Genomic DNA, 144,179 nt, shown 5'->3' with positions numbered 1-144,179 from the left:
AAACTTGTTAAAATTCTCGTTTATTTCAAAGAATAAATAGAATGTTTCCTCATATAAATTAAAGTTCTGAGAAACCGTGATGGTGTCGATATTCAACACTCTTAAGTGCTACTCTTTTTGGGATTTATCAAACCTACAATTAAAATAATACAGATTTTGCTCGACTTTTCTATGAACGCACAGTTTCATTAGTTGTTAGTATTATAAATTTCCTACCTGGGAAGGACAAGAAGTTTCCTTACTCTATGATCTTAATCTTTAAAAGAAAGGGGGGGGGGGCATGGAATTTGTTACTAAAACAACAAAAATGAATGTCAGTCTCAAACACCACCCAAAAAACAATGATAAAAACATTTATATTTCCAAAGATGTTTGAACAACGAAATCACAGCATCAAATATCAAACATTCGTCAAGTGGATACATATAACATTACAAATATTACAGAATGCACTTCTTCATCTTCGTTTTGCAAAGTGGTTTGAGTTACGTTGACCGAATTTAGCGCGATCATAGTGATCATTGTGCGTATGGTTTCGAAATTAAGTGGATACAAGGCCCATTATGTATGTCAATTTGACACCGAACAATTTGCACCAAATTTACTTAAAGCGGACAATTTGCCACCTCCATTCTGGGCAATTTGCCGAACTTAGGTAATTTCGTCACCAAAATATTAGCATGTAGGTAATTTCGTTGCCAGAAATTTTTTACAGTAATTTCGTCATCGGTAAATTTATCAGCATAGTATTAACATATAGGAAACTTTGTCATGGTTATTTTTTACTCTTTGTTGAACTAAGTACAGACAAAGTAAACGACCAAAACAGCTTATTTTATCTTAATCAAACTTGGAAAACAATTCAGTTGGTGTTAGATTGTCGCTTTTTCAATTTATTCCTACATCTATATTAATCTGTGTATCTGTATAAAAAGGATGTGTATGTATGTTAGGAATGGTATAGAGACGAGATGAAACTCAATACACTCTCGGTCTCGTCTCGAGTCGAAAAACATCGTATTAGTCTCGGTCTCGTTTCCATCAATATATGGAGCTCCTTCGTGACTAAGCGGTAAGCGTACGTGTCTTTGGCGTGGTAGACCTGGATTCGATTCTAGGCAGGAGGTTATGTGGTTAGGGTCCCACGTTGAGCTATAGTTCACGTCTGATGTAGCCTCTCTGGTATAGTCGAAAGAGACGGAGCAAGAGGAATTTTGTTTAAGATATCCTCTGTATCGAAAACAAATATTAGACCCCAATCAATAAATTCCAACATTTACACTACTTTATACTTTACTAGCTATGCACGTGCCTTTGGAGAATAGGGTTCCGGTTTCGAATCCTGTGGGAGATCATTGAAAAGTTTCAGCGCATAAAGATAGTTTAGATTCCACCTTAAACTGTAGGTTCACATCTTGTATAACTTCGGTGCTGAGAGGACCGCTAAATTCCAAGCCACAAAGTATAAAATTTACATCATTATATTTTTAACCAATTCTCTGGTTTAATCTTTTTTTTTCTCATGATTTAGGCTTATTCTGAAATCCCTACTCTCTACCAATTTTAGCACCTTATTTTCAGTTTCAGAACAAAGTTGATAAAACACGAGCAGTTGCAGTTAAAATAAATAAAGAAAATAAAATAAACATACCTTTCCCAGGAATATTTCTAAGCTGCATGGAAAGAAATGTCTGGAAACTGAAACATTGTGTGTTTGTCTTACAAAACTAAATTTCGAAATAATTTGGCAACGTAGTTTTTCGGTCATTTCAAAGACTGGAAAGAGAATAAAATGTATTGAATCCCAATTTAAACTTATGGTCTTTGCTGTTTAAAACATTTTCGATATACCTAAGTACCAAACTATTAGAGGTGGCATTTTCCGCTTTTCTCCTGTGCACACATCTATGGCTTAGACCATCTAAGGGCAATTGTTCCATCATCTAACATATCCACCCCATAAAATGCCGCATAGCCGGCCCTGGCCCTTTCGGATATATTAGGTATATTGGAAGTTGGCACAACTTTAACAATTTATTATTATTATTATTATTATTATTATTATTATTATTATTATTATTATTATTATTATTATTATTATTATTATTATTATTATTATTATTATTATTCATAGTGAACATACAATTTGGCTCGATGTAGCTCTACTTAACAGTATTAAATGAAATCATAAAATAAGAATATTCTTACCTTCTTCATTCTGAGAATTCCGTTCCATTCCCTCCCAGTCTGGAACAAATATCGCAGCCACTTCTCTCCACATTTTTATTTTTAAGTCTCGATTCATATAGTTCGGATCTCTTAAATCATATAGGCATGGCCTATTTTGTATTTCAATTATAAACGCCTCTGTGTTAAACACACTAACCATATTGGAGATGTACACAGTACACGTTTTCAAACACAACTGAAAATTTCTCTTTGTGATTACACTTGTGGTTATCTGTTTGGGGGTGGAGTTCGAGCTTCTGAGATAGGGGCTCAAATTCAAGTTATTTCGTTGTTTCATCTTTTGCCTAAAGCCAAATATTTTGCTTATAGATTACCATGGCACCAGCAAACTGTCAATCAAGTGTATCACAAGAAATCACCCTATTGTGTTACATAGATTTTTCTGTGATTAGCTATTTTTTCTGAATTTCCTTCTATTTTTGTGAATTTTCTTTTGTTATACACACACATACATTATAATAGCAGAGTTCCAATCTCTGCACAAAGAGTCTTCCAAGCAGCTGTTTCTTGCTACAATCCCCTTGCCTGGCAACACGTCTTTCCTTTCTGTCATTCCTTTTGAAATCTTTTAAACAGCAGGCGGTCTATTGTTCCGACCTGCACCAAATACGCTCGAGCCGGCGTTTTTTCAGCGATTTTATTGCTTTCGCGTTCATGTTTAGCCGCTCAGATTTAAATACATGGTCAGCGTATTTCAAGCAAACGCAGGAGCAATAAATGCGCTTTGCGATCGCTTCCAAATAGCCGGGGTGTAAGCCTCGACCATTTCTGCTAGTGATTCATCCATTATCCTATACGAGCCTGCCGTTGAACATTAGTTCTTTAGCCGTCCGCACTGCAATATACAGAATTTCCATTGAATATCCATTGCTTGTACAGTCAGGGATAAAAGTTCTTTCTGTTTGATTAAATTAGTTTCGTAAATAACTTCAGAATGGAAGAACAATTGGAGTACAGTTTTCAGTAAATTAAAAAGAATAGAATTTACTGTACGTTCTAGCTATACTAGCGCTGTACAGTCAGCGACTAAAGTTCTTTCCGCTTGATGAAATTAGTTTCGTAAATAACTTCAGAATGGAAGAACAATTGGAGTACAGTTTTCAGTAAATTAAAAAGAATAGAATTTTCTGTACGTTCCAGCTGTATCGCCGTTATTCCCAAAATAAATTTTACCAAACGGAAAGAACTTTTGTCGCTAATTGTACCTACAACAGAGGTGCCACTTTGGACTGACCTCATTCAACCTCATGCTGACGCCGCCAATCCGACATTACCGTCATTAGACCTCACGCTCACAACACATTTCGACATCATAGTCACCCAAACTCATGCTCTCATCATGATTTGAAACTCGTGCTCACTCAATCTCACGCTCACAGCTTGAGACTGAAGTCGAGTAAGCGTGAGTCCTGAACTCACAAGCTCCGACCTCATGAGTTCGGGAACCATTGAATGTATATGTGTTGTGCAGGACGCTCAGAAAACTGCAAAGCAACTTGAATGCGTTCGTTTGAATCGTTCCACGCATCTACGCTTCTGAATATGATATTAATAAGTGGATATTTTCATAGAAAGTTACTAATGAAGAAAGGGAAAAACGAAGGCCATGTGGTAGGTATGTACGCTGTATCATTCTCAGGCACACAACCACTGTGAAAAGATTTCTAGAGAGACTCATGTGGGAGGGGAGGGGGAAGAAATGTAATAGAAGTGTCGTTAGGATAAAAACTGACGATTCATCCCAGATCAAACAAAAGTTGTCGATGAGGAATGTTATTGTAAAAACATCATTTTCCAACCTTTCAGACAATTCAGAAAGATAAAAAAGGAAACGCATTCCAAATATATAGCCGTCATCTTGCTATTCATTGGAACATCTGGGGGTCATTGATCCTCCTACACTCACAAATCCTTGTTTTCTTACCAATATAATTATATAAAATTACATAGTCTACATGCATCAAGAAAATTATAATACAGAGCTCTGGTCTATTAACTTGTATTGATTGTGCGTTGGAGATTCTTTTAGGGTGGAAAAACGTGTTGAAAGATGAAAAGGGTAGGTGGAATAAATACAACAGTGTTATTGGATTAAAAGCTTTGTTCTTTACTAATAAACTAAATTACCTGGTTCTGCAGCCTTGAAAGGCTTTGGTTGCCTTGGTGGTAGCCACTTAACTTTGGGATGTCACTGCATTGAGTCCTAACGACATTTTAAGAGCATTTTTTTTTTATTAGAGTTGGCTACTCTTAACCGAAGTAGCTTACCAGTTTCGTTATTATGTTATGCTAGGTATCGGAAATTGAACCTGACTCTCGTGTTTCAAAGGAACGTGCGATAGCTATAATATTTACAAATAAGTTTTTTTTTTTTTTTTACAAAAAAAAAAAAAAGCTTTTGCTAACATTGTAGGTGTTTGTTTTCGATTTCTATGGAGGGTTTTCTGGGTCCACGATGCCTAGCTGATGATCCTACCACGTCTTCTAATACCTATGTATATTACTCTCCTCCTTAAATAAATTTCATATATATTTAATCCGTCTACGGTTTACTTTAAATATTTCTTACAAGATTTTAAATCCTGAATTTTGCAAATCTGGTAAAGCTATAGATTTAATTCCTTTTCCTCCATTTAAGAGCCTGATAATATTTGTATTTAGTTTGTAATAAACAAAATAGTTTTAACATACAGTTATTAAAATTAAATAATAATGTTATTTAAAAAGTAGTTCACAGGATACCAAGACAACATGATACGTAATCAAATGCAATTGAGTTCGTTCCTCTAGTTGCTACCTTAACTTAGATTTTAGAGGAATTGTTATTCTGACAACACTGTAATTTCTATGGATGGCAACACTGAACATCTTCTGGTTCATATTTTCTGTTGTAGAATAGCATTATCTATGATTGTGATAAGTTGCATATTATCTCCTTTCATTTATGAATAAACAAGCAAAAGAAAAATGGTAAATTTTGGATTATTGAAAAATGGTAAGTCAAGCTCTTAAGGATAGAATTTTGTAAAACTCAATCTTATTCTGTTAGGTTTTAAGAAAAATACGAGTACAACATTTTCAGTCCTTACGTTCAGTGGTTTCGTAGATCTAGTAATGTATCTAAGAGTCAAGTAGGTCTATTTACTTCGTCAATGTTCACGCTGTGACGGACTTAGAAAAAATGTTCAAGGAGTATGGACACTATTTTGATTCTGCAGTGGACATACGAGGAGCATACTGAAGGTAAGGATATTATGGAATAACATCTGCATTTGCTATCTAACTAACTAACTCTATAGCCTATGGAACCGGAAGGTTCAATACCGCGTTCACAAAAGCTCTCCAGTGACTTCTATCCTTAACCAACTGGATCCAGTTTCTTTTTTGTATTCATATTTCTGTCAGATCCATCTTAATATTGTCCTTCCACCTGCGCCTAGGTCTTCCTAATGGTCGTTTCCCGGTTGGTCTTCCATTTAAGACTTTGAAAGAGTTCCTACTTTCTTCCATCCTGGCTACATGGCCTGCCCATCTGAGCCTCCTAGATTTGCTGACCCTAACAATGTTTCGTAAACCGTATAAATTATGCTGTTCCTCATTATGAAGTTTCTGCCATTCCTCTTTCCCGTTCCTTTTGGGTCCAAATATTCGTCTCAGGATCTTGTTCTCAAATACTTTCAGTCTATGTCTTCCCTCAGAGTAAGCAATCATGTTTCGCAACCATACAAAACAACAGGCATGATTATCGTTTTATATATATTAAGCTTCAAACTCCTCGACAGAATTCGCGACGACATGAGATTTTCAACCGAATAGTAACAAGAATTCCCTGCTTTTAGTCGACATTTAATTTCTTCGTGAATATGTTACAACATAGCGGGTGAAATTGAATATATATATAAATAAATAAAATAAGTAAAAGCGTCTGTGTTGAGCCAAGGCAACCTAAACCAGTTCTCATAATTTTACATTAGACCTTAAATTGTTTAGCTTGGTTCACATTTTGAATTTTTTATAGATAGCAGTAGTGTATTATTATTATTATTATTATTATTATTATTATTATTATTATTATTATTATTATTATTATTATTATTATTATTATTATTATTATTATTACACTTGGACATCACCAGACGGAAAAACACATAATCAAATTGATCACGTTTTAGTAGATAGAAGAAGACAATCTAGCATAATTGACGTCCGGTCGTTTAGAGGGGCTGATTGTGACACTGATCACTACCTGGTAGCAGCGATAATACGGGAGAGATTATCGTTGAATAAATGTAATCCTCAATGTCCGAAAACGGAGAGATTTAATTTAAAGAAATTAGAAGAGAGCAAGGTAAGAGAGGAATACCAGATTGAAGTTTCGAATAGATTCTCGGTTTTAGAATACTCGGAGTGCACTAGTATTGAGGATACTTGGATTGAAATTAGAGATAGCATTAAAAGTTCAGCAATAGAAAAATTGGGACACGCGGAAATACGTAGGAACAAACCATGGTTCGACCAAGAATGCATTAAACTAGTAGAGAAGAGAAAACAGGCAAAATTACGGTGGCTACAAAATCCGAATGAAACAACTACACAAAATTTCGCAGATATCAGGAGGGAAACTTCCAAAACTTTTAGAACAAAGAAACGGGATTTTTTAAAAGCTAAAATTAAGGAACTTGAAGATAATAGTAAAAATAAAAATATTCGGGACATGTATAAGGGGATTATTGATTTTAAGAAAGGCTATCAACCTCGTGCTTATATATTAAAGAAATCTGACGGTACAGTTCTCACTGATAGCATCTTAAATAGATGGAAAGATTTCTTTCACGATTTACTGAACACGCAGCCAAAAACTAATGTGCGCGGAGAAAAGGAGATACACACCGCAGAACCGTATATTCCAGAACCCAATCGAATAGAAGTGGAAGCCGCTATAAAGAAATTAAAGAAACACAAATCTCCGGGTGTAGATGAAATTCCGGCTGAGTTAATTTTAGCTGGAGGCGAAAAATTGTGGAACAAGATACACAAACTCATTCTCCTTATCTGGAACAAGGAAGAATTGCCACAAGAGTGGAAAGAGTCAATCATTGTTCCAATTCACAAGAAAGGCGACAAAACTGACTGTAATAATTATCGAGGCATTTCTCTTCTGTCAACATCCTATAAAATCCTTTCAAATATTCTGTTAGCAAGATTGACCCCATACGCAGATGAAATTATTGGAGATTATCAGTGCGGATTTAGACGAAATCGATCAACTATCGACCAAGTATTTACCATTCGCCAAATACTCGAAAAGAAGTGGGAATACAATACCCCGGTACATCAACTATTTATTGATTTTAGAAAGGCTTACGACTCGGTTAGGAGAGAAACATTATACAACGTTCTTACAGAGCTTGGAATACCGAGAAAGCTAATTAGATTAATTAAGATATGTTTAAGTGAATCCCAAAGTAAAGTCCGGGTAGGAAAATTTTTGTCCACGAGCTTCAACGTCGAAAATGGCCTGAAACAAGGAGATGCGTTGTCGCCATTATTATTTAACTTTGTGCTGGAATACGCCATAAGGAAAATCAAAGATAGCAACCAGGGCCTAGAGTTGAACGGCATTCACCAGGTTATGGCATATGCTGATGATGTAAATTTAATAGGGGATGATAGGAGAACAGTAGAAATAAATGCAGAGATATTATTAAACGCTTGCAGGGACATGGGTTTAGAAGTAAATGCAGAGAAAACTAAATACATGGAAGTGCGTCGGGACCGTAATACGGCAAATTGTGGATGCGTTAAAATATTAAATAATACTTTTGATAAAGTGGATACTTTCAAATATTTAGGATCAATATTAACAGACGAAAATCATATTCACGAAGAAATTAAATGTCCACTAAAAGCAGGGAATTCGTGTTACTATTCGGTTCAAAATCTCTTGTCGTCGCGAATTCTGTCGAGGAATTTGAAGCTTAAAATATATAAAACGATAATCATGCCTGTTGTTCTGTATGGTTGCGAAACATGGTCGCTTACTCTGAGGGAAGAACATAGACTGAAAGTATTTGAGAACAGGATCCTGAGAAGAATATTCGGACCCAAGAGGAACGAGAATGGGGAATGGCGGAAGCTTCATAACGAGGAACTACATAGTTTATACGGTTTACCCAACATTGTTAGGGTCGTCAAGTCTAGGAGGCTTAGGTGGGCAGGTCATGTAGCTAGAATGGAAGAAAGTAGAAACGCTTTCAAAGTCTTGACTGGTAGACCCATAGGAAAACGACCATTAGGAAGACCTAGGCGCAGATGGGAGGATAATATTAAGATGGATCTCGCAGAGATAGGAATACAAAGTAGAAACTGGATCCAATTAGCTAAGGATAGAAGTCAGTGGAGAGCTTTTGTGAACGCGGCACTGAACCTCCGGGTTCCATAGGCCATAGAGTTAGTTAGTTAGTTAGTTAGTTATTATTATTATTATTATTATTATTATTATTATTATGTTTTTTAGTGCTTTTTAGAACTCGATCAATATTGCTTTTTCTAAAAAGAAAAAAAATACAATAAAAGTGTTTAAGTATTTAGAAAATCAATTATATTGTTATCTAGATGACGTTCTCACCCCGGGCAATCAGAATGTTCGAAGATCAACTTCATGGCCGGCCATCGTCAAGGGCGCCGATTTCTCTGTAAATTTGGAGGGGGCATTCAGATGCAAAAGATATATATATATATATATATATATATATATATATATATATATATATATATATATATATATATATGAGGATTTTAAGACAATTTGCATTCAAATTATGCCAAATATTGTATATTCATAAATACAATACGGGGGCCTACATGAGCTTTTGGGGAGGGCCCGGCCCTCCAGGATCGGTACTCTTGGCCATAGTAACTAAGCTTTTGCAAGATTTTTCAGGTCTTGAATTAGGTAAAATCTAGGATGGAGTTTTAAACAATGAGCCTTTGCGATTTCTTCCAAAATTTCTTTCGGCGTTTTATTGCTATTGGCGCCAGTGTAAAATGACACCAGAACTTTGTCTAGCGGTGGGCACGAGAAGAGAAGTTTCTGGTCTCGGAATTAAGACAGAGGTATATTTTGAAATTCGAGACGAGACGAGACGAGAAATTTTTCGAATCTCGTAGGCGACACTTATTCACCGAAGCCTTAGATCCCAAGCATTGTTTCAGTGTTCATAGTATTAAAGCTATAAAATGATCAACTGATTGTAGGCCTACAATGGGAATTTCACACAAAACAAAACAACACCAATTGTATGTTACCAAAATGACTCTATATTGCCCGTTACCATGTCACATAGTTCATTTAACAACTACAGTTTTAACAATTTACTCCAAGATCCAATGCAGTTGAAGATGTGCTAGGCAAGTGTCGAAACTTAACACAACTAGGCGTAACATAAAGCCATTTAATTGAATTAACACAGCCATTTTCACTAGGTACATATTAGAGACTTCATTTGGGGAAAGCAGGACACCCCCTCAGTTTGAGAAACACATTTCTTGAACAAATTGCATACTAATAAAAAAAATGAAACTATTATCTAAGTGGACAACCTTGCTCCCCCTCCCTGGAAAAATATGAAATAACATTTGTGACTCGTAAATATATGATAGATTAAAAATCTAATCTGGAGTTCAGCTCCTGGCTTAAAGGAGATGAATTATAAATTAAGTCAATGAGATAGGAGATTGTTGAATGAAAGGAGTGTGATAAACAGGAAAACAACGGAGAATCTCAGTACCGGTACTGAGAATTTTCGGTATCGGTTGTTTACTTCTCAATTTGTAAGACATAATTAAAAGTAGTTGTTGGAAGGATACGTATGTTACTGTTCCAGTGAACGATCTTGAATTTCTGAGACATCTTTGTTTATAATCTGTTGAGTTTTATGCAGAATTATTTTATGTTTTACTTGAAATATTTTGCAATTCTAGCTATATTATTTTCCTGTTTTCTTCTCCAAGTCTAGTTAAAGTTAAATTTTTAATTCCTTGTAACTTCGGTCCCACTTGTAAGCAGGCCTGTAGCCAGCCCAAAAATGTAGGGGGGCCCCGATGAAGTTAGGGAGGGCGATAAAACCATATTATAGTTCATTACCCTATTATAGTTCATTTGTCCGTCTATCGTGAAAAGTTTAGGGGGGGCAGCCAAAACTTAGGGGGGCTAGCCCCCTAGACCCCCCTGGATACGGGCCTGCTTGTAAGAAATACGTCATATTACGGTCACTAACATTATTTTCGATGAGCATTCACAATGCGCTTCTCAATTGATATATTACGAGGTCTCTCAAATATGGGTGTTTACGATGTATTTCTGATACTGTAGCATCCTTAGTTTGAAACACTGGTCACCTTTGCTCTATTCTCTATCAATGTAAATTAACCTAGGAGTTTGAAGCCCAATGGATCGAGGAAAGGAGTGAATGAAAGAACATGGTGTAAGGCGAAACGCCACCACTAAACGTGTTACCAGATAATTATTAGATAGTTCTTTTAGATTGGGATGCCTAAGATAAACTCGATACGCCGTTCGTATGAGAAAGCTTGAATCATATATAGTTCCGGTTAGAGACAACTCGACTTTGAGAAACCTATGTAGACCTGGAAGAAGATGGGAACCTATGAAAAACAAACTATTCCTGAACTAGGATTGGTTTGGCTAATGATAGGATTGAATTGGTATTCTTTTAGTTCTGCGGCGATGAACTTCGGGTTCTTGAAGCCATTCTGGCAGTTACGATAATCGTTCACTATCTCTGGTGAAACGGCAAGTTCTCTTAATAATATACAGGGTAGCCCAAAAGTAGGTATACAGTCCCGTACTGATCAACTCATTACTTTTTATATAATTTCTTAATGTTATTCATCACGTAGACTTGGTTTCTTTATTATTTGTTCTTAATGTCTTTTTATTTAACTTAAGTTCGGAACGGCCGAAGCAACTAAACCTATATATAAGCTAGAATGTTATACTTGATCAATGCAGGAGTGTATGCGTAATTTTGGGCCACCCTGTATTAAACTAGTAGTCATTGTATATTTGTTTATAGATTGTAGAGACCTGCACGGGCCGACTCTGCTATTTCTTTGGGCCTGGCCGGGCTTGGGCGGGCCGACACTGTTATTTCATTGGGCCGGGCCGGGCTTGGGCTGGCAGACACTGATTTCTCTTCAGGTCGGGCCGGGTTGGGTCCAATCAATTGCAATTCTTTAATAATTATTGACTTTCGTTAAACGATAATTGGAATAAAGCCAAATGTTGAAGTATGTCCGTGAAAAATGTTACAAAGACTGCACTAGCTATTTACAGTTTGTGTTGCTTAGCGGCTCTGCTTTCACTAAAGAGGATTGCAGGCATTATGCGGTAAATTGAGCTCTGACCTTGACCTTCACTAAACTCAAAATATAACAAGAAGGGATGGGAATGTTTTGCCTGTCGCTAAACAATATTGTCATCTTCACTTTATGCTAAAAATCAATTAAGTTAGATTTTTGTTACAGGGAATGGAGTTTTTGTTCTCTCGATGACAAGCAAAGTTCTAGGAGGCAATGGTACCATTCAGGAGGCAAGCGTCAGGTTGTGAACCAGAGTTTAGAAAATGTTTCTGAGGGTTAGGTCAAATTTAGTACTAAATTTTGAGAAAGATTGGGGCTCGAGCTAATTTTTAAAAAAATTTATCGGGCCGGGGTCGGGCCAAAAACTTTTAAAATTTATCGGGCCCGGGCCGGGCTTGGGCCAAGAATTTAAAAAAACTTATCGGGCCGGGCCGGGCTCGGGCCGAAAATCTCCAAAACTTTTCGGGCCCGGGCTGGGCAGGGCCTAGCTACGTTCGGGCTGGATTGGGCTCGGGCCGAAAAATTCGGCCCGTGCAGGTCTCTAATAGATTGTAAGGGAGGCCATTGGTGTACTTTTGTAATCCAGGTCTCGCGAAGTCAAAAAAGTGCGGTAGGGACGGTTAGTGTTGTAAGGGATGATCTCAAGTGATTGTCTCTTCACTGGGTCAGAGAGCGTGGGTCAATGAAAACTTGGCGCAAAACCCAATGACTCACCATTCACCACTCACCCAATCTGACCAACCACCCATCATGATCCACTCTGACCCACCATCCACCAAAACCCATCATTATCAACTCTGACCCATGATCCACGCCTTCCTCTTCACTGATGAAAGAGTTTACACTTGAAATGAAACAAGGTTCTGAAATTATCACTAATCGAAGGAGTTTGAATTTCTACAGTCAATCGCTCAAGCACAGCTCTGATAGAATACCGGTGGGTCTGACCTTGTAGATATAAAATGGTAAAGTGTTTGTCAAGGGTCATATTACGATGAATTTCAATTTAATTATCATATATAATTATTTCCTTGTTGAATTACAGATTTTTCAGTGGAAAACAGGATGAAATTTGAGTCTCAATTCAAGGTAAAGTTAGCCAAAGGAAAAAATAAAAAGATCAGGGTAAAATTCGGCTGTGCCTCGAAAGCCAAGTAGTAAGTACTATTGCTATTATTACAATTACAAATATCAATATCGAAAAGTGTCTGAAGTTCTTTTTTCACTTTGATATAGTCATCTCAGGTAAATAAAGAGAAAAAATGAAAAACGAAGAAAAATGGAGGTCTTGAAAGTAAATCATAGGCAAATTTACTAGTATTCAAAAGATGTTGTCTACAATGCACTGAGCAGAGAGGGTCGATCGGTCAGAGTGGGCCACAGTGTGTGGTGGGACGCAGTGGGTCACGTCCTATTGACCCACGAATTACTGACCCACTCACAAATTTTGACACACTCCATCTCTGACCGGGCTCAAGCTCTATCCTGTCCTTCATAGCCTCGGACGTAAAACACAAAACCTGAAAATGGTGGTTGGTATATCAAACGAGGATAAACAGAAAATGAGAGGATGATCTTAAGATAATCAACAGCTTATTGCTGTTGGTACCAAGTTTCCTGATGGCCTCCATTGGAATTTCTTGGCGTCCATGGAAAGTAGGCCTCCAGCTATATAAGGGCGTAAATATTAATATCAAAAATATAATAACGAATAAAATACCTGATAAAACTTCAATTCCAAGAAAATTACTGTTTCTCGTCCTTCACAAAATAATGGTGCAACGGATATGAGTTTATAATGACCCATTTGAAACAGTTTTGTCGGAGGAGAATATCCTTGCATCTCTATTCGCCAAAGAAATTAAACATTACAAAAACATTAATACACAAGGACAACAATTTTGTTCTCATGCTTCTTTTGTTACATTTGAACTGAATGGTTAACAATTGACAGTTTCTTTCCTTATTCTTTTCGTGCAATACCTCCAGAATTTCCTGAAAGGACCCTTTCTTATTTTTTTTCCTCCAACATAATTCGTTTCCCGGAATTTTCGCTTCAAAAACCAGGGTATTATTTTGTCATTATAGTTTCTATTTGACCTTGGGGTAGCTGTTAGCCATTCCTTTGCCCACTTTACTGACAGGTATTTCAGAAGGGAAGTTGGGTAACAGCGTATCCATCAGGCAGAGCAGAAGGAAGTCAACACGATACATTCTGATGATGCAGTAAGCCATACAATAATGTGGTTGACTCCGAAAATATAAATAACAACAAATACAAATAAATATTCATTGTACAACCTAATCGTTGAGCCCTAGTTCAAATAAGTGAGTTGCACACGTATTAAATTAGCACAAAAACTGCAAATGTTGCTTATTCGAATGTATTTATTGTATAGTTATATAGAAGAAGAAGTTATATATATTTTTAAAAATATAATTATTATAAAAATGTTTTGTATCTTAGAATGTTGATTCTGTAACGATAGCAAAAAGTATACATTGTGGTATGATGGCTGTAAACAGCCTAGATATAACTATACAATAAATACATTCGAATAAGCAACATTTGCAGTTTTTGTGCTAATTTAATACGTGTGCAACTCACTTATTTGAACTAGGACTCAACGATTACGTTGTAATTGGCTTACTTGCTGATTTGCTCATCACCAGAACTGCGAATCTATTAGGTACAAAACCTTAAAAATTGTACAAATATTGTCCTTGCATCGTAGGCTGTTCAGAAGACAATAGGGGACAAACGTAGGAAGACGAGGGTGAGAGTTTATATAAGTATAGTGAAATGGGATTTACATCAACAAATATATATCTTTCAAATACAGTATTTTACATAAACATTTAACTGTTCAAGTGGAAAGAACGGTCAATCAACTAATGATAGATTGTCTAAAAGTTTTGAAATTTTGAAGATCAATACCGAGAATACATTTCTTGTGATTTGTAATTAACATAATGAAACCAAATATATATAATTATGACTTTTTGTTATTTTTCCGACGAACAAGGGCGCCGATTTCTCTGTGAATTTGTGGGGTCCCATCCAGATGCAGAAGGAATATATGAGGATTTTAAGACGAATTGCATTCAAATTATACCAAATATTGTATATTCATAAATACAATCTGAGGGGGCCCACATGAGCTTTGGGGAGGCCCGGGCCCCCTCGGCCCCCCAGGATCGGCGCCCTTGCCGACAAAATCATAATGCGATAGCTTTAGAACTTCCGTAGTCTTTGATCAAATATTGTGATACGTGGTTTTCACAGGCCTTTTTTGAAACTAATTCTGCAGAGACCAAAACAAATGACAATCTGATGACAACAGGTCCAGGATGTATGGTGGATGTATTAATATCTCTCAGCCATTTTTTGTTTTTTATTTTTGTCGGTTTGTTAAATATGAATGCGGTCTGGGGCTATCAGCGTGGTATACAAGTCTGTTCTCTGTTGGCCAGTTTCGGCCGCATCTTTTGAATTGTTAGATGTACTCGCACTAATTGTCGACACGATAGGTTTGAGTGATTTTATCATTCTACCCAGCGGCAGAAGCTCGTGATGCCCGTTTCAATCTCACCAAACCCACAGCATAATCTTCTTGGGCATCATAGGCATTCCACAGACTGTGGAGATTCTTTTGGTTTCAACAACGATCTTTCTCGCACATCGCTGTTGTGTGTTACCCATTTTCCATCACTCGTGATCAATCCCTTCAGAAATGGCTTGAGCTCGTTACGTTTCAGTAGAGATTCATAGATTGGAATTCGATCGAGTAAATGATTTTGAGTTAGATCATGTGACGCCCAGACGTCGAGTTTCCTTTTATAGCTAGAGTTGGGGCATGGTAGCTCAGTGGTAGAGCGCTTGCATGTGGGGCGTGGGATCCCTTATTCGGTCCCCGGCCAAGTAAGTTTGTGGTGGGCAACATTGTGGGTTTTCTCGGGGTACTCCCGTTTCCTCCCACATTCTGGCTCCACCAATTATTCGATCATCATTCACTTGCCTTAATCATAAAGGGCATAATCATGGGACGTTAAATTGAAAAATTACATTGCATTGAAATGAAAATGAAATCTTTGAGTTCTATATCTCACGGTTATGCCGGTTAGGCTAAAGGAGACGGTGATTATGAGAAATGAATGAAATGGTGGAATAAAGAAAGTGGGAGGAAACGGGAGAACCCCGAGAAAACCCACACACACGGTATTTGTCCACCACAAAGTTCACTTGAAGGGAGCAGGGTTTGAACCCGTGACCCCATGCACCAGAGGTGAACGCTCTACCACTGAACCACCGCGGCCCAAAAATTACATTGCATTTCATTTGATTTTTGTACCTACATTTTTGCAAATATCTTAACACTGGTGACGGACGGAGGTCATTGGCGATATCACGACAGCTTACATGCCAGTCTTGCTCGACTTTTCCCCATATTCACTTTTGCTATGATTGGTCGCCCATTGCGACATAGGAATTTTCAGGAAGAAACTGACTGCACCAGTTTTGGCTGATTTGCCCATAAATCGTTACGTTTCACGGGCCTGTGCAGCATTTGCGTCTTTATAGTTAAAAAATATAAAAGTATAGCGTAATTTTACGGAAGGTTCAGTCATCTTCACAACAAAATATGTTACGTTTCAGCACTATTGATTTGGTTTGAATTCAGCGTTCCTTTCAATGAGCGAGTCTATAGGACACGTGAGCCTACAACCGAACATGATATCGAAATCACATAAGCTCTCGTCGCAAATCGAACCAAAGTCTCTCGAGCTCCAAAACGCGTACGCCATTCACGTAGCCATTCATGAGGGAACTCTCTCCAACATCTTTTTGCAAGTCTATTACCTTCAACCGTTAGTTTCCTAATTAAGTTAGGCTTGACTCGTTGCGACTCCTCGCCATCTCGTGCCCAAAAGACTCAATACCTTTTAAATTAGTGATATTAACTGAATAATCAACTATCATTTTATTTTGTATAAAAGAAAGACAAATTTCCTTAATAACATACAGTAAAGTAAATATAAAAGGAAAATCGTTAAAATACGGTTAAGATGGAATGAATTGTTTCCCGATTCAATATACATATATATTTTTACTTGAAAAAGAAATATATTTATACTGTTGTTGCGGCAGAAGGTTGGCTGGATTGGAGATTAGCACCGAGACTGTGTGAGACGTGGATCTAGAGCTTAACGTGTGACCCAGATTCCCACTGAGAGTCAAAACCGGGTCTCCTGCACCAAAGGCGCGTACGCTAACCATACAGCTCCAAGGTAACTTATAATCGTATTGACATGAGCTATTTAAAAGAAACTTAAAAACTGTAAGGTAAGGGTCACCGCGCTAAACTTTCTCAGTCCCATGTCTAAATTTACCTGTACATTATTTTATGCTGCAATAATTATCGAACAATCTATTTTAAAATAAAAACATAACTATAGTGTTCGGAAAACTTTGTCCGAAGAAAGCTCGTTAATGAGATATTGATATATTTAATATAAAATAAATCAGACTCGTTATTTCATTGTCATTATTTCTAGAAAATAGTCATTTCATTTTCAGACTCCAGTCAACTACCTTTAATTTTAGGGCTAATATATAAGAAAAGTTGAAACCTTCTCCCTGGAGAATCTTATAAAATTCTTAACTTTAAAATTTGCTGCGGATATTAAATAGTATCCCCTCTAGGTCAGTGGTAAACCTGGGTAATGCAATGACATCTTAAGAGATATGTTTTTACAATTTTAAATAACATAGCTCTATTAAATTTGTAGAATGATTCTTCTGTTTCTAATAAAACTAGGTTATTTAAGTAATAAACAACTAGTTGAACCTGCGCTCTCTACGCAGTGCATCATTCACACATGACCATGAATCTTCTTGCAATTCCTCACAACATCTATACATGTAGCTTTACAGACACAACTGAAAAACATCTTGATAAAAATCGCAAGGGGTACCATAAAAGGGAGATTTTTTCGATTGCTTTTTCAATATCTCGCACTGTTTGCAAGATTCGAACCTACTTCCGGTTGAAGTTTCTAATTCATGTATGATCAGTGATTTGTTTCTTCTTGCCTGCAGTATGTAATAAGCAAATACATTACACACACAATTAATTATAATGTCAGTGATATATGGTGTTTATTGGGCAAAACGCTCCAAACAATAAAGATTCATCTTAAACTGGAGAAATGGTTATACTCCGTTTTTGATTATCATTTAGCCATTATCATTTTTGACCAAACGCCTGAGAGATATACAACCCCTGTATACAAATATGTTGTGTTGGAATGTATATGATTATTTAAATTTCAACACTTCTAGTGTACCCCTAAAACTGTAATAAAGAAATAGTGGCAAAGTTTTTTAAGTATTCAATTAGAATTGGACAATCTACACAATTTGGAATCGACCAATGAAAACGGCACGTTTCTGGCACTTGTGGTTTTCGAGATCTCATTGTCGAAAGGATTGCAGACAATCCTATAAACCTAGCACTTTAATATATAAACTATCTGAACCTGCGTTGTCTACCCAGTTGCATCGTTCTGTTATGACAATGAATCTCCTTCCCACTGTGCATGTCTCCTCACTCACACAAGTAAAGGATAGGAAACTCACAAAGGAAGTGGATTGCTATGTATAGATGTTGGAGTTTGTTCGTGGCAAATTTGTAGAAGCAACACTATATCAAATGGAAATATTTTTTCTAATAAATCCATACCCGTCCGAGTAAGCCTCATTGCGTTTTTGGAGGCCTTTGAAGTTGCCAACATGCAATAGATTTTGCCATTCAGATTTAAGCAAACCGCCTGCAATGCCAGTCAACCCGCCGTACGTAACTTCTCTACTGGTTGCCTAACATCGTAGTTTCAGCCTGCAACAATGTTGATCTTACGGGATCAAAACGACCAATAAAATGTTGAATAGACCAACAACGACCCGGTTTTTGAAAATTTGAATGAGAACTGGATAATCTACACAAAATTTGTAATTGATCAGTGAAAACGGCACGTTTCTAGCGCTTGTGGTTTTCGAAATCTCATTATCGAAAAGATTGCGGACAAACATATAAAACTAGCATTTTAATATACAGGATGTTTCAAAACAACACCAACAACGTTTGGGAGGTGATTCCTGATACCAACATAACACAAAAAGTATACACCAACCTGGGTGCGCAAATGCTTCCTTTCGGAGTTATAGACTGCCGAAAACTTAAAAAAAAAGAACTTTAAAGGTTCATAGCTCAAAACTATGGGACCTACCGTAATCGGGTCAAGACTTCACTTACGAACTATTATGTGCCCTATCGAAATATCCATGCTTCAGAATCCTGCGGTACTTCCGCAATAATTTTTATGGAGGCAGTTGGTGCGTACTTCAAATTATATACCCGTAGCAAAACTCCCTCTATAAAAATTGTTGTGTGAGTACCGCAGGATTCTGAAACATGGATATTTCGATAGGGCCCATAATAGTTCCTAAACAAAGTCTTGACCCGATTACGGTAGGTTCCATATTACTAGAGCTATGAACCTTTGAAGTCTAGTTTTTAATGCTTTCGGAAGCCTATAACTCCCAAAGGAAGCATTTATGCACCCAGGATGGTCTATACTTTTTGTCTTATCTTGGTGTTAGGAATCACCTTGCAAACGTTGTCGGTGTTGTTTTCAAACACCCTGTATAGATAAATTATATTATAATTATAATATAGTAAATAATACATTATACATATGGTATACTATTAAAGTGATAAATATTGGACTTTAAATTAAAATTTTTATTTTCATTATTAGCGAAAAATATTACATAATTAAGGCACGAAGAATCCCGAGCACTAGGTCGCCATGGTTTCTAAAAATTCGAATCCGACCCTTTGATAATTTAAAGCTTAAATATCTAGGCTTTTGTATCAAATTATATTATTATTATTATTATTATTATGCCGCCTAGTTTTGAAAACTTAGCCTAGATCAGAAGACTTGTTTTGAATACTGTATTAACGTATTTTGTTCGTTCATCTCTTCTCATTTTTCCCAACTGCATCCTGAATCGTAAAATCCCTTTCCCAAATCCCTTTCAACATACACTTGCCCTCAGGATGAGAATAGGAAATGTTTGTAAGGGAAATTAGTGCGTTGAAAATTTTCTATAAGAATGGCCAGAAAAGCAAAGAAGCTGGGATGTTTTAGGAAATCATAAAACAATAGCTCCACAGAAGTGAAAAACCTTACTTGAAGCTACGAAATATAAGAACGGAATATGACAAAACCATCTTAGAGGAAGGGAGGGGAATTTTTAATCTCTAGTGGAGGTTTTCTCCTCCGATTCATCACTGATTATAAAGGGAAGGAAACAGTAGAAACATGCTCGTAGCTAAGGGGTAGGTGGGAGCCTTCCTTGAAAACTTTTAATTCTTAATTTAAATAATACCTTTATGCTCAAGACAACCACTCAAGAAATTCATAAAGGTTATTTCGTTAACTAAACTCCTGGCGCGAAATCCTTAGGGGAGAGGCACTCATGCCTTTGGAGTGATATGTGGTGAGCACATCGGCTTCTCTCACCAATAATGCGGGTTTTCTACACTGAGTTCGCTACTTCTTTCTTTCAATTAGCTTCCCAGTTGTCCTCACGACGCTGGACATACACTTCTATGCCAACACCATCTCATGAGGAGGAACGGACATCCATCACCAGACCCGGCACAACTTGAATTCATTTATCTTACGTATTCCAATGCGATTATTTCATTGCGATCAAAGAAAGAAAAGTTCCGATTTGGATTGGAGGAAATAGGGAACCCAATTTAAAATTTCATTATTTCTGGTCCAATGTTTCTCCGAGACGTGATCGAAAAAATAAGTTACAAAGCCTATTGTGGCATATATGTAAAACATAGCTGGAAGATCAACACATCTGATGATAGAGGCCATTTAACATTAGTTCTCGATTTAATAGTATTTTTTGTTCAGCAGCTTTCATAGCGGTAGATGAGGTTTTCCGTACTGGTTGCTCAGAAATCCGGGTCAAGTTCTCAAAGCCAAAGTGAGGCAGCGGGTGTTACATCATCACATGTCAGGTAATAGTGGCCAGCTGTGTCCTTTAGAGTAGGGAAAAAGTGAGTCAGCGGCTAGGTCAGAGCTGTAGGGGGAGTACTCTAGTCCTTCCCAGTCAAGTTTTCTTTTCTTCTGAATGGGGTCTCGCATTATCATACAGAAGAACCACACCAAGGCGGAGGAAACCAGGATGTTCTCGTCTGGTAGCATCAGACTTCAGAACTGTTCCGCAACACCTTTCAGCATTCATGGTTTCTCTCTGTTCCAAATAATTGGTGAGTAGCACACCTAATATATCCAGAACACAGTGCACAGAAGTTTTCTGGACGAAGCAACCACTTTGGATTTCTTCTTCTATGGAGAAAACGATGCTTCCATTCCATGGATGGCTGTTTGCTTGATGGGGGTGAACAGATGCAATATTATTTCATCACCAGTCACCACGCTGCGAAGAAAATAGTTACCTTAAGCTGTGTAAAGCTGCAGAGTATTCAACCACGTCACTATTCTGGTTATCTTATGGTTCTCAGATAGTGCCCGTGGCACCCATTTCATGCACGTTTTCCTATACTTTTAAGGATATTAACCATAATGTTCTGCAAACCAGGGGTGCCCACAAAGAGGGGGTATGACGCAAACTGCGTCATTGAAATATTTGGGGGGTTAAAAATGTATATAAATATGTTTGAGGGGGCGTAAAAATTAATCGAAAAGTTTTTCTCATGGAAGAACACCTACGGATAGACTTTTTTGAGGGGGGTGCGTCATGGACATGAGGGGGGGGACCACTGCTGCAAACCACTATGAGGTAGCCCCAGCTTTTGATATTGAGCGTAATTTCTTCTTCTTATATCCATACAAGCTCGGTTCACGTTAGTGGTTGGGGTACTGGGTCTACTGCTGTGTCTAGGGTTGTCATTAACAGTACTAGTCCGTCCTTCTTTGAAGGCACGACACCACTTCGCTACACGTTGCCTTGAAATTTAGCCCTCAGCATACATCTCCACAATCTGTCTATGAATGTTATCAGGTGTAGTGCTTTTAGCCCACAAGAACCGCAACACTGACCTCACTTGTACTCCGGATCAATTTTCCAGACAAGTCACCATTTTAAATGTCCATTTCTCGGATTCCACGTTAATCAGTAGGTCCAAGTCTCATATAGCCTTGTTGCTAAAAGGGACGCTAAAATCAAATCAAATCAAAATCGAGTATACATGATTCCTTGCATCGCTAATGGAGACATAGACTTAGCATTATCTTCTTCTTAAATATTCAAGTGTTTTACCAGATATATTTCATATCTTAAGAAATACTGTTTCGGCAATTCATTTTCTCTTTCCAGGACTCCGTCGGTGCGAGAGGTCCAAGGTTCTATTCCCGGTGGGGGCACTCTGTCTAAAAGCACTACGAGCCAAAGCTTTTACAGGCCAGCCATCCTGAGAGAGGTTTTCCTGGATTTTCCTCATTCACACAAGGCTAATGGCGGGATTGTACCTAACATACAACTCGGAGGCCATTTCCTTCCTTCCCTTTCCTCGGATAGTGAGTGTGATCACCGAGGGACGTCAGCCCTTTTACGTATTAGACTAAATTGCTACAGATACCATAGACAGGCTAGAAATATAAATCCTAAATCCTGATCTCTTTATAGGAAAGTTCAAAATGGTTTTGTCTTCTGCAGGTAGCCATGTTGTATATATTCCCTTGATATACTTAAATGTTTATTTGGTAATCTACTTTTAGCAGTTCATCAAATCAGAGTAAACTATGATAACTTTTCAATGCATTTCAAATAGTTTTGTTTCTTCGTGGCTTCATATGACAAATAGTAATTTTTTTGTACTTAGAAACTATCAATGTAAGGTAACTCAAGTTTCCCTCCCAATAAATTATATCGCCTCCTTTCTTACTATTCTGGCTTGAGTTAAAACAGAGATGGAAGTGCTGCCACCTAGTGAACTTCTTACATCTTAGGTTTCCCCTTAAGACCAATAAAATATTGAGCGTTGAGTGTAATTGAGTGGTAATTCAAATGACAAGATTGCATTTTAGAGAAACTACTGTCTGCATCTCATTCACGGAGGTTGTAATAACGCAGGGCCGAGTAGATGAGCTGAGTTGATTAGTTGTGAGTAGTTTGGACAGAGTTCTCAGGCAACAAGAAACCAAATGCCAAATGTGTATGTGTTATGCGTTGCTTTGTGTTTTGAATGGCGACGTCCAGCTCCGCGCCTGTGCTTCTTTCAAATTGCTCCGTGTATTGATCACTTGGCTAAACTTAACGACCTGGTAACTGTAAGCGAATATTTCACGACCAGCTTTTTTGTGGCTCTCCGTGCAAGGGCAATGATATGCTTAAAGAAAGCGTATGAATCGAGCCTCACGTTCGACAGAACCAATAAATATGGCTCTGGTTTCACCTTAGAAGGTGCTGAACGACGTACACAAACACACACATATGCATACGTTATATATACATTCTATATGTATACATGTGCACACACAAACATTTTCGAACATACATTTATTTTCCATGTGTTTGTGACTGTATATATATATATATTCCAGACATATACACGCGCCTCGATCGTCGCGAAAAGAAAACGGTTCGAGAATCACGGGAACATTATCAATATTTTTCTCAAGCTGTTCCGACAAGATTCCGAACAAGAATTCGTAAATGACAATCATACTTCGCCATTACCAGCCATATTTAAATAATAATAATAATAATAATAATAATAATAATAATAATAATAATAATAATAATAATAATAATAATAATAATAATAATAATAATAATAATAATAATACAGGACCTATTCCCCATGGTCCTTGGCACGCTTCCCTGAATTCTTCCTTGAAATGATATCCCAAAAAACAATATCTGAACTTTAATATATTCAGTCGTTGTGGCTGTACACAGAAAGAATATCCACCTCCTCCGCTGTGTACGGCAATGGTTAAAATATGGGATTATTGAGCCCATTTTCCTTACAAAATTTTAGATGAGAACAAATCGAAATTAAAATGAAAGTAGTTGAGAATGCTCCAAGATCATTGCCAGAACGAACTTAAAGATAATTATTTTTTCTTATTAACTTCTACATGTTTTATACCACCCGTTCTTTGTACTTCATTATTGTACTCATTAAATAATTCTTATAATATTTTTTCTATAGCCTATCTATCCATTTATAATTTCCTTGAGTACTAATTATTTTCTCACATGTTTTGTTAAAGAGTTCTGTTAAAACGTTCTCTACAATATGTTGTTTTACGAAGGCATGCTTAAAATGGAGGGCTCAAAATTGAAAAATTCGCAAAATATCATCTCTCCATGACTTACGTTTCCCGAGATATGGCTTCTTAAACTCCCGAAATTCGAACTTTTTTGGCCAATATCTGGGGAACGTGGGCAGTTGGTCAATAGTCACCGGTTACTATTTGGTACTGTTTGGAAAAATTCCATCATTTCTTTCAGATAGTTTTTGATGCTTTAGTGAATGGACGGCTCAAAATTGAAAAAAAAAAAATCGGAAATAATAGACACACACACACACACACACACACACACACACACACACAGAGAGAGAGAGAGAGAGAGAGAGAGAGACAGACAGAGAGAGAGAGAGAGAGAGAGAATTCAGTGACGAACTTTTTAAGTTCGTTGACAAAATTTTAGTTTAACGTCCCACTCTTAAGTTCATGCTTTTTATACTAAAGAATATGGCGGGACAAATTGTACTAAGTTTCGTATATATACTCCATTGCAACAATGGAAAACGTGAAGGTACTTATATCAATTGATAATCTTGTCCCCTTCCAAAACCAAAAAAAAAGAAAAGAAAAAGAAAAAAGCAGAAATAAGTATCCCGTTACAGTTTTTCATACTAACCTAATGTTTGAACGACGCGCCTAGGCAATACCTCCACTAGAAGGCGCCCCATCTTGTCAATGAAAGTGTAGTCCACGTTGTCTCTTACATCATTACGAGAAAACGGTTGAACCATTGGAAATGAAATTTTGAGCATAGCACTTGAGTCGAGCTCGGCTTTTATCGTTTCAGTTTGATAAGAATAGATTTCAGTACGTATGTATGGTTTTGTATGGTTAGCACATTAGATCCTCATATGATTTCTAGCTTTCTGGATCGGTGTTTGTTCGTTAAAAAAAATTCCTATTTACGTTAATTGAAAGTTGAGTGAATTCACTGGGAATAGAATCCGTGACTGGACGAAAAACGTCCTTCAGAATAAAGTACAAGTAACAAATATTATTTAAGTTGCATATCCCTCCCCCATTTTTAGAAATAATTTTACCATATGAAAATTTTTGAAAAGGAAAAAGTACGAGAAAATTCTGGTTTCATATGAAGAAAGTTGGCCCTATATCTGTTTAATAAGAATATTCCAAAAAGCTAGAATAAAATATCCGAGGAGGAAAGCATACGTGAGTAAGCATGGGATATCAAGATTCTAGGATGAACGGGATATTTATTTACATGGGAAAGATTCTAGCAGTGGAGAGGTCTAATTGGAAAACGTATGGAAAAAAGATCTTTGGGAAAACTAAGAAGATGGATGAATTCAAATGTTTTTTCACCGAAATCATAAAGGACGCAAATAGTTTTCTCCTGGAAAGTGTACGTCTCTTGAGGTTGACTCCGCTGCAGTGCGGTGAGTTGTGTTTAATTCATCATGCAGTATCGACACACAAAATAGGCCTTTCTTCATCAAAGATTCCAAACTGGTGAGCCTCACTCTCGAGTAGTGTTGGTTACGAGACGGAAGACTTCTAATCTCGTCTTGTTTTTGAGGCAAGAATCGAGACGAGACATTTCCAAAGTCTCGTGAGGAACACTAGTTTACCTAAGTATTGCATCTGAAAGAATATTTTAGTGTTACATAATCAAACAATAAAAATTGTAATTTCATAAAGTGATTGTGGGAACACAATGAAGAGCATTTATCAACGCTCAAAGATACACAAGTCATTACACAATATACACCAATTATAAATACGGTTAAAATGTTGCTATTTCACACCCTTCATGGAGCTCTTGTGACGCCGAAGAATTCTGATAACTTTTACATATAGTTTTTTAAAAAAATCAGGACATAAATTTTGTACACACATCTATAGAACGAGACAAGAAAATCTTTTTCGAGAATTTAGATAATACTTTTGCAAAATTTATGATACGAGAAAAAAAAAAAAAAAAACTGCTCCGCAGGCTCAATAATTGAGCGTCTCTAAGTATGAGTGGGTAGAGACCTGCACGGGCCGGGCTTGGGTGGGCCGACTCAGTTATTTCTTTGGGCCGGGCCGACATCGTTATTTCTTTGGGCCGGGCCGGGCTTGAGCTGGCCGACACTGACTTCTCTTTAGGTCTGGCCGGGCTGGGGCCGATCAATTGCAATTCTTTAATAATTATTGACTTTCGTTAAACGATAATTGGAATAAAGCCAAACGTTGAAGAAGTGTGTCCGTGAAAAATATTACAAAGAATGCACTAGCTATTTACAGTTTGTGTTGCTTAGCGGCTCCACTTTCACTATACAGGATTGCAGGCATTGCGCGGTAAATTGAGTTCTGACCTTGACCTTCACTGAACTCAAAATACAGTGAAACCTGTCTTTAGCGGAATCGAGCGGGACTTGCAAAAATTTCCGTTAAAGTCAGGTTTCCGCTTAGTGGAGGTCGACCTTTCCTTTCTTAAAAAAAAAAATACATGCTTATAAATGGGCATACTGAGAAAATATATTGCTGTACGTACATTGTTTGATTACAGTACTTCTTTCTTCTACGAATAAATACACGAAAAAATTAAAATGAATACAAAATATGCTATGCACACGTTTTCTTTATTTTTTCTAATAGCCAAGCAGGGTTTTCTGTATACATTGCTGTTTGGCTGATTGACTTTCCGTATAAACTTTAGCCTGAGGAATTATACTAAGTGAATCAGAATCATTTTTTTGTAAGACAAATTTTTGCAGTTCCTTTAAACTTCTGAGAGAATCTTGATATGTATTTATTCTACACTCTTCTTGGAACTCGGTATCGTATTCCTCTTCTTCCTCTATCTCGTTTTCTTTTTTCCGACATTCCGTATGATTATTGATTAAGTTGCGGGATTAAGGACAATTTGTGGGGGTGAATATGAGTAGTGATTGGGGAAGGTCAACACTGTCCAGAAATATTTAACAAAAGAACGGACATTTTATCGCAGACAGTGTAATGTATATGTCTCACAGAATGTCCAAACATCTTCTAAACGCTGTAGTCCGGAACTCAGAATTTTCCGTTAAATGTTTATTTTTCTTTCCGTTGTCCGCGTAATACAGTTTCCGCTTAATGAAGGGAGTTTTACACGTTTTGTTCTCCAAAATTCATGGGACCGTGAAATATTTCCGTTTAAGACAGTTTTCCGTTTAATAAAGGGTCCGTTGAAGACAGGTTTTACTGTATAACAAGAAGGGGTGGGAATGTTTTGTCTGTCGCTAAACAATATTGCCATCTTCACTTTATGCTAAAAATCAATTAAGTTAGATTTTTGTTACCGGGAATGGAGTTTTTGTTCTCTCGATGACAGGCAAAGTTCTAGGAGGCCTTGGTACCATTCGGGAGGCAAGCGTCAGTTTGTGAACCAGAGTTTAGAAAATGTTTCTGAGGGTTAGGTCAAATTTAGTACTAAATTTTGAGAAAGATTCGGGCTCGAGCTAATTTTTTAAAAAATTTATCGGCCCGGGGTCGGGCCAAAAACTTTAAAAATTTATCGGGCCCGGGCTGGGCCGGGCCTAGATACGTTCGGTCTGGATTGGGCTCGGGCCGAAAAATTCGGCCCGTGCAGGTCTCTATGAGTGGGTGGCAAGCCGAAGCTTAAGTCTGGGCGAGTGCAAAACCTCGAATGGGGTAAAAGAGCGGGAAACTCATTGATCCTGAATCTGAGTGAGTATGAGTCTAAGCTAATATGAACCTCACTGACAAGTAAACCTTACGTTTGGGTGAATCGAGTTGCTGACTGAGACACATATGAGAAAGTAGTACTAAATGTGGTCAGTATTTCAGTGAAGTTGTAGGTGCGAAGCTCCAGAGGTTTAGGAGACAGCTACCAGAACATCACATGGAAGTACAGAATAGTCTTCATACAGTTGGACGTAAAAGCCCTGTAAGACCTCTTCTAACGACAAAAGGTGAATAACAAACAAATATATGGGTACATATTAGGACTAGGGGGAAGTCATATAGTAAGAGTATACCTGACGGCGGCCATCTTGAAATCCGCCATTTTGAATTAAGGTTAAGTTTTTAAAATAGGAATAGGGTCATGTGATACATGATTTAAGGCGCAAATTTAATCAGATGAACAATGGTGACGTTAATTTTGATTTACGCGCAATTGGTAAAAAGTTACAGGGAAATTAAATATTGTTGCAGAATATGTATTAGTCCTTTACCCCACCTTGTAAATTTTGTGTTAATGATAATAATTAAATAAAAAGCATGTGGATAAATATTAGGTCTATGGTAAGAGTTGCCTTGATGGCGGCCATGTTGAAATCCGCCATTTTGAATCAGACAAAAGTTTTAAACAAAATGCATAACATTGACATCTTATTAATAGCAAATTTTACCATAAATCCAACGGTATAACTATTTTTGCTTTATCATTAACCAGCACAAAATTAAATGGGAATAGAGTAATGCAATAGATGACTTCGGGCTAGAAGTTAATAAGAAATACAATGGTGGCGTTACAATGTTTGTGCAAGTCATGCACTCTTTTCTGAACTACATATTGATTGTACTAATTGAGGACTTTTCTGGAAGAAACACCGAAGTTCAATTATGACTCAATTCTACTTTGGTCATTTTTCCTTAAATTAGCAACTTGTTTATGCGATAACAAATGCTGGTTAATGATAAAGCAAAAATAGTTATACCGTTGGATTTATGGTAAAATTTGCTATTAATAAGGTGTCAATGTTATGCGTTTTGTTTAAAACTTTTGTCTGATTCAAAATGGCGGATTTCAACTTGGCCGCCATCAAGGCAACTCTTACCATAGACCTAATATTTATCCACATGCTTTTTATTTAATTATTATCATTAACACAAATTTTACAAGGTGGGGTAAAGGACTAATACATATTCTGCAACAATATTTAATTTCCCTGTAACTTTTTACCAATTGCGCGTAAATCAAAATTAACATCACCATTGTTTATCTGATTAAATTTGCGCCTTAAATCATGTATCACATGACCCTATTCCTATTTTTAAAACTTAACCTTAATTCAAAATGGCGGATTTCAAGATGGCCGCCGTCAGGTATACTCTTACTATATGACTTCCCCCTAGTCCTAATATGTACCCATATATTTGTTTGTTATTCACCTTTTGTCGTTAGAAGAGGTCTTACAGGGCTTTTACGTCCAACTGTATGAAGACTATTATGTACTTCCATGTGATGTTCTGGTAGCTGTATCTCCTAAACCCCTGGAGCTTCGCACCTACAACTTCACTGAAATACTGACCACATTTAGTACTACTTTCTCATATGTGTCTCAGTCAGCAACTCGATTCACCCAAACGTAAGGTTTACTTGTGAGATTACTGAGCCTGAGCCCTTGCGAGCCCCGGTAAGATCTGATTCAAAATAGCCAATTCTGCCCACCATATCGTCTTGCTGTCAGGAAACCTGGGTCATAGAACTGTGCCTCAAGTCCCACCCACAAAGCACTAGCCCATGGAACGTCCTTTGACCGTCCCATAGCTCCCTTACCTATCACGGAACACTCAGATTCTCAGTCGAAACTAGAAGTATAATGGAAATAGCCACAGGGTTTCAATACGATCGAAATAGGATACATTAAAGAAAGCATAAATAGTAAATATTAAAGAACTTATGGATATTACATCCCACATAGCACAACACATCCATGAGAGGATCATTCTACATCACATACAACCTATAAATGTTATCAGACATTCAAATCTAAGGGAAATCCATTATCCTTAAAGTTTCTACTGTGACAGACATCGCATTGAAATACAAGGGAAATCCTGTTGATGTTTCCATTATCCTTAAAGTTTCTACTGTGACAGACATCCCTTGAAATCAAAGGGAAATCCAGTGGACATTTCCATTATCCTTAAAGTTTCTACTGTGACAGAGATCCCTTGAAATCGAAGGAAATCCAGTGGATATTTCCATTATCCTTAAGTTTCCACTGTGACAGACATCCATTGAAATCAAAGGGAAATCCAGTGGATATTTCCATTATCCTTCAAGTTTCTACTGTGACAGACATCCCTTGAAATCGAAGGAAATCCAGTGGATATTTCCATTATCCTTAAGTTTCTACTGTGACAGACATCCCTTGAAATCGGAGGGAAATCCCGTGGATATTTACATTATCCTTTAAGTTTCTACTGAGAGTCTTGTCCAGGGACATACAAGACGTGTCAAAGTATAAAGGACGTCCTGTAAACGTGCTGTGCACGGTTGGCAGTAGAAGCATTAAGGATAATGCAAATATCAACAGGATTTCCATTGGATTTAAATGGAATCTAAATAGGAAACATTAAAGGAAATATAGTAAATAGAAAATATTAAAGAACTTAGGCTATAACATATTCCACATAACAGCACAGGTCCATGAGACATCCTTTTGTAGAGAATCTCAGTAGAAACTTTAATGATAACGGAAAAATCAACAAGACTCCCCTTGGATTTCAATGGGATATAAATATGAAACATTGAAGGAAACATAATAAATGGAAAATATTAAAAGATCTGCGGATAGTACATTTGACATAGCACAACACATCCACGTGATGTCCTTTACCTAGGTATATTCTTACAGGTCATCTACCCTTTTCTGAACATAAAGGGTCTCAGTAGAAACTCTACAGATAATGGAAATATCCATAGTACTTCAATTTTATTCTAGTGAAATATGCCTGTCACAATAGAAACTTTAAGAATATTAGATGTAACCATGTTATTTTCCTTGGCTTTTAATAAGATGTGGCTGTCACAACAGAAATTTTAAGGATAATGGAAATATCCACAGGATTTAAATGGGATGTACAGGTCACTATAGAAACTTCAAGGATACTAGAAATATCCATGGGATTTTCCTTAAATTTCAATGGGATGTGTCTGTCACAATAGAAACTTTAAGGATCTTGGAAATATCCATGAGATTTTCCTTAGATTTTAATGGGATTTGTCTGTCACAGTAGATACTTTAAGGATAATGGAAATATCGTGGGGATTTCAATGTGATGTGCTTGTCACAATAGAAACGTTAAGGATAATATTAATATTCACGAGATTTCCCTTGGATTTCATGGGATATGCCTGTCAGAGTAGAAAGTACAAGGATAATGGAAATATCGTTGGGATTTCAATGTAATGTGCTTATCATAATAGAAACGCTCTAATCGCGAATATAGAAACGCTCCACATTAATAGTCTGTCCCGTTCTTTATAACCCCGGTCTTGCATAAGGGCGAAAAGCATAAAAGCTCTCGTATTTGAATGTTCAAAAATCGTCCTTTGATTATCCTGGAAAGAACTCAGAAGTGTCTTTGTAGATTACCACAGAAAGTTCCGTTTCTGGGACATAAGTAAACATCCGTGGGAGTTCTCTGTATTATATGGTCGCCTAGACCAAGAAAAAGAAAGTTAGTACAAGGAACATTGTGATTGGGACCAAGAGAAGTGGTCCAATGTGTTGGTGTGAGATCCATCACGGTTGTTTGCAACAAGTGATTCTGAATAGCACATGATGAGAGAACTGGGATCACGGTATCATCTACACCACATCCGTAAATGTGACAGATATCGTGGTCCTGAAGTTATGGTATGAGCGGGCATAATGAAAAGTGAAAGAATACCACAGCACATCTTAGACGCAGGATCTGTTACTAGACAAGATTATTCTGCAGAAACCCTCAAAGAATACGTTCGTTATTTGCGTGGTGCACTGGATCCTGACTTTGTTTACATGGAAGACAACATCCTCCCACATATACGTATCCAAGTTACAGAGATGCTGGTGAGTAAGGATTGGCCAGCACTTTCCTAATATCTTAATCACATTGAACATGCCTCAGATGCTCTCAGAAGACGAGTTGCACAGAGGAATCCACCAGCCCAGACTGTGCAATGCAGGCATTCAAAACTGGAAGAATGTGAAAACATACTCTCCAGAACACTCTAGCACTCTAGTCGACAATAAGCCAAACAGATATTGGGGATTCCTTGCTGTCCTAGGAGGCCATACGTTTTGCTGATGTGATCATAACTCTCTGTTTTTATGGCAACTAGCATTTCATGTCCCCTCCCTATATCACGTTGTATCTTATTTCTTGGTTTATCACGTCTTGTTTCATAGGATGACCAGAAAAACCTCATCCTTTTTTTTTCTAAGACAATGAAGCTAGACTAATATCTGTAGTCATATATAGATCTCTTGAGGTATGCAGAGATGTGGTTTAGTGGTAGAGCGTTCACCTCTGGTGCACGGGGTCCCTGGTTCGATTCCAGCTTGCACCAAGTGAACTTTGTTGTGGATGAATAGCATGTGCGTGGGTTTCCTCGGGGTTCTCTTACTTTCTTCATTCCACCATATCATTCATTTCTCGTCATCATCGTCTCCTTTAGCTGAGCCGGCATAAATGTGGGACGTAAAAAATACAGATTTCATTTCATTTTCATTTTGAGGTACGCAGATCATTTTCCATGGTTTGTTTCCAAGCAATTATTATCAAACAGTGTAGATTTATAGCGGGGAGTATATGTTAGTACTTTGATGAGACTAATGCAGAAGGCTACGAAAACATAGTTCTGCCTTTTGTATAGTGTCGCCCACGAGGCGAGACGAGACAAAAATTTCATGACGAAGCGTGAGACGAGGCAAAGCTTCTCCAATGTAAACAAACATATTTTCCCAGGGACAAAACTTTCATTACACTTTTTTGAGACGAGACAGCCTTAAATCTATTTTCATGGGCAACAATACTCTTGTATTGTACGGATATGGAAGTTGATCGTTATAGTATTGATTTCTACGTAATTTGCTCACCGAATTCCAGAGCAAAATGCTTCTATCTGTTGCTTTGTTTCAGCCAATCAGGCAATTACAATGGTGTCGGTGTTGCCAGTCCATTTTACCCAACAATTTACGTAGATGAGTAAATGCAACGGTTCTATAAACTGTTTTATAATCTTGTGAGGTTGCCATAACATTTTGAACCTTGCAATAAAACAAAGGGTAAATGTTTCTAATACAAAATTATGAGCTCAATTTTTGGTGCCAAAGTAGATCAAATGGATGGATAAAGATAGCTATATCATGTTAAACGTTAAACCTCACAAGGGCCAAAACAGCGAAAATTTTTCACCAGATCAGTACTTAACATCTCCAGGATCCCACTAGATAAAGATTAAAACTTATCAAAATCTCACCACATAAAGATTACAGCCCCACTACAGTCTCATTAGACAAAAATTACCCTAGTAGAAGGTAGGTTGACCCACCGTTGGGAATTGAGTGGGATTTGATCAAAACAGTGGGTGATGGACGACGCGAGCCTATAGCGCAAAAACTTACGTTGGCCCAACACTGGTTAAATGTATGGTTGGCCAACCAACTATTCATCCGACCTTCACGCAACGAAATTAGAATTGACCATTTTCCAAACGAACGTTATCACTTTATCGTTGGTTAGCTGTCGGAGAACTGCTCTTTTGGTTGGAAAATGGATGTGGAATGGGCCAAAGTGACCAAACCTGACGTTGGGCCAAATCGCCACAATTTTCCCAACGTTGAGCCACCGATTTTTCTACTAGGGTACAACCTGTCATAATATCGTTTACAAGAAGTAGGCTTTTTTAATTTTTTTGCCAAATTATAGGTAGATTACTTTACATTTTGCCAAATTCAACACATTAATTTATAATTATATTTAACTGTAATTAGATCTGTTATCGTAATAATTATGTTTCATAATTTGCAAGGATTTTACGAGAGGCAAAATTGCTCAATAGTGAAGCTTTTGTCTCTGGCTTCTGTTTCAGTTGCAGCTAATGTTAGTTTGTGAAGGACAATATCCTATCCGTGTTATCCAGCATTTTATCTTCTTATTCCATTTTCTCCATAATCACATTTCTTATCCATCTCATTTAGCTTATACGACAAAAGCGAAGGAGAGCTCCTCCGTGGCTAAGCGGTTAGCATACGCGCCTTTGGCTTGGGAGGCCCGGGTTCGATTCCCGGCGGGAGCTCATGTGGTTCGGATTCCATGTTAATCGGTAAGTAAGTCCACGTCTCATATAGCCTCGTTGCTGAACGGGACGTTAAACTCAAATTCTACTCAACTCAAAAGCCAAGGACGTTGACCTATGGATGTCCTTTAATTTTAAAGTAATAAAATCCATCAAATTTGCTTGGAAAACTAATCAGTTGGAAACATTAACTGCCCCGAAATTTCAGATGGATAGCAAGATCGGGATGTTTAGGATTCGTAAAAGAGCATCTTTGCAAGGGAGATTTTTTTAAAAAATGAAATCTTTAAGTTTACATCTCACTGGTATGCCCCAGACGAATGGTTAATTTAGGCGAATCACTATGAAAATATGGTGGAATGAGAATGTAGGACGTAACAGGAGAACATCTATGAACACGAGGTTGTCTGTCACTGTCTCATATGATCTGAGATCGAACCAGAGACCTCTTACATCAGAAGTGAAGGTGTACAACATCCTCGTCTTGAAGCATCGGTGAAGAGTCCTTTGGTGAGAAGAAAAAGATGATAGAATACCAAAGAAGAATCTTAGAGAAGTTGGCTAAAAACACTCTCGTGATGCACGAAATACTGTATATCTGCTGCCATGAACCTTTGAGTTCCTGTCATATATAAGGGAGACAGTGGTGTTGGAATAAAGAGAGCTTAAAACTCTCAAACGTTCAGCGAGAAAAATGAGTGCATAAGTCACAGAACTGAAACGTCACAGGTTGTGTCACTGTTCGTTTCGGAGCAGGCTGAATATAATAAAAGAAGTAGAAAAAATATTAAAACAATAGGACGGGCGAGAGGAGTTGCATCCCGTGGCAGCCTGAACACTCGGTGTGTGATCTGGAGAATGCTCCATTAACGCTGCTGTGATCGTAGCTACACCTGTGAAGGGCGTATTCGCGGGTTACATAGAGACAAAGCTGTTTTCGGGTTTCTTTCATTAGCATGTCATTTCTGCCATGAACGGTGAACGACTGGCGTTCTTTCCTACCCTATCGACGAGACGGGAAAATTATAAAACACATAACTGGTATTCAAGCCACAAAATACTCTTTAAATAATAAAAAATAATGCAACATACCTTTTTAGATTTCATTATGGTAACAAGAAGGTCTAACATGTTTCTGTTTCATACATAATGTTTAATTTAAGCTACTCTATTCTATGTAATCTGAAACCACATGATCACGTGACCACTTTTCCAGAATTACCATTCCAGTAGCTTTGTTCTGGAAGCATTGCTGGAGTTATTTTTATGCAGAGGTTTTAGGATGGTAAGCACAAGTATTTGATCAGCCACTTGTTAAATGTGGTGTCAAGTAGTCGATCGGTTTTGAGGTGTTGAAGTATGTTGATGATCACGAGATGAACACCATCTTTGGTTAGAATCGCACTGAAGATCATAAGCATCTTTAACGCAACAACGGAAAAATACTTTACAGAATGATAATGTGGTTATTCCGTATGTTCTTACCGATAACATTCGTAAAGTCGGTTCTAGTCACACACGATTGCAAATTTCCAATACACTTATAATTAGGGCAACCCAAAAGCATAAAAAGCATAATAACAATTTAGACATACATGGTTGGTACCTTGAACATAGTTGTGGTTGTCTAAGGGTCCAGAAGAAACTAATTTTAAAAGCATAATTTTAGAAAATAAAGCATAAAGCATAATTTAAAATACATAGCACAATTCTTGGAAAATTCTATTAGAACAATTCTTGGAAAATTCTGTTTAAATACAAGTTTAACATACTGTATTAATATACGTATTTCAAAACCAATATTTACAATGCAAAATCTTTGAGAACACAAGAATGCAACAATGGAAAGCTTATTTTTATTTCTGTAAACTTTTCGATGTAATCCTTTAAAGTGGAAAAAAGAAACAACGAAAAGAAGAAGAAAACTTTCCACCAACAATGAATAAACAATAGTTTTCTTCTAAGTGTAACTGTGCAGTTATGTAAGATGATTCGAAACCTATAAAAAGTGCACAAGAACTCCACAGTATATTGTTATGTGTACCTCTTGAACTCGAGTACTTTCTGTACTTTTTGGTGGCATCTTTTACTTTCCCTTTCTGTATATACGCACCTCTAAGGCACACACAAGTGATACAAAATGAAAGAAACTGGTTGTATAAAATATTAATAAATAGATCAAGATATTTAGAATATTTAATGTATAGTAAATATTATACATTATACGCGATTAATGTAAAACAATGATTGAAATTAACACTAAAGCATAATAAAGCATAATTTGAAAAAATAAAGCATAATGAAACAAAAAATAAAGCATAATGCGGGTTGCTCTACTTACAACATTAAAACAAACAATTTATCTTTAATGAAAACTAGCTGAACCTGCGCTCTCTACACAGTGCATCATCCACATATGAATATGAATCTCCTTGTCATACCTCACAACATCTGTACACGTCCCTTTACAGACACAAATGAAAGACGTCTTGATAAAAATCAGCAAGGGGTACAAAAAGGGAGATTTTTTCGATTATTTTTTTTCAATATCTCGCACAGTTTGCAAGATTTGAGCTTACTTCCAGTTGGAGTTTCTAATTCATGTATGATCAGTGTTTTCTTCCTTTTTGCATGCAGTATGTAATAAGCAAATACATTACATACACAATTAAATGTAATGTCAGTGATATGAAAAATGAATGAAATGAAATGAAAATGTCTTTATTGAAGCGGGCGAGGTTCAGCCATGGCTGCTCTACCACCTAATCCTTATATATGGTATTCATTGGATAAAACACTCCAAACAATAAAGATTCATCTGGAAAAATGGTTGTCCGTTGTTTTTCATTATCATTTGGTCATGAAACAAACTCCGGACAGAAGTTTACTAACCCGTATAAAAAATTGTGGTGTTGGAATATATAACTCATAGGATATGATGCTTTACCTTTTTAAAACTTGAACACTTCCAGTGTATCCCTAAAAAAATGTAATAAAGAAATAACGGCCATGTTTTTTAAAAAAAATATTCAAATGGAACTGAACAATCTACACAAAATGTGGAATCGACCAGCGAAAACGGCATGTTTCTAACACTTGTCGTTTTCCAGATCTCATTATCGAAAGGATTGGAGACAAACATATAAACTTTTCTTTGGAGATAAACATATAAACTAGCATTTTAATATATGCATAAAATAATATGTGTGCGTATCATCAGCTTTTAGCATAGAAAGCAGTCACCTAGAGCCACATAGATACATCTTCACCAGATCTAAGCTTGTACGAAGCTCTTCTTTCGTTTTCGAGTTGAGGGAAACTTTCTGGGAGGAAAATGTATGCAAGTTTTTAACGTTTTACGAACGCCCTTTCTGTATGCAACCCGTGTTACATTTTGGTTGTATGAGATTGCATAATAGCAGGGGTAAATGCTTGGAAACGATGGCTGTGAAGAAATGCTTTAAGGACATTCTTCGTCTCCTCTTTTCATTCAGATTCTGAATTAGGAACAGAAACGACGCGTGCTTCCTGTTTTATTCCAGGCAACGACGGATTTTACAAATAATTTTAAATGGTTTTGAAAAGCATTTTCACAGGAAGACAGGAAGAAGGAAAAAACTTCAAGAAGATTACAAACTCGTGCAAAACATTTTCTTACAACCAACTACAATATGCCACCGAAATCAAGAAGAAACCTGAGATCATCACAGACTCCTGCACCTATATCGACATCAAATACCCAGAAGATCCTTTCAAAAGATACGGATGACAGAAAAGCTTCCACTCCAAACACTAACGCAAACATTTTTATAGAGGGAGTTTGGCTACGGGCATATAAATTGAAGTACTCAAAAAGTACCTCTACAAAAATTGTTGCGGAAGTACCTTAGGATTCTGAAACATGGATACTTGGAAAGGGCACATATGTACCTATGAACCTATGAACCTGTAAAGTTGAATTTTTCATGTTTTCGAGAGCCTATAACTCTGAAATTAAGCGTTTGTGTTCTCAGGTTGGTCTATATTTTTGTCTTATTTTGGTGTCAGGAATCACCTCCCAAACGTTGTAGGTGCTGTTATGAAACACCATATATATATATGGCCGTCGAATCCATACTTTTCGGGGTCGCTGAGATGAACAGAAAATGCCGTAGTTCTCATAATATTTTGGAAAGAATATGCCATTTCATTATATAGGGAAATCCCAACGCATTCCGAATGTTGGACACAGCATGAAATCCACAAATTCAGCCCCATTAGTTTTCTAAGGGGGGCGGAGACATGTAAAGGTAATTGAAAATTACCGATATTACTCTCGAATTCATAGTTTTAGGCTCCATAAGTTCATTGGTGATATTTTGGTGCCCTTTATGTCCAAAATGAAACGTATTCTCCCCGTGCGAAGAACGAGTATTCTGCTAGTCTGTAATAATAACGAACGGAAGTTTCACATATTCAACCCTTTAATATATTTCTCGTTGCTCAAATTTATTCACTTGTGCAGTATATATATATATATGTGTGTATGTGTAAATAAGATCATCTCTCTTTTTGAGTTATTCGAAAAAAATATACAAAGAATAAAGAGGGATTTTACCAGAAATCAGAAAACTAAAAAGTAGAATTAAAACCTGTTGCTTTAAGTATTTATTCCGTTAGCAAAATACATTGTATATATATGCTGCAGACATGTTATAGCAAGTAAGATTACTAGCATTAAGCCAAGAAATAGTTTTTTAAATTATATTATCCGGTTTTTGCCAATATTTCCGAACAAATTATTTCTTCTAATGGATTCAAAATTTCCGGAAAGTTTACATAGCACAAGGAAGATATCTTTGTAAAATATATTTTTGATTTAATATATTAATTAAAATGATTCTGGTCCTGTTATTTTAACACTTCCCTCCTATCTAGGGGGAACTGCATAAGACTGCTTAGGATAATTTTAATGCGTCTATACTAATTAACCTAGCTATTTTAGTTTCTTTATTTTATATTTTATATTTTATATTATTTTCTTTATTTTATATTTTAGTTTCTTTTGTAGCCATAACTTCATTCTACCACGGTTCTAACTTTAAAGTGTTTGGATGAGTTTTGCACAAAATTCCCCTATTCTAATAGAAGAAAAATAAGTACTCAATTATCTTGACTCTAAACTAGTAAATATGAAATAGTTTTCATTTTGAGAGCATAATATAAAAAATATTCGAAAATTTCAATTTTTCCCAAATTTTCCGGTTTTTTACAAGCTTGGGAAAAAACGTAAAAACATGTTTTTTTAAACCAAAAATTTCCGATTTTTTCCAAGCCTTCACAACTAGAGATGCAAGGGCTCGGAAAAAAAACGGCTTTTTTGGAAAAAAACTCGGTTTTTTCTGCTTTGCTTTTTTGCTTGGGAAATTTTGGGCTTTTTTCAAAATTCTGCTTTAAATCGATAAAGCAGACTTTGTTTCGCTTCTCTATAACACAGAAAGTCATTTAATTAGTGGTTAATGCCGATAATAATATAAAACCTCGAAAGTAAACCATGAATTTCGAAAAGATATTTTAAACAATTTTACTTCAACATTTTTACATTATGAATTCCAAAGGATTAACCAATGTATATAATAAACACTTTTTAACCTCCTATATACAAAAGTAAGCAGAGTTGGCAAGAACCATGGTTGCTTTTGAAAATGCCAAAAACCCGTTTTGGGGGGGCAGTTTAAACCAGGCTTTTTTTGGGTTTAAACCAGGTTTTTTGATTTAGATATTTTGCTTTATGTATTTGTATTACATATTCACAGAAATAAGTTTGTTTCGCCTTGGTGTTATTATTCAACAACGGGATTATGCTGGAAGAGGTCCCATAAGCTTAAAGAAGTCATTTCAGTACATTTCTTAAATTGAGAAACTCCCGCCCTAGCCATCGGGAAAATCCCTTCATTCTTTTAAATGTAAAACAATAACGGGAAAATCCTGTAAAATTTAATTTGCATGTAAAATTTAAAGGTCAACGTATTATAATCAGTATGCTAAAACTGAGTGACACACAATCATAGTCAACGTCTTGCGAATAAAATCAGAAAAATAAACACACTGCTGAACAAGACTGCCCTTATTTAATATAAAAACACATTTATACGCGACGTTTCGATCTTCTATCCAAGATCCTCATCAGACGTGAGTGTACGTCTGATGAGGATCTTGGATAGAAGATCGAAACGTCACGTGTAAATGTGTTTTTATATTAAATAAGTGCAGTCTTGTTCAGCAGTGTGTTTATTTTTCTAAAACTGAGGTATTAAATTACAAATTTAGTACGTAGGTATCATTGAAAGTCCAATCCAAACTAATGTTGGAACCTAAGTAGGCAATCGATAAATTTTACCAATTTTAATCAATATATTTAAGCAACCTTCGCTTCTTTATAAAACAACAGGCATGCAGAAATATATAATTTGGTTTCGTTTTGTATGTTTAGGCTTAACATCCTTACGTAATACCAAGGTTATCAAGGAAAAGACTTTCGCTTAAAGTGACATCCGAAAGAGTACTTGGTTTACACATGAAAGAAGGGTTGTGGTTCGACCGACAATTGAACATGGGACACCTTGATTAAAAGGTGAAAAGGAAATAAGACTAATGCAGATGGTTTGACATGTGAAACGTCACTATGAAGTTCACACGATTCGCATTTTTGTTCTTTTAATTTTTTTTTAGTTTAAACCAGTTATTTAAAAAAAAAAAACAGCTGGTGTAAACGAGCCAACCCTAAGAGTAAAAACTTCTTTCAAAAAATACACAAATAACTAGCAAAATTGAATGTAGTATTTTTACTTCAAAATATTCCATACCCTCTTTTTGAAACAAAATAAAATTAAAATAAAACATAAGAGAAATACTTAGATTTGTATGATACAATTAAAGGCTGCACATGGTTCTGTATATTCTTGAAATTCTACAGTCAAGTTTTTTATAACCACCATCAAGGGCGCCCATCAGGGGGGTTAAGGGGGCGCTTGCCCCCCCTAGAGGAAAATGTACTTCAGAATATTGAAAATCCAATAGGATTTTTACATTAGTTACAGCAAAATTTGAAACTATTTTTGAAACGTCGCTTATACTTCCCCTCCTTGGAAACCACAACATGGGCACCCTTGACCACCATCACGGTTTACCCAGTCCTCAAGTTTTCTGAATTTTTAACAAGAGGGATTCAACATATCATTACGGAACAAACAAAAAAAAAAAAAAAAAACTACGGAATATATTTAAGTTAAGCTAAATACAACTGCACAATAAACGTGACTGAGTGGTTGGCTTTTGCGCTTCTATCGGGAAGTCCGGGATTCAACCCAGCATTCGACCATTCTGACAAAGCCTTCCTTCATTCCATCTGAGAATGTAGAAATAGTGAGTGTACTGGCCGACTAGGAGTGTAGGAGTTGGCCGACTTCCTTTCTTATTGTTTTTAAATCGTTATTATTACTAATTACCAGCAGTGACGGTTTTGCGAAGGTTAGAGGATCGGTCTTTCGGAGTGAAGCCTGTTCTCCAAAGTTGTGGAATGTCTAAAACGAACGAAATATCTATTAGTTATGCCTTTACTCATAAACTTTAAGCTCCCGTCAAATAAAAATTGCGAATGTTTAGAAAAACTAAACATCAGTAGTAAGAAAACCCCTCCCAAAACACTTTTTTAAATTCGCTACTGATTCTCAGTATAAAATGATCTTCAAGGTTGTATCCGGAAGATTATTGCTAAACATATAAACGAAACGAAATATTAGTTATGCCTGTACTCATAAACTTCAAGCACCTCCCAAATAAAATTAGGACTTTTTAGAAAACGAAACAATCAGAGAAACCCCTCCCAAAGTACTTTTCTAAATCCGCTATTGATTATTTGTATAAATTGATATTCAAGGTTGTATCTGGAAAATTATTGCTAAATCATTGTACAACTACAGTATAACAGAAATGTGCAAATACGGTTTGACGGACATATTGAAAAACGTATGCTTTGACGGATATATAGAAAAACGTAAGTTTAACTTTCGTGCTAGAAGCTGGAGTACTAAGCTCTTAGAAATGAAACACGGATGACAAACTAAAATGATCTAGAGAAGGAAAAAAAAATGTCGATAACTCAAAAGTTAAAATAAAGTTAAATAACCTGTAAAATTGCCCTCAAATACTACATTCTTCATGTTAGCTTTAATTCGTAAAATATGTGCTCCATCCATCTTGATGGTGAATTACAGAGCTAAATATGGCATTCAGGTCGTGGAAATCTTATCTAACTATAGAATATACTATAAAAAAGCTATTTGGATAGAAAAATCATGAAAATGAAAAAAGCCAAAATTTCCAAAATTCTCGGTTTTTTTCCAAAAAAGCCGGCTTTTTATGTGAAAAAAACCATCGATTCAAAAAAGCCGGCTTTTTTGCATCTCTATTCACAACACTAGTTTGAACATACAGTGCACCGAAAACTCCTAAAGTTAGGCCTCTGCAGCCGACAACTCATTCATGTGCGAATGATAAGACCAGGACATCGGCAACTACGATTGAAATGAACACGTGACCGTCGCCACTGGGCCTTGGCGAAGTGGCAGAGCGTTGCGTTGTCTGATGAATCCCGATACCTTCTTCATCATGACGATGGGAGGGTGCGAATCAGTCGTGTCTCAAGGGAACATCTCCTTGACACCTGTACTGGGACGGAGACAAGCTGGCGGCGGCTTAATTGTTATCTTAGGAACATTCACGTGAGCATCCATGTGTCTAGTAGAGCTCGAGCAAGGCACCATGACGGCCGAGGCATATCGCACACTGCTTGCAGACTACGTACACCTCTTCATGACGACCATGTTTCCCAACGGTAGTGGCATTTTTCGACAAGATAATGCATCATATCACAAGGCCAGGAGTGTGATGGAGTGGTTCGTGGAACACAGGGGCGAGTTCCAAGTGATGTGCTGCCCCCAAACTCGCCAGATTTGAACAAAATCGAACACATCGAAAATGTTCTGGCTTATGTGTGCCTATATTTTAACTCGTATGTTTTGTCTCGACTTGAATTCCGAGACGTCTCGTCTCGAATTCGAGTCGGATTTGAGACAGAAACATAGTTTCGAGTCGAGGCACGAGTCGAGACATTTTTTCGAGACGAGTCGAGACAGGCTTACATCTCGACTCGCGCGCATCCCTAGTTCCTTTCGAACTACAATACAATGAAGCATATCTTTAGTCGTGAAAGAAATACAATTTCATACTTCAATAGATTATCAACTTTAATTCAACTTCATGGTTTGCAGCGGCGTAGCGTACGGGAACGCCGGTATGCCCGGCATCCCCTGTTAATAAGAAAAAGTACGTATTTCATTATATATAAATTGTTTGCTTGTAATTATCACAATTATTTCCACTGCAATCTTCTGGCGCGCTCTCTCGACTTACTTTGACAAGAGGAACCTACGCATGCGCGTCGCTCAGATGCACATTTTCTGTCTTTCCTCCTGTCGTATGCTATTTTCCTCGGGCTTCCAGGCCTACTGAAAGCATCGAGGTTTTTGTCTGCTTTCTGTTGAATGCGCATGCGCAATACTTCCCTTCTCACTCCTCCTCATCCCTTGCAACCCTACATTTGCTTTAGATATACGCTGGCATATTCAAGTATTTCCAACTGTATATATTTTGAACTAAGCTATAGTTTCTGAACAGAACGTACGAGCCCTAATATAAAGGAAATAGAACAATACGGAAATGGTTAGTTACACGCATTTTTGAAGCATGCCGGTTATGTAAATAATAGTATTAAAATAGTTATGCCTTAATCGTAACTAAATGCATCGTAATTGTAATCTTCATCGTGAAGGAGCTCACAGGCATTAATTTAAAGCATTCTGTAGAATTACGGTCACCGATCTGGTAGGACAAGAGAGCCACCACTCCCCGTCACTCGCAAAGATTGTGCCAGGGCCCTTCAGTCACTGGCAGAAATCTCGGGGACATAAGGGGAACATATTCCCTACAATCTTGTCCATCCCCCCAATAATCCGATTTGAGATTGTGATGATGATGATTTCTATCCGACTGCCACAAAGGAAACTGATGTCCTTTGACTGGTTTCATTTTTAAAAAAGAATCGTATTCTTTAATATTTCATTGTCATTAATTATTAGTATTCTATTTTCAACTATTTGTTTAATTCCTGTAACAATTCCTATAATGCTATTATGGTAATCATAATTTTGCTCAGATAAGAGTATTGTTGCGCCAAATATAGGCCTGATTGATTTTCTTTCATAGTTTTGGGGAAGTCATTATTTGTATTGTTATAAAACAAATGTCCTAAAATTTTAATGTGGATCATTGTGGATGCGTAAGTAGAAACATGTCAATTATTATTATGCATATATTCAAATTTCAGAATGTGCTCACGGCACTGAGTTGTAATAATGATATGTACCACTATTTCATCTACATCATTTGGTATATAATATACGAGTACAACAGGTTTACCTCAGAAATTTGATTCATCTACTGTAATATGAGTCTCTTCTCCCCTTCCCCCACAATAAGCCTTAAAATGTGACCTCCTGCCGATGTTATAGACAACTCTGCTTCCCTAATCGTCCACAGCATTTTTTTCAACTTCATAAATATTTTGAACATCATTAAAAAAGGAAAGGATTATGGAACAGTCTTACCCATCCCACCAACGTTGAAGACAGATTTGCGCCCTTGACTTCAGTATCTGGATACAGAAACAGGCCCCCAGAGTTGGTTTAAGTGCTTTGTCTTTACATCTTCAAATGATATATACACTCAGGCCCATATTCACGAATGGGCGTCTGAGTTCCGGACCCAAGATGACAAATTTCTAGGGGCGATATATTTTTAAAGAACGAGATTGACGTATGGTATGTGTAGAAAAAAGCCGCCCACGAGAAAGAAATGAAGGGAACGATACTGGAAACAATGTTCATGCAAAAGTGGAGCCTAGTTTTCTCGTCACAACGGTAGTGGCAAGAAGGAGCTGAGACAATTGGTTATTAAATTCTAACGTAATCCACGCATTCGCTTCTCTATGCCCCACTAGACCTCCAATTAGGGGGGGGGGCTTCCTCCTAAATTTTGTATAACCCTATATTTCCATTCGGAATAGCTATGTATTGCTGCTTGCAGTAGTACTATATCGCACAAATGACTAACTTTGGCATCCCCCTTTCGGAATATCACGCTACGCTACTGATGGTTTGTACATGCCGGGAAAAGCTATTCTTATATATCTGTTCGACAATCGTCTGCTCTTCTGTTTATTCGCTGATCTGTTTAACAATCTTCTTCAACAAATTCTGGCCACTTAGTGTTAAAAAAATAATGTAGTCTTATGTATCAGCGAAATTATATGAAGAATATATACAGGGTGGAATCGAGAAGACTGACATATTTCAAAGTTGAATATTGCGTAGGCATGGGTTGCGGCTTAAAGTGGGTTGCGGCTAGGGCATAGAAAACGAATAGGTTGCCATTTTATAAGAGCACTGCAACAGTTACAATGGACCTTTAGCGTAATGTGAGGTAACAATGAAATATCTTAACAATGGCTGCACTTTAATAACTGACTTTGTTTCGTAATAAATACGAACACAGAAAATACATTGTTCAACGCTCCAACGATGCCCATGGTATCTTATGGTATTCCTCAAAATAACATTCTATTCTCTTCCAATCTCGCACCCGTAAGCCACTCCAAGGTATCACGCCTACACAATATTGAAGTTTGTAATGTGTCAGTCGGCACAGAGCCACCCTGCATTTATATTTTTGCGTGTTTCTGATCTTTAAGACAAAATACCAAGTTGTTGTTCTTTCTAACTACAGTAGAATTTGAAGTTCTTAACGCAAACAAGTAGACAGTTTTTTTTAAATGTTAACAGTATTGTTAATATGGGGACTCTCTATGCAAAGCATAAAAATCAAATCTTAAACTTGACATTTCTATGAGATTCTCCAGAGAGACTTTTCGACTTTTACAAAAATCAGGATGGCTCTAACAATTTTGTTTGCTTCATAATTCTTTAATATAGCATAAGCGGAGGTCACCGTGGATACGAAATATCGCATCTGCATCCGCAATATTTCTATTCGCAGCTGCAGATATTGAGTTAACAGGTAGGCCTATTTACAGTTTATTTGCTCTATAGCAATTATGATTTGAAAAATAGCTTTTTTTTAAAAAAAATAATAGTTACTAATACTTCCTCTGTAGTTTCGTGATTCCTACATGATATCGATCAAATTTTACACACAATCTCCTCGTATGTAAGTCAAATACACTAAATAAAACGAAATAAAATCAATGCAGACAGAAAGTATATAAACATTGAAAAAAAACAAATTTACTAACTTCAATGAAGGTGCTTAAAATAGTAGAAAATAATGAAAGTGCTAAAAAGTATTAAATAATAATAAAGGGTTTAAAAGCACAAAATAATTTTTGGCTATTATCTTGTTAAAAAATGTTGAAGTAGGTCTATCTGCCAAGTGAAATAAATTAACACATCATAAAATTATCATCAAAAGTAATTTTATATTGGGTATTTTTTGATTGGCTTTGCAGAGTGTTAAAAAAATTTTATAGATACACTAATAGTAAACAATTATTTTCTGCTTTTAAGGGCTTTATTATTATTATTTTCTACTTCTTAGTGCTTTTATTATTTTCTACTTTTAAGTGTTTAATTATTATTATTATTATTATTATTATTATTATTATTATTATTATTATTATTATTATTATTATTATTATTATTATTATTATTATTATTATTATTATTATTATTTTCTGCTTTTAGCGTTTTTGTTATTTTCTACTTTTGAGCGCTTTTGTTGGAGTCGGTTAATTTGTTTTCAAAGCAAGTGAGTATCGTTTCACACTATGAAACTAAGATTTCCAATCTATGTGAATTTAATACCCAAACTTGAAGTAGTGCATTTACAAGTACTGGCTGCAATAGAATAATAAGATCAAAGACAGAAACTATTTCTAGGACGCAGAATCCATATCAAAAAGCCATTTCTTGCTATCTCGTACTGTTTTTGTTCTATGATGATAAACGGGGGCGCGGTGGCTCAGTGGTAGAGCGTTCATCTCCGGTGCTTGGGGACCCTGGTTCGATCCCAGCTCGCGCCGTATGGACCTTGTGGTGGACAAACACCGTGCTCGTGAGTTGTCCCGTTTCCTCCCACTTTCTTCATTCCACCATTTCATTCATCTCTCATCATCACGTCTCCTTTAGCCTAACTGGCATAAACGTGGGACGTTAAACTTAATGATTTCATTTAATTTTTTCTATGATGATAAAGGTTGAAATTAAAAATAGCTTATTTCATCCACTTCTGGTTTGAATAGAGGGCTAAGGAGGGTGAAACCTATTCTTGAGACGTTGAATCGATTGCAAAAATGGCATCGTGATTGCATTAATCGTTTTTTGCTCTACGTAAATAACTATTGAAAGCCAAAGTTACAGTAAATTTGAACCACTTTTTGTTTTGGTAGAGGGTTGTCGATAGTCGTGATACAGTATGTCGCTTAATCATTTGCAGTAAACCGCTTCTTGCTATCTGTTACTGTTTTCGTTCTATGCCGATAAACGTTGAATCACTTTCGGTTTCAATAGAGGGTTAACGGAGCGGTTGAAATCTATTCATGGCACGCTGAATCGATTGCAAGAAAGGGCAACTGGATAACATTTTCCTTTTTTGCTCTGAGAAAATTAGTATCGAAACCTCAAGTAACAGTAAATTTTAATCAATCCCAGTTTTGATAGAGTGTTCTTAATAGTCTTGGTATATTGTATTTAGACGCTGGATTGTTTACCCCCCCCCCTCCGTTAGCGCACGCGCGTTTGGCGTGGGAGGTCCGGGTTCGATTCCCGGCGGGAGCTCATGTAGTTCGGATTCCACGTTAATCAGTAGGTCCACGTCTCATATAGCCTCGCTGTTGAACAGAACGTTAAACTCAAAATCAAGTCAAGTCATGTTTACCCCCCCCAAAAAAGGCTCCTCGCTATCTGTTACCGTTTTCGTTCTATGGCTATAAACGTTGAAACTGGCATTGAAACCGGAAGTAACAGTAAGTGTTAACCATTTTCCGTTTCCGTAAAGTGTTGTGCATAACCATGATATGTAGTCTGGACACGTTGAGTCGTTTACAAAAATTTGCTTCTCGCTATCCGTTACCGTTTTTATTCTATGGTGATAAACGTTGCAACTGGAAATGATTACTTTGAACGACTTCCAGTTTGAATAAAGAGTTATCGTAGAAGATAAAACCTATGCTTGGAACGCTGAAATAATTGCAAGAAACCCCATCTCGATATCGTTGACCTTTTTTTCTCTGACACCTGTCAACAGACGGACGGACAAAGCCGTTCTGTGAGGCTTCCGACATTTATGCATAGCATAGGTTCGAAGTCTAAAAGTATTTTATTTTCTGAACTTTAGTGCGCTTTTCAAGTCGGTTATTATACTTTTAAGTTGGTTTATTCTGCATTTTTTTCGTTACCGTAGTACTTTAGCTAGATACTTAAACTAAAGATAGGACACTAACTTCCTATAAAGTTGATCAGTCTACCTTAATAAGAAGTGAACGCTGCCATATATAACCAAAGTAACGAAGTAGGTGAGGAATAGGTATGGGAGGAAATGCTTGAGGACACATCACAATGACGTCCGTCATCTTGAATTTTATGTATGCATTTGTCTTAACTGGAAACCATAGTGTGTGGTGTGTTATTTTAATAACAAATTATCGTAGGAATTGAATGGCACTGTTATTTTTATTCTGGCGCTAACCATTACCAAGTTATCATCGTTTCTTTGTTGTGTCCCTAACTAAAGAGATTAGTAATACGGCATGGAACACTAAATAGTACAAGACATGTTCAATGTCTTCCCCATTCTGGTTGATTGTCGGATGCATTCTGAGTTCCCAGTCAAGAAAAACTGCAAAATGTCGGCTGTAATATTGTAGCATGCATCCACAATTCATTCCTTAAGATGCTGAACATCCGTACTTTTCACCTTTTACACAACAGACTTCACATGCCCTCACAGTTAGTAATCCAGTGTCGTCAGGTCAAGGGAACGGAATGGCCATCCCACAGCCCCTTACTGACAATTCACACATTAGGAAACTGTTGATCGAGCTATTTGCGGATATAAGTACCATAATGGGGTGGGGCGCTGTCGTGCTGGAGAAACTTAGGAAACAAACCAACCTGAGACAACAGCAATGATGGCCTAATGTTGTCTCCTAACATGTGTCGATAACTCTTCGCCATTAGAGTGTTGTTGATGAAGAATGAACCCGTAACACGAGTCTCCCACACGCTACACTACAGCATCACCTTATCGGGAACACGTCCCGAAGCGCCAGGCCAATGTGGATATAATCTGACCAATATCAGTACCACGCATGGTTCTCTTGGGGCATATACTGAATAACGCCAACACTACGACATTGCGACCTAGTCTCTCGTCGTATGTGGTCTACAAATCTTGGATCAATCTTCCATAAATCCGCTTTCTTGTAATTTGTTCATAGTGTTGCCACGAGACGAGACGAGACGAGACTTCAGGCTGTCTCGTCCCGTGCAAAGTATGTCTCGTCTCGAAAAAATGTGCTCGTCCCGTCTCGTGAGGTTCTGTTCCGTCTCGTCTCGTCTCGTTTGTCTCGTTTTGTCTCGTCTTGTCTCGTAAAAAATATAGCACCATACCATGGGAACGAAAGTAAAATGTAGCAGGCTGCACCATGCTAATCAAGATACAACTAAGTTACAAGTATTACCAAGAACACACAAGACAAGAAATGTCACGGTAGCTATATCGTGAAGATTTCACCTCTGGTGTAGGTGGTACTCGGTTCGATCTCGGTTAGTGCCATGTGAGCTTTCTGGTGGACAAACATTGAATGTGTGTGGGGACCGCGGTGGCTCAGTGGTAGAGTGTTTACCTCTGGTGCTTGGGGTCTCGGGTTCGATCCCAGCCCCCACCAAGTGAACTTTGTAGTGGACAAACACCGTGTGCGTGGGTTTTCTCGGGGTTCTCCCGTTTCCTCCCACTTTCTTCATTCCACCATTTCATTCATTACTCATCATCACTGTCTCCTTTAGCGTAATCGGCATAACCGTGAGACGTAAAACTCAAAGATTTCATTTCATTTCACTTATTTTTCGAATGTGTGCGAAGTTGTCTAGTATCCTACCACTTTCGTCATTCCACTCATCATCATCCATTCGGCCAAAGTTGCCTAAAGGACTTAAAAATAAATTCAAATAAGCTCACAAGGCAAGGACAAATAGTTTACAAGGTAATATACCTCTGCTGTTAGTTGTATGAGGCTTCTCGACCCTGGCTTCTTTTTTATTTTATATTCTGAAACATTGAAATTTGTTTCACCAGTTTCAATACACGAATATACAGTAAATTGCTCATAGGTACGTCGAAGATGAAGACACTAATGTCAAATAATGTTTACACGACAAGCAAAGTTCGATGTAAAGGTTTCACCATCCCCGACACTATCGTACACTATCAGCCCACTTGCTTTATAGTATCTGTATATATATATATATATATATATATATATATATATATATATATATATATATATATATATATATAGAGAGAGAGAGAGAGAGAGAGAGAGAGAGATGGGTAGATATATAGATAAATAGAGAGATATATATGTGTGTGTACACTTTGATTTCATATATTCCAGCCTTTAGGTTTCACAGTGTTAACCCATACCAATCCAAAAACTACTTTCAATTTTAACATGTTTAGATTTTGTTGCAATTTTTTTTTAAAAAAAAAGCCCGGAACCAAATAATTTTATTGAGTAATGGAAAGTATTTGATTGAAATTTTATATGTTACTGCACAGTAAGCTCTACTTAAAGTGCCATAGTAATGGGAACTGAACGACACATCGGACGAAAGAATGCTTGGGGCCAGTCTTTATCTCCATGGTTCAAATCTGTTCCCATAACCGCGGGGTGTGTGCTACTATGTGGTGGTTGCCCCGTTTGTGTAACAAACTCATGACAGTACACCCAGATTAGCTAGTGGTCTAAAAAAAAGTTGATTTTTGAGTGGCCATTTTGGATTAAAGTTTCTTATTTTGTCGTGATCTATTCGCAATCATACAACGTACATCTTCACACCAAGCCGAGCGGTCTGCGGCGATAGACCATCGGCTTGAAGGCCCCGGGTTGAGTCCCGGAAGTGTCATATGTATGGATTTTAACAGCATTTGTTTTTTCGTATTGTGTCAGGAGGGAAATAGAACGGGATAAAAGGATTTCAGTCTGAAAAAAATTGGTGAGAATATCCTCCCCAGGATACTTTCATGGGCGTAAGGAATTAGTAAAAAATATAGGATATACATTTTATAGCAGGTTTAAAAAAAGGTTTGGGTATCCTATTTCTTTTCTGTTAATTATGTTCTTCAATGTTCGAATTTTGATCATTCTCATGATATTTTATTCTTTCAACGGAGTTCCATGAATATTATACCAAATGTTCTTTACACTCTGCAAGAAACCATTTCTGAAGATAATTCAGGTCCTAATGAATATTATTCACTAGGAAAGGGAAGTATTCCCCTCCTCTCAACATGGAAGCAGAGGGCAATTTCGCACTCTGGTCAGATCAAACATTTCCCTAAGGTCCCCCTGTAAAACCTCTTCACCTAAAGTGTTATTATTAGTATCATAAATTTGCTGAAAGCAAACAATTTGAAGGGTTCGTCGATAATATCTTTGCTTTCTTTGTCCTTCGCCCGCCTTCCAAACGAAGAGGTGAATTTTACAACATGACTGCTGTATAATAAGCGAGCGATTGGTAGAATGGTAAAAGTGTGTTTTTATGTGTATAAGTGTGTGTGTGAGAGAGAGAAGACAAAATTTTAGTTAGAAGATGACATACTTCAATTGCCGTTTTCGGTTCATATAGCAAAAAGAATACCGCCACCAGAGAATAAAGACAAGTGTAGTCTGTTCTGTTCTCTTCCGCCATCTCAGCCAGAACTTTCAACTACAGCCTGTAATGAGTGTAGACCTTACTCAGTTTTCAAATTGAATAGATGGTGGTGGTAGTTCGGTTTCTTGACCTTGTAAAAATCTTCCCTGTCTTTGATTTTGTTTGTCATCATTCCAGCTAGAAATGAAAAAAAAATGAGAATTCCTCAGTTTACAGCAAGGGGAATTGGGGACAAGACATTAAGGATGATATTCCAGGAAGCTCACGTATCACGATTGTTTCATTCAATAGACAGAGGACACTTTTCTATGAAGGCTTTTCAACATGTTTTCTCACAAAGGGGATTTTCCTTTTGCAATTTATATGACCACTGGCAATTTCAATCTTGGCCATTCCCGCCAGCGTTTTGATTTTCGAGACACGACACGAGACGAGACATTTCACGAGACGTCCCGTCTCGTCTCTTGTCTTGTCTCGTTTTCGAGACGGGACAAGTAGTCTGTCTCGTCTCGTGCCTCGTCTAAAAGGGTTCTGTCTCGTCTCGTCTCGTAAATGAGTAATAAGATATGTCTCGTCTCGTGGCAACACTATTTGTTCAGCACTTTGAACACAGTACCATTGGTGATGGGAGTCTTTTCCTGATTATAGTGATTAAAATCCTCTGCAATCACCCTGGTACTTCGTTCTCCAGAGATTAACACGATCTCAATGTTACTCTACATACATTAAGACCATTTTCTGCTAGTAAGTCACCTGCAACGGTACAAACAAAGAAACAGTCATAACTTTGTAATGCTTAGTGCTAGAGCAAAAATAGCAGTGCCATTCATTTTCTACGAAAATTTAATATTAAAATGACATATCACATGCTATGCTTTCCATTTAAGACAATTGCATAAAATTGAAGATCGTGAACATAAACGCGTATTGGTAATCTCGCCGTTTTGAAGTCGATTAAAAATTAGATGGAAAAGACGGGAGGTACTCTCGAATACATATTTCTGAGAAAAAACAAAGTCTGTTTAGTAGTAAAGTACAGATTTCTCATAAGTTGATGATACTGCATCTATCAAATAATTTAAGAGCAATTTTCTTACCTTATTACTCATAAATGTCTTTGTTCAGAACGGATAGATGAGATGGAAACAAAAGATCCGTGACAAAGCCACCTCAAACAAATTCACATGAATCACATTAGCACTTTATATGTATAATAAGGTGTGAAAAGCAAAGAACAATGAATGAAAAATACAACGGATGGGGGGAAAGTTATTTGTCCTAAATCACTAATAAACAACTCAATAATTAATAGTGCTTCAAAGAATGATAACTTTTTTTTCACCTCCATTCATAATTTTATCCATTATTACTAAAAATAAAAATATACATCCTCAAAATTGATGCAAAGAACACAAATATAGCTGCAGATGGATGCATCTACACAGACCTCTAAGCATAGTAAACTTCAGTTGGGAAAATCCAAACTGGTTATTTCCGTTCTTTCGGACAACTCTCGCAAAAGCAGGTCAGGAAATTTTAGTTGATATTTCATAAACTACATAAATTTCCAAAAGCAACATCGAGTAATGTGCTTGAGGATAAAATCTCATACGCTGTTTTCGAGAAAAAAGCATTTTTTTATGACGGAGAAAAGTATGACTTTGTTGGCAAAAATAATGGATAGTTTTTTTTTCTTTAGCCACAGTGTATGTAAGAGAAACACAGGTATTGTTGTGTATCTTCCCCTAACGGGGACACACAAAGTTCTAATGTTGACGCTCATACTCCTAGCTAACAATGATATACACAGTCCAATAACAATCTCACAATTTATTAAAGTCATCTTTGTAGGAATAATCCAGAAGAGGTGATTACTAATGGCGTCAGTTTTCTTGGGCTATTTTCTCTAGAGTAGGGATGCGCACGAGTCGAGACATGTCTCGAATCTCGACTCGACTCGACTCGAATTCGAGTCTAGATTCGAGTCGAGACACACTTTGTAAAATTCGAGACGAGTCGAGTCAAACGTATTTCTCGACTCGAATTTTCGAGTCGAGACTCGAGTCGAGTCGAGACAGCTGGTAAAAATCTCGACTAGACTCGAATGTCTCGAAAATTTTTCTATAATTTTTAATATTATTTTGAAGAAAGTACTCGCTCAGATACACTCGGCACGAGAATTTCGGGAATTGCAGGACTTGTCAGATGTTCGAGGAGTGCTGTGGTGATTGTCTTCAACAAGTGGCGAAACCAAGGGGAAAAGACGTCCAAATGTCGAGGGGTTGGGCGCCCCTCACCTCATTACAGATGTCGAACGTCGTAGGCTGGGCAGACTGGTAAAACAGAACAGGCAGCGAACTCCGTCGGAACTAAGATCATAGTTTAATGCTGGGCAAAGTACAAGTGTGTCTGAACTAGTCTTGTCAAATTTCCGGAATTTTTTTAACCTGTTTTTTAAAAAAAGGTTTTTTCGATTTTCCGGAAAAATTGATAAAAATAAATATGTTTCTATTAGGTTAATTTTACTATTAATGATCTCTCTTTTTTTCAAACACGCGAATAAACAGATACCGAGATAAGTAAAAGTAATCCAAAATGACCGATATTAGTGTCAAATCTATAGTTTTCGCGGTTGCTGAGATCAATGATGACACTTTCATTAGTGATCACTTGCAAATTCAGCAAATGCAGTATGCGAGCCAGGAGTCAGCGGGAGGGGGGAGCGGAGGATACCGAGACATCTAAAAGTAATGCAAAATGATCGATTTAGTTTCAGATCCATAGTTTTCGCAGTCGCGGAAATGAGGGTAATACTTCCACAGGCCTTGACTTCTATAGGAAGAATGGGTATATTTAGCTATAGGAAGAATGGGTATATATATACTGATCAAAAAATTAGGGAATCAGATGAAAACACATGTAAAACTTCTTACGAATAATGTGAGAACACTGTATCTTGCACGTGATCAGTGACGTGGCGCGGCGCTACCACATATCATTTTGTAGTGTGGCGCTGCCAACACATTTCAGCTCCAGGATACCTTTGTTCTCATTGTGTTTAGTGCGTCACAAATCAACGTAGTGAAATTGCGCAACAACGTGATTTGCCAGAATCGTTTGCATGGCGAGGTGTCGGCAGGTTGGAAGCTGGTCAGTCACGGCGGGAGGTGGCACATGCCATAGGAGTGGCACAAAGTGTGATTTCCCGATTTCAAAGTGTGTGGAATCGATTTCAAACAACTGGAAGTGTTCGAAGAAGACAAGGACAGGGCCTTCCACTAGCAACCAAAGCCAGAGAAGATCGTTATCTCTTGTTAACAGCCCGTCGAAACCGGCGTCAGAATACAACTCTGCTTCCGCAAGCCTTCCGAACAATAACAGGACGCACAACATCCACTCAAACGGTCCGCAATCGCCTTCAAGAAGGTGGTTTCTACGCACGTAGGCCTATGGTGTGTATCCCATTAACTGCACGACACCGTGTTGATCGAAGAGCGTAGGCGGAGGAACATCGTGGGCGGGGACGCAATGAATGGGGCAATGTTTTGTTCTCTGACGAGTCTCGATTCAGTGTAGAGCCTGATAATCGACGTGTTTTCATCTGGAGAGAGTGTGGAACACGACACAATCCCATTTTTGTGCGAGAAAGATCCCAGTATCATGGTGGTGGACTGATGGTGTGGGCAGGAATCAGCATTGGTGGGCGTACTGAGCTCCACATCATCCGAAATGGCTCTTTGACGGCTCTCAGATATAGGGATGAAAGCATGAAAACTCTTGTTCTTCCTTATGCTGGTGCCATTGGTGATTCGTTCCTTTTCATGGATGACAATACTCGTCCTCACAGAGCTCGGTTAGGGGTTGAGATGCTGAATGCTGATTGTATCGCTCGGATGAAGTGGCCAGCATGCTCTCCGGATCTCATTCCAGTTGAGCATGTCTGGAATATGCTTGGCAGACGAATTGCCGCTAGGCCAGTAAATCCAACAACCATTCCAGAGCTGGAAGTCGCTTTTCTGGATGAGTGGCACAATATCCCCCAAGAACTCATCGATAATCTGATTGAATCCATGCCACGCAGGTGCGAGGCTCTGTTGGCTATTCGAAGTGATCGTATGACATATTAAGGAACAATCAATGTTGTTGCCTTGCCTGTTTGTGTGCAGTTCGAGAGGTGCACACATAACCGTCTTGTGTCATGAACAATGTGAACAAGGTTTCAATGTGAACAATGTGACAATATCCCCCAACACCAGTATGTGCCCTATTTTTCTAGTGTATCTTAAAGCATTCCTTCTTGTATGATATATATGAGTCATACACAAGCTTATTCATACACTATCTTAAGGTCTTGTGTGATATTTCAGCTGAACCCCTAATTTTTTTGAGCATTAGTACTCTAAGGAGGATGGTGACATGTAAAGATAATTGAAAATTATCGATATTGATGTCAAATTCAGTTTTGGAGCTCCACAAGTTCATTGGTGACAGTTTTGGTGCCCTTTGTGTTCAAAATGAAACGTATTCTCCTCTTGCGAAGAACGGATATTCTGATAGTCTGTAATAATAACTAACAGAAGTTTCACTTAATATGTTTCTCGCTGCTCAAATTTACTCACTTGTGCGGTATATGTGTGTAAAGTAGAATTAAAACCTGTTGCTTTAAGTATTTTTCCGTTAACGAAATACATTGCATATACAGTAGGACGCTGATAATCCTAACGTCAAAAATCCGAACGCGGTCCCTAGAAGCTTTTTACATTTTCTCTTAACGCTAGCGTTAAACAAACAATAGCATGTCCATCGACGTTATGTGAAGTCAGTGTTTTTACAAAAGTTCATTTATATGTAATTGTTTGTCAGGTATTTTTATTTTTATTTTTTCTTAGGCCTATAAGTTTTAAGTGTGACTTACAATAACAGTGCTATTTAGAGTACAAGCAAGTTCTTCAGAAACATTAAACGTAAGTAGCCTTACGTACGGTATTGTAATTACTGTATGTACTGAATAACCACTGTATCGATAGAACATACCGTACAGTACATGTAAGCCTAAATGGCATTTTCTTGGTCATTTTCGAAAATCCGAACAATTTGAAAATCCGAATACCTGTGGTCCCAATTAATTCGCATTTTCGACTTCCCACTGTATATGCTGCAGACATGTTACAGCACGTAAGATTACTAGCATCAGGCCAACAAATAGTTTTTAAACTACATTTTCCTGTTTTTGCCAATATTTCCGAACCAATGATTTTTTCTAATGGTTTCAAAATTTCCGGAATTTTACATAGAACAATGAAGATATCTCTATGAAATATATGTTTGATTTAACGTATTAACTAAAATGATTCTGTGATTAACAAAAATGATGATTCTGATAATACCCAAATTTTCCGTTTTTTCCCCAGCTCAGGAAAACCGTAAAAAAAACTTTTTTTTAAAAAAAACAAAATTTTCGTTTTTTTCACAGGCCTTCACAACACTAGTCTGAACACACAGTGCATCGAACACTCCTAACGATGGCGAATGTTAACACCACGAAATCGGCAACTATAACTGAAATGAACACGTGACCATCGCCACTAGACCTTGGCACAATGGCAGAGCGTTGCATTGTCTGATGAATCCCGACGTCATCTTCATCATGACGATGTGAGGGTGCGAATCCCTCGTGTTCAAAGGGAACAGCTCCTTGACATCTGTACTGCGGGACGGAGACAAACTGGCTGGGGCTTAATTATTATCTGGGGAACATTCAGGTGAGCATCCATGTATCTAGTGCAGCTCGAGTAAGGCACCATGACGGCCGAGGCGTCGCACGCTGCTTGCAGACTACGTACACCCCTTCATGACGGCCATGTTTCCCATCGGTAGTGGCATTTTTCGACAAGATAATGCACCATGTCACAAGGCCAGGAGTGTGATGGAGTGGTTCGAGGAACACAGGAGCGAGTTCCAAGTGATGTGCTGGCCCCCAAACTCTCCGGATCTGAACCCAATCAATCACATCTGGGATGTAATTGAACGTGACGTGAGGGCGCATCACCCCCTCCCCGGAATTTACGGGAATTAGATGACCTGTGTGTGCATATGTGGTGCCAACTCTCTCCAGCGACCCACCGAGGAACATTGCGACCATGCCAAGACGCGTTGCCGTTGTTATTCGTGCCAAAAGGTGGACATATTAACGATTAGGTAGGTAGTCATAATGGTCTGGCTGATATGTGTGTATATTTTAACTCGTATATTTTGTCTCGACTCGAATTTCGAGACGTCTCGACTCGCATTCGAGTCGAGTCGAGACAGAGACTGTCGAGTCGAGACACGAGTCGAGACAGCAACATATTTTCGAGTCGAGACACGAGTCGAGACAACATTTTCTCGAGATGAGTCGAGACAGGCTTAAATCTCGACTCGACTCGACTCGAACGCATCCCTACTCTAGAGCGGCTCTAAAGATCTTGTTTACTTGATAAATAAACAAGGGCGCGGATTCTGGGGGTCCGAGGGGGCCCGGCCCCCCCTAAAGCTGATTGGGCCCCCTTATTTTATTTAAGAACATACCATATTTGGCATAATTTGAATGAAATTTGTCTTAAAATCCACAAATATGCCTTCCGCATTTGAACGCCCCCCCCCTAAATTTACAGAGAAATCGGCGCCCTTGTAAATAAATACTTCACTTACAACTCTAAAAATTATTGTATTTCACAGTGACATATTTCATTAGGTGTCTTATTACAATACGCCATAATCCACTTTTGAAAGTTTTTTTTTTTTTTTTTTTTTTTAATAAACAGTTTAATGATGAGATAAATATTGTTCAGTCCATTGTTTCGACGCGATTCATTAACACATCTGGAACGTAGCATAATTCATTTATTTCAAAATATCTAGAAAGGTTAATTTCCTGGCAGGGATTAACTCTTTTGGAACTTCCTTTTTCATTGAAGTCTGCAACCATTTTGTTGATATGTTAAGAATAAAAACAATATAGGAGAGGTAGAATCCAGTTTTGTAATAAGACTTCAGAAAAGGTATTTTTGTACCTAGGTAAGTGTCTTTTATTGGAAGCGGATCTAGTGACTTTGTATTTCATAAATACCAATCTAATTATCTAGTTACCCTTCAGCGTAACACAATCATATTTCTCACAAAATTACGGAAGCAGTAACTACTTAGGGCAGTGACCACCCTGATGCACCCCTATACACCCAAATGAAATTCAAATCGGTCCCACAATGCAACGAAAGTGACATCAGCGATCCTGCTGGCTGCAGTCGTAACTAATCGCATCATCTGCTACTGGCAGTAGCTAATTGTATTATTGGCTAATTATATCAAACCCACGCGCTCTGAATGATTCGATTGGTTCTTTTTGTCAGTAGTTCATGCTACACGAACTGCTATGAGTGGCGGCGCCACAGTCTCCTGTCACGTGATTTAGTTTGAGCGGGAAGAGCAGCTGAAACCTATTTTACTATGGCTTTAGGGTAGGTTGCGTCGCTGTATATGGTTTTCTGGGGAAATGATTTGCTTTCTTATTCTATAAATACTTAATTAACCATCTTATAATAGAGTACAAACTACTTTCTCTCGGAAATTATACCGTTTCATATAGAGCAGATACTAAAAAGGGACATTCAACCCCAATCAATAGAAAAATTCAGAGTGTTATTGGTTAAGGAAATTCGTTTTTGGACCACATTTTGTGAAGTGTGTGCAATAAATTCGTTTATTATTTAATAAATAAGTGTTCCATTACTAAATCTCACAGCAACATAAATCATTCATTTTTTCCCTGAAAATATTCATTATACTTCCGATCATATTTTATGAATAAATATTTCAGTAGTAAGTTATAAAATGGTGTCATTCATGATTGAACCCAAGAAATAAGACTGAGAAGGTTTAGAGCGGTGACCCAAAGCTTCTTTTGTTATCTATTTTTACGAAAATGATGAGACAGAACTATTCAAATCAAGAGACGAGACGAAACAAGAGGCCACTAAGTTTTGTCTAATGGCCAACTCTAATGATAAGTACCAGCACCAGGTCGGTAAGCTGCACGAAGACGAAATATTAGTACAAAAGCCAAGACCGCAGTTAAGAGAGATACCAAAAAGAAATAGTGTTCTATTGGTAATTTTTTTTCAGCAGGAAGGTCTCGGCATTCATCAATGAATGAAATTTACAGTAACGATGCTGACGCTGATGCTAGTAACTACAACCAATTATGAACGCGCTAGGAAATATGTGAGTAGTGGCGCCATTTTAGCACTACTGTTCCATCTTTGTATAGCGTTTCAAGTGGGTGCTTCCATCTGTCGGTCATTCTCCAAACCATTCTCTCATTGTTGCAAAACTTTTGTCTTCTTTTAACTTGACCTCCCCTCGTACTTACTGAAGCGATCGTAACCAGTATCTATTACTCAACATGGACATTTATGTGTCTGTCCGTTCGTACGTCCGTCTATCTATAGCACGACATCTTTCCAAAACATATTCAATTTTAATGAAACTTGATATGTGCTTTCCTTCAACCGATCTTGCATCGTTTGGCCTAATCCTCGTTTCGCCTAACCACTTATCTGACACTTTTATGACAGATAAAAGACAAGCTTTATGTCCGCCATTTTAGGCGAAATAAGGATACTCGTTTGGCCTAATCCTCGTTTTGCCTAAAATGGTGGAATATAAAAAATCGTGAGGATAACACTGGAGAGAAATTTTTCGAAAAAAAAAATCCCTACTATGTGAAGAACTGAGAAATACAGATGCAAAACCAGTTAAATCCCTCTTCCATATTCAGTTTCATAAATTGTTAAATCCCAAACCTGCAAATAACCTAATGAGAAAAGCAGAATCAAACCCGGTTAATTCCATATTTCAAACAATTTGAGGTTTCGTACTGTATAGGATTAGTTTAGTAATCTGAATATTTACTGCAACTCTTCGTAAATCATTCGAAATTTTATTTGGCAGAATTTGAAGTGTGTGCTTTCATTATTTTTTTTTATTTTTGGACTGAAAATTGAAAAAAAAAGGAAATGAAATCTTTAGTTTTACGTCCCACGGTTATGCCGGTTAGGCTAAAGGAGACGGTGTTGAGAAATGAATGAAATGGTGAAATGAAGAAAATGGGAGAAAACGGGAGAACCCCGAGAAAACCCACGAGCACGGTTTTTTCCACCACAAAGTCCACGTGGCGCGAGCTGGGATCGAACCAGGGACCTCAAGCACCGGAGGTGAACGCTCTACTACTGAGGCACCGCGCACCCTGGACTGAAAATGGAGACACTATACTTCTTAACCTAACTGTTCGTGAAACTTTTCTGTGCTTATTTGCTTTTCTTTAATAATTACTAGACAAATGCACGCAAAATCGAAAGAAAACGATACTCTAAGCAGCGATGATCATAATTTTGTTATCAGATAACACCAAAATTGTCTAGAAAACGTAAAAGACACATGAAAAACTGGAAACGAAATGTAGTCAAAATTATAACATGCTTCTGTTACAACATGTTAAAAAAATTTGCCACTTATTTACCATTTCTGATTCTCTTTCTGCCACTGTTTTGCTCAAACTCAACATTTGCACATTTTGTTTTGCTATATTTCAAATTCATATATTGGGATAATTGGCAAATTAATATTCACCCTATGTTAGTCCATAAAAGGTTACAAACTCTTCCAAAATATAGTCATTCAGTTTAGAAATGTACACGGATAGGTATAATTAACTCCGAAGGGTTTGACGATTGAAAGCAGCTCAAAGCTCACGTTTTACAAAGAGGTTTTTGAGGAATAGAAAACCGAGAAAATGGTGATGCACCAGAGGACGACGACGATATGGATTTCCATTTAGTAGATGATGATGGAGAGGAGATTACATAATTCAATTTTTTGCATATTTGGATCCGTTGTTTTCAATTTAGAACAAAATTAATGTAGCATTTATGCATCCATATTCATTTGTGCCAATCTTTTGCAATGTATAGTTGATAATACATCCCCCCCCCAATATTTTAGTAGGCATAATATTGATTTCTGACTCTGACTCCCTTTCTTTTTGATAGGTTTTGTATCTTGAGCCTCATCAAAAATGGCCGCTCGTCCAGATGCAAAAGCTGTTATTTCAATTTACATACGCAAAACCTGTTAAATCCAAACTATTTTCTTCAATAACGCAATTCACAGACTAGTGTGATTATACAGCTTTCGACAGACCAACACTCACATTATTCTTAATTTTTTAATGTTCTCTAGTTTCTAATGTTATTTTACAATAATGACGTGTTTAAACAGTTTTCTCGCTTTGTCACAAATTTTAAAATTTGAATTTAACGGGTTTTGCTTTGCTATTCACCTACTCATATATATTCGTATATATCCATGGTCCTAGTAAATACATAAACGAGTTTTGGTAATCCTAACTCCTCGGAAATAGTTAATATAACATTAATCTATATATTTTGCATTTCTTAATTCTTTATATACTAGGGAATTTTCTCTTATATAATTTCCCTCTAGTTGAATTTCCACGATTTTTTCTTATTGTCCGCCATTTTAGGCATAACGAGAATTAGGCCAAACGAGGATCCTTTTTTCGCCTAAAATAGCGGACACAAATCTTATCATTTATCTGTCATAAAAGTAGTGTTGTAAAAAAACGTTTTTTTTGTTAAGTTTTTTTTTCAATAAAAAACATCGTTCTTTTTCATTTTTTTTCAAAAATCTGTTTTTTTTTTCTGGCAACTATTATTTATTGATTTATGTTGCAGATTATTGAAATAATCAACAGAACTTGAGTCGAAGCCCTCGTAACTTACAAATCGTTTGTTTCTTTGAACCTATACGAGCCAAATTGTGTGATTATTCCTTTCTGTCCCAGGTCATTTTTGGCGTTTTCCTACATTTCTAGTTAGTGACTTATTGCTCAAAAACTATTCATTCGATTGATATCGTTAAGGCCTTGTTTTTAAGAAAATGGATGTGCCTATTTTTTGGTGTAAGTTGTATTGTAGTGTTGCCAACGGGTGGGAAATTATTGTGGGAAATGTAGGGGTGAAAATTTACAAAAAATTCCCTAACCGAATTTCAATTTTTTTTTTTTTTTTTTTTTTTTTTTGTATCTAGCACCACTGCTGCTATATGGGTTCAAGTCACCTAAACAAATCTTTGGTGTGTTGACAAGGTACAGTGAAATCCTGAAGTTGCTGGCTTCCATTCAAAGAGGGAAAGAAAAACTTCTGTCATACACATTAAATTTTGACAGTTTTTACGCCTCAGAAGCAAAAATCTAATATGCCGGGTACAGCTTCTCTAATTATCCTATTGAAACTTTTTATGGTGCGTTCTGTAGGACAAAAAGGAAGCTTTCAGGTTAGTGGTACGTTTGTTTCAATGTAGCCAGTAAGAGGGTAATAATAGAGGGGAAAAGGGAAATTTTCCGAATTTTTCACCTAATAGCGGGAATTAATTGCTTTGGCTGGAAACGCTGCCATCAGACAGACGAAAACTATCTGAAAATAAACCGCAGTCCTCCAAGAATATATCCTACAAGTATCATGGCGATATATAACAAAGTAAGCATGAATTTTTTTAAAAAATCTCATTCTATCTCAGAAATTCACCATTTTCTTACCATTTCCAGAACATGGTTTATTATAAACCTCAACTGTACTTCCCCTAATTATTCTAGTAAAACTTTTTATGGTGCGCTGTGTAGGCTAAGGATGAGGCTGTTAGACACTGGTACATTTGTTCGAATGTAGCCAACAAGAAGGAAATAATAGAAATAAAAAAGAGAATTTTTTCCAAAATTTGCCCCTAAAATCTGGAATTAAAATATTTTGTAGCTAGCAACAATACTATCAGACACACACAAACTATCTTAAAATAAGCTTTGGTATCCCTCTAATATCTACAAGTATTGTGACGATATCTAATAAAGTAAGCATGTCAATAAAAAATATCTCATTCTACCTTTAAAAAAATCACAGTTATCTTTCCAATTAGAGAACAAGGTCCACTGTAACCTCAACTGTACTTCCCCTAATTATCCTATTGAAACTTTCTATAGTGCGTTGTGTAGAGCAAAGACGAGACTTCCAGATACTGGTATGTTTGTTTCGATATAGCCAACAAGAGGGAAATAATAGAGACAAAACATATCATTTTTCCAAAATTTCCCCCTAAAATCTTGAATTAAAATATTCTGTAGCTGGCAACACTGCTACCAAACAGACGCAAACTATCTTAAATTAAACATTGGTACACCACTAATATATCCTACAAGTATTATGGCGATATTTAAGGAACAAAGCTTCTAATTACCAAAAATATATTACGGTAAACAGAAAAGTAAGGGAAAACTAGAAAAATCAAGGGCTAGAACCTAAACACGAATTTTACGTGCGTCCCCTAATTACCCCATTGTAACGATCTGTACTTTCGTTTGTTAAGTAAGGACATATGTTCGATTGGCGTAAGTTGACTTGCACTCGGACGTATAGGTACGGATTTATAAACAAAAATTTCTAATTTTTTGCCCAACTATAGAAGAATTTTAATTTCCCTAATTGGCAACACTGCGCGCAGGACCGTCCAATTGATGTCAACAGTTAGGTATCTATCCGAGGTATCTACCTGGCAAGTCTTAAGGATGTCTTTCTACAACGAAGGAAGCTACAGGGCAAAAAAGTAAAGGAAATTCGAAATTAGAAAATTCTCGAATTTTTGACTGGGGTGAAATTTGAGAAGAAAATTCGACACCAGAAGAAAAAGAAATTAATATGATAAACTATAGTCCAACCACATTTTGCAAGAATAATATCCTGATATCTTAATTAGTGTCCACACTGGAGCGGATTAAACAAGTGACACACCTGTGTGTGTGCCACTTTGGCCACCTGGGCTACCGAGTATACATTTGATTACATTTTTTTTTTTTTACTACTAACTCGTGTTGTTGTTGTAGTTATAGTCTCGACTAATAATAATATCGTTGTAAACAATAACTTTATAAGGAAATTTTTCTCTCCTTTTTACATCTTAGTTCCAACACTGTTAGTGAGAAATGTAGGGTGTTTCAAAATAAATTTTGCGGTTTTAAGTCTTCGTAGTACTTGTTACATTTTACGTACAATTATAAGCAATGCATCAAGTAAAAGAGCACCTCAAACAGTCTTTGCTACAAGTGTTCAATGTGAGATTCATTCGTTACATGGCACACATCTAGTCGATAGGCGAGAAAGACCCATAAACTTTCCGCCATATGGCACAAAACACATTCAATTTAGGAGAGTTTCGTTTCAATTGTACCATCTCCTGAGGATTTGCTGACGGTCAGATGCAAACATTATGAGTGTTCACATTAGCTCTTAGGTGAAAAGTCGATTTATCACTGAAGACGACACGATCCAGAAAATCTTCATTGTTATGCAGGAATATTTCACTTGCGAAATTGGCACGTAAACCGTAGTCTGTAGGCTTTAGACCTGTAGCAACTGCAAACAATAAAGACGTAGTTGCAAGCGTCTCCTTAATATTCTTCACACAGACGCTTGCACTGTACAGGTTCAGTCTTTATTAAAACACAAAAAGCTTTCTGCTCTCTAGTCTCCATCTTTGCTGCTTGCTCTTTCTAATGGCAGACAGAAGAAACAATGCATGTACATGCGTGCATACAAAACTGTTTGAGTTGCTCTTTCATTTGATATAATATTTATAATTGTAAGTTAATTATAATAGATACTACAAAGTTTCAAAACACTAATATTAATTTTGAAACACCCTGCATTCTTCAAATTGAGTCATCCTATATTCAGGTCCTAGTCAATTTGTCGCCTCGTGCAATGGCATAATTTGCCGCCTCACCCTTTCTCCAGAAAGAACAAATCTTAGAAGTCATGATTTTAAGTATGCTACTCCAGCATGAACAACAAAGGTGAGGGTAAGTGCAGTCGCACTCAGAAAGGCTTAAATACTTACTAGAAATGCAATTCCGTTGTGTGTTTTTTTTTTTCTTTAAATGTTAATCTATTATGATAGTGAAAGATAAAGCAAACACACCTGCAGAGGAAAGATGGTAATCCTTTTTATAGAATTCACTATCGAGCTTCAATCTCAATGTATCAGTTTGCAATTCCAGTGCAACTAGCACTTTTATCTTTATTTCTTGATTTTGCTTCTACATCTTCTAACATTTAAAAAAAAAATCTTGTTTCTATCTTCAATGATAAGGAACTTGCTTCTGACAAGAACAAGACTACTTTCATATCAAAACTGTGATAACTTACTAAATAGAACAGATATTCACTACTATTCGAGAATTGAATTCTTGCATTTGACAACAATCAAGCAATTTGTGCTCGGATTTATTCGACCATTTGCTTTAGCATTGTCCATGTGGCCTTAAACTATTGCAACCTAAACATAATTTATGAATGTTGTATTCAAATAGAAGGTCAGCTTAGTAAATGTAAGTACCATCATCATGAAGTCTGTTACCAACAAGAAATATTTAATTTAAATAATATACTTATGACAGATTTTGCCGGACCATCCAAGCTTTCCGTTTCACGCAAATGCACGAGTTGCATATATACAGTGGCGTATTTAGGGGGGCTTCCGGGCTTAACCCGAAATCTTACTTACTATAGTAAAGTATATGAAATATCTTGCAGAATTTTCACATTTTCAGGCAACCCTCCCGAAAGTTAGCAAAGTCCCTCCCACAACAAAATCGTAAATACGCCACTGCATATATGGTAGAGCCGGCTCTGCATATTATATATATCTAGTCGACAAATTATTTATATATGACATTTATAAAAATACTATTAGGCAAATTAGTATTAGTTTTTACCTTTAGACAAAACTGGAATTGGAACAATATTGGGATTTTATACTGTTCGTGACATTATTTTCGTACTTCTCAAAGGCCTGCATTCACGAAAAAACAAAATTTCATTTCTACTTTTATTTCTTAGTTGATATTGATGAAAACTGCTGAAACCCGAATTGTTAATAGGTATGGTATTCATGTAAATTGTAAAATATTTGTAGCGTATCAGTATCTAGCGTTTAATTTATGTTGCATTTTACGGTGATTACACCTACATAAAAATATTTCATACTTAAATAGACGTAAGATGCATTACAAATGACTATTTGAAAAAAAAAACGAAATTTAGAAAAAAAAAACGAAATTTAGAAAAAAAACGAGAGGCAATGTTTTTTTTTTTCTTTAAAAAAAAGTACATTTCTGAAAAAATACGAACCGTTTTTTTTTCTATTTACAACACTACATAAAAGTGTCAGATATTTGGTTAGGCGAAACGAGGATTAGGCCAAAACGTGGCGACACGCCTTCAACTATGATGGTTTGAGAAGGGGACCGGGAGAACTGTCCTCTTTTCTGGAGCTGCCAAAATCCTCCCCCCCCCCCCCGCCGAGGAAAATCTTTGGCCGTTCTCAACGTCATAGTACTACTTTAAGCTCCTGTGTATTGATCCTCCGGGGGAAATAGTTTGAAATCATCACTCGCAATTTTCTAAAATAAGCCTATTGTTTGGGGTTACAATCCATCACGAATAAGGCGATAAAATGCAGCTATGTTTCACGTTTGCACACATACATACAAAGCAATATTCCAGCAGAAACTACGCAAAAATAATTCAATTTCAATAAAGTTTAATGTATGATTTCTTTAGGCTATTTCGACCATTCTCACGAGTTACCGTTGAAATCGATCAAGGATAGGCGTAAAAGAAAGTAAATTATCCCAAACTTCCAACTTTCTTCATTTAAATAGGAATGTGATGAGAAAATTATTTATCTAAACAACTTTAACGAAAATGATTTGATTTTGATGCAATCCTATGGCGTGTATTTTCTTTAAACCTTCCCAATCATCTCCACCGCATGGAGTTAGAATCAGCCAAGAATGAAGGATAGAATGTACCTCCCACGATATTTTGAAAATAATTTCCATGACAACTTTAGCAAAAGTCTCTGGATTCTGACACCACATGCTGTATACCCCTTTCTAAGGATTTCCCACAATTCCTCTCAGCTGTGGTTGAAGGTTGAAGTCAGTCAACAATGAGGACGTGAATTTTCCCTTCCTCTCTATTAAAAAAAAAAAAAAAAAAAAGTTTCGCGATCTGTTTTGAAGGAGAAAGAGTTTTAGAGGATTGTATATATTACGTGTGTGGATTTTGATTTTAGGGTCGCAAATTGATAAACAAATTTAATTTTTTAAAACACATTTTTCTGACCAGAACAAAATGAATTATTTAATAACTATACGATTTTTGTTACAGTTTCAAGGACCTAACGTGCTCTTCATCAGACATTGAGAAAAGACAGAGGACAATGAAATCTTGAAACTGTAACAAAAATCGTAAAGTTATTAAATAATTCATTTTGTTCTGGTCAGAAAAATGTGTTTTAAAATGTTATTGTGATTATCCAGAACCATGGAGTTTATTTATTAAAATTTACGTTTGCGTAACGATTTGTAAGTTGTATTGCATTTTCGTCAATGAAGGAAGTTATTGCTGTATTATTATACAGTATACGTTACTATATTATATGGATAAGAAGTAATAATGTTTTGTTTTTCGTACATCACAAACAATAATGATGACGACAAGCAACGCAAAGAAAAAGTAATGTCGGTTGTTCTTTTTTTTTTTTTTTAAAAAAAAAGTACTTGTAAAGTAGTTGTATTTTTAAAAAGTAGTTGTATTCTTTTAGTGTTAACTTTATCCTATAAATTGTCTAAACTCACATTTGGTTTTCAATGCGTAGCACAGTAACCAAACGCAGAATTGAGATTATGCTGTGAACGAAATGATTCCTCAGTTTTACGATAAAGACGTAATAAGTTAATTTCACTCATACGTTTCATTTCCTAACTGATATCATAACCAAATACTATTCGGATCCACTTCAATTTCCAACTTTTCTAAAAGTTCTAAACCAAGTACTACCTTTCTTTGTCCATTTTCAATGAACAGCAAAAGGAAATATATCAAGTGTGTGTTTACAAAGTGTGCATCGCGTGTCGAAAGCGTTCATTCTCCAAAAACAGAATCTAATATTACATATTTAAAACACTTCTTCCTGGCAAACAGTTCGAAAACAAAGTGATGCCATACATTTTGCACATTTTGTACATTCATCTGGGACGTACTTAGACAACACAGTATCTACAAGGGGTGAATATGTGTCATCTGGAGGTGTTCAAAGAGTGTCGGTAATGTGTATAGTGTCCTACTGTATCTAAAAGTGGTTTCTGCACTTTCTGCATTGTACGAAAAAAATAGAGGAACGGGAAAGTGGTTACTGCTAGAATCCCGTCTTTCTGTAAGTGATTTGAGATCTTGCATCTCGAAATTTCATTATGGCGCTTTATCCCCAGATGCAAAATAATACAGAAGGTACCTTTATCGTAATTTCTTTCACAAGTCTCGAGTAACATGGTGGATTAGTAGTGAATCCGTAAACGATTGGTTCGTATTATTGAGAACCTAAAATATAGATTGAGTTTTCGAGTGTGGAGATATTTATCAGCGAATTTTACTTCGATATCTGACATTGAAATAAAACCATTCTGTATTGAAGGAAAAACAATGATATTCTGTTCTTTTGTTGCATAAGTAGCTCACTTGCTCACTTTGGTACTGAGTTACGATCACAAAAGTATATCTATCTATCTATCTATCTATCTATCTATCTATCTATCTATCTATATATATATATATATATATATATATATATATATATATATATATATATATATATATATATAAGTGTATGTATATATAATGGCAGAAACAGAATTGTTAAGTAAGTTTGTAGTAATTATGTCAGTGGATTATTAAAGTTATGATATTTTTAATGATCTGATATAGATATACTAAATATCTAGCGCAAATGTAAATTTTATTATTATTATTATTATTATTATTATTATTATTATTATTATTATTATTATATCTTCAATTCTTCACGGTAATTTGAATCTGTTATCAATAATAATTCTGTATACAACCAATTATCATATAAAAAATCCGAAAATATTTAAACCCATTCAGTTTCTGAATGATGCTACTTTGTATAAAATTCTATCAGTAGCCAATGATTTTGCCAGTGTTATTGTCATTTTTGATCATAATTTTAGTAATATACAAAGACAGTTATATAATCATTTCATTATCAGCTGAGAGTATTATTTTCTTTTATATAACAGCATGTTTATTTTATGCATGATTTTTTTTACCCTTTTCTGTGCATGTATCATTTGTATTTTATAATGTATTATGTTTATTTTTGTTTTTGCATGTTATTTGTATGGAAATTGTAAGTGGGTAGTTCTGTCTGTAATTTCCAGTATGCAATAAAAAATATTATTATTATTATTTTAAAATTTCTACCTTCTTGCTCTGAATTCAAGCTTCCTAGTCAAGCACTGCCCCATGCAGAGAACTGCTAGTAATTTCAATCTTTCTTGGCTCATGGTCATTATTATTATTATTATTATTATTATTATTATTATTATTATTATTATTATTATTATTATATTATTATTATTATTAATCAAATTGTAAGAATCATTTTAATTTTGAACAGATACACATATTTGTTTCTTATTGTTTGGTATTTCTGGAGGTCATTTTTGTAAAGTATTACTTGGTGAGTTTTATTTTTTATGAGTGTTATGGAACAATCATTTGTCTTTTTTTATTATAACCTTCATTTTTAAACCAAGCTTTTTTATTTATATTTTATTATTCTTTTTTTTTTTAAATATTTGTGCTTCATCTGTATCTCTATATTACAATGTATAATCTTATGATGTATTAGTATTGCATGTGCTTTTTTTTATTTCTTTCTTTTGGCGCACTTGTGGTTGTATGTTGTTTGCTGCGGAATAAACATTTATATATTATTATTAGTTAACTTGTAAGGTACCATTTGAAAGATCCTTTTATGTTTTATTAGGTTTTTTTATTCTCTCGTCTTTTATTTTCCTATCATCTTTTCTCCTCTTCTATGCTTAATCTTTTCTATTGATACTGCACTTTTTTTTATCTTGGTCTTGATTTTTTTTTGTTTGTCATATGTAATCTTTTTTTTTTTTTTTTTGTATGTTCATTTGATTTTCGTCATTATTATTACTGGCCGTATGAATCAGTGTATTTTACTTGATGACTTGATGACTTGATGATTTAGAAATATTTATTTTCAATATCTAATAATAGCTACATAGTATCTTTCTGAACTTTTTTTCCTTTCAATATTTTGTAAACTGTTTCAGCTACGGGGTAAATAATCGATTTTTGTATTTTATACTGTATACTTATTCTATATGGCATGTCTTCTCTATATGCATGTTAATTATGCTTATTTTTTTTTTTTTTACTATTGTAATTTTTGTATTTCCCAGTTTGTAACAGATACTGCATTTTTGTGCTATTTTTTCTGAATTAATATTTTATCCATTTCACCTATTTTTGTATGATCAATTATATGTTGTTAATTCTATTTGCATGCGCCTTATGGTTGTAAAAACACTTTTTTTTTTCCTTTGGGGCACTTATGGCTGTAATACTGTTTGCTTCCAATAAACATATTTCAAACGTTATTTATTATTATTATTATTATTATTATTATTATTATTATTATTATTATTATTATTATTATTATTATTATTATTATTATTATTATTATTATTATTATTATTATTATTAACTTCAATACTGATTCTTACAAACTTACCTGTAAAAAGTTTTCTTTCCATTCTTCCTTGTATCTCCATATCTGTTTGCACAGTCATATGTAGGACATGAAAATACCATATTTAATATTCCAAGATGTATTTCAAGATGCAGTAGCTTGAAAATTTTAAAAAGTAAACGATCTTCATTCTTTCTATTCTGGACTTCGTTACAAGTAAAGTAAAGTAAGTAATGAGTAGGGTTCAATTTTCTATTCGCTAAACTGTGTATGCCACAGCTAGCAACTGCTTTACATACTAAATATAGAATATATACAGATTCTAATCCGTTGTAATCGTAGTACAGATTCTAATCCTTTCTAATCCTTTTTGCATTGCGTAGTCGCGAAACGTTATGGAATGAGCAATGGTCGAATTAAGACAGTATGCGGTGGTATGCCATACCGCCTCTGATTTTTCAGTGCTTAAGACATACCGTCACTGAAAAGTAGATGCTAAATAGCTTTAATAAGTCTACTTGTATACACAGTAATTGACCAATAGCTTTGCACGTAAAAAGGATATTATTTCTTATGTAGAAATAATTTCTAAGTTGACAACACCGACATTTTTGTTATCTTTTTCCTACTTTTTGTTTTTAAAATGACGTGTCTTCAAAGAAGTTCATCTGGTTTGTAGTTTGATGTATCATATTGAATTGTTTCTTTCTTATGTATGTGTGTGTCTTTTTTGTCTTAATGCATACAAAGTCGTGGATTCAGCATGTGCTCATCTTCCAGGGGTTTGAAATACCCCTCAGTCGAGTAAAGGGTTCGGTAGTTTTCCCACAGGAAATTGTTAATATAAAAAATCAGTTTTTGAAAATTTTCGTGAATAATTCTCCATAATGAAACTCAACATAAGGGGATATGTTTTTACTTTTTTTCAGAGATTTGTTGGCGGGAGATTAAAGTCTCTCCATGTTCCTCCCTCCCGTAACTACACAGAAACTCTCCAATGCTTCTTTAGTCATTATGTAAATTGAAATACAATCTTTTAGGCAACATACCCTTACTGTATTTCAACATTTAGATATCCGATATGTCGAGTCAAAATCGAAATAAAACATACCGTCTCTGCTTTTTTTCCCACTTCGAACACTGGGAATGAGACCAAAGATCAGAAATCGTTACCTGTACGAAAATTGATGTGGTTGGCAGCTCTGTTAAGTACATCATATTGTTTCTTTACTATATTCTGTCTTAAGCTCTCTTAGTAACATGGACAAAGCCTCGTTCAATTTGGGATCGGTTTAGGTTGCTTCTACGTATAACATCTGCTCTAATATGTTAAATCTATGAGAATACCCTATCAAGTTTATTATTATTATTATTATTATTATTATTATTATTATTATTATTATTATTATTATTATTATTATTATTATTATTATTATTATTATTATTATTATTATTATTATTATGACTCTACCAAACACGTCAGAGGAGGGTTAGTGAGATTCAGCCTAAAATAATTTTAAACTCTTATCATTAATTTTTGTTTACCCATAATAATTATTATTCAATGATTACATGTCAATACATAAATGACATTCAGATGAACAAAACGAACATGTTTGATGGTCAATTCTCGTGTAGTTCTCGAGAAAAATTTATATTTATGATTTTAAAATATATTTCGTTCCTTGTCAATAATAACTGATAGGATGAAATTCTATTCTCTCGAACAACTCTTGAGCTGTTTAAGCGCAGTAACCACAGAGAAAACTCTTAACAACAAACATTTCTATCTATGGTATCTCTCATATTCGTTAACATCTCTGCCCTTAAATTTCCCCCCAACAATTCCATAATATTTTATTGATACATTCAACTTTTTCTCTAAATGTGATATCTGTAAAAGATCATTCTGTAACAGTAGCTTCCATAGAGTATATTGGCCTTTTTTTCAATTGTTTCTGAGAAAAAGGAAAGTACAGTCTGTACAACTATATGTGAATTAAATAATTGGCTTTTTTTTTTTTTTTTTTTTTTTGGGTAGTTGAAGGGGTCCAGAAGTACGTAAGAAAATGGAAGATTTACAGGAGAAATGAGTTGATGTAACGGAATTGTAATTGATTTCTGTGCCATTTAAGAATGGAATCGTATTTCATGTTGCAGAAATGAGAAATTCAAAATGCTATAGAGACTAGATGTAGTTACCGGAAATGTTCATATATAAGAGAATATGAATACAAATATGCAAGTAGTTAGCCCTAACGTAACCTACCCAAACCTAACCTAAACTAAACTAATATTAACAGAATAACCGAAATTACATATTTTTTTTTTTCGAAAATAAGGCTGGACCCCTTTAACTAAACATAGGCATATTTAATTAAAATACTAAAATAAAATTTTGTTTAAATTGCTTTTTCTTTCCTTCAAGCATTTTTCGCAAGAAAGCGTATGGCATTCTTACCTATTGTAATACTGTACATATTCTTGCATCTTAAGTTATTTTGCCATAATCAACAGGAAAATTTTCAATCTTATGTATATGTAATATCATAATAGAAAGTTTTTTTTTTTTTTTTTTTAAGTAGAATGTATTCAGTAGTCATTTATCCAGCACAGTTGATGAAAAATCTAACTCTGAAAAAAGTTAATCCGACAAAATGGGCCGGAAGATATGACACAATTTCTGCTCTAAAAGTGAAATTTCAGGATTTCAGCAGCTGGATAAGACAGTGGAATTTGTAAGAAATTCTGCTGAGTTGCCAGTCTGACGAGAAATGGAGCTGAAACTCTGGAAAGGCATATTGGAAAATATAACTTTTAGTGATTTTCCAACGTAAGTAATTGCAGACAATTAACGTTGTATTCAACACATTTCAATTGAAGAACACTGATGTATCAAAGAAGCTTTTGCAAAGGTGCCTTGAAGAACTAAAGAAGGAGGTGAATATAATAACAAACAGCTGGCCTATTTCGCCTGAATTTCTTCATACTCTAGAGGGTAAAGTGCGACGTCACCGTGACGAAATTTTTCAAAACGAATGATTAAGGAATCCTAAAAGTTTACTTCGCGTCAACGTGGATTTTCGGGTGTCATATGTGGTAACAAGTCAAATACAGTATCGTTTCAGTAGTTTGAATGACGTGACATGAAACTTTCGCGTGCTGTAACCAAACCACGGCAAAATCTAAGTGACACTAACAGAGACGGATCTCGAAAGTAAAAACTGAGGAGGGGCAACCAGACCCCAGACTATGATGGGTGTATCATGAATTTACCATACACTTTCAAAATATAAGTTATACATAATAGCTTAAATTATTTTTATCACTCAAAAACTAGGGGCCTAGGCCCCGAACTAGATCTGCCACTGGACACTGATATTGATATGTATGTAACTAATGAGCTCGCAAAAACATACGGCAAAGATATTTCTTCAGTATTTTTGCAAGAAAAAATTAACTATATGTACTAGAGACTTGGTAATGAGATTTCTAAAGTAAGAACAATAAGTGAACTAAATTCTCTTCTTATTGTAAAAAAATCATTTGGCTTCAAGTTTTCCGGAAGTCTATACATCTGTGATGTTTCTAATTACTCATGTCACAACTGTGAGAAGAGAGCGTTCATTTTCTAAACTCAAAGTACTTGTAATAATAATAATAATAATAATAATAATAATAATAATAATAATAATAATAATAATAATAATAATAATAATAATAATAATAATAATAATAATAATAATAATAATAACCATTAGCCAAGAAAGATTGAAAGTACTAGTAGTTCTCTGCATGGGGCAGTGCTTGACTAGGAAGCTGGAGTTCGAAGAAGTAATAGACAACTTTGTTGAATTCAAAGCAAGAAGGTAGAAATTTTAAGGTAAAAATGTTATAGAATACTACATTTATAGAAAAGCATTAACCTAGAAATAAATTGCATATACTTTGCATATAAATTATTATATTTAGATTTGCGTATTTCTAATGTACAGGATAGAAAATAATTGAATTATTATAAAATTTCTAAGGATGTTAGTTGTCAGTTACACAAATCAGAAGAAAAGCCACTGTAAAAGTTAGCCTCCAGTTACGCCTGTGAAGAGCCGGGTTCTATTTACCGTAGGAATGGATCTACATGTCAGGCACGTAGCCAAGGGGTGCCCCCTTCGGATCCAGAAATGAAAAATATTAAGGAAGGATAAAACAAAAAGAAACGAGAAAAAGATAAATCAACGTGAAAAGTATAAAGCTACAGCAAGCGTTTGGTTACTCTTTCTTATGAGGAGCTTTGTGTGGAGGAAACGGAGGGAGGGGGCTGAATGTCCTAACAAACTAATATCGATATGTTGCCAGTAAAATAGTTTAAATTGATCGATCACCTGGTGTGTAACCACAGTATTCCATGACCGCCCCCATAACGAAATCCTGGCTAAACGAACGAATATATGTCGCCAGTAAAATAGTTTAGAATGATGAGCACCTGGTGTGATAACCACAGTATTTTGTCACGGACCCCCCCTATTGCGAAATCCTGGCTACGTGCCTGTACATGTGATTCTGTTTCCACGTTGAAGTATAGGACCACGTTTCGTATAACTTTGGGAGACCCGAACCTGCAAATGTGCAACTATAACGACAACCAACAAAACACTAATTATGAAGTTTGGGTTTTGAATTTTGTGTCCTAATGCACCAGCGTTATGAACCACCTATTATTAACGATGACCGAGACTTCAATCCCGGTCGGTTGATAAGAGCGTAAACAATCATGCAAAATCAACTCTCACAGTGCATGCCGTTTACCACCACAGTATCTCGCCTCCAACAGAACTGACTACAGGACCACGCCACTGGATACTGACTAGAGAGGTTCAATTTGACTTAATCGAAACTAATTATTAGTGTTGCCCAAGAGATAACAAATGTCTCGTCTCGTCTCGAATACGAGATAAAAGTCGAGACGAGAACTATTTTTATTTTCGAGACGAAGAACATGCAAATTTTCATCTCGTTTTGGAGACGAGAAGATGCAGAAGGCTCGTGGGCAACACTAGTTCCACAAACTTTTAGATCTCAAACACTGTTTTACTGTTATATCAATCATAGTATAAAAACCATAAACTGATAAAGTGATTGTACAAACATAATGAAGAGCATTTATCAACTTTTAAAGATACCCAAGTCATTACATAATATATTCCCATAATAAATATAGCTTAAAGATTGTTATATCACACACTGAGAAAAATCCGTTCTCCGGACAGCGGTATATTGTACAAATATACGGTATCCTCTTGCTTACTATAGAAATCAATACGGAGCATACGTTATCCGTATGATACATAGGCACTGCCGTTTGATGTTACATCATGCCGTTGCAGGATGTATGACATCTAACAGTTTTCCGTATATCACATGTATATACTTATGTTACCTTCGTCAGCTATATGCTATATACGTCCATTTGTATGTGAGATCCTGACCGCCTACATTGTTTCATACAGAAAGTACGTATAGATGGAACACTTATACAGAAAGTATTATAAAACATGCGTTTTCAGTTATACGTCTGGTGTACGTTAAGTCCAAAAACTACAGGAATTACGCATGTAACCTATCTTTTTAAGTATGCCACCTACAATTTTTTTTCTCAGTGCACCTTTCGTGGACTTATCGTGACCCGGAAGCATTCTGCTGACATTTAAGTAAAATTTTAAAAAATACAATGTACAAAATGTACAAAATGAGACAAAAAAAATATTTTTTCGAGACTCGAGACAAGACGAAAAATACTTCCCATCTCATCTCGTCTCGGGTCGGCAACGCTCGAAACGCTATTATTTATGTCCGCAATGTATCCGAACATCCCGTAATTTTCAAAACAATTAACAATTGATTTCCATTTCTTAGGTGTTGTGTTGAACTTTGAAAAATATGTGTTTGCAATATTCTATTTTTGAGTTATCTACAGTTGCAACAAGTAGGACCAGGCTCACGCAAATCAAGCTCTCATTGGAGGAGCGAGATTCACTGATTCGTGTCTTCTGACGAATCTGCTCCATGTATAGGCCTATGTATTTCATTATAGATGTATTTTCTCTGGTCTTCCAGATATGAAATGTGTAGGACACAGATACCAAAGAAAATAATACTGAGGGACGATTGTATATATTGCTTACCTATTTCGATTCCACTGAACGCGAACAAAATGTCGCCGTGATGAGCGTTTAGCAAAATTTCAAGTAAGAATAAATGGAAAATATAAGAGTAATGACATAGCAGCTATTTTGGGATATTTGAGATTTGTTTGGGAAATTTTGATTGGCCAATCATCTATTTCAGCAGTCTACATTGACCATGCTGGTCTCAATTGGAGAATAGCTTGGGACTAAACGGACATCTTCCGTACATTCTGCTTGAAGTCGCATCGCAATGACATCTCGTATTCGTTCTGTGAGTTGATTCATTCCATATTGTTCCAACAGATGGCACTACGCGCGGTACCAATGATTTCTCGTACTTCATACGTCTACGAACTTTTTAACACGAATCTCAATAGCGAAGTTCTATAATAAAAATAATATTCATTTACACTACTATAGGGGCGGCCACAGAATCAATTTCAGGGGTAGGTGATTTCTCTATCAATGGTTTAGGCGTTTGTCTTCATCTTTCGTAAAATTAGATTCCTATTTAGCCATTTCTAAAAGGGAGGAATTTTATATATTTTCCTACATTTACAAAATGTCAGCACTAGAAATCATATTCTGAACAAACTGTTTCAGAGGCCAACTTAAGGAAAGGTAAAGAAGTTCGGAAAGAAATTCTACTTTACGGAAGAAATTCATATTCTCACGGCCACTGACTATATATATAAGAAAACACACACACACACACACACACACATATATATATATATATATATATATATATATATGTTTTGTTATTTTGTTGATTTTAAAATTTTCCTTTTGTGTACCAACGTGCTAAACAAATTTAAATTTGCGTAGCAATTTTAAATTTTGCAGAGAAAGTTCGAAATTGAAAAAAAAAAAACATTTATTTATTTTACTGTTTCACGTGAACATACGAAACTGTTCAATTTTAGGGGCATTACTATTCCTTTTATATATTAACGACCTGCTATGTGTATTGAAAGATTCCCAGTGCTGTTTATTTGCGGACGATAGAGTTACACTCATGAAAGGACCAGAAATCGATTAACTTTGAGTTAGATTATTACCATGGTTTCGAATTAATAAATTAATTTTAAATGTTAATAAAACTAAGTGCATATTCTTTAGAAACAGACATAAATGCCAAACATTAATGACTATCGTATTACAACAAGCTCTCAAAAAGTAACAGTTGTTGAAAACATAAAATACTTAGGTGTTTGGTTTGGTGAACATGTCACATGGAAGAAACATTGTTCTGAAATCAGGAAAAGAGTTTTGCTACGCTCTGTGTTAATGTTGAAAATATGAAGAATGTTTCCAGAATCGATCTAAAGAATATATTACTATGCATTCGTCCACCTATACCTTTCATATATAATCGGAGCCTGGTATGAAAACTTAAGTGCCCAGGTCAAATGTAAGTTTCTCGTTCTTCAGAAGATAATAAGAATAATGATAAAATGAACATATCCTTGCGCATACAGGACCGCTATTCCACGAACTGAACACATTAAAAATTAGATAAACTTTATTTTTATAGCATAAATTGTCTAATGTACAGAATCTTCAAAAAAGGTGCAATTATATTTTCACCACAATTTGTTTAAATAAAGCACTCAGTTAATACGCATGCAAAGACAAACAAAGAACTTGAAAAACCAAGACCACGAGAAAATTATGGTATCAAAGGTATCAGGTACCAATGTATTAAGACCTGGAACGCCCTACCACTAAGTATCAGAGAACTACTAAAATTTAGCTAACTTGAAAAGGTAGCCGAAAGGGTATTTGAAAATTGACACACTGCCATGTTAATGTATTATTATTATTATTATTATTATTATTATTATTATTATTATTATTATTATTATTATTATTATTATTATTATTATTATTATTATTGTATTATGAACTTATTAACTATTTATAACCTCTATATTTTTGTGTTAGCTACATACAGGGTGCCCCAAAAGGAGGCATACACCCCTGCATTGATCAAGTATAACGTTCTAGTTTATGGGTTTATTTGCTTCTGCTGTTCCGAGTTTAAGATATAAGTAAAAAGACATTATTATTATTATTATTATTATTATTATTATTATTATTATTATTATTATTATTATTATTATTATTATTATTATTATTATTATTATTAAGTATTCTGCCTTTCGGCAGGTCCTGGGACTATTGAGGTTTTTTTTTTAATTTTCAGATTTGAGCCTGGAAATGTTTAAATAATAAAGAAACTAGATTTATCTGTTTGATAACAATAAGAAATGATATGAAATACAATCGGCTGATCACTGCGGGACTGGACACTTACTTTTGGGCCACCCTGTATGATTATTAAGCATTTACTCGCCACTCTATAATATGTAAATAATTTCTGCAAGAAAGAGCCATAAACAGCAGAAGCTCGGCGTCTCCCTGAATCGTTTTTAAAGATTGTTAAGTAACTGTATTGCAATCATATAATTTTAATAAATTCTATTCTATTCTATTCATGAAATAACAGTAAACATTTTTTTCATATCACAAATAGGCGTAGGTATAATAATGGAAAGCAAAGTGGAAAAAATTACAATTGTATTTTGGTTGCGGCTACGGTTTCATTAGGTTACTGCTAGTATTTTATATACAGGGTCTTCACCATAGAATGCTAGGGTTTCGTCGTCTATTGTGCAGAAGTGATGACATTTAGGAGTTTATCGTTTTCTTTGGCAAGTTTATTCAGTACAAAAACAAATGTAGTGTTATCGGAATTCACTATACTAAGACAAACATGTTAAGAGCGTTTGCATGTCAGTATGTTTCTGTTGCCCCATTCACATTACGACACACGTCCAGCAATAATCACTTTCACAGCAGATCCTCTCGATCATATATCTGGTGTAACAGTTTCAATTGACTCATTGATTCTTGGTTTCAGGTAGTTCAGATTTATCAATTTTAACACGGCACATAAAGTCTTTGATTTAAAAACCCACAAGAAATATACTGACATACGAACACACTTTGACTTTTATATTTTGGTTAAAACGAAACTTCACCATTCTTTCTCGGAGACCCTGTATATAGCTGTACACTTACCCTCACATACCACAATCTGGATTTTCTCCGTGGTTTACCCCAATACTCAACAGAATAAGCAGGTCTTGACGAAGCTACACTGTTACGGCTTTTGCTTTAATCAAACATATTCGCAAAATGAAAATCTGCAATCATAATTTCTACGATTTTTGACTTTAAACAAAACGATATGATTAGTTTCCCAACTAAATTTAAACTTGAATCCATTGACTTGAAAAGAGAAAAGAAATCATTGAGAATTTCTAATCTAGGACAAAAAGACAGTAAAAACTAAAATAAACAAAAGTTAAGAATAATCTATTTTAAAGATCATTCGCAAAATGAAAATCTGCAATCATAATTTCTACGATTTTTGACTTTAAACAAAACGATATGATTAGTTTCCCAACTAAATTTAAACTTGAATCCATTGACTTGAAAAGAGAAAAGAAATCATTGAGAATTTCTAATCTAGGACAAAAAGACAGTAAAAACTAAAATAAACAAAAGTTAAGAATAATCTATTTTAAAGATCATTCGCAAAATGAAAATCTGCAATCATAATTTCTACGATTTTTGACTTTAAACAAAACGATATGATTAGTTTCCCAACTAAATTTAAACTTGAATCCATTGACTTGAAAAGAGAAAAAAATCATTGAGAATTTCTAATCTAGGACAAAAAGACAGTAAAAACTAAAATAAACAAAAGTTAAGAATGATCTATTTTAAAGATCATTCGCAAAATGAAAATCTGCAATCATAATTTCTACGATTTTTGACTTTAAACAAAACGATATGATTAGTTTCCCAACTAAATTTAAACTTGAATCCATTGACTTGAAAAGAGAAAAGAAATCATTGAGAATTTCTAATCTAGGACAAAAAGACAGTAAAAACTAAAATAAACAAAAGTTAAGAATGATCTATTTTAAAGATCATTCGCAAAATGAAAATCTGCAATCATAATTTCTACGATTTTTGACTTTAAACAAAACGATATGATTAGTTTCCCAACTAAATTTAAACTTGAATCCATTGACTTGAAAAGAGAAAAAAATCATTGAGAATTTCTAATCTAGGACAAAAAGACAGTAAAAACTAAAATAAACAAAAGTTAAGAATCATCTATTTTAAAGATCATTCGCAAAATGAAAATCTGCAATCATAATTTCTACGATTTTTGACTTTAAACAAAACGATATGATTAGTTTCCCAACTAAATTTAAACTTGAATCCATTGACTTGAAAAGAGAAAAAAATCATTGAGAATTTCTAATCTAGGACAAAAAGACAGTAAAAACTAAAATAAACAAAAGTTAAGAATGATCTATTTTAAAGATCATTCGCAAAATGAAAATCTGCAATCATAATTTCTACGATTTTTGACTTTAAACAAAACGATATGATTAGTTTCCCAACTAAATTTAAACTTGAATCCATTGACTTGAAAAGAGAAAAAAATCATTGAGAATTTCTAATCTAGGACAAAAAGACAGTAAAAACTAAAATAAACAAAAGTTAAGAATCATCTATTTTAAAGATCATTCGCAAAATGAAAATCTGCAATCATAATTTCTACGATTTTTGACTTTAAACAAAACGATATGATTAGTTTCCCAACTAAATTTAAACTTGAATCCATTGACTTGAAAAGAGAAAAAAATCATTGAGAATTTCTAATCTAGGACAAAAAGACAGTAAAAACTAAAATAAACAAAAGTTAAGAATGATCTATTTTAAAGATCATTCGCAAAATGAAAATCTGCAATCATAATTTCTACGATTTTTGACTTTAAACAAAACGATATGATTAGTTTCCCAACTAAATTTAAACTTGAATCCATTGACTTGAAAAGAGAAAAGAAATCATTGAGAATTTCTAATCTAGGACAAAAAGACAGTAAAAACTAAAATAAACAAAAGTTAAGAATGATCTATTTTAAAGATCATTCGCAAAATGAAAATCTGCAATCATAATTTCTACGATTTTTGACTTTAAACAAAACGATATGATTAGTTTCCCAACTAAATTTAAACTTGAATCCATTGACTTGAAAAGAGAAAAAAATCATTGAGAATTTCTAATCTAGGACAAAAAGACAGTAAAAACTAAAATAAACAAAAGTTAAGAATCATCTATTTTAAAGATCATTCGCAAAATGAAAATCTGCAATCATAATTTCTACGATTTTTGACTTTAAACAAAACGATATGATTAGTTTCCCAACTAAATTTAAACTTGAATCCATTGACTTGAAAAGAGAAAAAAATCATTGAGAATTTCTAATCTAGGACAAAAAGACAGTAAAAACTAAAATAAACAAAAGTTAAGAATGATCTATTTTAAAGATCATTCGCAAAATGAAAATCTGCAATCATAATTTCTACGATTTTTGACTTTAAACAAAACGATATGATTAGTTTCCCAACTAAATTTAAACTTGAATCCATTGACTTGAAAAGAGAAAAGAAATCATTGAGAATTTCTAATCTAGGACAAAAAGACAGTAAAAACTAAAATAAACAAAAGTTAAGAATAATCTATTTTAAAGATCATTCGCAAAATGAAAATCTGCAATCATAATTTCTACGATTTTTGACTTTAAACAAAACGATATGATTAGTTTCCCAACTAAATTTAAACTTGAATCCATTGACTTGAAAAGAGAAAAAAATCATTGAGAATTTCTAATCTAGGACAAAAAGACAGTAAAAACTAAAATAAACAAAAGTTAAGAATGATCTATTTTAAAGATCATTCGCAAAATGAAAATCTGCAATCATAATTTCTACGATTTTTGACTTTAAACAAAACGATATGATTAGTTTCCCAACTAAATTTAAACTTGAATCCATTGACTTGAAAAGAGAAAAAAATCATTGAGAATTTCTAATCTAGGACAAAAAGACAGTAAAAACTAAAATAAACAAAAGTTAAGAATCATCTATTTTAAAGATCGTTCAAACAGAAAAGTTAGATCAAATCAAAGTTTTGTTCTCTTGATTGGTTGATGTTTTGCTTCATGATTTGTTGCCAAGTATTTCATGAAGGATGAAACACATTATTTTTTCCTGGTCTTCAACTCACGCGCTTGACTGGGTTATATGCAATTGGAAGATGCACACACCACTATAGGAGACCATCTTCCGTAAAATAGGATCTTCCTCAGCCTTCATGAGAAAACCATGTCACAGTTACATGCTTCTGTTCCTTTGAAATACAGATAAAGCAAATATCATTATGTTTTTTATTTGTATCTTTTACATAATTTATTTATTTGCATCCTATAACTTTTATTTATGTATGTATTTATTTATTTTTAAAGTGAGTGCAACTTTAATAGACAATGGGATAAACTGTTTCGCTCTGATAAAACAACATAAATACCAAACAAATAAAATTAAAAATATACTTTCCAAAAAACGAAAAAATAAAAACAAAAGCAATTGCACTAAAAAGTAAAAAATAAAACAAATCGTTAGTAAAGCGTAAATAATAATTCTGTTTTCAAGAAAATTATTTTTTTTAAAAAAAAAAAATCTGTTTATGTGTGACTAAAAAGTCAAACATGGCCAGGGTTCTCATATGTAACAAATTTGCAATATGAATATATGAGAATACATCCCGGTCTTTTCTTTAAAAACCCATAGACAACTACTTATACCCTTTATCCCACAATCTTGTTACAACACTGCCCATATAAGGGCGTAACTCTATCAGGGAGCTAGTCTCTGTGTTAGCATTTAATATTTTTCTATATTCTTAAAATCAACAATAATTTATATCGTCTGTTGACATAAATGAATTTCTCTTGAACATGTCACAGACGTCAATTCTTTTGGCTTTCTGGATATACACATCAAGTTTTAATTTCTATTTAACAGGGAAGTGATATAACTACATTGAATTTGTATTCATATAAATTACAATTTAAATATATAGTTATAACGTCAAAAGAAAAAGTAATATATATATATATATATATATATATATATATATATATATATATATATATATATATATATATATATATATATATATATACATAGATAGATAGATAGATTCCTTTAACCATTATTAAATACATTTTTTAAAAGGAATTTTCTTGAAAACTACATTATCTCTTTAATTTTAAAAACGATTTGTTTTAATTTTCATGTTTTAGTACATTGTTTTTATTTTGTTTGTTATCTTATAAAGAGGGAAGCATGTTTCTACAAAGATATTATTTTATTTTGTACTTTTTAGTCATGATTAAACGAATTAGTAGATTTTTGTTTGTTCCATTCCGAAAGTCCGTGTCTTTCAACACTATGGCCTACATGAGGAAGAGATTTAAAAATTACAGAATAAGAAGTCTTTCTCTGGATAAATTAAGAGATGAAACGAAGACTATGGAAGCATTCTGCGTCCTAAATAGTTCCCTATAATCCATTATGATTAGAAACCGGATGTTTAAACATTAAAAACCTGGGAAATAGGCAGGTAAATAGACACTTAAAATTTAAAAAAATAGGCAGTAAAATATTCACTAACAGTCTGTGTTCCTTGTTAATTAATTTTTAAATAATATTTGTATTTTAATTCTACTGATAATTAAAAATTATTTATTTTTTACTCTTTATTACAAAATGAATACAAATATTATTTTAAAAAGTAGTCTACTTACTTTGCTGATTTATATTGCGTCACTTTGATCCATGAGTTTATCAAAGGAGTAGGAAGTTCAAAAAATGAAATGAAATGAAATCTTTTAGTTTAACGCCCCACGATTATGTCCTTTAAGTTAAGGAAGATGGATAAGTAAAGCAAGTTAATTATGATGGAAGAATTGGTGGAATGAGAATGTAGGACTGCCTCGAGAAAACCTACGGACACGATATTGACCACCACACATTTGTTTAGGGATCGAACCAAGGACCCTATACCAGAGGTAAGCGCTCTAAAACCGTGCCTCCTGCTACGAGGGTCACTACGGAAGTTTTGAGATGTGAAATAACTTACATACTTAAAATCAATTTAACACTTACATTTTCTCAAAGTATTCACCATTACACTGTACACACTTTTTCATCCTCGAAAACCACATTTGGAAGCAGTGTTGCCAGTCTTTTTCTTCAAGTGTTGGAAGTTTATTCTCGTAAGCCACTACAGCTTCTTCAGGGCTGCAAAATCTCTTCCCACGCATGCGATCTTTGATCCTGGGAAACAGAAAAAAATCACACCGAGCCAGGTCAAGGCTATACGGCGGATGAGGCATAAGTTTGACCTCCGTAGATTCTAAAAACAGAATTGTGATGTTGGCCGTGTGTGCGGATGCGTTGTCATGATGAAGCAGGATCCCACGCAATCCAGTTCTTGGACGCAGTTCCTGAAGCTTCTGGAACACTTTTGTTAGGCAAACAGTGGTATACCACTGAGCACTAACAGTCCTTTGTTCTTCAAGTGGAACAGTTGCAACATGGCTAGATTTGAAGAAGAAAGTTGCGACCATCTTCTTCCCCACACTTCGCGCTCGCTTCACTTTCGTGGGTGGATTTTCGTCTGGAAAGATCCAAACTGTAGACTGTCGTTTATTTTCAGGATCAAATTGATAGATTCAAGTCTCATCACCAGTAACAATGTCAGAGACGCGTCGAAAATTCCCTCCATCAAATCTTGCAAGCATTTCTTCACACCACTCGACACGCATGCGCTTCTGCTGTTCAGTCAAAGTGTGAGGCACCCAACGAGATAAAACCTTCCTGAGCCGAAGATGATCATGAAGATTTTTTGTTACTGCTGGCGATCCAATGTTCACTGTAGATTCAATGTCCTTGAAAGTTGTTCGAGGATTTTCTCGAATCATTTGTTCCAGAGCGGCAATGTTTTCATCTGACACAGCTGTTACCGGACGTCCAGCTCTGTCTTCATCTTTAAGCGATATCCGGCCTCTTCTGAATTCACCAAACCACGGAAAAATTGTAGCACGGGAAGGAGCAAGGTCCCCAAATGCCCCCTGCAAACGGTCAAGGCTTTGTGTCTCGTTCAAACCACTTTTGAAATGTAAAGGATCATTGCCCGAAAATGTTCCCTTTCGAGCTCCATTCTAGACAGCCGAATACTGCTCACATCAACAAACAAGTGAAGACGATACGGCCACGCCGGTAAGCGAGGCGAATTGAAATTTGCTTCGCTTCTTCGCTCTGGATACCACTACCGAACGCAATTGTTGGAATTCAAATACTGTACCACAACAATGAATATCTTAAAACTTTCGTAGTGACCCTCGTAAAAGAAAGTATCTCATGAATTTTTTCTTTACTTTCACTGATATGCGTATCGCAAGGAAAGGGAATGTTCAAACATTTTCCATGAACTGAACATATTGTCCCCGCGTGAAACGGAAATTTCCATTGTGTATCGACCTTAAGCCTAGAGCGTATTCCAATTGATTATTTTTCTATTGGCTTTATCTACAGTAACTTAACTACTAGTGTCAGTGGCGTATTTAGGATTTTGTTGCAGGGGGGCTATGCACAACACGTGAATAAGTACTTTTATTTTTCCTTTTGGGTGCCGACAAATTTTAATGAATTTAACAGATACAGAATTAACAAATTTATTTCGGGGAGCTTCAGCTTGATAGCCCCTTAAATATGCCACTGAATAGCGTTGTGCATTGTAGAAGCGAGTGACCATTTCTCACTAATTCCAACTCCAAACTATAATATACGAGTATATCTCTAAATTACTAAGAAGACACATAAACTATGATTTATAAAACTGAGTATTTTGACGAAATGTACACAGAACATATTTTATTTGCAACTGTCCTGGGAACGGGAGGGAGAAGGAATTGATTTCCTCATTATTGACCCATTTCAACTCCAAGCAGCAGAAACGATTGAGAATATTCAGAGAAAAAATTATACCATATCACACCAAAATCAAATTCTTTTTTAATACGAAGAATTATGTACTTATTATTATTATTATCTTTAATAATAATAATAATAATAATAATAATAATAATAATAATAATAATAATAATAATAATAATAATAATAATAATAATAATAATAATAATAATAATAGAGGAATTAAAGTGAGTCCTCGTTCTCGGCTGGTTTCAACTGCAAACAATTAGAATCTTTCGAAATCTAAAAAAAAAAAAAAAAAGTCATGTTGCATCAAAATGTAATATTCCTTTCCAGGAAAGCTATCATGGAGCATAGTTACGTTAATCTGCATGCACAAATACTTCCATTCGGAGTTATAGGGTGCCGAAAACATGAAAAAAAATGAACTTTTAAAGGTCCATAGCTCCAAAACTACGGGATCTATTGTAGTCGCGTCAAGACCACTTAGGAACTAATACGTGTGCCCTAAGGTCCAGGATACGGCCTCATAACCCTAAGGTCCACAACAATTTTTATAGAGGGAATTTCGCTATGGGCATACAATTTGAAGAACTCACCAACTACCTCTATAAAAATTGTTGTGGAAATCCTGCAGGATTCTGGAACTTGCATATTTACATATGACATATACTAGTTCCTAAGTGAAGTCTTGACCCGACTACGGTAGAATCCATAGTTTTGGAGCTATGGGTCCTTAAAGTTTATTTTTTCATGTTTTCGGAAGGCTATAACTCCGAAAGGAAGCGTTTGTGCACCCAAGTTGGTCTATACTTTTTGTCTTATCTTGGTCTCCGAAATCACCTCCCAAACGTTGTCGGTGTTGTTTTGAAACACCCTGTATATATAAAAATCAGGATAAAGTGCAATAATCCAACACAAAATATTCAGATTAATTCACCACTTGTTCTTGACTGATTTTAGCTAGGAATTGTGGGAAATCTTCAAACAAAATAAAAACAATTTTGTGTCAAAATCAAATAATTTTTACGAAAGTTAATGGTGGATCATTGTTAAAGCATTTCTTTCTTCTTCTTCACTGATTTTTACCTCATGCAGAAGAGATGAGTCAGAAGTCTGAAAGAAAATATACGTCACTATTACATTAAAATCGAGCTATTTGCCACGAAAATTATTGTAGAACATAGTTTTAAATTTTAAGAAGGACTTAGTTCATTATTTTGTCCTGAATAGACTTTGACTCCAAGCTAAGAGGATAATCAGAATTATCTGAAGAAAAATATATATACTAAGTTTTGTTTAAAATCGATAATTTTTTTTGCATATTTTATTGCAAAATTGTTTTGTATGCTTAAGTTTAAATTTGCAACACGGGGTGAATTACACTTGCTTCTGCCCCTTGTTGGTTATGGACTATATTGACAAAATAATTGAGTTACTTCGGCAGATCAGAGGAAGTACAGTAAATATCGAGATAATCAAAATCGAACAACTTTTACGGGAGCTGTCATGGAATAGGCAGATGAATAGAAAAACAAATGATTAAGGGGGATGATATAAACTTCGCTAGGTTCACTTCATAAAATATATTTCTTTATTTCCTTAATCAAGGTGTATTATTCTTACAAAAGTTTCTTCTCTCTATAATAATAAAGATTATCCTTTTTTGTAACTATTTTCATCACGTTATAAACTTCTTTTGTCTTGTTTATTATTATTATTATTATTATTATTATTATTATTATTATTATTATTATTATTATTATTATTATTATTATTATTATTATTACTATTATTATTATTATTATTATTACTATTATTATTATTATTATTATTATTATTATTATTATTATTATTACTATTATTATTATTATTATTATTATTATTATTATTACTATTATTATTATTATTATTATTATTATTATTATTATTATTATTACTATTATTATTATTATTACTATTATTATTATTATTATTATTATTATTATTATTATTACTATTATTATTATTATTATTATTATTATTATTATTATTACTATTATTATTATTATTATTATTATTATTATTATTATTATTATTATTATTATTATTATTATTATTATTATTATTATTATTATTATTATTATTATTATTATTGTAAAATATATTTCGTATGGATTGCCGTTAATCATTATTATATTTTTAATTTGAATGTAATTTCTTTTTCAACAGACGAAAGCAAAAGCGGAAGAAGAAGTGAAGAAATGGGTTGGACTTGATCGCTGGTACAATGACTTGATCGCTGGTATAATATGACACTAAAGTTAAAATAATATATGTAATGAGTTATTATATAGTCAAATACACAGAATACAGATAAAACATTACAGGTAGTATATGTGTAAATAGTATGTGTATCACGGTTACGATAATACTAACCACAATCTGCTACTTAGCAGTGTACAGTGTATTTTGCTACATTATATATATATATATATATATATTAAATAAACAAATAACAAGATCCTTCGTGGCTAAGCGATTAGGGTACGCGCCTTTGAAGTGGGAGACCCGAGTTCGATTTCCGGCTGGAGTTCCTGTGGTTCGAATTCCACGTTAATCCTCGTCTCATGTAGCCTCGCTGCTGAAAGGGACGTTAAACTCAAAATGAACTCAACTCAATTTCTCCCAGGAAAACAAAAGTCTTCAATTATTATTCGCAACAAATGAATACTCTTCAGCCCCAGAAAAAAATATTTTTTTTAAATTTTTTTTTTCGAAAGTAACACATGATAATTTATTGTCAAGGATATTGTCTCTTTCAGCTTGATATGATTTTTTTGATATATATATATATATATATATATATATATATATATATATATATATATATATATATATATGATATTTGGAATATTTAAGTTAAATATAAATGAAAATTTAGGTGTTCTTGAAAATTTTAGTTTCTATCTCATTACCCATACTATTTATTATTTTGTTAGTATTAGAATGAATAACTGGAGGAGCTACATTTGAGTATCAATCTCACCTCAATAAGTGACACGGTGCTCATACAGCATTACTTTTTTAAAAAAAAAATTAATTCGTTTTTTCTCTACTTTCTCAAAAAGTACGCATGAGATTTTGCACTGATGCATATAATTTTGATCAGCTCAATAAACTCTATTGATTTGTATAGGCCTAATCTTTGGACATTCATTTCTCCGTTAAATGCTAATGACAGCGATATAGAATATTTAGGCTGCGTACAGCATTATAAGTAGATACAAATGCAATGTTTTGCGTTAGTTTCTGTATATTTCTATTGTTTTAGTGACCAACAACCCAACTCACTGCAGACACGGAATCGAATCCAAAGAGAAATAATTACATCTCAGTTGCACATGTCTACACGTCGAACGAGAGAGGGAAAACAGGTGAAAAAATAACTTTTGGAAAAGGCAGGGTTAGCAGTTCTGACGCTAAAGAAAGTGCAGAGACAGTGGAATTAAAATTGTCAACAAAAATATTTCCTGTTATAAAGAAAACTACTTTGCAATTAATAAAACACTACAAAGCCATCCTTTTAGGTATTTGTTTTTTAACTTGTAAACTAAAAACTAGTAACATATTATTATTATTATTATTATTATTATTATTATTATTATTATTATTATTATTATTATTATTATTATTATTATAGTAGTAGTAGTAGTAGTAAGTATATATATTAGAAGTAGTATATTACTACTACTACTACTACTACTACTACTATATATGTTACGACATAATAACCAAGTAATATATTTTTTGCCTTGGTCGACCTCAACCTTTAAGACACTGACCAATTCTTTTAAACGAAACTTTATTAATTTGTTCTAAAAATTGTATTGTAAGAAACTTATGTTTAACTCGAATATTAATTTTATAAATCAGTTTAAATTTAGACAACTGTATATTTTAACTTTCTGTTTAGTTAGCAATTATCTTATCCTGCATTATTATTATTATTATTTTAAAACGTTAAACTTTTCGGTTTTTAAATAAAATATTTACCTTTTTGGGAAAAGTAACGGCCAAGAATTACTGAAATATAGGCCAAATAAGCAAAAGAAGATATTTTATTTTATTATCCTTGTTTTATTTTTATTTTCATTTTTTATCCACTGCACAAACCAAGTAATGATATTGATATATTATAATGGACTATATTTTTGCTTTAAGAGCTTCTGGCAACACTAAATCCAAGCAACGTTGCTATATTATTATTATTCATGCTTTTTGTTAATTGAAGCACATTTAACGACCTGAAATAGTATGAAATCACATTTTTTCTCGTTGCTATGGTGATCACCACTTCATACTCTAAATAACACAGGCTAAGAATTTAAACACAAAGTGAAAATATTGATGTGTTAATTTCTGGATTAAAAATACTAGAGTAAAAAATACTGGTATATTTTACAAAGATTTCCAACGAATTATTATTATTATTATTATTATTATTATTATTATTATTATTATTATTATTATTATTATTATTATTATTATTATTATTATTATTATTATTATTATTATTATTAAATATAGGCTTCACCGTTCTATATTGTGCAATAGTAATTTAGTTGGTTCGCCATTATTTATTTGTGTTGATAACATAAACAAAAAGTCACTCAAACTTGATTTCTTTGATTCGAATTTTTCAGTGCTTAGAAAACAGTTTTTGGATTGTTATATTTAATTAAAATACAAATTCAACCTTTGTTTGTATATTGTCTATTGAATTTTCATTTCTTTCTTTTACCTATATGGTTTATATTTGTTAATGTGTTTTATTACTAAACTTTTTTTTTAATTTGTTTATTTTTATGATCAACATATGTAAATTCTTAGTAAAATATCCTACTCAATTGAATCTTTACTGAATTGAGGATACGTTTGTAATTTTATTTTATAATTTAGTTTGAATTCAACTTGTGTTAATTTTTTTCTTTTTTCTTTACTTGATTGTGATGATTTTATGTATTTTAATTTCTTTGTTTTGCTTGTATTCTTCTTGTAATATTCTATTGTACATAGGTGTAATTGTATATATGACCATTATGGCTCTGGCTGTGGTCCCAATCATTCATAATAAATAAATAAATAAATAAATAAATAAATTATTATTTTAGTTTCAGCCTGGAAATATTTCTTCAGCTTCCTCTTTAACTCCCATCCAATAAATAAAGATAAGTTACATTAGAGTTAACAAGGGATATTTTCTTGGAACATTGTATCCAAGTAAAAAAAATCGTTTCTCTTTATCATAACAGTCTTTTGCTCTATGGTGATCAATATTGAAACTCCTATTGGCAGATTTGACCACTTCCGGGTCCAATAGACAAACAAGGACGAAAATGAAATTTATTCTTGGGAGGTTGAACCTATACCGCAAACATTTTTTCTCTGATCACTGTCGACACTATCGACTTACTTTGAGAGGAGAACTCAGACTGAGTGCATTTGAGAATAAAGTCCTGAGACGAATATGTGGACTTAAGAGGAACGGGAATGGAGAATGGCGGAAACTTCATAACGAGGAACTGCATAATTTATACGGTTTACCAGACATTGTTAGGGTCATCAATTCTAGGAAATTCACGGGGGGTGGGGGAAGCAAGCCATGTAGTGAAAATGGAAGAAAGTAGAAACGTTTTCAAAATTTTAACTGGAAATCCAATAGGAAAAAAGACTATTAACACAGCAAAAAATGTGTTGAAATAACACAAAATGACTACCACTTTAGCGTGTATCTATGTCAATTCAACACCAGCCACATCGCCTTCAGAGCATATCAGAAATACCTCGTTACTTCCTGTAAGTATTTGCATTGTTTTTTATTGTTTGGTATGAGCAAAATTTTCCGAAACATATTTCGCATTTATGGCAAGTAATTAATAACATTCTATGTTTTCTGTAATCGGTCACAATAATATTGTTGTAAACCTGTGAATCATCTGACCACAGTTACACAGATAGCTGTGCTCCCATCTGATTTCTTTATCTGTTATTCTTGTGTCTTAGCATAAGATGGCAGAACTGTTGCCTATGTAACTGTTGTCAGACAATTCACAGGTTTACAACAATATTATTGTGACCGATTACAGAAAACAGAACATTATTCGTTTCTTGGCATAAGTGCCCAAGATATTTTGCAAAGCTTTGCTCATATTAAACGATAAATACCAATGCAAATTCTCCCAGGTAGTAACTACTTATTTATGATATGCTCGGAAGGCGATTACTTGGTGCTGAATTAACACACAAGTAATACGCTAAAGTGGTAGTCATTTTGTGTTGTTTCAACACCTCTTTTTTTTTTTTTTTTTTTTTTTTTTTACAGTGCAGGAGTTAATTTTCAGTAACGTCCCGCTCAGCAGTGAGATTATATGAGACGTGGACTTACTGATTAACGTGGAATCCGAACCACATACGCTCCCGCCGGGAATCGAACCCGGGTCTCCCACGCCATAGGCACGCACGGTAACTGCTTATCCACGAAGGAGCTCACCATTAACAGCACTGGAAGACAATATTAAGATGGATCTCGCAGAAATAAAAATACAAAGTAGAAACTGGAACAAGTTGGCTGATGACAGAAGTCAAAGGAGTTATTTAGTAAATGCAGCATTGAACCTTGCGGGTCCATAGAGCATAGAGTTAGTTATATGTATTGACAAACGTGATTTTTATACAAATGATTTCCATAGATTGGTCTTTTCTTTGGTATTTTGGGGTTTAAGTGTCCTTTCTTGTGTTCTGGCGACAACACGAGAAAAGATCCAGATATTTCAGTACGAAAATATTTATTTTCAGTAAATATCATCATCCCATCTGTAGTTTTCTTTTTTTATGAGGCTGATATGACACGGGAAGACTGTCGTCCCTAATGAACGTAAAAACAACGCAACAAAGGAGGAAGAGGAGGTTTGAGAATCTTAAAAAAGTAGAAGGAAAGAGTTAAAATAATAATAAAAATGTGATGAAGGCCAAAGAGAGGATAACGCAACTAAAAAGTGAAGAAAAGGGGGAGGGCATAATAGCATCTGTCACAAACATTACAATGCTTACTTTTTTTCTGTAGTGATTGTGCTTTGTTTTTCTGAAGCAAAGGGGTGTGTTTGGGAAGCCTCGTTACAGCCATAAAGAGCCGGGGACAGACGTCGTTAACCAAATGACATCAATGCACCTTCTTTCGACTCCCACCAAGGTTGGAAGTTTTTTCAAAACGAATTATCTTTCGCTTCAATATTATACACTGTCTCATCTCAATTTTGTGAAGTGGTTCCCAAAAGCAGTGGTGTACACATAATTCAAATGGGAAGAACCTTATATCGATTCAACCTTATATCGATGGTACTTTAAATAATAATAATAATAATAATAATAATAATAATAATAATAATAATAATAATAATAATAATAATAATAATAATAATAATAATAATAATAATAATAATAACAATAATAATAATAATTTGTATTATTATCAGTGTCATTTCTTGAGAGAATTTCCATCACTAAAGAATAAACTTCTGCGGCTGCAAATTATCAAATATACTAATTGGTGTAATCAAAGACTTTTTGGAATATCCCTTATTCGCACAACGGAATAGCGTTGTGGAAAATATTTGAACCCCCTTCCCCCTTAGGATGCGCATGATAATGAAAGCCTAATTATAAAAACCCATAAGATGTTCTATTTTTGGCAGAAACCTTGAACTTGCCTACCCTTTTAGGATGTGACGTGATAAAAAAAAATGCTCTAAAGTTTAGTGTAAAGGGACAAGTTTAGCCGATAGATGTCACTACAATCTTCCTATCTCTCCCATGTATTTTTTACCTTTCACGAAAATGTACAATTTCTTTTATAAATTTCAACCTAGAGACTTGAAATTTTTAGAGAAAGAACTTCATAACCTACTAAAGGAAACAATCTGTGCCGATTTTTTATTTAGAATTTTCTTCATTGTTGAAACAGTTTCATTGTTAAAGATTTGGATATCCATTTAAACAATCAAGCCATTTCAACAATGAGGAAAATTCTAAATAACAAATCGGCACGGGTTATTGCCTTCGATAGATTATAAAGTTCCTTTTCTAAAAATTTGAAGTCTGTAAGTTAAAATTTGTAAGAGAAATCGTGAATTTTCGTGAAAGATAAAAAATACATGGGGGAGATACGAAGACTGTAGTGCCATCTATCGGCAAAACTTGGCCCTTTAAACCAACCTTAAGGTAGCTGCTAAGTATGATAGAAAATGCATTTCAAAGCTTTCAGCCGCCTCCCTGTGACGCAATCACAAACAATAGACAAAGTCGCTTCCAATGTAGATTTTAAAAAAATAGAAAATGCTCCTTGGTCTTTAAAAAGGGGAATTTTCAAATAGTTGGAAGACATGTGCGCTCATTTTTAACGAGGAGGTTATATGTAAAGTTTCATTTCCCTAAGTACAGGGATTAATATGGTACTCTATTCTGAGCAAAACATATGAGAAAGACAAAACCCATGGTGATTGGAAGGAAACGGTCGATGTCAGGAGTGGAGAAAATAAAACAAGTGTCTAGTTTGGATGAAGTGTGAAAGTGAAATAAAAGCAAGGATAAGAGTGGCAAAAAAACCTTTAGTAGGAAGAAAATAAAGACCTTGTGGGACCTTGAATAGAGTTGAGAAAAAGACTTATAAAATGCTTCTTCTGGAGTATTGTATTATATGGGTCAGAAACATGGACATTACGGAAAAATAATGAAACATGACTGGAAGTTTTAGAAATGTGAGTGTGGAGAGGAATAGAAAGAATTAGCTGGGTCGAGCTGAAAACGATGAGAGGGTGTTAGAAATGATGGGAGAGAAAAGAACACTTTTAGATATTATTAGGAAGAGGAAGAGAAACTGGTTGGGACATTGTCTAACAAGGAACTGAATCATGAGGAACGTACTAGAGGGTATAGCGGCAGGAAAGAGAGGGAGAGGGCGAAGGAGACTACAATTAATGGACGATATCAAAACAGAGAAAAGGTACGTAAAGACGAAGAAGTTAACAGAAGACCGTGCAGCATGGAAGCTTCTCAGCTACGGCAAGTGACCTGCCAATAATGGCAGAATACCTATGACGATGATGATTACCTCTCTTAGAATATATCAAAAAGTTCCTTTTTTATCCATTGCTGTGTAAAGAAACGGATTGTTTGTACAAATCTCATGTTATCTAGATATACTGTATTAGTGTGACCTGGCCGTCTATCAATAAGTTACTTTCACTCTTTCACATAGTAGCATTGGCGTCTCTGGCATGTAAAATTTAGGGGGAACTCAAAGGAAATGATCTAACTGCTAGTGAGTATCTAAATAAATTAAATTAAAATAAAATATTGAATATTTCGTATTTCAAAATATTGGGGGGACGCGTCCCCCCGTCCCCCCGCCAGAGATGCCCATGCATAGTAGTACAGATTGTCTTTCCTTTTCCCTTTGAAGAGCAGAATTTTCGAAAACACTTAAACATGTTTTCCCTTATTTTTAAATTAAGAGTTTATATGATGAATTTCATACCTCCAACTTAAGGAAAGCTTTACATTAAACATTTTCTGAGTAAGAAGTGGGATATCTAAATATTATGTAACTTATCCCCCTTTCCTCTTTAGAAGCGAGAATTTGCAGACGATGAAATACGTATTTGCTTTTCTTTATTTAAGACCTTACATACCGATTTTCACATCTCCAATTCCAAACAAAATGACGTTCTCTTTAAAGGGTAAAAGATTTATCGTTCATGATAAAAAATATATTGTCATCGTACCGAAACAGAACTCCATTGTTCGAAGTTGAAACCAGTCACAAACATTAACATACGAGGGTCACTACGAAACTTTTGAGATACGCATTGTTGTGGCACAGAATTTGAATTCCAACAATTGCGTTCGGTAGTGGTATCCAGAGCGAAGAACCGAAGCAAGTTTCAACTCGCCTCGCTTATCGGCATGGCCGTATCGCCTTCACTTGTTTGTTGATGTGAGCAGTATTCGGCTGTCTAGAATGGAGCTCGAAAGGGAACATATTCGGGCAATGATTCTTTACGATTTCAAAAGTGGTTTGAACGAGACACAAAGCCTTGACCGTTTGCATAGGGCATTTGGGGACCTTGCTCCTTCCCGTGTTACAATTTTTCGGTGGTTTGATGAATTCAGAAGACACCGGACATTGCTTAAAGATGAACGTCCGGCAACAGCTGTGTCAGATGAAATCATTGCCGCTCTGGAACAAATGATTCGAGAAAATTCTCTAATAACTTTCAAGGACATTGAATCTACAGTGAAAATTGGATCGTCAGCAGTAACAAAAATTTTTCATGATCATCTTCGGCTCAGGGAGGTTTCATCTCGTTGGGTGCCTCACACTTTGACTGAACAGCAGAAGCACATGCGTGTGGAATGGTGTGAAGAAATGCTTGCAAGATTTGATGGAGGCAATTCTTGACGCGTCTCTGACATTGTTACTGGTGATGAGACTTGGATCTATCAATTTGACCCTGAAAATAAACGCCAGTCTACAGTTTGGATCTTTCCAGACGAAAATCCACCCACGAAAGTGAAGCGATCACGAAGTGTGGGGAAGAAGATGGTCGCAACTTTCTTCTCCGAATCTAGCATGTTGCAACTGTTCCACTTGAAGAACAAAGGACTGTTACTGCTCAGTGGTACATTACTGTTTGCCTAACAAAGGTGTTCCAGAAGCTTCGGGAACTGCGTCCAAGAACTGGATTGTGTGGGGTCCTGCTTCATCATGACAACGCATCCGCACACACGGCCAACATCACAATTCTGTTTTTAGAATCTACGGAGGTCAAACTTATGACTCATCCGCCGTATAGCCTTGACCTGGCCCCGTGTGATTTTTTTCTGTTCCCCAGGATCAAAGATCGCATGCGTGGGAAGAGATTTTGCAGCCCTGAAGAAGCTGTAGTGGCTTACGCGAATGAACTTCCAACACTTGAAGAAAAAGACTGGCAACACTGCTTCCAAATGTGGTTTTCGAGGATGCAAAAGTGTGTACAGTGTAATGGTGAATACTTTGAGAAAATGTAAGTGTTAAATTGATTTTAAGTATGTAAGTTATTTCACATCTCAAAACTTTCGTAGTGACCCTCGTAGCTTCAGTTTCCCCTATCTTTTTACAGTCCGAGCTGAGAACCAGCCTCACTGTGCACTCACTCTTTCTCTGTATTAACATAAAGTCAGATAAAAAAAAAAAGCCATTTAAACCTATTATTTATAGCGTGAAACCTTATAATTTTAAACCAAACAGATTAACACCGTGTCATAATGAGCACTTATTCATAATGTACACTAATGATGAGCACTTATTCAACTCATTCTTATCATACACTTATGAATTTCTACCGTAGTCGGCAGTGACACAAACACAGAAACATCGAGGACAGTTGGGTATACGGTGGTCCATTGGTAAATCGCTGTACTGTAGTCGAGCGGCATGGGCGTGCCAGCCAGGGGGATTAGGAGGGCGCGACCCCCCCCAGAAATTTTTTAGTAGGGGATCGTCCCCTCAGAAAATTGTATAGCAGGAATTCTTCCCCAAATATTTCGGCAAAAATGATGAAATACTGGAATGGGAACGTCGATCGTCAATTAATAATTCCTGGAATTGAAAGGAATTACAGTTCATTGAAGAAAATTCTGTAACAGTTACCAGGGTATATAAATGAAGTACAGAAAGTAGCGACATTATATTAGCTACGTCGAAAACTACCATAAAGCGTGCACACATTCATTTGCAGCAAAAAGAACATTTTGAAATATTTATATATTAAAATGCTATCTTTACATGTTTGTGGTCAAGAAAAGTTTATATGTTTGTGGCGAATTCTTTTAACAATGATATCTCGGAAACTACAAGCTCTGGAAAGATGCCGTTTTCACCGGTCGATTGCAAATTTTGTGAAGATTGTTGAGTTATAATTGAATATTTTTTAAATGGACGTTATTTTTTTTATTAAATATTTTAGAAGTACGCGGAAGTATTGAAAATTTAAAAAGTGAAGCATCATATCTCAACGAGTTATACATCCCAACATCACACATTTGTATACGAGGTTAGTATATCTCTCCGGCATTTGTTTCATGGTCAAATGATAATGAAAAACGAAGCATAACTATTTCTCGAGTGTAAGATGAATCTTTATTGTTTGGAGTGTTTGAACACCATTTTACTTATCACTGACATTATAATTAATTGTGTGTGTGAGGTAGTTTATTTATGAAAATAGTAGATTCTAATTGAAAATACGCAGTTCTTAGTTTCTCTTTTTATTTTGAACAGCTACCGCTTTGTGAAAGATTTACAACTTGGTTCCAAGGCAAAAATATTTCGAACTTGACTTAGTACTTATTAAAAGTTTCATGCTCAGTTTCAAATATTTCTGCCTTGAGATTTTATCTTTATTGGTCTCCCAAGAAAGCGGTAGCTGCAAGAAAAAGATTGCGCTTTCTAAGTATCTAAAAAGATTCCTTTCCCTCTACACTTATAGCATTACAAAGAGGAAAGAGAAAATGTGGAATGATCTTTTTTTTTTATTTGATATACCGACTTTTGCTGTATCGGCTTCGTGTAAAAATACCACCATTATTGCGCCAACCTGGACAATCGATGGAAGACTTACAACACTGTTTAGCTTCGGAAATGTAATTCAAAACCTGCCTAAAAAGACCTTTTTCTTCGTGTGCGGGTAACGTAGGTCTCTTTGCGTGTTCTTTCTACTGTATTTTTGAAGTTCGTCAACTGGGCTGTGCGCATGTGCGCCACTGTTTTTGAAAAGACATGTTTTGCAGTGTGTTTTCTCCAACAGTAACGTTATTTAGACAGCTGTGTTTATGTGTGTTACTGTGAATATAACGTTGATATGAAGTTTTTCATCTCTTGTTTCTGTTTAGTGTTGTTTTATTGTTTGAAATGAATCAATTTGTCATAAGAAAAAGAAAAGAAGACAGCACGTGGGCCAAGGCAGTGAAATTATTGAAGAAAGGAATATAAAATTTAATTCAAATGATAGTTCAACTGATGGATTAAAACCTGAAACTGACAATGGAAATTCAAATCTTGTATCGGTCACCATCAATGTCTACCTAGGTATAGAAGAAACTTCTCAATCTCCATGTCTAGCAAGTGATTCAGATCCCCCCCCCCTCCTTCGAACCTTTCAAAGCTCAATTAGACTTTAGTGTTACCTACAAATTTTTCACAACAGTCTCTGAAAGTTCGAACATTGAAATTTGTGCCAACTTGGTTCCTTCCGTGGCTGCACGTCGATCCAAACAAAATTAACGTCATTTTCTGGTTTTACTGTATGGACATCTTGGAAAACAGTTTTTTTTAAAAATCTTACTAAAACCATGGAAGACGCTATCTCTACTGTAGGATTTTGCAACTGGAAGAAGGCTAAAGAGAAATTAAGTACACACGAAACTTCAGAATGCCATAAATTGGCTGTACTGCGCTACACGCAGAGAAAGAGGCCCTATGAAAACCAACTAAACAGACAAATTTTGGATGAACACTGAAAGCCATGAAATTCCTGAACAAAAAAAAAAAAAAAAAAAAAAAAAAAAAAACTCAAGTATACGTTATCTTGCAAGACAAGGACTCGTATTTAGAGGACATGACTCCCGGTTCAGGAATTTATTTCAGTTGATGAGCCTTTGCTCTGAAGATCTTCCACAATTGAAGAGCCGGATAAAGAGAAACATGAAGAGATGTAATTTCATGGATGTTAAAATCCAGAACGAAATCTCGAAACCATGGGCCAAGACATTGCTTTTCATATATGTAACAAAATCAAATCTCAAAACCCTCCTCTATTCTCTATCGTGTCTGATGGTTCCCGTGATATTAATGGCGAAGAACAATTAAGTATTTCTGCTAGGTGAGTTGATGAAGATCTCTGTTCTTATGAAAGAAAGTTTTCTTGTGTTCTACAGTACATCAAAAAACTACTGGTGAGTTTATAGCTTCAGTTATTCTGGATGAGATGGTGAGACTCCAGCTTTCCATTGCTCAACTCAGTGGACAAGTTTATGATGGCTCTGGAAACACGAGTGATGGCTCTGGAATTAATGTTCCATCTATTATATGCAAACAGCAACATCTTGCCTTGTATGTACATTGTGGAGCTCACAGTACTAATCTTGTGATTAAGGGTGCCTGTAGTGCGTCAGAAGTAGTGAAAAACTCTTTGAGTGGGTGAACGAACTATGAGTACTGTTTTGTAGTCACTTTCAGTGAGGTCACGATTTTCTACTTTAATTGAGGCTAATTCTTGTGGTCTCGTCTTAAACATTGTAAACATTCAATCCATGTGTCCCACTAGGTGAATTTGTAGACATAGTCTAATAACGGGAGTTGTTTAGCATTATGAAGAAATTCTCTCTACGTTGCAAAATATGAAGACTGACGGAATTGTCAACATATGTTCAGGATCAACAGCTGGGCTTTTGTGGCTTTTTGAAGGATCTACGTTTCTTGGGCTCATATGGCTAAGGATATTATCAGAGGTTGGAGCTTTTTAACAGGACACTTAAAGACCCAATTTCAGTGTCGAAATGGGAAACAATACAAATCATACATGAAAACATAAACTTGAATAATATGCTTAGTCACTGATCACAAGTTCATTGTACTGTCATGAAACCTACCAATTAATATCATCGCCCTGGAAGTCCCATTAATTATAATAAATATTATCAACAGTAGCATAAATATGATTTTTTGTGTCGCTGGAATAGAACCTGTTCTCACCATTGACAGGATTTATCTATCCTAAATTGCGGCACTTTAATTCACGTTAGTGTTGGAAAATTTCATGAAAAGTTCGCGCGAAAGTTCGGCTCATTTTTTTTAAATTGTCCATTTAAAAAATCCCTGTAAAATTACAAACATTTTGATATATAACATGGCTATATTAAAAATCCAAGTAAATTTATTTTAGTTTCTTTTTTCTCTTTCTAATAGTACATAATTTTCACATTTTTTCAAAAGACGTTACGGAACGTTACAAGCATGTATTTCAAATTCCAAGCCTATATCATAAAACAGTATGTTTTCGGCAGAAACCTTCAATTTTACATGATGCTAACAACCGAAAACTTAAATTTGACTTGCACAAACAAGTTTATATCATAAACTCACGCATTACCAATACAAAATCATTTTATTTAATATTTTTTTCTTTGTGGAAAGCACTGACTCAGTTACAATAATGTGTTTTACGTGCTTATCCATCTAATGTATAATTTCAATGTGTGTCAGTCCATCTTGTATCATTATGGTGCAAATAACTATACTGTATAACACATAGCTAGCTCACAGTCATCACACAATGTTCAGAATAAGTTATTATAAAAATGAGTGTCGCTAATTAGTAAATAAAAGAAAGCGAAAGTTCGGGAAAAGTTGCTTATGAAAAGTTCGGAAACGAACTTTCGAAAATGAAAGTTCGCCTGAAAAGTTCGTTCATTTACATCTCTAATTCACGTTATGACATTTTGAAAATTAAGGGGGGGGGGTGCAATGACATCAGCCTTTCTTTAAATTTGGCCCACAATGTTGGGTGAAAGGTACTGACCCCCCCCCCCCCCAGATACTTTTTGGTGGGCACTCCTATGCGAACGGCCTTAGACTTTAGGCTGATGATCGGGAAATAAAACCCATTGGGCATTCTAGTCCTTCTGAAGAGCATCAGTATTATTAACTACCCTCAATGTTTCTTTGCCGATTCTAATAGTCATGAACAGTATGCGAAAGAGAAAATAAGAGTCAGAAACAGATTTTGTTTAAAACAAAAGTTACACAACGCTCACCGATGCACAGGTTCTCTGGTTCGATCCTAGCCTATATTAATTTCTGGTGGACAACATCGAAGCCATGAGTTTTCTAGGGATTTCCCCGTTTCTCCCCACATTATTAATCTATTAATCCTTCCAGAATCATACACTTAGTGTGCGTTACCTTAAAGGACACGAGCATGAGAAATGTTGTTTAACCTTCTTAGAATCAAATATATATTTTAATTAATACTGTAATAGCATTTAGGATTCAAATACCATTTAAAAACATGGGTGCTTTCGTATTTTATTTTCAGCACTGTAGGACAACCTTAGCCAGGATGGCTATCTGCGAGATTCGAATTTTGAGCCTCGCTAACAGCAGGGGCGGATCCAGGACGGATTTCTGGGGGGGTTATGATACTGGTACTTAGAGCTACTTGTAAGAGCGTCAAACTCTGGGATGGGTTTTATTTATATATAAAATAAAAAAAAGTTTCCTCTTCTGGGAGGGCGATCGCCCCGATCGCCCCCCCCCTGGCTAACAGTTAGTTTACGCCACCTAGCTCATTTTATTTCAATAAATGAATAGCTAATATATATATGGTTTCGGTATGTGATATTGGAATCGATTCATGGTGGTATCTATATATCAAATAAGAACTTCTGGTCCTCGCAAATGCAACTTTCAATCACTAACTTAAAAGATTGGATCAGAATCCCAAATACTCTTAATATATATTCTAAAGGTAACCAAGAAAGTTTTGTTCCCTTTTCACCCACCACCTTTGAACATCTATATGTCACCTAAGACGTACTTGAAGGTCAAAAATAATCGCCATCAGCTTCGACGACCTTCTGCCAACGTTCTGGAAGGCCATGGATTCCATCGCGGTAGAACTTGGTGAGCCCTGAAGCGAAAAAGTATCAATTGCACTTCTACTAAGGATTTCAACTGGCCTCCTCTAAGGTGATTGTCCGAGGAATGGAACAGGTGATAATTGGACGGGGAGAATGGCAGATGCAATAGTGTTTTCCATCTAAGACGTAGAATGGAATCCCGGGCCATCCAAGCCAGGTGCGGCTTAGCGTTGTCCTGTAACAGAAGGACCCCTTTGTGATTCAGAAGTGCTCGCTCCACAGTTTTGAGTTTTTCTTGAGCACGGTTGATCTGCTGATAGTACACAGTTGCATTGATGCTCTGACCAGCTGGTAGCAGTTCCCGATGACGATGTCACGAGCAGTCCACCAAACACACAGGAGGACCTTCTTCTTGGTGCAGTGCTGGTTTCGGCTGTTTTGGAACCGGTTCATAAGATGCTAACCAATGATGACAGCACCGTGGAGCTTCGTACGGAACCCACTTCTCATCACATGTCAACATCTCGTCCAGAAATGGCTCCTTCCTTAGACGAGACAGCAAAGAAACACAGGTGTCTGCTCGCGTTGCCTTCTGACCCGGAGTCAAATCATGTTGGGTCCATCGACCCAACTTGTAGTGCTTCCAAGTAGATGGATGTGTTGCCCAATGGTTTCTCCACCCGCACTGAACTGTTATCCCAGTTCACAAGTCTGGCCATTGTTCGTCTCAATTGCTGCCAGAAGATCTTCATTTTGGTCTTCGGGCATGTGGTGCGTCTTCGAGTGTTTCATCACCGTCTGAAGCTTGTTAAGCCACCACTGCATTGTCCGCGTATTCACCAAAGGTCTGACATACATTTCGCCCCGCTGCCAGCGGCATTTGACCCGTTGAAACTCGCACAGAATTCAGGCCCTTGTGATGCTCTGTGGAAATCCCCTGTTCACTCTGTCCTTGCGCAAGTTCACGGTGTAACTGAATTGCCGCAATCAGGCAGTATGTTGGATATACCTACATCAACAACTGACCTTTGCCTTATTTCGATTCGCATTCAACTGACAGTGTGAGGGCTAATTGAACACAGACCTCCACAAAAAGCAACAGAACTTTCCTGGTTACTTGGGCAATGCATTCGACTTGACCTTAACCAGAGGGCTACGGCGGCTGAGTGATAGAGTGCTTCCATCTGGTGTGAAGGAACCATATTTTAATTTCAGCTTTCGGTGGTCATCATAGTGTCCGTGGGTTTTCTCTGGGTTCTCCCACATTTCCATTCCACTAATGATTACATAAATATTTACTTCCATGAATCATTTGTCTCTTCTGCTCTACAGGGCACAATATGGGAAGCACAATTACGGATTACAATTTATTTTCCTGTATCTTATTACTGTTACAGGACCCACACGAAGTGTGATAAGAAACACAGAATGAACCAAGTTGGTGCTTCCAAGCAGGGGTGATCCTTTTTTCTAACCCTCCCTCACCCTCACCCTCAATTGACGCCCTCACACTCACCCTCCCTTACACTTACCCTCCATTGACGCCCTCACACTCACCCTCAATTACTTTATGGCCCTCACCCTCCAACGCCCTCACCCTCAACTACTAAAATGAGGGTGAGGTGAGGGTGAGGGCGTCCCTCATGAGGGCAAAATGAGGGAGGATGACCATCTCTGCTTCCAAGTGTTATACCTCTGGATTACACCCCGAATGGCATGACTAACAAAAGTTAGAATGTAGAAGAAGTGCCATGAAAATCACAACCCTTAGGTGGGAGTTTTAAGCGTTGTAGCTCTGCACTAGAATAATACATGTAACTAAGACTGTTTCTTTTCTTTAGTAATACCTATCCACACATTCTATATATGCACTGCAAAAACTAAAGGAACTACTTTTAGACACAGTAGGACACTTTATACATTACCAATACTCTTTGAATACCTGCAGATTACACATATTCGCCCTTTCAGATATTGTGTTTTCCAAGTATGTCTCAGATGTATTTGCAAAATGTGTCATCTCTTTGATTTCGAGCCGTTTGCCGAGAAGAATTGTTTTAAATATGTCATACTATAGATACTGTTTTCCGAGAATGAACGCTTTTGGACACGCGAAGCACACATTATAAACACTATTTAATCAATTTTTCCCTCATCTGTACTAAAAATGTTTAAATGGTGTTTTATTTTTTACAGTGTACGACGAGATAGAACATAAGAGAGCTAGACACATGCCTATTATTACTAATCATTAATGTTTAGAGGGCCCATGTTTGATGAGATTTGTTTACCCTCGAAAATTGGCGAACTCCCAAGATAACTGATGTAGACCCTAAATCAATATCTCTGGCAATATTAACTACGTGTTGGTAATATGAGTGATATCATTGGCAAGAGGAATGTTAGTTCGCAACCTTGTCTAAAGAAGAAATTTCAGACACGTCATGTTTACTAAAGATTACATTACCTTCTCGAATATGTAGAGTACTAATATTCGTCCATAGATTTCTATATGCAGTCTTCTTCAGAGAAACCTAGACAGCTACTTTTTGTAATAATAATAATGATAAAAACATTTTCTCCTTTTCCGTACAGGAAAGTAAAGCAATGAAATGTAATTTTTTTGTAACCTATGACGCTTTTCTTTCAAAGTTATTGTTAAAATTCCGTACGGGTCGTAGAGAAAACTTGGTCTTTAAAATGAAGCTGCTGGCCATCTTTTCTTTATTTCTTTTAAAAGATAAAGTTATCTAACGATATCTGCGGTTACCATTAGATCAGATTTCAGTGAAAGCTTAACCACTTCTCGAATTATTACGTTTACAGGTAATATGTAAAAATGGTTCAACCCGAATTCTTTGGAGTATTGTTTTCTTCTTTTTCTTTTTCCGTACGTTATGATTTGGAACAACCCGAAATATTTCCTAGTGATATAAATGCTGCATCCAGCGGCTCCTTGCACGAGGCTAAAACTATTCCCCTGTAGTTTGTTGAATCACCACCAGGTGGGAGCGTTGATAATGAAATAAAACATTTATGATAGATTTATAACAATAATAATAATAATAATAATAATAATAATAATAATAATAATAATAATAATAATAATAATAACTTTCTGAACATTTTTCTGCATAAAAGTTGACCTTTAAGTGGTTAACAGTGTTTTTCAGAATACCCAGAAAAGGTTAGGAAAGGTTTTTAAAACATTCAAACTTAGAAACAGCAATAATTCAGTAAAGGAACCTATGATAATAAGTACATATTTCCCAACGCTGGGGTTTACAAGCCCTGTCGCTCTGTTCTCTTTTTACGTTATGACGAGAGAAACAGATAAAGAAAAAAAAACTATATCAACAGAGTCGTGGGATAATGTACCTCAAATAATAATAATAATAAAAATAACAATAATAAGAATAAAAGAGTCAGCACGCAAAAGTGAAATAAAAGGGAATAGTATTAAGACAGGAAAAGTCAAATGGACCACCCTGACGCAGGTACAGTTTGTGTTAACAAGCAAGGTATTAAAAAAAGACTTTATGTATACTGGTATAACATCATGATAGTAAAAGAAATTACCAAAACTGTCTATAAAGACAAATTCGGGAAAGTAATTACAAAGACGGTTACTTGCCGAGATCATTAAATTCCCTTCTTTTATTGTTACTACTTTCGATAGCTCTTTGGCATAATCTCCAGAATATGGAAAGAAATCCATACAGATTCTACGAATCAATATCTTTCATAGAAATGAGTTGTTGGATTCATTTCATGAGCGATCAAAACAAACTTTCCCTCATCAGGCACACTCGTTCAGGACAGTTGCCCCCCCCCCCATGAATTATGATGGGAAGGCAAAGACCATGTTTCCCCCCACCCCATGATTTTCTACCATTCAAGATCATTGATCGTAATTTAAGCTACACCGTGTCTCTGGAATTATATAATTTTAACAAGTCAATAGCTTCTTCTATGAAATGGAAGATTGGTGACGTCTGTCCATTCCCAAGACAGGTTGTCCTACTGATCAAATAAAAAATTATCGACCGGTAACACTGCTATCTGCCCATCTAAGTATTTGAAATTATTATATATGAAAAAATTTACTCACATGTACGGTCAGTAATATCTCCCTTTCAACATGGTTTCATGCCAAAGAGGTCAACTATAACTAATCTCTCAGAACTTACACATTTTATAGCTAATCAAGTTGATAAAAAGGAACAAGTAGATGTAATTTATACAGATTTCTCCAAGGCGTTCGACGTAATTAATCACGATATACTTCTAAGCAAACTTGTGACATTCAATTTTTCACGAAACCTTCAACAATTTATAGCGTCCTATCTTTGCCAACGCAAACATCGCGTCGAATATAAAAATATTCTAACTGAGGAATATGTCGTAGACTCTGGTGTGCCTCAGGGATCGAACTTAGGACCTCTATTATTTATATTATTTGTTAATGATTTACCGCCTGTAATAACATCCTCCCACAAACTATTGTTTGCTGACGATTTAAAAATCTATCGTAGTATCTCCACGGAGTTAGACGCTATTTCTTTGCAAAGCGACATAAATTCTATTTTCCAATGGCGTGAATCAAACAAATTGCTGTTAAATATTAAAAAATGTAAAGTAGTATCATACATCAGGAAAATGAACTATGTCCGCAATGTGTATACTATTAATCAAACACCAATTGAGAGAGTGGATTATATAACTGATCTTGGAGTCACTCTGCAGTCAAACCTATCATTTGATATTCATGTCAACAGAGTAGTTGGTGAGGCCTTTAGGAGCCTTGGCTTTGTGATGAGATTAGGAAGTGGTTTTTCTAACACCGATGTCCTCAAAACATTATACATTGCCTATGTAAGGTCTAAGGTGGAATATGCAGCGATAATATGGGGTTCTGATAGTAAGAAATATACAAGTAAAATCGAAAACATTCAAAATAAATTTGTGCGCTTTTTAACATATAAAGAAACAGTGATATATCCGAAATTTGAGAAGTATGAAGATCTTCGAAGCAAATAGTCATTACAATCACTTGAAAACAGGAGGACTCACTTCATTTTATCTTTCTTACATAAAATAATTTATAGTACAGTAGATTCAGAATATTTACTATCAGAAATCAAACTTCACGTTCCACATAGAGCAACCAGACCCCATAATAGCATATTCCATCTCTCAGCGCAAAGGACTAATGCATTGGATGTATCGCCTGTCAGAAAAAGTGTTTATTGTATAATAAGGTGTCAGAAAAGCACCCAGAGATAGACATTTTTAGCTATAGACAGAATTTTACTCTAAATAAATAAGATGTAGATCATGTTATATGTATTTTAAAGTATTTTGCAATCGTATTATTTTGTTATCATATGTGTATTTTAAATTATATTATCATGATGGAAAACTGTAATTAGGCATCCGCCTGTTGTTTTCTGAAATAAATAAATAATAATATTTGCAGAAGAATTATAACTTAAATATATTCATGTGGCACAATATATTCACAAATCATGTTTGGGTCGCATTAGTTTAAGGTCACATGGACAGCGTTAAAGTAAATGGTCAAACAAATCCCAGCGTGAATTGCTTAATTGATAACAAATACAAGAACTCAATTCTCGGACAACAGCGAACACCTGTTCCATTTAGTTAGTTATCACAGTTTTGACATGAAAACTAATCTTGTCTTTGCCACAAACAAGTTCGTTATCAATGAAGGTGGAAACAATTTTTAAAATACAATTTTTAACATGTGTAGAAGGAAAATCAAGAAATAAAGATAAAAGATGTAGTTACACTGGAATTGTAAACTGATATATTGAGATTGAAGCTCGATAGTGAATTCTATAAAAAGGATTACTATCTTTGCTCTGCAGGTGTGTTTGCTTTATCTTTCACTAACATAATAGATTATTATTTAAAGAAAAAAACAGACGCAAGGAGATTGTATTTGTAGTGTTTAGGCCTTTCTGAGTGCGAGTGCTTTTTCCACCCCTTCGTTGTTCATGATGGGGTAGCACTCTTAAAATCGTGGCTTTTAAAATTTGTTCTTTCTGGAGAAAGAGGGCCAGCAAATGATGCCATTTTTTGCACGAGGCCCTACATACATACATACATACATACATACATACATACATACATACATATATACATATATACAGGTTAAACTGAAAACCTCCTTTTTTAAAAGCTGGTTTAAAATGCAACCTGTTGAATTTTCTCTCTGGATATACGAAGTTACATCATTGGGTTGCGTTCTCAACATTGTGTGAGAAATAAGTTCCTCTATTTTTTTTAATGCAGTAACTTACAAAAACATTTTTAAATATTCAATACTATCATTTCTCTTATTTATTTAAAAAAAATCATTTTACGCGGTAAATAAAATTGAACAATGTAAAATGTCCCAGAAAAGCGTAAGATCTGGCAACCTTAGGTCGAGGAGCTGCAATAGTCAGTGAATTGTTCAGTGGTATTTCGCATTTAATGGTCTATATAAATTTACGAAATTTTACATCAAAATTCATTGGAAACTTTTAGGTGAGCACCGCTGATCCATTCCGCGTACTTCTGTAATACCCTTTGATCCACCGTTTACTCAATCAAAAATGTTCGTATTTGAATCGAATATAGGTAAACCTAACTTGTGAATATATCAGACACCAAGCCAAGGGAATGTATCTCACAGAGGACATAAAAGTCGTCCGCTCTTGAACGACCTCTAGTGATCAAGACAGACAAGTTTCTGCTTCAATCAAAGTATTTTAGTAACTAATATTCGTATCCTATCATCACTCGATGCTGGTCGTCTTCATTTAGGAGTCGTGGCCGAAATAAAAAAGAAAAGAAATTGATTACTAACACAGACAAAAAAAAAAAAAAAAAAAAAGTCTTCAATAATAATCATGAAAAGAGCGACGCGAGTTGCTAATCTAGTTGCGAAAGACGAGGAATGGTCCCAGCGCTGTTGATTGGAAAAATTCCTTCTTCGCGGCAACTACTCATTACATTTAATTACAAATTTACGTGATCTTTTGGCGAAGGGGCTCTTAATGCGTTTTCTGGTCTTCTTTTGTCGTGGATGGAATGAAAAAAAAAGCCATATAGGAAGAGGGAGCGACGGAACCAGTCAGTCAGTTCATGTTTTTGTTTTTAAATCACAGCGTCCATCATATAATTAGTAGTTTGCAGGAAATATGTTTTCTTTCGCAGAGGTCTGCTGGTTCATCTTACCATCTGATGGTCTGCTTTCAATATTCCACAAAATACGATTTATCACTCATTGATCACGTGGTGAGGATAAATCAAACGTATCACCTACTAATTATTACTTATTATTATTGTTATTATTATTCTTATGTAAATGGGATGTAAAAAATATGAGGTTAACTCGATATATTATAAGGGTGTAAAAAAGACTCCCTCGTAGCTAGATGATTAGGACATGCACTTTCGACGCGAGAGACCTGGATTCGACTCTTGGCGGGAGCTCATTTGCTTCGATCCCACGTTAAGTTGTAAGTTCTTGTATCATACAGCTTTGCTGTTGAACGAGATGCTAAACTCTAATCCAACCAAAAAAGGCCGCAATGGCTCAGTGGTATAGCGTTCACCTCTGGTGCACGGGGTCCTTCGTTCGATCCCAGCTCGCACCAAGTAAACTTTGTGGTGGACAAACACCATGTATATGGGTTTCCTCAGGGTTCTTCCGTTTCCTCCCACTTTCTTTACTCCACCATTTCATTCATTTCGCATCATTACCATCTCCTTTAGCCTAGCCGGCATAATTGTAGAACGTAAAACAAAGACTTTTTTCCAACCCAAAAATAAATAAATAAAAATCCAAAGATGCGACAGTTTTTGTAAGAGTCTTGCATGCAAGACCAAGACCAAGACCACGAATCCCGATGCAAGAATAAGACCAAGATTAAGGGGTGCAAGACCAAGACCAAGACCAAGACCATACCTGCAAGACCAAGACTCTTGCGCAAGAGTCTTGCACAAGTATCGGCTCAGTGGTAGAGAGTTCATCTGCGGTGCATGTGGTCCCTGGTTCGATCGCAGTTTGCGCCATGTGAGCTATTTTGGTGGACAAACACCGTGTGCGGGGTTTTTCTCGGGGTTTTCCTGTTTCCTCTTACTTTTTTCATTCCGCCATTTCATTCATTTCTCATCATCACCGTCTCCCTTAGCCTCAGTGCATTATCGTGGGACAATACACTAGATATTTCGTTTCAAAACATTTTAGTGGTGTTCTTCTTCCAAAACTAAAAAGAAATGTAGTATTGAACATCAGTAATTCGGTACACCATAGGTACCGACTACATAGGTATGGCCTTGGCTCCGAGGCTCAAGCACTCGTTGGAAACTTTTAACGTGTGGTCATAAAATTAACACTGGTCGAAATGACTTTTTCATGACACTGACAAAAACTTAGTGCATATGACCATAAGCTTGATTTCATGACCGGATGCTTATACATTGAGTAATTGTTTATCAATGTAACTTTTAGCCTCCTTAGGTATAAGGCACATCGAGGATCGAGCGGTATAACATTATAGAACAATAAATAATCCATATTCACAACTGAGTGATTTTTACAGTTATTTTTAAATAACATGGAGTTTGATGCTGTTTTTGTATTTCAAATATAGGTCAAAAGTATTTGCATAAATTGAATTTACACAAAATAATAATAATAATAATAATAATAATAATAATAATAATAATAATAATAATAATAATAATAATAATAATAATTTTATTGTCCTTGAACCAATTATGGCAATAGACAACGTCAAAATATACATCAAAATTACAATGTTAACTTTCACATTTAATTTGCGTAAAGTATTCATCTAATGAATAAAACGGTCTTTCTATTAGCCAATTATATAATTTATGCTTAAACACATTCATGGGACTTGAAGATAATTCACTTGGCAACCCATTATACAATTTTATGCCTATTACATCATAGTTGTTCTTCGACTTATTGAGTCTCCTATATGGTACATCTATGAGTTTATTGTACCTTGTATTGTACGAATGCAAGTTGTATCTGCACTGTAATTCAGGTAGTCTGTTTTTCACGAACAAAATAGCTGTATATATATACAAATTTATCACAGTTAATATTCTCAAATTTCTAAATAAAGGTTTACAATGCGCTGTTTGATGTGAATTTGTCATAATTCTAATTACTTTTTTCTGTATTAATAGGATATCATTGATACGTGAAGCATTTCCCCAAAAGAGTATACCGTATGAGACAATACTTTGAAAGAATGCAAAATATGCAGTTCTTACGTAACCATCCGACACATAATGTTTCAGTCTTTTCAAAAGGTAGACAACTCTAGATAATTTACTAGCTATATACTGAATATGTGGTTTCCATGATAACCTACTATCGACATAAATACCCAGAAATTTTACACTATTTGTTATGTCAATATTTGGAACTTCTCTCAAGCTGAATAACATGTGTTGTGTTTTACTTCTATTGAGATGAAAACAATTAGCTTCAAACCACTTACTTGCTTCAGTTAGAACGCTATTTGCCAAATGTACAAGGTTATCTACATCGTGGTTTATGTTCACAAAAGTGGAGTCATCAGCATACAATATTGATTGAGCTTGTACACAACTTGGTAAATCATTGATCATTATGGTAAACAACAGTGGACCAAGCACCGACCCTTGAGGAACGCCACACTTTAGACTTTTCATTTGAGACTGTATACCGTTTGTAAAGACAACTTGCTTTCGGTCTTCCAAATATGTTTGAATTAAGGTCAGTCCAGTGCCATTTATACCGTAACTAGTTAATTTATTCAAGAGTAGACTGTGGTCTACGCAGTCAAAAGCTTTGCTCAGGTCACAAAATGTAGCATGAGCAAAGAACCTATTTTCAAAAGCTTGTGTAACCTCTCTCACCAGCACGTCTATGGCGTTAATTGTTGATAGGCCTGCCCTAAAACCAAATTGAGATTTACTTATTAAGTTATACTCATTAAAAAAATTACTTAGCTGAGAATACATAGCTGCCTCTATTATTTTTGAGAAAATAGGGACTAGAGAAATTGGCCGGTAACTACTTGGATCACTCTTATCACCTTTTTTATGGATTGGAACTACTTTACTTACTTTGAGCACACTTGGAAAATATCCCTCAATTAAGCATTTATTGATACAAAAAGTGAGTGGAAATAATATATGATCTATTACTTTTTTAATTATATTACTTGACAAATCATATATGTCAGTACTTTCAGAATACTTCATTTTGTTGACTATATCATATATTTCATTAGGAGTAATACTTACAAAACTAAATCTATAGCTGGTATGCTGTACACGGTTTGGTATAGTGGTGTTTGACCCTAGTGTAGTTGAACATGCTACATTGCTACGTGTTCTATCAACAGATTCAATAAAAAATTATTTAATTCATCGGGTGTTATAGGAACTGTTTCTTTCTTATTCTCGTTTGCAACAGAATTTATTACTTTCCATGCGGCTTTACATTTATTATTTGATGCTTCAATGTTGTTCATGATGTGTGTTTTCTTAGCTGTAATTATAGCAAGCTTGTATTCCTTCTTAGCACTTGTATATGCATCTTTATTTGTTTTAGACTTTACATTATTATATCGATTATACAGTGTCATTAGTTTACATGTCATATTAGCTAATTTTGGAGTATACCATTTCATTTTGTTGTTTCTGTTTCCCTTTTTATTGTTTTTAGTAATAACTTTACATTTCCTTTTTGGAATTTGTGAGTTGAAAATATGAAGGAACACATCAAGAAAACGTTTGAAAACCTCATTGGCTGATAGTGTGTTTCCATAAACATTGCTAGAGCCGCCCAGGTAATCGACCCAATTTACATAAGATAAGGCAGTTTTAAAATTTAACAGTTTATCTTCAGTTAATGGCCTAGTGGTAACATATTTTACATCTGCAATATTGAGAGTTTCGAAATTCTTCTTATCTATCTTAAGTAAAACCAAATTATGATCGGAAAAGGCAAAGTCTATAACTGTACTAGTAGCATAAGCTCTATTAATATTTGTTATTATGTTATCTAAGCATGCAGTACCTCTTGTGGGCTTACTATTTACGTAGTAAAAGTTAAATTGTCTTAAAATATTTTTGAATTCAGTGACTGTCTGTTTATTAGTTGTTACATCAAACTCTGCATTAAGGTCTCCCCCAATAATAATCTTATAGTTATTAAAATTAGGCTTGCTAAGATAATTCAATAAATTTTCAAGTTTGTCTAAGAATTTAAAGGGGTCTCCATTAGGGGATCTATACAGAGATACTATAATTAGTTTTATATCACCAATGACGATTCCTGAAAATTCAAAGTTTAGTTCGTCAGAAAGGTGTTCAAGATTTAACGAATTACAATTTCTTCTAAGCTCGGTACTTAAATATATAGCTACCCCTCCTCGTATGTAACGCTTTCTACAGTAACTATTTACTAAGTGATAATTATCCAGTTTGTTAAATTTAATATTATCTTCGTGACACCAATGTTCAGACAAACAGATAACATCGATATTATTCTCATTGGCCACTTCATTTAGGACCAAAGTTTTCATATCAAGACCTTGTATATTAATATATCCTATACTATAATTGTAGTTATCTCTTAAATCTAGTATACTCTGGGACACATTAGATTTACTATTCACAATAGGGTGTACCATTCTTGTTCGATCGACCTCAGTTACTACTACCCGTTTTTTGGAAGTACCGGTATAACCCTACCTAATGTACTTTTACCAAAGTCTTGGTTTAGGATTATTTCTACTATTTTATCACATACGTAGGATTTACCCAAGCTATTTAAATGCAGACCATGAGTTGTATGAAAATGACTACCAATTTTACTTATATCCACAAACTTCACATTAGTAGACCCTATAGTGTTTGCAAAGGATGGAGAGTTCTTGATTCGCACTGTCAACCTCACTATTAACACAAGACCAACTTGGTAAATCATAACGATGGGGAACAGAAAGAACCACCACATTTGTATTCCGAAGTTCTATCAATCTGCGCTTAAGAGACAACCGCAATTCATTCGTTTCATTTTTCGCCACATCATTTGTTCCCGCCATCAAGACCACGACATCATTTGCACCCATGTTTGAACACATTCTCTTGCAATTTTCGGTTACCGCCATAAATTTTGCCCCCGGTTTTACAACACCGGTAGCATTGAATCCTCTTCTTGTCAATTCCGTAGCAATATTTCTGCCTTGGCTATCAGCAAACAGTTGTATGTTAGGTTTCTTTTGACAGTTATTACTTACTACACCTCCACACGTTTCATAATTGTTTCTACTAAGTCCGTCCTGCTCCCTGCTAACCTCGTTTTGATTCGGAACTGTAACTATATTATCCATGTCTACTCCTTCCTGTAGTAACTTAAACCTATTTTGAGTCGGGAAAGGAGAAATGTAATTATTCTGCTGGGTTTTGCGTGTGTTCTTTTTAGAGGCAGTCTCCCACCTTCTATGCCCATTATTTGCGTCCGTATATCCATTCTGTGTATAATTAGCAATAGGCCTTGCACTACTTTGTTCTTTAAGTTTGTCGTTTTCAACTTGTAATTTTTGCAGGTCCTGTTGTAAAAGTGTTATAATCTCCAGCAGGGATTTCCTATCGCAATGTTTGCAGTCATTTGTTTCATCTTCATAGTCTTGATCTTTCACCCTATTAACATCATTGCTGACACAACTGGGACACCACCATTCTGTGTTTTCATCTGGAAGGTTATTTTCCTTTATTTTAACACATTTAAAATGATTCCACTTATCACATAAATCACACAGAATTCCATTTCTCACTGTTTTACCACACTTTGTACACTTATAATCACAAATCATTCGATTCTTCTTAGGAGCTCTTAAGGACATGACTTCTCTACTAGGCGCCAAAAGACATAGACAGTTGAGTCGTTTTCAGTTTTCACTCAATTTTTCTAAAATATTACGAGGTTTGATTATAATCATAATTATTTTATTTTTTCCCTTTCTTTTTTGGTCAGTATTGCTAAACATATCATCATCATAGCTATTCCCTTATTATTGGTAGGTCACTTGCTGCAACTGAGAAGCTTTGATGTACGGTGGTCCTCAGCTAGTCTCTTCGTCTTGACGTAGCAACTTTGTTTTAATACCTTCCTTCAACTACAGTCTCCTTCGCCCCCTCCCTCTCTTTCCTTCCACCATACCCTCTAGCACGTCCCTCACAATACAGTTTATCCTCAGCTAATATCCCGACCAGTTTCTCTTCCTCCTCTTAATTACATATAAAATTCTTCTTTTCTTCCCTACTGCTATAATTTCTAACATCTTCTCATTCGTTTTCCGCCCATTCTTCTTTTTTCTCCATGTCCACGTTTCCACGCAATTTTTTTCATCGCTTTTGCGTAAAGTACATGTTTATGCCCCATAGAGTACATATTGGAATCAGTAAAACAAAATTTCAATATTTAATTGGAAATTTGTTCAATACAAAGATTAGGTAATCGTGGTTGAAAAGAAAAAAATCTGGCACCTTTAGAGTATAAAAATAATTTTGCAATTCATGTAATCTGTGCCGTCTTGGTTTTCTTACATGCGTCTCAGGAGTTGCCTTTCCAGTTTCGGAACCAGTGGAGTATTGGATATGTTAAAAGTATAAAAAAAAATTACAAAACGCTGTGATTTATCTTATAGATAAGTAGTGAAGCGAGGGCATCCATTAAATAGAAAAAAAAAATCATACAGGAAGGTAAACTATATTACATACAGAAACATACATTGTATTTTCGTTACCATTGGCGCATTGTAGGGTACATTATCTCTTATATCCAAAGTAAACTTTACCTATGAAAAGCATAATATTTCTTAAAAGCAAGACTTGCAAGACTCTTCCAAGCAAGACCAAGACTGGGTGTGTAAGACCAAGACCAAGACCAAGGGTTTCACTGCAAGACCAAGACCAAGACCCGGGTGATCTTGGTCTTGGTCTTGCATTTTGCTTATCACTAGTGTTGAATCCATAGTTTTCGGGGTCGATGAGAGAAACAGTGACACTTCTGATGCTGTTTCAATCCAAGTTCAGCCCTGATAGTTGGGAAGGGGGAGGGTACAACGTAGGGAAGGGGGATAAACGTTTAAAATGATCGAAAATGACTAATATTAATGTCGAATCCATAGTTTTAGAAGTAGCTGAGATTAACAGTGACAATTCTGATGCCGTGTGCCGCCGCACGGAGGAGGGGGAAGGGGATCTGTGTATACCTAAGGGGAAAGGAGGGGGAGAAAAGTTTAAAAATGATCAAAAATGACCGATATTAGTGTTGAATTCATAGTTTTCGGGGTCGATGAGAGAAACAGTGACACTTCTGATGCTGTTTCAATCCAAGTTCAGCCCTGATAGTTGGGAAGGGGGAGGGTACAACATAGGGGTGGGGGATAAACATTTAAAATGATCGAAAATTACTAATATTAGTGTCGAATCCATAGTTTTAGAAGTAGCTGAGATTAACAGTGACAATGCTGATGCCGTGTGCCGCCGCACGGAGGAGGGGGAAGGGGATCTGTGTATACCTAAGGGGAAAGGAGGGGGAGAAAAGTTTAAAAATGATCAAAAATGACCGATATTAGTGTTGAATTCATAGTTTTCGGGGTGGATGAGAGAAACAGTGACACTTCTGATGCTGTTTCAATCCAAGTTCAGCCCTGATAGTTGGGAAGGGGGAGGGTACAACATAGGGGTGGGGGATAAACATTTAAAATGATCGAAAATTACTAATATTAGTGTCAAATCCATAGTTTTAGGAGTAGCTGAGATTAACAGTGACAATGCTGATGCCGTGTATCGCCGCACGGAGGAGGGGGAAGGGGAGCTGTGCATACCTAAGGGGAGAGGAGGGGGAGAAAAGTTTAAAAATGATCAAAAATGACCGATATTAGTGTTGAATTTATAGTTTTCGGGGTCGATGAGAGAAACAGTGACACTTCTGATGCTGTTTCAATCCAAGTTCAGCCCTGATGGTTGGGGAGGAGAAAGGTAAACGTAGGGGAGGGGATAAACATTTAAAAATGATCGAAAAGGACTAATATTAGTGACGGATCCATAGTTTTAGGAGTAGCTGAGATTAACAATGACATTCTGATGCCGTGTGCCGCAGCATGGAGGAGGGGAGTGGAGCTATATATAATAATAATAATAATAATAATAGTAATAATAATAATAATAATAATAATAATAATAATAATAATAATAATAATAATAATAATAATGGAAAATGACCAATATTATGTCTAATCCATAGTTTTCGGGATCATTCAGATTAACAGTGACATTTCCGATCCGTTTTAAATCCAAAATCAACCCCGCCACTTGGAGGAGGGGGAGAAAGATATATATATATATATAAAATGATCGATATTAGTGCTAAATCCACATTTTTTGGGGGTGGCTAACGGTGACACTTCCAATGCCATAGTGTCGAATCCATGGTTTTCGGGGTCGCCGAAATGATCAATGATCTTTCCGATGCTGCTTAAATCGATGCCATTTAAAACGAAAACAGTATATTTCACGGGTACTACACACATGAGATACGGAGTTGTGCATTTAAATGTTCATTTCAACCCAGCGAAGCGGCTAATATATGCTAGTTATGTATATACATATAGAAACATTATTGTGAATAATGCTTCTTCTCTATCTCTGGGTCTTGTGTATTTTCTACCTGAAGCTAACAACTCTGAACATCAAAATTTATATTGATTATTATTTGTGTAGCTTTTTGCAATCGGAAAGTAATATTTTTCTAATATGCGATGGAAATGAATCGTACATAACCAGAATTCATTTCGATTGTCTTAGTTTTACAAACATTTGCCGGCAATTATACACTCTATAACTTTATGAACTTATACTATTTAAAATAGCAGTATAATATTAAAAATTGAATTCGGCAGAACGCCAGATCTAGATCTTGCAAATATAGACGAAATTAAAGCGGGCCATAAACCCAAATAATTGGTGTCTCAAAATGCTAATCGCCCTGCTTTATGTTTTGAATTTCGCCACAGAAAGAGAATCCGTACTAAAAGTGTACCGGTACATATTTGATCAGATTATTAAAGATAATTACGAACAGTTATAAAGGGAAATCACATCTGCCAATTTTAAGATGGCTACCAATTCTACGGTTGAAAAGAAAGAAAAACTGTTGGGTGGACCGAGGAGTTGGATGGCGGAAGGAGTGGACCGAAGCGAATGATATTGTGTGTAGATATTGGATATGTAAAATAAGGTGTTTCGTGATTTACAAATGTCTCCATCCGATTTCCTCAAATTTGGTAGATCAACAGTAAGCACAAACAGGATAGCGTATTTTATAGTATTTCAGGAGGCGCCTTTAACCTTTACAATGTTTTTCCGCATAAACAAAGACGCGTGTCAATTTATTTCCTGTTTACTGTTGATGTTCCAAATTTGAAGCAAATCGGATAGGGATACTTGAGAAACACGAAAGGCCTTATTTCACATGTACAATATCTACACTAACTAATTAACTAGCGAACTCTATGGCCTATGGAACCCGGAGGTTCAATGCCGCGTTTACAAAAGCTCTCCACTGACTTCTATCCTTAGCCATGGATCCAGTTTCTACTTTGTATTCCTGTCTGTGAGATCCATCTTAATATTGTCCTCCCATCTGCGCCTAGGTCTTCCTAATGGTCGTTTTCCGATTGGTCTTCTAGTCAAGACTTTGAAAGCGTTTCTACTTTCTTACATTCTAACTACATGACCCACCCACCTAAGCCTCCTAGACTTTACGACCCTAACAATGTTGGGTAAACCGTATAAATTATGTAGTTCCTCGTTATGAAGTTTCCGCCATTCCCCATTCCCGCTCCTCTTGGGTTCGAATATTCGTCTTAGAACCTTGTTCTCAAATACTATCAGTCTATGTTCTTCCCTCAGAGTAAATGACCATGTTTCGCAACCATACAGAACAACAGACATGATTATCGTTTTATATATTTTAAGCTTCAAATTTCTCGACAGAATTCGCGACGACAAGAGATTTTGAACCGAATAGTAACACGAATTGCCTGAATTTAGTCGACATTTAACTTCTTCGTGAATATGATTTTCGTCTGTTAATATTGATCCTAGACATTTGAAAGTATCCACTTTATCAAAAGTATTATTTAATATTTTAACGCATCCATAATTTGCCGTATTACGGTCCCGACGCACTTCCATGTATTTAGTCTTTCTGCATTTACTTCTAAACCCATTTCCCTGCAAGCGTTTAATAAGATCTCTGCATTTCTTTCTATTGTTCTCCTATCATCCCCTATTAAATTTACATCATCAGCATATGCCATAACTTGGTGAATACCGTTCAACTCTAGGCTCTGGTTGCTATCTTTGATTTTCCTTATAGCATACTCCAGAACAAAGTTAAATAATAATGGCGACAACGCATCTCCTTGTTTCAGGCCATTTTCGACGTGAAAGCTCGTGGACAAAAATTTTCCTATCAGGACTTTACTTTGGAATTCATTTAAATGTATCTTAATTAATCTAATTAGCTTTCTCGGTATTTCAAGTTCTGTATAATGTTTCTCCCCTAACCGAGTCGTACGCCTTTCTAAAATCAATAAATAATTGATGTACCGGGGTATTGTATTCCCACTTTTTTTTTCGAGTATTTGGCGAATGGTAAATATTTGGTCGATAGTTGATCGATTTCGTCTAAATCCGCACTGATAATCTCCAATAATTTCATCTATGTATGGGGTCAATCTTGCTAATAGAATATTTGAAAGGATTTTATAGGTTGACAGAAGAGAAATGCCTCGATAATTATTACAGTCAGTTTTGTCGCCTTTCTTGTGAATTGGAACAATGATTGATTCTTTCCGCTCTTGTGGCAATTCTTCTTTGTTCCAGATAAGGAGAACGAGTTTGTGTATCTTGTTCCACAATTTTTCGCCTCCAGCTAAAATTAACTCAGCTGGAATTTCATCTACACCCGGAGATTTGTGTTTCTTTAATTTCTTTATAGCGGTTTCTACTTCTATTCGGTTGGGTTCTGGAATATACGGTTCTGCGGTGTGTATCTCCTTTTCTCCACGCACACTAGTTTTTGGGTGCGTGTTCAGCAAATCGTCAAAGAAATCTTTCCATCTATTTAAGATGCTATCCGTATCAGTGAGAATTGTTCCGTCAGCTTTCTTTAATATATAAGCACGAGGTTGATAGCTTTTCTTAAATTCGCTGATCCCCTTATACATGTCCCGAATATTTTTATTTTTACTATTATCTTCAAGTTCCTTAATTTTAGCTTTCAAAAAATCCCGTTTCTTTGTTCTAAAAGTTTTGGAAGCTTCCCGCCTGATATCTGCGAAATTTTGTGTAGTTATTTCATTCGGATTTTGTAGCCAGCGTAATATTGCCTGTTTTCTCTTCTCTGCTAGTTTAATGCATTCCTAATCGAATCATGGTTTGTTCCTTCGTATTTCCGCGTGTCCCAATTTTTCTTTTGCTGAAATTTTAATGCTATTTCTAATTTCAATCCAAGTATCCTCAACACTAGTGCACTCCAAATCTTCTAAAAACGAGAATCTATTCGAAACTTCAATCTGGTATTCCTCTCTTACTTGGCTTTCTTCTAATTTCTTTAAAATCTCTCCGTTTTCGGACATTGAATATTTCCTTTATTCAACGATAATCTCTCTCTTATTATCGCTGCTACCAGGTAGTGATCAGTATCATAATCAGCCCCTCTAAACGACCGAACATCAATTATGCTACGAGGGTAAGTCAACTGAAAACCATAAAAATAGAAATAAAAATCCGTATATGGCGCCAGCGAGCTGTAAGTTGGCATGCCTGTTTACGATAGTATGCCGGATGTCTCCTAGGTGGCAGCAGCCAGCAGATGCACAAACATTGGCGCAACAACAGTTCCAAAATGAGTACCAGCGAGGAGCAGCGTTCTGTGATTCGGGTTTTGCGAAGTGAAGGTGCGAAACCGATTGACATTTTTAGGCGAATGAAGGTTCAGTATGGAGATGCGTGTTTGTCACAGCCACAAATCTATGAATGGTGCCGGAAATTTGCAAATGGTGTTACGTCGGTGGCCGATGCTCCACGCCCCGGCCAGGCTTGGCGCGTAGTGACTCCAGAGACCATTGCAGCCGTTGAAGCCATCGTTTTGGAAAACCGCCGTGTGACAATAGACGAAATTGCAGTATGTGTACACATGAGTCATGGATCGGCACATCATATTGTGAATGATGTTCTCCAGTTTCATAAGGTGTCTGCAAGATGGGTGCCCCGACAACTGACGCCTGAACTGAAACAGCGACGTGTTGATGCGTGCGAAGACCTTTTGTGGCGTGCTGAACGTGACGGTAATGCCTTCCTGTCACGAATCGTCACTGGTGACGAAACATGGGTGCATTACCATCAGCCTGAAACAAAGCGAGCGAGCAAGGAGTGGCGCCACTCCTCATCACCGAAACCCAAAAAGTTTCGGTCACAGCCGTCTGCAGGGAAGGTTATGCTGACCCTCTTTTGGGACGAAAAGGGCATCATCTAGGAACACTACACGCTACGAGGAACCTCTGTGACGAGTGCTACGTACTCGGACCTCCTAAAAAATCATCTCCGGCCTGCCATCAAAACGAAACTACGTGGATTGCTGTCAGCCGGTGTGCTGCTGCAACACGACAATGCACGGCCCCATACGGCGCGTGCAACGGTTGCGACCATCACAGACCTGAAATTTGAATGCCTCCTACATCCCCCTTACTCGCCAGACCTCGCACCGAGCGATTTCCATCTGTTTGGTCCGCTCAAAGAAGCAATGGGCGGCAGGAAGTTCCACTCCGATGAAGAGGTACGCAACGCGGTGCACGAGTGGTTGCGCCGTCGCCCAAAAGACTTTTTTTCTGCAGGTATTCAGGCTCTTCCAAAGCGCTGGCGGACTTGCATTGAACGAGGAGGGGACTATGTTGAAAAGTGATTTACTTCTGTACCCTGTGTGACCAATAAATAATATTTAAAAAAATAATTATGGTTTTCATTTGACTCCCCCTCGTAGATTGCCTTCTTCTATCTACTAAAACGTGATAAATTTGATTATGTGTTTTTCCGTTTGGTGATCTCTAAGTGTATTTATGAACGTTGCGATGTGGGAATTTTGTACTCTTCACAATTAGCATTTTGGATGTTGCAAAGTTCACGAGTCTAACACCGTTGTCATTACTTTCCTTATGCAGACTTTCGTTCCCTATAATCGGTTTGAAAATATCCTAACTTCGCATCAAAATCCCCTAACAGAATTTCCATATGGTATCGCGGGAATTGTTCAAATATCCGTTCCACTTCTTCGTAAAAACTGTCTTTTATATCGTCATCCTTATCTTCAGCTGGGGCATGTACATTTAAAACAATAATATCACACCACCGTCCCTTAAGAGTAATAAAAGAAAGTCTGTCAGTAACAAATTCAACCCGTTTAATTGCTGGTAATATTCTTTTGTGAACGAAAAACCCTGTTCCTAACTGGTGATTTTTATTTCCTTCCCCGTAAAAGAACGTAAAATTTCCGGAATTCATAGATCCATTACCTTCCCACCTAACTTCCTGAACTCCTACTACGTCCATCCTGTATTTCTCTAACTCACTCGTTACGGATTTTAACACGCCTGCCCTATAAATACTTCTAATATTCCAAGTTCCAAATCTCATGTCCAATTTTTTTTTTTTTTTCTGAGGTCGTGCCAAGTTATCAGTCCCTGTCCGAGGCTTTTGTGAATATTTCTGGACAAGTGCTTTCTTTTACAGGATGAGGTTGTTAGCCCTACCCAAACCCCCAAGCTGGAGGACCACTCCTAGTCGTATATCCGCGCCTGCTTATTCAGTATATTCGCAGCTAACCTCTATATCTAGAGGAGTTCTCCTCGATCCGCAACCTGAGGACGCGCCATGCCGTGGTGACAGGAACCCACGTTACACGGCCAATATCTACACACAACTTCATTTGCTTCGGTCCACTCCTTACTGCGCTATTACGGTAATATTTACTTTTTTCGGTAGGGAGCCTAGGCCCCAACACTGCTTTTCTGCTCAAATTAAAACATGTGTTCGTTTATTGTTTTACGAATTGTCCCTATACAAAGTTTCGTTGCGATTCTCCATATTCTTTAGGAACTTTTGATGTATACTTATTTGCATTTTTGATATTCCATAGTCTACGGCAGTGCTGTCCAAATGGCGGCCCGCGGGCCGCATGCGGCCCGCCAAACCATTTTCTGCGGCCCACAAAGCTTTCAGGACTTACGATTGTTATTACTCATACTACGTATTTTCACTCGTATTTTCATTTATATTTATTCATTCTTTTAATATTTCCACTCTTCTTTCGAAATAAAGCATCAATTTAGCGCTTTGTACAACAAAAAGGCGCGGGCATTCACGGCAGCACATTTTCTTAAGCTTTGAGAGTTTAGTCGAAAAAGAGTGTTAATGTTTGGTAGTACTTATTTGTGTGAAAGTGTATTTTTCACCTAGGAAACTGTGAAGAATCGCTTCACAAGGTACTTTGGAGATTCTTCTCTTTTACATCATCTGCGGATCGCAACAACAGGAATGGATGTAGATGTCCCAGCCCTTGTAAACGCTGCTAGTGACCTTCATTTGTCACATCGAATACGTATGTAATATTTCAAATACATTTTCTATATTTTTCTTTTGTAGTATAATAATAATAATAATAATAATAATAATAATAATAATAATAATAATAATAATAATTATTATTATTATTATTATTATTATTATTATTATTATTATTATTATTATTATTATTATTATTATTATTATTATTATTATTATTATTATTATTATTATTATTATTATTATTAGCTGCGGCCCTCCACTTTACTAGTAAAGACAGTTATGGCCCGCAGGCTAATTATAATTGGACACCACTGGTCTACGGTTTAGAAGGTCCGTGCCCCACCCAACCGCTTTTTCCTGGTAAAATACGAAACCCGTATTACCTCATTTTACGTCTACAATATCTGTGCACAATTTCGTTCACTTTTGCCTTTCGGGCGTCAAATCTCAGAATTTTGGGTGGGGGCTTTCCCCCCTAAAACCGTTTCTCCGCAGAAAATATAAAACTCGTATTCGTTTATTTTTTGCGTGTTGTCCCTACCAGTGGCGGCGTAAGGGCGGGCCGAGCGGTGCCCTCGCCCCGGGCCCCGCTTTCTGGGGGCCCCCGGCGGTAGGTAAAAAATAATTACTAAAGAACTTTGTTACCATGAGCCGTACAAGGACTGTCAAGGTTTATAATCCACACCTTCCCTAAAAGGAAACGCAATTAATTGTCAATCAATATTACGCCAAATGACGGATGAAACAACAGAAATATCTGTCTAATAAAGCTAATCAGTGCCGGATTTCCGTATAAGCTATACAAGCTATAATCTTCGGGCCTCACTCTTTTGGAAACCCGAAAGAAATTTAAAGGAAAAAACTGAATGTAGATTAAAAATAAATAAAATAAAAAGTTTCACTATCTTGGAGGCTCCCAAAGAAATTTAAAGGAAAAAGCTCTGAATATAGGTGAAAAATAAAGTAAACGTTTCACTTTCTTGGGACTCCCAAGAAAATCAAAGAAAAAAGTTGAATGTAGGTGAAAAATAAATAAAATAAAAGTTTTACTCTCTTGGGGCCCCAAAGAAATTTAAAGGAAAAATGTATGTGAATTAAAATATGAATAAAATAAATGTTTCACTTTGTTCAATAACCTCAGAGAAATTTAAAGGAAAAAGCTTTGTAGATTAAAATATAATAAAAGAAAGTCTAAGTATATTGTGTTGTTTACATTCTAAGGTCTTATGATGCAAGTAGTGGGGCCCCATCTGCTAGCCTGCTTCCTAAAACATCACTATTTATTTGTTCACATATCAGTTCAAGAGAGGGGTAGAAAGAAGGGATGAACAAAATGCTTTATTAGGGTACTAGCCAGGGGCGGATCCAGGACCGACTTCTGGGGGGGGGGGGGGTTTGTCATACTGCTACTTTTAAGGGCTCCAAACTTTGGGATGGGTTTTATTTATATGTATAAAATTAGAAAGTTTCCACTTCTGGGGGGGGGCGATCGCTCCGATCGCCCCCCCCCCCTGGATCCGTCCCTGGTACTAGCATTCTGTTGCTAACTGAAAGCTCTTTGGTGCAGACGCTATAGTCGCAGATTCACTTGTTTTTCTTCTGTCTTTTTCTTTTGTCCTTTACAAGTCGAATTTTCAGCGAGCGAAACCCTTTTGCTTAGCTGGTTTCCCCATTTCTGCTCTTGAATTTACATTTCAGCCCACAAATTTAGAATGAAGAAAGTGTTCAATAAGAAAACAAGTGTTCAAATATTCAAAATACTTCAGCATTATATTTAATTCAACTCCTGATTGTTCTCATGTGGAACAGTTGTCACAAATCATTCGATTTGTTGACATTCAACGTGATTCTGTTCAAGTTCGTGAAGCATTTATTGATTTTATCTCTGCCAAAGGAAAGATTGCTGAGAGTATTTCTGCTGAAATACTGAAGTAACTACAACGTGATAGGATTGATATTAAGATTGCAGAGGCCAATCTTGTGATAAAATCAGCCTACCATGGCCGGGCAATATTCTGGAGTTCAAACTTTGATACGGAATATAAGTCCTTTGGCCATTTTCGTTCCTTGTAACAATAATTCGTTGAACCTTGTGGCTTACATGGTGCCTACGTTGGTGGGGTGCTGACTGCCACGGGTGCTGACTGCCACAGCCAATTATTGGTGCTGATTGCCACGATTGGCGCTGATTGCCAATATCAAGGTGCTGACTGCCACGATGGCGTGCTGACTGCCACGAGCCTGAGAGAAAGTTGCTAGACGTAACATTGCCGGACGCCAAGAAGCATGAAAGAAACTACTTGATCCATAGGATCGTGTTGTTCAGACCAACACCTAACAAAGCTAAACATGTCTCTGTATGTACACTCATGTTCAAAATTATTGTCACATGATTATAAATATATTGTTCTAGTAATATAATTTGATAACGAATTCGCCCGGTTTCTTATAATGTTAGTATGTGTATAATCGGCAAAGACAAGTATGTTGTAAATTTCATGTCAAAAGAACAGTAAATAAGAACAATACAACGAAAATAAAATTTTATTGTCCATTTAGTTACATTTTATTTTAATCATTATGATTTTCATATTTATAATTCTTTTCCTATGAAATTTATCACAAGTATAAATTTCCTGATTATACACATAATATAAGTATTAAAAATACTCTGCAAAATTATCAAATTATATTCTTACAAGAAGACAGTTATAGATTTGCGACAATAATTTCGGACATGAGTGTACTTTCAGTTTTGCCAGGGAGCGATGCGTACAAAATTGGTACGATTTATGTATTCTCACTTGAACTCCCTATGTCAGCATAGAGCCGTGCAAATTGTTTCGAACAGCTCTTGAAAGTTCCATCAAAAAAGCACTGCTGGCTGTACCTCACAAGGGAAGTTCAGGAGAAAGCACTCGCCTGCAGGGAAACTAAGCATACCATTTGAAGTCCCAATTCATGATGATTATAACAAGCTAATAAAATTCCTGTACGGTTGAGAACGGTTCGAGATATTCAACTTGGAAGTTTATATGAGAAAATGAGGACATACGCATTTATACGCGTTAAGTACAACATAATTAGTAACGAATATTGACATACGAATTGAAAGCTATCGGAAGTAATAGAAAAAAGTGTTTCGCAATAACTAACGGGTTTGTTAGATAGAATTAGTCATTACATTGTTCACAATAACCATAGGTTAGATATGAAAATTGATCACTGTTGTTCTTCTGTTTTATGAAGAAATGACGCAGGCAAAATACTCCCTTGCACCATGAACATTTTATATGTGCAATTGTGTTGCACCCGTCAAGAGAACAGTTCGCAGAACCAAAGCAAAAAGCAAATTCGACAAGTGATTCAAAAGTTATAGGCCTACAATTTGTTCGTAACCTGCCTTGCAGAACGCAAACTGAAATAATCCAATGTATGGCGGTGATCGGAAGTGATTCGTGTGGACACGAACTTTATTTGATTGTTTCGTTGGTACATTATAACGTCCGGATGAAGAAGATTCATACTACGTACAAATCTTCTGCCATAATCTTTGATTAATCGGAATCAAAACACATCAAATGGCTGCACAAATCGTGTGCAATTCTTTGGTATCTTCTCAACCGTTAGGTCTTTGCCATCCGTCATGCAACTTGTAATGGACAATTTGTCTGTGAATGGACTCCAGTGATCAAGCAATAGCAAGTTCAAACCATCAGGCTTCGCCATGGGTGAGAATACTTAACGCATTGAAACGTGCATCCACTCATTTTCTCATTTAAATTTCCAAGCTGAATATCTCGAACAGTTCTCAACGTACAGGAGTTTTATTACCTGTCGTAATCAGCATGAATTGGCCCTTCAAATGAGATGCTTATTTCTCTGTAGGCGAGTGCTTTCCCAAACTTCCCTTGTCAGCTGGCTTCAGACCATCATATCTATTAAATAATACAATAAAACAATTAATATAAACAATGAAATGTGCAAATCGTACATATAGCAGAAAAGACAATCCCTTTAAACATCCAAGTGTATGTCGTTACACTTAGTGATCAACTTTGTAACTTATAGGATGCCACATACATTTGCTGTGATGATTATTAAATTAATCCCTACTAAATTAATTAATAATCATAAATTTAGTATGATGGATTAATTCCTCTCTTTCCAAATACAGTTTCTTCCAGGCTCGTGGCAGTCAGCACGCCGTCGTGGCAGTCAGCACCTTCATATTTGCAATCAGCGACAGTCGTGGCAGTCAGCACCAATAATTGGCTGTGGCAGTCAGCACCTGTGGCAATCAGCACCTATCCCCTACGTTAACGTTCTGGCGAACACTTTATTTGGAGCAATGGAACGTTTTTGGCATTCTTCTCTAGATTTACTCACCGATGGAATGTGCTACAAAATCACGTAAAGATTGGTCTGAAACGTAAAACTGACACTAGATGGAGTTCAAAAGCAGAAGCTTTTAAGGCACTTTCTAGTCGATTGGATTAATCTGCGTGGCACTTCGACTGAAACACTTGATACTAGAAGAGATGTTGGTCTTCTTGCAAGCATCCAGTCATTTAACTTCATCGCTTTACTATATTTCTGGTCTTCATGTCTCTCACATATTGATCAGATCCAAAAATTCCTTCCATCTCAGGATGAGTTTCAATCAAACTCTTATTCAGTTAGAGAGCCTCATTGACACCATTGATATCTAGAGACTAGAGCTGGGCAAGGAAATCATATGTACAGCTGAAGGAAGTTGCAGGGCATGGAACATAACTGTGGATACACATAAGAGAAAGAAATGCATGCCTGGAGAAGCAAAGAATGAACCCCCTGACTACACAGGCCAAAGTGAAGCGCTCTATCAATGAAATTCTAGATGAGATGAGACAACAAATGTATGATCATTTTACTCAGATGCATGACCTGAACGACAGATTTGGATTCCTGTTTCTATGGCCAACTTTGTGCAGCAGCTAGATGATGAGAGCGAGGAAAGGTTAAAAGCATGTTGCTCTGATTTGGCTTTGTTCTAACCGAATGACCTGGATGACTTAGAATTATTTCAGGATTGTAAGAATATAATCCGTTTACTAAGGTGTGCTCAGAAAGCTAAAGAACAGCTTGAGTTTTCCCCACAAGGCATCCTGAAATATGTATCTTCAATGGAGCTTGAAATTTACTAAAGTTTTCCAACCACTCTTCAGATTTTGATAACACTGCACGTATCTGTCGCATCGTGTGAAAGGTCTTTCAGCAAAATGAAATTGATAAAATCATACTTGCGTTCCACAATGAGTCAGGAAAGATTCACGAATCTGGACATTCTTTCTATCGAAAATGAACTAGCATCCACTTTGGATTTTGATGATATAGTTGAGACTTTCACTGCTACCAAAGCAAGGAAGCTATCATTCTGAATGTTGGTGGAACACAGGCTAATATGGTAGTGGAACTACTGTCGAAAGTAGTTTCATGTTTCAAGTAAAGGCAATAAAAATACAAAGGTACCAAAAGAGTAATAAAACGCCTTTAAGATCTGTCAATTGACTGGTGATAGCTGGTAATGAAAAGTAGGTTGGTATAACCCGTAGTAGAATTCTGTGCTTACATATTTAATCTATAAAATATTCCCAAGTATTCAATACATTCAGGATTTTTTGTTATAATATATATTAATACTATGTTAGTAAGAGGTAATGGAAATAATCATAAGTGACAGAATATAAACATGACTGAATTATTAAATACAAAATAATATAACATAAAACAAGTGTGAAATCTGGAAACAATAGTAAAATTCACAAGTAGGAGAGAAATATTCCAGTGCTTAACTATCCATTGATACTTCGGCAAAAGTAGTGGGACTAAATAGATCGTACATTATCACTGGAGAGAAACCTATTGAAATATAAATGAAGAAGACACGCAGGAGAGAAATCTATTCTAGCCATTATTTACTGATAGTTTGGTTTTAAAAAATGTGTTTAAGTATTGTACATGATCACCAGTGGCGTATTTACGATTTTGTTTCGGGGGGGGGGAGCTTTGCCTGAAAATGTGAAAATTCTGCAAGATATTTCATATACTTTACTATAGTAAGATTTCGGGGGGGGGCTTAAGCCAGGAAGCCCCTCTAAATACCCCATTGATGATCACTGGAGAGGAACCTAATGTTAAAGTGAATGGGGCTAATTGTAGAGGAAAAAATTAATGAAATATAACCCATGTAGCGCAAATTCAGACAGGGAAAAACTATGAATAAACTGACTCATATGAGAAATTGCACAGGAGAAACACCAAAGGCGAGAACCGAACAAAGAATTCTAGAAAACATAGAGCTTACATTTAGAAATCGCATCGGTTATATTATTATTTGCAATTTTTGCAATATCAGCTCGTTACATTTTGTAGGTAAATTTGTCTCTAAATGTATTATTAGGAGCATTACTTCCACTATTCCATCTAATTACAGTACGCGTTGATATTAGAATAGTATAGGATAAATTCTGGGTTCTTGATTGTTAAGTTTTGTTTGTTCTTAAGATTATGTTATTTCTGTCGTGGGTTGTAGTTTCCGTTACACTTGCATCTCTAATCCTTTTACCATCGTGTTCTTTGTTTAAAAATGAATAAAAAAGAAAACAATATGCAATGATAGTCCTGGTCCAGTTTTATTTTTAAATACCAACCTGAAGGCGGTTCTAAGTATTAAGAAAATAGACAGGAATGCTGAATGTCACCCCATTTGTTTAATATATATATATATATCAGATTAAAATGATCTAAACACACACACCAACGGGAAAGGGGTAGGAGTAAACAGAACAATGATTATGTAAATGAATGTCAAAAATAGAAGTGTATAAATCACGATTGTTTGAAAAGGGGCCCCGATCTACTTCACTGGCCCCGGGCCCCAGTTTGCCTTACGCCGCCACTGGCCCCTACACAAAGTTTTGTTGCAATTCTTCATGTCCTTTACACACATCTGGCATACTGTTATTAGCACTTTTGATATTTTGTGATAAAGGTTTTGGAGGGGTCCGTGCCCCGCCCCAGCTAACCGTTTTTTCCAGGAAAGTACGAAATACATATTCCTTCATTTTACATCTACAATACCTGTGCACAATTTCGTTCACTTCGGTCCACTTGTTTTTGCTTTTCGGGCGTCAACTTTCAAAATTTTGGGTGGAGGCTATTGCGCCCTAAAACCATTTTTCCGCAGAAAATAAAAAAAAACACGTATTCGTTTATTTCATGTATACTATCTACCTGCCAAAGTTTTATCAAAATCGGAGTGTTACACTTGGGAAGTGTTACTTGTCAGTTGTCTTTCACCGGGCTTTTGGAGTACCGATGTGCATGAGTTGGAGGGAAGGAGAACGACCCTTCGACCCCTTCCTCGATCCACCTATGATAATCTTAAGCCTTTATCGCAACACGTTAAATTTGACCTACTTGAGCAGTTTGCATTTATCAATGTTGAAATTTAAGAGGTCATGATACCATCGAAATATTTATGCCTCAAGTCTGTCCAGGGCCTGACAAAATTCTACCATATACGCTAATGAGAAAAAAAGCATTATAACCATCTACCTAACATCTGGTATGTATACCTTTGCCTCTTATGACAGCCAAAAATTCGGTTTTACATGGAAGTAATCAGGCTTTGGTAGATGTCTGAAGACATGTCGTACCACTTCTGCACACAGAAGTCACTTAATTTCTGTAGCTTTCGGATCTGATTTCAAAGACACCCCAAAAAGGTTGAATTGGGTTAAGGTTAGGCGAGTTTGGGGGCTATTGCAGCGTTTAAAATTCACTTCTGTGCTTCTTGAGACATGGAGCGTTGTCCTGCTTTAAAAAAAAAATAAAATAAAATAAAATAATTACCAGCTGGAAATATGGCTCACATGAATGGGTGTACATCATTAGCAACGACCTACTGATAGCTAGGAGCCGTAAGGATGCTCTCCACAATTACCGGGCCCATGAATGACCACGTGAAGGTCCATCAAATCATAATGCAGGCCATCAGGCTGTCGTAGTTCTACCGTGGGCGTCTGGAGTAGCTGTTTCATTGCAAAACGACAGATGTAATGAAGGGAATATCGTGATTCATTGGACGATGCAATATTGTAGTATTGCGATGGGCACGTACTAATTCCAGTCGTAATCGACTTTCGTACATATGTGGGACGTCAGCTGCGGGGCTTCTTATCTAACAGTGTACGGTGATCAGACACATTCGTGCTTTGTCCACCGTTAAAGTCTCCGGTTAATTGTGCCGGAGTTTGCGCTCTATCTTGTTGTACCAACCTCGACAGTCAACATAATCTCCCAATTCCTCGAATACCAAATACGCCAAAGACCAATATTCAATAATTGATTGATTGTTTTTTAAGTTTAATAAAGCTTTGAGCAGCGAGGCTATTAATCTCCGTCACGATAGAAAATTAGAGAAACTCACAAGAAAAACCTAAGAAAATAGAAAACAAATAGAAAAATGTATCTAAAACAAATAGAAAACAAAATGATGCTTAGAATATCCTACAATTAGTGTCTAATGGAAATCAAATTAATGAAAAACGTCTTGTTTAAAATGAATTTTCATTTAAGTTATATTATCAATTTGGAGTTCTTAAAATTATAATAAAACAATATTTAAAAAGAAACACATTACTTCTATTAACGTTCTTATACTTCCTTCTATTAACGTTTCAAAAATCATGTACAGTGAAGAAAACATTTTAATATCAAAGTACATTGTTGAAGATTCTAAAAATTTAAACGAAAACTCAATAATTCACTATTATTTCCAGGTCTTCTAGAAATTATATAACTGACCTGAACATATAAGAAATGAATTAATCGTTCTAGGGGCTAGCAAGAAATTGATAACAAATGACGATGTTACACAGTGTTAAAAAGAAAGCATAAGATAACAAGACACTTCTTTTTATCTTTCACTGTTTGATGGCCAACACATATTAACATGTTTCCAAATGCACAAGAGGTCACTTATAGTGTTTCGTTTCTCACTAGGGACGATTCCATACCGGAACCAAGTACCTTTACGAAACCTACATATCGTCTGAAAGCTCTTGCCATGAGAAGTACGAAACCGTTTTCAAATCACGGGCAAACCCGCAACTTGACCCTATAAGGGTTTGCTTTGTTCGTTTTTGTGATGCTATGTATGGCATATTCGACAGAATAAAAATTATTGTTTAGATGTATCACGCAAAAACGCCTGAGCCCATCATGTTTTTTTTTTTTTCCTCATTGCTAGAACGTGATTTGGGCAGGGTTTGATAATATCAATTTGCGCCCTGACCTACCCATTTGGTCAGTGTTGCCAACGAAATGTAAATACAATGTGGAAGATGGTTTTTGTACCACTAGATGTATATCAATGAAACGTGGCATAAACATCGTTAGTCATTGGAGAAAATACACTATGGACATATTCCTCTCCCAAGTACTCCAGTTTGTTAGTGTTGCCAACAAATTTTTGTAAAAAATGAGAAGTTGTAAAACAGGTTCCGTACGATGATACGTTTATATGCCAAGCTTGGCAGAAACATCACACGACACTATAGCAAAAAGACCTTGAATATTACCGCCTCCCAGCCATCCTAGGTTGTCAGTGTTGTCAACCAAGCGTAAATATTATATTGTTGCAAATGGTGTGCCATTGAATGAATATAGAACAAATGTGACAGATGCAATATTGGACAATGGAAAACATAGTGTGAATGAATCTCTCGTCTCCCAAAACCCCAGTTTGGCAGTGTTGACAACCAATGCGGACATTCAAGATTTTCACATGAAGTCGAGAGCATTGACGGACATAATTAGACAGCAACCCATAGTTTGTAGTATGTTAGTGTAAACCCACAAGCATTCATATTGTCAGTGTTTCCAACCATTCTCAAATACATTTTCTCGAAAGGTTGCCTGATCATTGCAAGCATAGAGACAAAACTTGAAATAAACATCATTCGACACAACAGCAAACATACTGTGGTTGGTACCATTCCCCAAGCACTCCTGTCTGTCAGTATTGCTAACGTTTTCAATATGAAAGTTCTTAAAATTTCAGTATATGAGCTTGGTGGTATTTTTATACTGTCTAATAAAAATAGTATTGTGGCTGAACATATTATCATGGAACATGACTGCTGACCATGCAGCAACGAATGGTACTGGTTATGAGCTCGTGTAGAAAGAAAGGGTTGGATGAGTCATGCATACATCTGGTCATAGGAGCTTCATTATGACATGGTGAGGCAACCTTTCGAGAAAATGCATTTTAGAATGGTTGAAAACACTGATAACCTAGGATGGTTGGGAGACGGTAATACGCAACGTCTTTTTGCCATAGTGTCGTGTGATGTTTCTGTCAGGCTTGGTGTATAAACGTATCATCGTACGGAACCTGTTTTACAACTTCTCATTTTTACAATTTGTTGGCGTACTTAGGAGAGGAATACGTCCACTGTATTTTTTCTATAATGGCTAACGATATTTATGCCACGTTTCATTGATATACATCCAGTGGTACAGAAACCATCTTCCACATTGTATTTACAGTTCGTTGGCAACACTGACTAAATGGGTACGTCAGGGTGCAAAGTGATATTATCAAACCCTTGCCCAAATCACGTTCTAGCAATGAGCCAAAAAAGAGCATGATGGGCTCATACGCTTACGCGTTATACATCTTAACATTCATTTCTATTCTGTCGAATATGCCATACATAGGGTTGGAAACACCAACAAAGCGGGCCCTTATAGGGTCAAGTTGCGGGTTTGCCAGTGATTTGAAAACGGTTTCGTACTTCTCATGGCAAGAGCTTTCAGACGATATATAGGTTTCCTAAAGGTACTTGGTCCCGGTATGGAATCATCCCTAGTCAGATCGAGATATCATAGAACTTACGACCTTATCTAGACCTACGTCATAGATAAAAGAGGGAAAAAATAAAAATGTGCTGTATCGTTTTGTAGCTATAAAGGTAACCAAGAAAGTTCTGTCTCCTTTTCACTCATCACCTTCGAATATCGATATCTCCCCTAAGACGTACCTGGAAGATCAAAAATAGTCCCCATCAGCATCGACGACCTTCTGCCAACGTTCTGGAAGGCCATGATTCCATCGCGGTAGAACTTGGCGGGCCGTGAATCGACAAAGGTATCATGTGCACTTCTACTAGGGATTTAAACTGGCGTCCTCTAAGGGGATTGACCAGGGAACGGAACAGGTGATAATTGGACGGTGCAATATCCGGGGAGTATGGCGGATGCAATAATGTTTTCCATCCAAGGCATAGAATGGTATCTCGGGTCATCCTAGCCACATGGGGCTTAGCATTGTCCTGTAACAGGAGGACCCCTTTGCGATTCAGTGTGCTAGCTTCAGAGTTTTGAGTTTTTCTTGAAATGGTTCAACTGCTGACAGCACAGTTGCATTGATGCTCTGACCAGCTGGTAGTAGTTCCCGACGAACGATGCCGCGAGCAGTCTACCAAACACACACGAGGACCTTCTTCTGGTGCAGTGCTAGTTTCGGCTGTTTTGGAACCGGTTCATAAGATGCTAACCAATGATGACAGCGCCGTGGAGCTTCGTACACAACCCACTTCTCATCACGTGTCAACATCTTGTCCAGAAATGGCTTCTTCCTCAGACGAGACAGCAAAGAAACACAGGTGTCTGCTCGCGTTGCCTTCTGACTCGGGGTCAAATCATGTGGGATCCATCCACCCAACTTGTAGTGCTTCTCAAGTTGATGGAGCTGCTGCCGAATGGTTTCTCTACTTACACTGAACTGTAGTCCAATTCCTCACATGTCTGGCGCTGGCCACTGTTCGCCTCAATTGCTGCCGGAAGATCTTCATTTTGGTCTTCCGGCACGGGGTGTGTCTTCGAGTGTTTCATCACCGTCCTGAAAGTTGTTTAGCCACCACTGCATTGTCCGCGTATTCACGACACCCTCACCAAAGGCTGGGATACCTTCCGTCCTGGTGGAGCGACGTTTGACCCGTTTGAACTCGTACAGCATACAGACCCTTATGATGCTCTGTGGAAGTCCCATGTTCACTCTGTCCTTGTGCAAGTTCACGATGTAACTAAACTGCCGCAACCAGGTAGTATGTTGGATATACCCACACCAAAAACTGACATTCGCCTTATCCATTAGCATTAAATTCACGATGTGAGTGCCGATTGGCACAAACCTTCACAAAAAGCGACAGAACTTTCTCGGTTACTTTATAATTACTATGCCGAACAAATAAAATTTAACACATTGTGTGCGAATTATAAACCAATATCCACATTTATTACATATGGTGCTCTTGTATTGTATATTGTGAAAATAATTTTTACTTATATATAGAAGTCATGAGTGACTAGCTAACCAATGCTCATGCCAAACCGTTTTAAGCTAAAAAATTGAAATTTTGACAATACATAGGATTTGCAACGTAACATACAAATATTAATATCGGGGGAACTCGTACCATTTTAGGCTCTAGATTTCCGATAATTTTGGCCGAAAATGGCTGAAATCTGGTGATTTTCAGGATTGTATGTCCTTAAATGGCACTTTCTAGCTAATGTGCATAAAAAGTAAACAAATCTGGTTATGTTTCTTAAATTGAAGCCTTACTGAGCTTTCATTAAGTTGTACTTAATTTGATTAAACTCCAATTAAATTGACTGATATCACTTCCATGTAAATTTTAATAATTTGTGTAAAATTATGACTTTTTATATTTTATTAACATTTGATATAATTTAATGAATCTAATAGGACTATGATTAACTTTCATTTCTCGTAACGGTTTACACAAATATAATTATACAGGGTTAGCATAAATGATTCGTTCTTTTTAAAAAGGCTATATTTTCAAAAGTATTACATCTACACACATGAAAGATAGGTTAAAAAAAAAAAAACTCACCAAGTTTATACACCCTCTACAAATATTCAATATGTGCTCCCTTGGTAACACGACACACTTCCAGACGATAATCGAGCTTATTCCATACATTTTGCAGCATAGTCCTGTCCTGTCAATTGTCTGTGCTGTAGCAGTGATGAATTCTTTGAGCTCTACTAAAGATTTCGGTAGTGGGGGTACGTCAACAAGGTCCTTAACGTACTCCCACAGGAAAAAGTCGCAGGGCGTTAAATCAGATCTCAGAGGCCATGGGAACAAAGCCAGGTCATTCTCACCAATCGCCCAATCCAACGATGCGGAAATTCACCGTTTAGGTAGTCACGAACTGGGATATGTCAATGAGGAGGTGTCAAACTCTACACACGTGTAATACTTTGAAAATATGGCCTTTTCAAAAGGAATGGATCATTTATGCTAACCCTGTATATAGGCTACATATTGTTTTATGAATAATCATTAAGAGAGAGCGTGTGGAGATAAATCATTTATACATGAACTAATATATAATACTCACTATCTATACTTACAAAGCGTTATAATGCATAACATCCTGTAGCGCAACCGTAGAACTAGCAGCCGAACGAGATATTTCCCAGAATCCTTTGCGGTTGTTTGATCTTTTATTCACGTAACATATGAAATAGTATATAAAGCATTATTATTAATACACGTAAATACATAAAGATATGGTAGTGCTGCGCAGTAGCGTAGCCAGGATGTGTGTTTGGGGGGGGGGGCCAAGTGCTGTTATAGGTACATATAGAAACATTACAAACAAAGACATATATAAACATAAAAATATATAAAAAATTACAAACGTCAAAGTACCGAAGTACATTGTCGGACCTCTTTGGGGGGGGGGCGGCCCCTCTGGGCCCCCCCTTCCCTACGCCACTGGTGCTGCGTATTGGATGAATGATTATCAGTATACATCCACCACATAAGAAAACGGCAGACCAAATGCTTTATCCCAGGATTTGAGGTCATTAAATAGTTTTATATATATATTTTAGCAGGACATGCAATTGCACTATTTTGTTTATACTATAGATTACTATATTTTCGATCCTGTCATTCAAATGATTTTATTGATTGCTTACTATTATCAATAGTATTACCACTTCGCTATACGTATTATACCACACCAAACCGAATCACTTGGCGTAAAAGCCCGATTTGTGGGTCTGAGCTACTCCACGCCATCTGTTAGCGACTGATGGAACTACGTCCAGCCTAACGGCCAACCCGTGGTAAGCGCGTCGCGTCGTGCTTTCGCAAACCAGCGCATCGGGAGCTTTCTAGAGCTAGTGACCCTCACGTCTTTTATTCACGTGACTCCCCAGTGACGTCGCAAATTGATCCGGGAATCGAACCCGGGACCACGCGGACATGAATCCAACGCTCTAACCACTAAACTACCCCCATTAGAAAAGATAGGTCACTTGAAACTTATACAGCCAATTTGGAACCACCTTTATTTTATTTTATATTCTCGCAAGGACAAGTATCAGGTAATTTTGATGATTTGCACGTAGTTATGTGAAACGTTACCACGGGACAGATAATATCTAGTTATATAAATCATATTCTATATATATCCTCGTAACATTGAAAACATCTTAATTATCTTAACGAAATGCTGTCTTAATATCGATTTTCAAGTATCATTAAAGCATAATGCCAATTCATTTAGCAAGAGAGTGTGGTAATTTCAAGAAACAATGTATTAAATATCAGATATCGTAATGATGGAAGGTCAAATGTCAAAACTGTACTACACTTTATTCAGATTATTGGAAAAAGCTAGTCCTAATAAAGATTACTTCTATCCTGTAGCTCCTTTGTGTTACGCACTCCCGAGATAAAGCTAAAGATCTATCCAATTCTTCTTTTCTACAATTAAATTAATGAATTTGTTTCTATTAAAAAACATCAGCTATCCAGCATTACTTAGGAATGTTTTACAAGTGTGTAGAGCATATTTATTCTATCAAACCAGTGTGGGTCGCTTAAATTATATTAAGAAATTTATTTTATTTCCACTTTTATGCAAATGAACTGTTCAGTTAGGATTTTCGATGAAGTTGGCTTAATTTCAACACTGAATTAGATATTTACACGTTTCTTCAACGAGGAAATGCAAATTTATACTGTTTACAAAACACTGTTATGGATATTAAGTATACAAAGTGATCGACCATGCATACTAATGCTAGAAACCATCAACAGTTTCAAATTTTAATTGAAACATTCATTTGGTGAAAAAAAAAAAAAAATCCATAGGAAGATCTATGCTGAGATGGGTGGACAATATTAAGACAAATCTCGTAGAATGTAGATCCCGTTGGCTAGGGACAACTGTCGCTTTTTTTTTTTTTTAACACCACAATGAACCTCCAGGTTCTATAGTTCATATAGTTAATTATTACAAGGTTAGGTATTTGTGCCAATGTACAGAGTGATCACAAGGTCCCGTTACACCCTATGAATTACATAGATGTTAATGAATTGTTGTTTTATTGTTGCTGATATACATCTAAATCATGGTTGATGAGTCCACTTACACCATGGAGGAACGGATCATAATGAGCACGAGGGCTCATGAACGACACCATACACTGATGTGGTTCGAATTCAGTAGGTCCACGTCTCATATTGCCTCGCTGCTGAACGGGACGTTAAAATCAAAATCAACTCAACAGGAAAATGAATGATATATATTTAGCATGATTTAACTATGAGGTTTCAGAAACCTTCCCCTCCAAAATCAACAATTTTACGGTGAAAAAAAAAAATCTTTTCAAATGGTTGCATGAAAGATAAGCCACGATTACCAACCAACACGACTGAAAACGTGTGTAGAAGCTGCAGCGTCTGTCGAACGTTCGCCAAAAAAGCCCATTTGTAAGCGGTCACAGGAATTGGGTGTTCCATACTCGACATACCAAATACATATGGAGGGTTTGCAGTGAAAGGCATTAAAACCTTCGTTTGTAAACAAATTGAGTGATAGTGACATGAAGAATGGTGGGCGAATGCTCGATGTCTTTACTTAAGAATATTGTTCGACGTGCATTTACTGCCATCACGCCAGCAACGTTGTGGAGAATTTCACATTGTACATGAGTGCATGGAAGAGAGCCATACTCTGTTATGAAAACGATAGTGTACATACACACACTCTGAAATGAATAGTAAAGAATACAATCACACTACCTCAAAGTTGTCCTCTGCCATTATCCCATATTAATACAATTAGACCATCTATGAATATGTGGACAGGCGATAACGGGGCTTTATGATCAGACTGTACAAACACCACTTTCAATCCCAACGTACAATTCTTTCTAGTTAGGCTTATGTTTCACATCAATAATTTCTTCAACAAATGTATAAGTTTTCACATCCTAATACAAGCTATATGTCTATTTTTTCTCTTTAAGGACGGGATTCTTCTAAACAGGGCACATGCCCTGTTCTTCAAAGACCATATACTAAAAGGAGAGAAAAGGTGGTATGCTCTTCACTTCATTTTCTGTATAATGCGGAATATCTTAGCAATACAAGACTAAATGTATTTTACTCAACAATAAACAATACTTCTAATGCTTCCCAAGAATGTTGCTAGAGGCAACAGCGTCACAATTAAACTGTGGGGAAAAGAAATATCCTATTTTAGATAAAACAAGGTTTCATAAAGTTTAAGACAAATGTGGTTGTCGAAAGGTAATATATTAAGTAGGCTGTCCAAGGGTAAGTGAGATGTGGAAATATTTCTCCTAAGTGTAGGAAAAGATGAACTTTATAGTTCTTTTACTTTTCTCTTTCATATCTTACTGATTTTTAATTGAAATCTTAGATAATCTAAATCTCAAACTCTAAGGAGAAACACGAACATACTTATCATTGTCAAACTTACCACCAAATATCAAGAAACTTGTGAAGGGAAAGCAATGTTAACCATCACACCGAGCTGTCGTCTGCCCTTAGTTGATAAGTTTTTCAACTCCATCTTATCCTCTGAAATAGCATTTTGTACTCATTTTTGATAAGTTTGTAAAATAATAATAATAATAATAATAATAATAATAATAATAATAATAATAATAATAATAATAATAATAATAATAATAATAATAATAATAATAGTAATAATAATAATAATAATAATAATAATAATAATAATAATAGTAATAATAATAATAATAATAATAATAATAATAATAATAATAATAATAATTTATATACTTATTTAGTTTTTAATAAAGCAGAAATCTTGAGTAGTAATGGAAAAGACAAAATGTCAAAGATGTAACGTTTTGAAGTTTGCTAATGATAAAGTGTAAATGTTTATTACAAATTGTGTTTTATTAATTATTTCGCATTTTATTTGTCATAGCTTGCGCCCCCTTGCTAGCTCTTCACACCCCAGGTTCGGAACCACTGACTTAAATGAAAATTGGAATTTTGTTGCTGGGAGAAGACGACTAGCTTAGTGTGCTATTTCTTGTGTACGAGGGGTGATACTTCCACTGCATGGACTCTAGTCTAGATTCTGGGTCATACCAGTCAATCCATGTTTCATCCCCTGTCAATACATGCTGGTAGGAGTATTCTTGGAAGGTAGGAGTATTCTTGGAGTATTTATGGAAGGAGTTATCTCCTTCCATAAAATCCAAATCTTCCTGACACATTTGCACCCGAGTTTGCTTCTGAAAAAACGTTCAAATTGTGAGGAACCCATCTGGAACAGACCTTTGTGAGTCGACGGTGTTGGTGTAGAATATCCCAAACACTA

The 144,179-nt window shown here is 35.9% G+C and overlaps 1 protein-coding gene across 1 annotated transcript in view; it reads right to left on the bottom strand.

Moving 5' to 3' along the window:
• LOC145685689 (uncharacterized) overlaps window positions 1-2,947 on the bottom strand; it is a 17,229-nt gene extending 14,282 nt beyond the window's left edge. The window contains exon 1 of the mRNA XM_081758113.1: window positions 2,209-2,947. Within this exon, the coding sequence (XP_081614239.1) occupies window positions 2,209-2,527 (319 nt within the window). The 5' untranslated portion in view covers window positions 2,528-2,947. The remainder of the gene's footprint in view (window positions 1-2,208) is intronic.
• Between the last annotated feature and the right edge of the window lie 141,232 nt (window positions 2,948-144,179).

The sequence above is a fragment of the Thermobia domestica genome, chromosome 5 (assembly GCF_964235325.1).
Source record: "Thermobia domestica chromosome 5, izTheDome1.hap1.1, whole genome shotgun sequence".
Classification (NCBI taxonomy): Eukaryota; Metazoa; Arthropoda; class Insecta; order Zygentoma; family Lepismatidae; genus Thermobia; species Thermobia domestica.
Note: the sequence above shows the minus strand (reverse complement) of the source record. Positions and strands in the feature narration are given on the sequence as shown.